The 121,896-nt window shown below is 30.0% G+C and overlaps 3 protein-coding genes across 3 annotated transcripts; 1 reads left to right on the top strand and 2 right to left on the bottom strand.

Moving 5' to 3' along the window:
- Window positions 1-361: 361 nt before the first annotated feature.
- On the top strand, window positions 362-1,367 carry RpS30 (ribosomal protein S30). The gene is made up of 3 exons (XM_065515853.1): window positions 362-427; window positions 691-779; window positions 905-1,367. Exons 2-3 carry the CDS (start codon window positions 702-704, stop codon window positions 1,223-1,225), a joined length of 399 nt encoding a protein of 132 aa, XP_065371925.1. The 5' UTR covers window positions 362-427; window positions 691-701; the 3' UTR covers window positions 1,226-1,367.
- Window positions 1,368-1,403: 36 nt separating this feature from the next.
- On the bottom strand, window positions 1,404-18,858 carry Ir93a (Ionotropic receptor 93a). The gene is made up of 13 exons (XM_065502721.1): window positions 18,606-18,858; window positions 16,484-16,620; window positions 15,945-16,424; window positions 15,710-15,877; window positions 12,860-12,962; window positions 12,639-12,784; window positions 11,110-11,277; window positions 10,982-11,047; window positions 10,713-10,868; window positions 10,486-10,636; window positions 9,771-9,991; window positions 1,557-1,974; window positions 1,404-1,501 (listed from the first exon to the last, which is right to left on the bottom strand). The coding sequence occupies exons 1-13, from the start codon at window positions 18,856-18,858 to the stop codon at window positions 1,404-1,406; spliced, it is 2,565 nt and encodes an 854-aa protein (XP_065358793.1).
- A 3,718-nt stretch (window positions 18,859-22,576) lies between these two features.
- On the bottom strand, window positions 22,577-42,312 carry KaiR1D (Kainate-type ionotropic glutamate receptor subunit 1D). The gene is made up of 13 exons (XM_065515852.1): window positions 42,066-42,312; window positions 41,525-41,680; window positions 32,090-32,184; window positions 31,929-32,018; window positions 28,499-28,656; window positions 27,758-28,433; window positions 27,520-27,689; window positions 27,195-27,455; window positions 27,007-27,135; window positions 26,748-26,946; window positions 26,577-26,688; window positions 23,465-23,584; window positions 22,577-23,402 (listed from the first exon to the last, which is right to left on the bottom strand). Exons 1-13 carry the CDS (start codon window positions 42,145-42,147, stop codon window positions 23,107-23,109), a joined length of 2,544 nt encoding a protein of 847 aa, XP_065371924.1. The 5' UTR covers window positions 42,148-42,312; the 3' UTR covers window positions 22,577-23,106.
- Between the last annotated feature and the right edge of the window lie 79,584 nt (window positions 42,313-121,896).

Below are 121,896 nucleotides of genomic sequence, written 5' to 3'. Positions count from 1 at the left end.
CCGCCGCACTGGCTAAATCAATAGTTTGTTGTACTGTCCACAATTGTCAACAATATAAATAAATAATTTTCAAGAATATACCTTACTAACATACATTTTAGGTAAAATGTATTGTATAATAAAACTAATTAATTATTTTCATATAAAATTAATTAATACATATTGTTATTTTGACCATTTTATGGCTTCATATTACTGGATTGTATTACAGTAAATACAAATAAAAATAAGAATGTGATATTTTTAGACCTGTCACACCACCGTACCAGCACCTAACTACAACACTGCGTGTGTATGCTCTAACAATACAACACTGTTTTTCGAACATTTGACTTATCGAATAAACGAGTCTCGAAGAAAAAATGAGACAATTTCGAAAATATACGGCCATCTTTCTTTTTTCGTAACTCCTCACTCAAGTGACAAGGTAAATTAATAATTTTTATGAAATTTTACTAGAAATTTTCAAAAAAATTAAACAAAAAATGCGAAAATTAAAAAAGAAAATTTTGCTTTATACAGTGTAGTAAAAAATGTTGTCAAACAGATAAGTGATAATGAGAAATTTAAGAAAATGTAAATTTACACGTGTTTGTTGGTCGTACACATTTGACATTGCTATAGATAAGCAAAAATAAAAGTGGTGCTCAATACTAATTGATTCTTTTATTTGTTTTATGATTATTATAGAGCACATCAACATGCAATTGTTTGTACGTGGTTTGGAATGTGTTGAAACCCTTGAGGTTCAACAAGATGCTACTATTGCTGCCGTTAAGGTACGTGTCTCAATAATTAATGGGCTGGTGTTATATTTAGCAATTTTATTGTGTGCGAAATATAACCTCACTTTTTGTGTTAATTTATTTTTTGTTTACAATTGTATGTGTTTGTTTACTTGCAGGCTCAAATTGCCCAACTCCATGGTGTCAGCACTGAGGAATTCGAGTTGAACTGTGAAGGCAATGCTTTGGCCAACGAAACCGCCATCTCTGCCTTGTCCTCCTCCGAATTGGATATCACCATCCCAATGTTGGGTGGTAAAGTGCACGGTTCTTTAGCTCGTGCCGGTAAAGTTAAGGGTCAAACCCCCAAGGTAGAGAAGCAAGAAAAGAAGAAGAAGAAGACCGGTCGTGCTAAGAGACGTATCCAATACAACCGTCGTTTCGTCAACATTGTACCCGGTTTCGGTCGTCGTCGTGGCCCCAACGCCAACTCTGCTTAAGTTTTTATGAAGACCACCATATAAATTGTCTTACAGAGAATGCCTGTGCATAATTTTTAGTTTTTATACAAAACTAAAAATATTTTAACTTTTTCCATGTAAAATAAATACGTTAAACAACAACAAAAAGTAATTGACAAAATTGAGATTTTTTATTTATTTAAGATTTCTAATGTATTCAGTTAGAAAAAAAAGTTTTATTTTTGCCACTGCGACTTAAATGCCAAATATGAAACCAATACTCCATTAGTATAACAAAGAAAGCCAACATGAAACCTTAAAGAAAATACAGTTTAATTACATATATTATTTGAACTTAGTTATAACATACCCAATAGTAGTACCAAGAAACATCCTTGCATATCATCCAAATTAACTTTGTGATTTGTTATCTGCCTAAGTACACCCCGTCCATTACATTTGTCCATTGAAGGCAGATTAGTTTGATGCCATCTTTCGATGAAACCCATTTGGCTAAGACGTGTTAGTTGTTCGTTAATTAAATTTAAATATGGACTATTACTAGGCATCATAAGAGCAATTTGCTCGTCTAGAAAATTCTCCTTGCCCAAGGCAAATGTACATTCCTTATCCTTTTCAAAATGATTTTGGATTATCAATTGCAAATTTATGCGCCAATCAATGTTGACACGACTGCCCTCTTTGACGGCTTCAATATTTTCATCCTTCATGCTGTTGTAAATGGTAGCAAGTTCCAAATATCTGTGGAATTCATTGCGGGTAGAGATCTAAATAAAAGTATAAATTATTATATATTTTAACTATTTGTGAATTTAGATGTAGCGATATTTTCAATTAGCTAGGTAAAGGCATTTGCATGTGTATGGTAATGTAATTGTGCTGAAATGCAGCTTTACTATGCGAAAACGATTACACGTTTTTATTGAACAATTTCATAACATTTTGTAATATGTATTTCGTAATAGTTTTTAATTCCTGAACAGATAATTATGATATTAATTATTTCTAAATACAAATTAGCGTAGGTGTTGGACATTTTGTGATACCTAAAATAAAATTCTATGTAAATAATGAAGCGTTAAAAATCTTATAATCAATCTTCTGGCTTCATTTTATTTAAAATTGAAACTCTATTATTTTTTATAATTAATAATTTATAGCCCGTTCTGATGATTTAGTTTTTAGATTAGACATTAGAAACAAATTACACATATCGTAATAGCATTACATGGAAACTTTTCAAAATATTCAATAAATAAATCAAAAAAATCTTAAGAAATTTGTATTTTTACTTATGTATATTAACAAAAAAATAAGACTAATTAATTAAATTTTTAAATAAACTAAAAAGTATTCATTATCAATTTTTACAAACCTTTTCTGGCCCCTTTAGTGAATCAGGTGGGTTACTCCCTAATTCGATTCGAAAGGTAATCGTTTCGAATTACAATGTATTTAGTACACAATTTCGAACATTTCCGTTTTCGGATTGAGTTACGCAGTAACCCCCTAGTATTTTGTTAGATAGTTCTTGTATTTTATTAGTGCTTCACAGCGACGATGCATAACCAATAAAAAAAGTCATAGATTTTCTATGGGAATGAGGTCTGGATTTTATTAATACCAGCAACAATTACTCTGCGGCTAACAATACTAAAACTAATTTCCAATTTTAGATTATTAATAAGCTCCCGGAGAATCATTTTTGGGAATTTCTTAAATAAAATCTTTTGCTATTAAATTATATTGCCTTGGAGCATACATGGGAGTATTTAATTATATGGTCTAAATTATTGACAATTTCATTAGCATTAAATAATTTCAATTATTTTTTTATACATTACCATTATTTTCATTAATTGTAATGCTTTTTAAGGTATTTATATACGGCAATATTGAGTATTAACACTTTTCAAATTTAAAAATTGTTGAAATCATTCGGTATTTCAAAAAATCGTTTCGAAAAAACATTTATTGTTTACAAATATTTTATTTCTTTGTTGATTGATATTTTGATTCTGACCACTAAGGTGGTGTAGGGTATGAAAATTCTAAAATTTATTTTAACAGCAAGCGTAGAAAATAAATTTTGACATTTTTTGCAAATATGTAAATTGGCATAGCAGGGTCGAATAGAGCATAAAAAAATATGAAAAACCACGGTATTATTTTTTCGCGATTGTTAAAAAAGTTCACGCACCAAATGCTATAAAGTTTTTCATTAAATATTTTCAATTATTTTGAAAAACGATTTAATTTATTTTAATAATAACTGCGGACATACTTCAAAAGATAATTTTTAAATAAAGGAAGTATCCCTCACACTTGAAAAAAAAAAATTGAAATTATTTATATAATTTTTCCGAGAAAAAAAAATTTGGTTTATTTTAGAAATTGGTGTTGGTGCGTGATGATTTTTATTCCAAATGACCTAAAAAAAATGATTTTCATCACACAATAACTCCAATTGCTAAAATAAACCAATATTTTTTTCTCTGAAGCAAGTGTGAGGTATACCCTTATTTAAAAATTATCTTTTGAAGTATTATTAAAATAAAATATATTGTATTTCAAAATAATTGAAAAAATTTAATGAAAACTTTATTGCGTTTGGTGAGTGAACTTTTTTAACAACCGTGAAAAAATAATACCGTGGTTTTTCATATTTTTTAATGCTCTATTCGACCAGCTATGCTAATTTGCATATTAGGAAAAATATCTCCCTAATGTACATCTATCGCTCATTTGCTGCAACAACATCACAATTCAAAAAAGTTGTTTCGAGAAAAACTGCTTTGAATGTTTTATGACATTTTACTATTTCTTAAATAAATTTTCAACAAATCATGCGATTTCAGAAATAAAACAAGATTTAAATAGTAGATATTAATATCTTTCTAATCTGTATTTAAACCAATTTTTTACTTGTCAAATATACGAGAAAACATAAATTTTAATTTTGACGTTTAGAAAAAAAAAAACAATCTCATACAAAAAATAATTGACTTTTTTTAAAACTGATAAAACGCATATTTTGTATTACTCAGTTCAAAACACACGGATTTTGAGTTATGACGCTGTTGCAGCAAATGAGCGATATGTATTTGATAAAAGATCATGTTTTGAAAACTGAAATTACGTTATTATTACTTTAATATCTAATTGGATAAGGTTAAATAAGAAGTGGCAACTTTTCCCTTCATATTACAATATTACGTTAAATGTGGCACCTCTTTAGTTAGTCGCGTACTTTTAGCCCGGGAAACCGTTATTCGTAATGCAAAGTGTTTTTCTCTAATAAATTGTGTTAAATGAACAGAAATAATTATAAAAGTACAATAAAAATAAAATCTAATTGTTTCTTTATCCCTGTAAAGTGTTAGTTTATCAGTGCAAATGTTTAAATGAACAAAAATCGTTTAGTAAACTTTAGTTGGTGAAAATTAACATGAAGAGAAGCGGTGCTGTTTTTGGTAATGCCATATGTTGAAAATAAGTCTCTGAGCGAGACATCTGCTGTGTATGGCAACTTTAGGGAAATAAGACATAGGGCAACTCTTGCATTGTGATTTAAATTATATATCCGTTAAAATTAATATCTTTGAATTTGAAAAGAAAAAAGTTTAAAGTGAGAAATATGTTAAAAATAAAAATAGTAATTAAAATAAAGAGAGATTAACAATAAACAGTGTCATAAAATACGTAAAGAATCACAAATCAAAATAATTTCCAATGCAACTATAAAAAAAATATTTTTTTTTTTAAATTTTTGAAAAATCAATAAAAAATTACTAAAGATTAAGCAATTGGGGTATTCACACGGTCTACTATTTGGTCATATTGTCATAATGTCCTAATATATTATGATAGTTTAATCATGTTTTTCTTGTGTTTCAAACAAAAAAAGTTCTAAACTAATAAAACTTTTTTGTTTTGTCATAAAATAATATTTTTTTTGTTGAAAACACAACAACATCTATTATAATATATTAGGACATTATGACAATATGACTTATAGCAGACCATGTGAATACCCCAAATATTTTTTAAAATAAAACATAAAGATGCAAAAATAAAAATTCACCGATTCCTGTAATAAAATAATTTTGTAGAAATGACAGTAGGTACATATTACAATAATATAAACTAATCAAGGTTGGCTACCGATTAAATAGGGTAAAGGTAACGGCTCATTTCGGTAAAAGTTTAGGAAAAAAGTCATGTTCGGTTAACAATATTTATTAAAAAAATGTACCTATTCCCATTATGAATTATTTTTTTCTGTGATAAATTTCAATAAACTTAATTATTATAATCAAAAATTTCTATTTATACCTATATGTACATAAATTCAAATTATTTATAGAACAACGATAACGATATTTACGATTATATCGGTAACGAACGGTATTTAAAATTTTTATTTTAAATATTTTTTTAAGATTAGCGTCTAATTGAATCCCCATTAAAGTCCAATTGGTAAATATAGTATCCGTAGTCTTTCAATTAGAATGGCAAGCTTTTCACACAGAACTGTGTTTATTAAATATGGCAGCCCTTCGCGTTCTATTAGCCCGGTAAAACGTTATTCGTGATGTGTGGTGTTTTTATTAAATAAATGCAGTCAAATTAAACAAATTAAAATAAATTTGCTATAAAACTTAAATTAAATTGATTCTCAATCGATGAACAGTGTTAGTTTGTGAGTGCAAGTGTTTATATGGGCAGGGAATGCTTTACAAAATTTGCTGATAGAAACTTAATGTTAAGAGAAGCTGTGCTGTTTTAAGTAATACCATATTTCTGCATAAGGAAAGATTTGCCAACAGCTATTGTTTGTGCGTGTTATAACAAATTTAATGTGGCGCCTAAAGATATGTGAAGTTTTTGCAGCTAGAAGTTTAGATGATGTATGAAAGTTGAAGCAAAACAAAAACGTTACGAAGTAGAAAATGTGCCAGACAGACAGACCGGATTATGAAATTTGCACCAAGGTTAGTTTTATTGGATAGTAATTCAGACACAATTTTTCAACAAGATCGGTCGAGAACTCTCTGAGTTAGAGGGGGTAAAAATTTGACATTTTGGGCAAGCAGGTGTTTTTTCTTATCCATGTAACTTATTACCTATTGTTCTTAGCAAAATGTGTCACACATAGTTTAGATAATAGCTCTTTCTCCAATCTTTCGAAAAAAAATATTTAAAAAAAAAATAAAAAATTTTAATATTTCTTGAGTTACAAAATATTTATTTTGATAGATATCCCACCCTCATTCCTCTAAGGGACCAAAAATATATTTTAAAGGAATGGACCTTTGAAAAAAAGCTAGATTTTGCAAAAAAAAAAGTCAAAAATTGTATGTCTTGAGTTACAAAATATTTATTTTGATAGATATTCCACTCGCATCCCACTAAGCGACCAAAAGGATTTTCAAGGAAAATATCTAAGCTTTTGTTTGAGTTAAAAAAAAATTTAAAAAAGGGTCCGCATTGAAAAAAAAAAGTCAACAAAGTTTTTGATTTTGCAAAAAAAAAGTCAAACATTTTATGTTTAGAGTTACAAAATATTAATTTTAAAAGATATCCCACTCGCATCCCACTAAGCGACCGAATAGGTCTTCAAGGAAAATATGTAAGCTTCATTTTAAGAAAAAAGGCCCATTTGAAAAAAAAGTCAAAACTGTTTTTGATTTCGGAAAAAAAATATTAAAATTTTTTTTATTTTTTTTTAATATTTTTTTTCGAAAGATTGAAGAAAGAGCTATCTAAACTATTTGGGACACATTTTGCTAAGAACAATAGGTAATAAGTTACATGTATAAGAAAAAACACCTACTTGGCCAAAATGTCATATTTTGGCCAAGTAGGTGTTAACTCAGAGAGTTCTTTCTCTACCGATCTTGTTGAAAAATTGTGTCTGAGTTACTATCCAATAGAACTAACCTTGGAGCAAATTTCATCTGGATCGGAAGACATCGATTTCAAAAGTTGGTTCACTTGACATGAAATGCCCCATATATTAAATTATTTAAAAAATGGTCCTTAATTAAATATCTTCTTTTTCATTTGTATTTTTTTCCAAAATTTAGTTTTATCCTTACTTTAATAGGCGTATTATTGAAATATTGATTAATTTACACCTAAATCGAAGAAATCAGTTAAAATTTTTAATGGTATTATACAATTTTTACCTCTTAGCACTCGCAAACGATTTTAATTTATTTTAGGCCCTACGAATAGTTTGAATTGGTAAATTTTGCAATATCGCTAGCTTGCTCTAAATAAAATTCATTCATCGTTGAATTAATTCGTAATGAATTTAATTCATAACAGAATTCATTCAACATTTGAATGATTAAACAAAAGTTAATTCTTCATTGAGTTTTGTTTTTGTTTTGCATTTATTAAAGAATGAATTTAAAGCTATTTTATAATAGATTTGAATTATAGAATTTATTCATAATGAATTCATTAATGGAATGGTTAAGAGATAAAATTTAATTAGATTTCGAAAATGGAATTAAGAATTAATCAAGGCGAATTTATACAAGGTGGTGTCAGTTCTACAAAATGTCAAAAACCAAAAATGAAAAATTAAATAAATATGTATTAAAACTTAATATACTGTAGATAATTGAATAGTGAGGGCTTTACTTATTTATGTAAAAAATTAATATTTTGTTAATAAGCTTAGAATATGTACAGTGGTGGCCAGGAATTTAAGACAAAAATTGTTTGCTAAATACCACGTGATTGTCAATTATTTTTTCAAATATTTCCACAAATATGTATGCATGAGGACTGTTTTAACACACAAGTGTGTTTTATTCGATTGTGTCAATTCATACATATTCACCATGAACACATAAAATTTTTCTACAACTTGACCAAAATTTTTTTTTTTAAATAAACATATTTTCTCACATTTATATCATTATAATTTTATTATTATAAAATATTCGGACCAAATTTCGTATTTTTAGTTCCATTAGTTTCGGTCATATCATGTTAGTAACAGCGGATGTTCGCTGAGGTAGGTCAACGTATTTCCACATATCTTTGTCCATATATGTTTTACCGATTTTTCCAAACATTTTTCAGAAACTAGAAACAATAATAATAAATTTCATATTTTTTGGGTCTATCGCACTTAAAATTCAGTTGATAAAAAAATTCAAGTATTTGTCTTAAATTGGTGGCCACCACTGTAGATATTTAAATATAACAAGAGTTCTATATTCGTCTATGCCGAATCTTATATACCCTTCACCAAATTATACTTAAAAATTTTAAATATTTTTAGGTAAAAATTTAATTTTTTTCCAAAAAAATTTTTTGGAAAAAAAATTTTTTCGATTGTTATTTTAAAGTTTTTTTTTTAAATTTAAATTTTTTTTTTTAGTTTTTTAAATTTTTTTTGTGGAAAAAAAAATTCGGGTTAAAATTTTTTTTCCGCTTTTTGACCCATTGTAGGTGAAATATCTATCATTAGATATCCATATTGTCTATATTAATGTCTTAGTAATCCAGATATAGGTCAAAAATCGAGGTTGTCTTGGTTTTTTCCTCATATCTCAGCCATTTGTGGACCGATTTTGCTGATTTTAAATAGCCAAATTCTCGAATGCATGTCTGACAGAATTATTGAAGATTTGGATCCCGAAGATATCTGGGGTCTTCAGAAAATTGATTTCAACAGACAGACAGATACAGACAGACAGACGGACATGGCTTAATCGACTCCGCTATTTATGAGGATCCAGAATATATATTCTTTATAGGGTCGGAAATGAAAAATGTAGAAATTACAAACTTATATATACCCTTCTCACGAAGGTGAAGGGTATAAAAACAAGCTTTGTCATCTGTTAGAACCAAAAAGCGAAACCAAAGAAATCAGCTGATTGACTGACTCCACCTTGTATAAATTCGCCTTTAATTAATTCTTTGTAACCGCAAACTTTAATTTTTTGCATTTTAAAGTAGAAATACCATAGTTTTCGAAACGTTTTGATTCTAAGTTAACAATTAATTACTATAGAACTTATGGTCGAACTAACATGAAAAATATCACAATTTTGGACCTTTTTTTGCTTAAATATTAAATATATTTCCACACAAATTTTTTTAAGAATTATAAAATAATTCTTATGCGCATTGGACTCTAAATTAATACCAATAGTTTTTCTAGCAAATGTTAGAATATTTTTTGAAATGACGTTTAACCAATCTAAGCCACTACATCCCAATTGGGTGATTTGAATTTTCGTTACTTCCAATTTAAACCTCTTATGTTAACATAACTGCTCTGTGTTTCTCTCTTTAAATGTAAATGTTAATAATAATGTAAAAATATAAATGTTTAGCTACATGGTAGCATTGTTTTTTAATAATAGTGATCTACTGAAGCCGTTACATTTTAAAGTTAATTTTTAGTTATTTTGGACTACAGTAATTTTAAAACTTAAGAGTTGTGAGGAATAACAACAAGTTGTTTTATATTTAAGAAATAAAAATTTAAAAGCCAAAAAATATAAATGTGAAAAAAATAATGTATTCTCACCATTGCATATTTTTCGAAAAATGTACTATTACGTAAACCAAACTGTTCATATTCTTTGTGTTTAAAAAGTTGAAAAAAATAATCCAAACCCGGTTGAAATTTCGGAAACGTTAAAAATGCTACCAGATTACCGCAATAGGTTGTCACCAGAACTATAACAACTATCCACCAAAAGCCAATAACTAAACGACCGCTATCAGCTTGAGGTAAGTACATGCCACCTGCAATTAAAATAAATAACATCAACTAAGTAAATAAATACATATTTAAATAAAATATAACATTCTTTTCACTTGGGTCTGCCGATTTTGATCATATTCGGTAAACATACACTCCTTTGAGTCAATTGGACATTTCTATTATTATTTCTTTTAATTTCGAAAAACTCTAGATTTTATTCAAATGCATTCATGATGCATCTGAAAAAGCTTTACCTAAAATGAAACTTTTTTTTTAAATAATCTTAAAAAGTGTTAAATTTACTAAACAATCAATTTATTTTTTTATGTGACGGACTGTCCTATATTTCATAATTTTTTTATTTAATACCAATATTTTCTCCATACAAAAATCATTTTTCTTGTTAAAAAAAAAGTAAATCGAAAATGTCCAGCGGGTGTGTTTTACCGAATATGGTAAAATTCAGAAGATCCAAGTTCTAAAACTTGTGTTCTTTGGTAGAATTCATGATAAATGTATAACACATTTGTATTACCCTGTTGCAATAAGGCCCCATAAATATACCAAAAACAGTTTTTAACCGTACAAAATCCTTTAACTTTTAATTCTTGTGTTGGTACTAAACGATTTATGACATAAAGTACGGGTGATGTTATTAATATGACACCTATTAGTGAAGCCCAGGTCTGAAATAAGAGAATAAATTGTTTGCTTTACTAGATTTCTAATCTCTATTGATTTGCTATTAATTTCAAATATTACCTCTATTGTAAATGGTGCTGTAAATAAATATATGCGACTAACTTCATCTGGTTTGCGAGATATAAACGAATATTTTTGTATACTTATTGGTATTGTATAATTAAAATGTTTCTTGTCGGGCTCATCCACAGTTGCTGCTACAGCTGCCAGGAAAAACTGTAATAAATTTCACATTTACAGCTGTTGGATTGGATATTTATTCTTTTAAATGTTATTGCTGGTTTATTGCTTTTGCATGGATTTTTTTTTATAAAAGCACCACAACTTACTTTATTCGATTGCAGCAATTCTACAACTTGAAATGGTATTATGTACGTTAGAGTTCCCAGGAGATCCTAAAAAATGTATAGAATTATTAAATTAAATTTGATTAAATGAACTCCAAAATGGAACCTACTGTATCATTTTGTCCAGCTTGTTCATCATTAGTGAGGGCATGAGCATCATGAAGTTTATAGCTAAAATTTAACATACGTGACAATTCTTTGACAACTTCCATAACAATACCTGTGTGTTCTATAATATTGCCTCTGCTATCTTTTTTCAAAATTTGCCAGGGTGGATTCTGGAATTTGTTTGTAATTTATAAAAAAAATATAAATTTTGATATATTAACTGATTCAGAAACACAAACGTAAAACAATTTGAAAAATTTTATATAAAAATCACTAAGAGCTAGTTTCTTACTTGTCAGTTAAACTCAGCTTAACACGCTGTTATATTAAACCTGAAATATATTTTGCCGGGATTTAACCAATGATTGTGTTTCTCACTAATGGATTAATTTTGTAAGCATTGCCATACTTTTCAGTCAAATCACAAAATATTTCATATAAATAAGAAAAAGCAACCGCGTACATAACTTTTTTTTTGTAAATTTTAACTTTGTAAAAGAAAAAGTAAGACCCCTTTCACACTAGGCAATTTAGTTGCGCAAGTCTCTTGTCCATAGACGCATTTACAAATACGCAAACCTTTTATTAGCATGTTAGACAAAGATGTTCAACGATGTTCAAAATCGTGTATAAGACGAACTCCATGCTTTTCTTGCAGCAAAACGTTAGTTTGCAATATCTGTGTTTATCATTCGATTTATTAAATATTTTGAAACACTTACGTACGCGGTTAATAACAATCACTTAAACATATGGCCTTTGCCTATTTCAATTTTATCATTATAAATGTCATCCTCAATATCACTTTCGTCGACCGTTTCAAAATCACATTCTCCATCACATTCGACTCCACTTTAATCTAAATTAAAATTTTGATTATTAATTGCGATTCTTCTAATATTTCGCCAGCTAAATAACAAATATTTTATTCCGTACCTTTTATTTTCATTGGTTCAAGTCCTAAGTTAAAAATTTTGAAAGATTTGTTTTAGAATAGTAACTTTTTGCAGTAATATTTAAATATTCATAGAAGGAGCTATCGGAACACTCATCTACAGTGATCGAAAGTCCCTTTGTCTTTAGTTATTTGTCGAATTTCAGAAATAATACAATTTTTGTGAGTCATTATTACTTATTTAAATTTGGAATTATGAAAAATGTTAAGCAATTTATTAAATTTAAATAATAATTCGGCTTATTTGATTATTCTACATAATATTGTTCATTTTCGAAATGGCCATTTTTAAATTGTTCGAATAATTATTCGTAAGAAATTATTCGATTAATCGACCAATCATTAGTCGAATGAATACCCTATATTTTATACTTAGGTTTAACTCACCAATGATGTTTAGTTAAACCGAGATTATATAGTAAATTAACAATAAGTGAGAAACACAATTTTTAGTTTAATTTAGGTTTAAACGAAGAATGTAGATTATCTTTATCCCAGAAACTAGCTCTAAGTTCTCAAATAATGTTTGAACATTTTTTTTTTATGAATTTTCCAGGCCCGTAGAGTTTTACTCACATGTATTGTTAAAATATCCAATGTTATGTTACGAAAATGATGTATGGCATGCGGAAATGCCAATTCTTGTGTAACAAAACCCAATACCGGTGTCCAATAACCCACATTTACGAATTCGAAATTTCTATTAGGTGTATTTGATGAAGCTAAATGCAAGATTTTTAATATATAGTAATGGTACAGAAATTCCTATCATTCCTATTTGAATTTAATTTGATTACCTCGTAGAGATCTTTTATGTTCTTGAGATTTACCCCAGTTTATGGCCGTATCGATACGCCATTTAGAACAACTTTCACATTTACTATAGTCTTTTAAATATTCCTGAAAAGAGAGTAATATGGCAAAGAAATAAATCTGTTTAATTTGTTTTAAAAAAAGGTGTAAATTGTATTGTAGCCATTCTGAGTTGAGTTTGTGTGGGGGCTCAGAAGATCTGGGGAGATATTGTCCAGTCCTGGAGCTTTGTTGTTCTTCAGGCCATTGATAGCATCGGTAACGCATTGATATCTGTTCTACACAATAACCATGAACGGTGAGATATACCAATTTATCCGTTCATGGTGATTGGTGTTCGTTGTCTGTGAAAATACATTTACAAAATTGGAGTAATGTTGCGGCCAGATATTGAGCTGTTCCGTTTTGGAGCTTTTTAATTCTCATTGTGTATTTCTACGTGGTTTTCAGAACATGCTTGCCGTGCCCTGGCAAGTTTTTCTATTCTTTAGGATGAATAGCTGATTGTGCATCTAAGGGTAATTCATGGTGAGCATATGCAAGGGTTATAAGGCCATCGTTAATGGTTGCAGAGTATTTAAGAGACTCTTCACTACGCCATTAGATCACTGCGAGCTATTAGCTTTGAAATACCTCCAACTACGTAATTCATATGGTAACCTGGGATCGCGGAATTGATGGCGTCTCTTCAAAGCTGTCAGGTACGAGTTGCAATCAAATGAATCCAGTAAATACATTGTATTGAACAAAATTCGCGTTAAAACTATTATTAAAGAAATAACACTCGGGCATTAATGCCTATATATTAATTGTGTTACTTTCTTTGGAAAGGGTATTGTTTGGATAAGGAAAGTTCGTGAAAGGAGAAGATAGCTTTTTGTTTGACAACCCTGTAATTGCTCGTTAGATTTGATATTAGTAAAGGTTGCAGCGCCTCTGGTGTTGAGTAGGCGCATCATTCAAAGCTAGTATTATAGCCATTATTTAGTTAATTTACTTTGGCGGCATTTCAATGCTATACCGCCGGAGGAGGGCGCTGTTATAAATACTAGTTATTAGTAAACTAATAATTATAATGAACTGATGTTGTTGATTGGCTGGGGCTGGGAATCGAACCAGGCCGCAAATATTTAAAAAAATTTAAACTAATAACATTCTCTATTGTCGTCATTGGAATAGATGAACATTCCTCATTTATAGCTTGTTAAAATTTATTTGGATATCTTCAATTCCCGATTGACCTAGCTATTTACAATTTCCCATGAATTGTCTGTATTGACCACTTCATGATACTCGTATTAACGCCTTCCTGTTCTAAAAAACCCTTCACTAATTTGGATGTGTATTTAGGGTAATTGTCATGTTGAAATATTCATTGGTGGGGCATTTTATCATGGCCATGAGGTAGCATCTTCTCCTGCAATATATTTGTATACACTTGTTTTTCCATAATACTGTAAATTTAGTGTAAATGTCCTAAGCATTCACCAGAAGAGCAACTACACACCATATCATGTCCGCCTACATGTTCATCTGTTCAGGTACAGTATTGTGGACTTGATCTGTTATTCCCAGGACGTCGAACACAACAATATGGAAATATTGAGCAACAGTCCTGTTAAAAAGATCTCGAGCAAATTTAAGGCGAGTTTTACGATTTGTCTTCTCAGCTCTACAGCCCAGCTGTAACTGGTCTTCTTTGTACACAAAACTTAGAGAAATTCTATTACTCTAGAGTCTAGAAATGATGGGTATGGATCTGTTTTGAACTCTCTCACAGTGCATTTTCCTTAGCTGTTGTGCATTTTGGTCTACCGTCTAGGTGAATATATTTCACACATTTACATTTTTTCCATGTTTTTATCTAACATATCTTGTACAAAGAGAAAACTGATTCGTGATAGCAACCGATTTTTTTTCCAATCGAATGATTCTATCTTAGTGACCGAATTTTACAGTTGTGACTACAATATTTTATAAGGGGTAACTAAAGTTTGGTTGCTTCAACTGAAATTCTTCTTTATCAACTGACTTTCTGTTGTTAGAACTGAAAAATTCTATATGTGCAACCGAATCATTCGATTAGCAACAAATTCGGTTGCTATCACGAATTTGTTTTATCTGTGTAGGTGCCTTCAACTGAGTGATGCCGAAGTTTGGATGACTCCTTCGATGACTTCTCATAAGGAACTGCTGCATGACAATATTACTGACCGGTAGAACATTTGTTTTCTCATGAAGATGGTGTTTGGAGGTTATTATAATCCCGTGACTGTCACTAATGCTAAATATTTCCAGCTTTGAAGATACTGAAGCAGCAGAAACTTATCCTTAAATTAGTCCAGTCACCATCTATTTCTGAGGCTCTTGTTGATAGGCCATGTTTACTAATTTCCTTTAATACTCAATATTTTTTAGTCTGTTATAAGATAAGGCAATTTGAAGATCTCGCATCCATAATAGTATGAAGCTTTTATTATTGTTTTATGTGGTAAGCCCTACAATTGTAGGGTTTTCAAAACTTTGCTCTCAAACACTGTGACAAAGTTAGTTAGTCTCGATATTACCATCAACACATCACCGGAGAAGCAATGAATTGCTTCTTCCAATATTGAGGCATACCACGCCCAACCTTTTTAAGTTACTGATTTATTCCTCAAAATCGAAATACCTTAGAGCCTTTAAAGTGTCTATAGTTAATACATTATTAAAACCACATTCTAGTTTGTATCAAAAATTTCAACTCAACAACAATGCATAGAGTTACAATTAATTTAACTAAATTCTTCACCACAATTTGATCTAGTATTGTATTAGATGAGTTCAATACTCACCTTCATTGTTCTCAGGATCTCATCTTGTTTCTGTTTTTTCGAATATCTAATGGCCTCCCATTCTTCATCCGATATTTCACCATAGATAGCCTGCTCCTCTGTGATTAGTTTTGATATCGACAGCACAAATGCTTTGGTCATATCTTCAATGGTACAATTTAAGGAACTCTAAAGAAGACACATACACACACATTATTATAAATTCCATTACGTTAAAACACTATATCAAATTTACCACACAACCCGACATAGTATCATTCAAAATGAATGCTATATTCGTACCCTCGCCTAAATTTTGTGTCACCGCTAGCGGATCAAATTCTCGCAGGTGTTCTTCCAAAACGAAAAACAACCACTGATTTTTCACATGAAACATATTCATGTTTTCTGCCACCTCTATAATGTCCTCGTAAAATTTTGAAAATATTATAAAATTATGTGGATTCTGTGAGTTTGTCTGAAATGGCTGTAAAGCCTCACGAATAGCTTGGCGTTTCTTTTGTGATCTCAACTGATCATTAATGCTATAGAGATAAAGTGATATGGGCACAATGTTATTGGAGCCTTCGCGTACCACCGATTCTACCAATTTAGTATTTTGATTCACTATTGATTCATCCATCATAACGACAGCACTTTTCCATTTGAGTAAATTTTGCACTTTAGCATCTAAAATCATCTGAGGAAATTCTTTGGAATGGCCCACAGAAGGTATCTGGAAAGGGAATGGGGAATCTAGTAAAATATTAAAATTTTTGTGGTGTGTTTGCATACCATTATTGCTTCATCTAGTGGTAGGCGTGGGCAATCACTATCAGTTAGTGCTATCATTAATACCGATGAAAAACGCGTAGATTCATAGAACTTCCAAGTATTTTCACAATCCATTACAGTCATGGCGGCTAAAAATTCTAGGAAGTAAAAAATAATTTGTTTTTAATTCAAAAAGATATATCGATGGCTTAATATAAAAAGACCCTAACTCGTGTTTTTTTTTGTAAGTCCAGATTTCCGTTTATTTCGATAAATGGTCCGACCATATATCATAATTAGCCAAAAAAATCTCGACTTAAAAAAACACGAGTAAGGGCCTTTTTATATTAAGCCATCGATATATATGTAGTGTGTAAAACATAATAATACCTAAAGCGTTTTATTGAATTTTAAGATAAAAAATCCTTGAAAAAGTAAATGCTATTAACTCTAAAGATTATCGAAATATTGGCGACTGACAGTAGATTTAAGTTTTGGTAATAAATTCTCTCTATTTAAGTACATCGAGCTTTTTCAGAAGTCGTACTATTATTTTAGTTGTAGATCGGATCTCCTAAATTTAGCATAAGAATAATTCAAGTCATATTCTCTATCGTTCTTATTTTACGGAATGAGGTCTACAGATGATCTTCGCAGATGATGTCGGTGATTGCCATCAGGGTTGTAGGGTTTGAGAGAAACAGAAAAGAAACTAACACAAATAATCTGGATGAGTGATTTATAATTTATTTTTTTCGTAAAGGTCAGCTTGTGACTTTTATTTGCGAACATGAAAAATAAATCACAAAAATGCATTTGATGCAAATCAACTCTTAAATATATAAAATTTATCAAAAGATTAATAACAATAAAAAAAAAACACCAAATCATTTAAATAAAAATCATTTTATAACTGTTATTTTCAGTGATTTATTTTTATCACAAAAATATAAATCACAATTTGAGTTTTTTGGTATATGGCCGAGTTATTTTCGATCTCTGCTTTATACCCATAAAATCTCCAACAAATCCTCAAGACTGACAAGTCAGAATGGGATCATTAAGCAAAGTATGATTACTTCGTAACGATATTCAGATGTGTCCAGACTTAATGCAGTATATTAGTTTAAGCTCTATAATAATATATTAAGTGAGGAAACAGAAGCTCATGATGTCGATCGTGTACAGAAGAGGTCGATGAAGCTTATACTTAATTGCTTGTGACAACATGAGTAGTGTTTGATTTTTCGATATTGGAATGAATTGTGTTTTGATGAGATTAAAGAACTCATTCTCTTTTTTTCGTATAATATTTGGTAATTAAAATATTTTCAGCAATTGGAAGAAATATTTTCTTCACTAGGTAGAATGAAGTCAGATAATATAGGAAAATTAAAGACTATCGTCCCCAATTTTGAAGTTATTAAAACACAGTTTTTCTTGACAAATTGTGTTTTATTGATCTTCTCTTTTCACAAAATTTTTCATAAACGCTTCGCTTATAGTATCAATGCTGGGTTGGTTGATAAGGCCAACACAGAGATAATAGTAGAGCAGCTTTAAATCATGAGGAGGCCAATTGACATTCGCCGCACACAATTGTTGGTCAGCTTTAATTCTTGAACGAGTTGAACTTTATAAGCCTGAAGATAAATATCTTTATTCCTCTGGCCTAATTATTAAACGTCGACGAGGCTCATTCTCAACACTTTGCTGTGTTGCGGCAATGTTTGTCTCACTATCATATCATCAAGTGTAGCATTCCATGGTTAAAATGTTCATGGTATTTTTTATTACCATTACAAAACAATGTACTGAAGGACTATGAGGACTATGAAGGACTGAATCTTGGTTCCACATACAAATAGACATTGGCTATGCCGGTATGACAATTCAAAAAGTGCGGATTTTAGCAAATCTCACAAACGCTGTAATTTAAAACGTTAAAAGACTCGTATATCAAATAACGAGTTAACTGCAAACCATGGACTTTGTGATGTGTAAGACTATGTACGAAGACATTATTAAAGCGTCATTGCGTCCATTAATATGATGACATTGAAAATTATTACACGCCTCCGTAATGTGTGTAAAAATAAAACACTTTCTAATAACATATCTTAAAAATCGATGCCAAACTTACCCTTCTTCAAACGTATGCCACTCCAAGTAAAATACTTTACATTTAAACCACCATTTTTTAAATTTTCACGTATTGTATCACTTAAAATCTTTTGAAAATGTCCCATTATATTCTCATTATGTTGGCGCATATATTCTTGATCCACAACAACTGCCAACGATGCGTTTGAACTCAAAAACGATGAATAATCATTATATTGACCAAAACATATTTGTACTATATAAAAAACTATAAAAACTAACAAGAGTTTCATCTTTACCGCTTAAATGCTGAAACTTGACTAAAAGCCTACAAGCTGAAAAACTACCCATGACTGTCTCTAGTCAGTCAAACTGAAAACAAAACAAAAACTAAAAAATACATTTAATTTAGCGTGTGAGTTCAAGGAAGATTATAATGAACAATTTAATGAAAAATTGTTATAGATTCATTGACCGACTGACCACACAGGTGAAATTGAAAGTGAGAATAATACTGGGTAAAATCAAAATATCGTAAAGGGTTTCGTGTCTTAGTGTAGTAGTAGTAGTTACATAGGTTTGATTGACATATTGCGGTTGGAGAACGTCTGAAAACGTTAACATTGAAAAGTTAATAGAAAGCAGGTGTTTATTGTTTGTGTTGGTTGTCGTGCATTCGATTCGCTTGATTGATGCAACTCTAGACATAGATATTGGATTTTTTGTTTTGATATTACATATTTATATCCAGCACTAAAAGTGATGTGGAGTCTATATTTAAGTTTATCCATTTATTTACATTTTTTGGAAAATAATTAAATTGGTGGTTAAGCCCACAAGAAGGTATGGTGGATGCAGTTGTTTGCTGTAGCGCTATTCTGAAAGAAAATCTTTCTGCACTTGCAGATGCAATACGTATTACACCATTATAGGATATTTTAGTAATGATAAACTGGTTGCTTGCAGAACTTATGAGCAAGGGAATTGCTCTCGGAATCGGACGGATTATGAACACGCGGTTGATTTGGTTGAGATTTCGGTCATCCAAAGCGCACTGATTTGTGGTGTGGGTATTTAGATTTTTACCGATACCCAAGCCGCTTATAAAATCTGTTATTTGAAAGCAAGACATCAGTTAACGAGATGGCGAAAGATACTATACTTGGACCCTACTGGATAATATGTCACAAAGGTGTACCAGAAAATTGGGGATACGGATCGCTTTTAGAAGCATAAATTTACTAATTTGTCGAAATACAGCTTTTACGTTGTAAGCGTAGGTATTGGAAGATACTATGCGACTGAACAAAAATCAGATGGTGATATGACCTGAATATAATTTTTGTTGATCGATAGCTCTAACAAACATTACGAGGACTCAACCACGAGATGTAGTAGCGGTGTTAACTGCTTATTCTGGTTGCATGCCAGGATATTGAAACAGCCATATCATGACTTCTGTATAAGTTGTCAGAATAAGGAAAAGACGATAACGTTTGTGCACCTTTCAGACGAATAGGAGATTCTTATATTTTTACACGACCTGACGGATGTATCGGAGATGTAAAGCTGGAGGTCCATACTACGCGTCTACTCGTCAAAGCAATGCGTGCTTTTCATACCTACTTCGCATTGTACGCTTCAAGTTACATGCGATGCTTTTTAAGCATCAATTTTTTTTTTTATTATTAAAACAATTTCTACGCTTTTGTACTTGTAATTTGCAGTGTACAAATACATTAATTCTACTTTTTTGACAGACGCGTAGAATGCGAGAAAGCGTAAAACGCGTGGTGTGGACCTCCAGCTTAAGTCTGAAGGATAAATGCAATGTTCGTGCAACTGAATGGATTGGTTGGATGGACTCATTACGGTCGAATGATTACTTGGGTATGTAACATTTAATATTTTCCTTGTTTTGTGAAGTGTGCATTAAATTCGAATATACGCGACTTTAGTACAATACTTTCTATAAAATTTCATTATTTTTATGGTTGTTGTAAAAATAATTATACTTTCAGGTGTCGCTTGTATATTTTTATAGCAAGTGTGAATTTTTAATTAATTTAAATATTGGAAAATTGGGAGTAAATCACGTGTGCTTTCTAATTGCATACATAAAGGGGAAATTTATAAACAGAAATTTAACCAAAATGTAGTAAAATTTAAAGTAATAACCATAGAGAAAATATACATAGAGTGGAAAGTAGAAAAAAAAAAAATTTCAAAAAAGTTATATATAAGAGGGTTATTTTATATTCACATTTTTTTACTACTGCATTCTCACCACTTAGGTTTTTCACAACTAAGTTAGGTGCTTGACAGGAGAGTTTCCGATCTAATTGTATTAATCTATGGTAATAACTGAATGTGTAGTAATTGTATATGACACAAAATAAATATTGCGCCATTTTATTTTTATTTATAACGCCTAACTATTTTGTGCACAAAACGCAAGTCTTAATTTTGAAGATAATTTGATACAATTTGGTACATTGACTAAATTGGGTTTATGATCTCATCTAACCCTTATAAAATTGTACTTCCGGAATAGAGTTGTTGTCCTCATAAATGTCTTAACAATCTAACTGTTGAAAACAAAATAAATTGAAATCGATTGGAAAACTTTTCTCTAAATAAAAAAACACAGTTAAAGAGAAAGTATAGTGGGTATCCATTTAAAATTAATCATAAATAAGTTTCATATTAGTGAGAATCTCACCATCAAATTTTCTGAGAATTACTACATAATTGATCATAGTACCCATATAAAACTTACTTCAAAAAATCACCCAAAACTTTCATAAAATTTTTAGTAAAATATTGATTTAAAATAAATTTAATGTTAAGTGAAACGATCTATCAAGATCGTTCCATAATGGACATTGGTCCCTGAAAGTTCCACAAGCGTATGTCATAACATGTTAGCGAATACACGAAAAAGTGAAATCAGACTAATTTGGACGAGTTCGTAATTCTTGCGGCTCCCGTGAGAACCATCTCCAGTAACTGCTTCTGGTGACTTTGATTAGATCAATCAACTGTACTTCCCTGAGACAGTCCAGATTATCTTAGTCTGGATGATAAAAGATATTCTTGAGTAGCTGTTGTACCGATTTTTGTCTCCTTTTTGTCCAAACAACTGCTGCAGTAGTTGTTACGTGGGTAACTCATAGGTTCCGACATAAGTCCAATCATGTATGTGATTTCACGGGTCGAAGAGGCTACATCATTGTGAATGTTCTACAAGTGGCAATCGTAGATCATCGGTATGCCAACTCTCTGGATATCCATTCATAGATTATATTCGATCGTAACTGCACATTCGTCAGCTTTCTCATTTCCACGTATGCCTTAATGTCCCGGTATACGTCTCTAGATTGAATTCTTGTATTATAACAACCGAAGCATAATTTTTGTGCTTGTAAAACGGTATTGAGCAGTCAAGGACATCACAGCTACTCTTAACCTAGTGGACATAGACTTTTAGAACACATTCGTTCGTTGTTTAAATCCCTGCAGTATCGGACGACTCATGCTGACTACTCGTCGCAAAAATGGTCATTTATTATTTATTGCTGCATGACTCTTCGCATAGATATCAATGGCAAACGGACTCTAGATTGAACTCCCGTATTATTGTCACAGTCTGATTGGAAAACGCAGTAAAGCACATCATAATCACTCTTAACCTAGAGGAAAAACTCTATAAGTAGATCACCATGTCCGAGAACTCATGAAGGCCATTTATTGTTCAGGCTCATTTATTCTTTCAAGCTTTAAATAAAGTACAATATAAACACCATAATTTTTTCTTTAATTTTTATTATTTAAATAATTTTGTTGTTCCATTGGTTAACTCTGTTGGTTTTACAGCAAATTTTAATTTATCGAAATTAAACTAATTTTCATTTCATTGTTTATGTCTTTATGCTATTCATCGCAGTGCGATATTATAAAACTACTTAAATGCTTATAAATGTTTTGAAAAATCAAAAACTAAACAAAAAATTAACTAAAACAGAAAATCAAAATTTTTATTTTCCATTTCTTAAATACAATATTATTTATCTAATGAGCTACATACATCTTAAATTATGTTACAATTCCCATTTAGTTTATATAATAAATGTATATAAATGCAAATATTAATGAGTGTTTTATTTTTATTTAATTCGATTTTATTTACCTTGCAATATATATTTAATATATCCTGTGGTTATTCCGATTAGGAAAAAAGGGACCACAATACATGAATGTAAAAAAACCTTTGAATATAAGTATATGTATTTCATTAATTTCTTTTTCATTTTTTAATTTTGAATTTTAGAAAGTATATAGTTAAATGTTATGATTTGTTTGATGATGATTTAAAAATAGTTGTCTGTTTTTAAGATGAGAAAAAATTTTGATATTGTTTCATTGTTTGTTTATTTTCATTTTTGAGCAATTTTTTCTTAATAGAATTTATTTGATTTCGTATTCGTTCTGCATGAATTATATAGACATTAAACCCATTCATCTTGGGTTTATGACGTATCTCATTCATGTAAAATGGCACTTAAACGCTCTTCAACAGCAACTTTTCGTGATTTCCACACAAACTCACATACAGCCACCACGCAGGCCACACCCATGCCGCCCATTAATACCACAAATACCCCACCAACATTTGCTAAACCCAGTTCATTGGCCGCTGAAGAAGATTTTGATGTTTCGACCCGACATTTACCACCGCCTCGTTTCTCTTTCCACCATTTTGTTTTGAGAATATGTAATTTGCCTTCCTCCTGCAGTTTCAAGATGACACTATTTATTGCAGTACGATAGGGAGAATCTGAAAAGTAATTTATTATTGTATTTCAAGAAATTGGTTTTCTAGTTTTATTGGTTTCTTACTCGGTGGTGTGGCAATGCCATATGATTTGGTATCTAACATACCACCCACTTGGGTTAAATCACAATTTCTCTCGGTGACATATTCAATAGACGTCGATTCCATTAGAAAGGCATAGTTACCTGTATGAGCAAAATGATAAGTTTATTTAAAAAAATATTTATAGAAATAGTTTAGAATTGTCGGACATCTTAATTAGATCCAAATAACATAACAAATATCTGATAAAATTTTTTCATTCCATTAAATTTTCGATTTTTCATGAGTTTTTTAAAACAAACAAATTTGCTATTTTCACGTAAAAAATATATTTTTTGCTTCAATTTGTACTCCGAAACTACTCAGCCGATTAAAATGCAATATATAAACGGATTAAAGGATATGTAAATTTAAATTTTTCTAATTTTACTTTAATAATATCGTACAAACCGATTTTGGAGTAATTATTAATTATGTGGAGAAACGTCTAAAAAAATCAAAATTTTACATAAAATTTTTTTTAAAAAACCTCTCCATAGAATTTAAAATTTGGACCATATTTGTACTACTGGAACCACAATACATCAATATTGTGTAGTGGTTTAAAAAAAGCCTTTAAATTTTTTTGATTTTGATTCCCTGTGTTGTATGTATTAAAAACTCCTTTATGTTTTTAGTTTGAATAACAAATTTAAATTTTAAAATACAATGGTTGACAAAACAATGGCAACTTTTCCAAATATTTCATTAGTGGCCTAAAATCAGAAATAATGTTTTTTAAAAAATTTTAACATTTTTGTAGTATTTTATTTGTATACTTTTATTAACTTAATTTAACAAAAAACAAATTCTAAAAATGAGAAAACAAAATTAAAAGATTTCTTTATTACGGCATTGACAAAACAATGGAAACTTAGGTATTATTTTAACAAATATGGTCTAAACTTTGCAATAACTCAATATTTTGTTGGGTATCCCTTATTTTTTGTAACTGCTACACATCGACGATGCATTGAACCAATTAAAGAGTCAATGGTCTCCTTTGAAATATTTTGCCATTCCCTTATAACCGCCTCCGATAGATCTTCCTTCCTGGTGTAATTTTGGGTCCTTATTTTACGATCTACAATTTCCCATAGATTTTCTATGGGATTGAGATCTGGTGATTTGTTGGATTGTAACCACACGGTTACAACCCTAGAGGTGTGTTTCGGGTCGTTGTCGTGTTGGAATCTCCAAACTAGAGGCATATTTTCCTCAGCGTATGGATACATAACATCGTTTAATATGGTTCTGTATCCTATACCTTTCATGGTATCTTTTATAATATGAATTGGGGCCATACCTTGTCCAGAAAAACATCCATACCATAATATTGCCACCGCCAAACTTTACAGTCTTATTTGTGTACCTTGGATCTAATCCTTTTCCCTTTGGTCGTCTTACAAATGTTCTCCCATCACTGCCTCTTAAATTGTATTTGGATTCGTCGGAAAAGAGGACAGTATTCCATTTCTGTATCGACCAGTTTAAATGATCCCTGGCAAATTGTAGACGAGCGGAACGGTTCTTTTTCAATTCAATTTATTTATTGATAATCTGTAAGCCAAGAATGGCCAAATTGATTACAAAGTGATTATATATGGCACTTATATTTTACATTATTATTTATATTAATTTATTATTAAATAATTTGTATATTATATATTTTTAACTTAAATCTAAATAAAAATAACATGAATAGTTTTCTCTAAAAAAAAATCATAAAAAGCAAAGAAATTAAAAATAATATCATATTACCACCTTCACCAAAAAGATTCAAAATATTAAAGATTTGACTTAATCTTGCTTTTAAATTCGGAAATAGAGTGACCGAAGTGCCTGTCACTGTATGGTAAAACAGAATTCCAGATACGACAAACTCTTACTACAAACGAACGTTGCATTATCAATGAGGAAAAACGAGGACAAATTAAGGTATGTGATCTGGAAGAATTTCCAAATTCAAAACGAGATAAAATATAATTTTTAGAAATGAGTGGTTTTTTCACAGGACGATAGCAACCAAGACCAGCCTCATTTGCCCTGCGACTAACTCTTCGGGTACTTATTTCTAATTTTAGGCTATTAACAACCTCTCGAGGAGTTATTTTTGGGAGTTTCTTGAACTCTCTCGCTATTAAATTATCTTGTCTAGGCGTAGTCTTACGAGGTCTTCCACCTAAATGTTGAGTTTTTACAGAACCGGTCTCACGAAATTTCTTTATAATTTTTAAAACTGCTGATTTATTTATTGAATATTTGTCACAGATACTTTTTTGTTTTAAACCAGCTTTAAAATCGTTAATTATTTTATTTTTGAAGTCTTCACAAATCTTAACTTTAGCCATTTTCGTTAACTTTGAAAAAAGCAATTATGCGAAAAACTTAGAAAAATAAATTGTGAAAAATTACCAGAATTTAAAAATAAAATAACTGTTAATTATTTTATTTTTGAAGTCATCACAAATCTTAACTTTAGCCATTTTCGTTAACTTTGAAAAAAAGCAATTATGAAAAACTTAGAAAAAGAAATTGTAAAAAATTACCAGAATTTAAAAATAAAATAAAATAACTGTAAACAGATTGCTTTTTACATCGTTCTTTTAAATATTATTTTCGTTTTACACTTCTTTCTTGCAGAAGTTTAAAAGTTTCCATTGTTTTGTCAGTAGCAAAATAGCGAATATTTTTAATTTTGTTACCCTTTTTCAGAATATAATTAATTATGTTGTTTGTTTTTCAGTTAATTTATATAAATAAAACTATACAAGTAAAATACTAAACAAAATTTTTTTATTTTAAAAAAATATTTTAAATTTTGGGCTACATATGGAATATTTGGAAAGGTTTCCATTCTTTTGTCAACCACTGTATATGTTCTATTAAGCTGATTTTAGTATCTTTTATACAGAATTAAGCATATAAAAACGGAATACTTCTGGAAATATTGCTAGAAGTTAGCCTATCCTTTATAGGATTTATTTTTAATATTTGGTTCAAATAAATTATGTAACTATTTCTATCAAAATATTATCCATTGTTTTAGATTTCTTTGTCTTTGTCTATTCATTTATCATTAACATTATTATATACCTTTTCCTTTGGCAACTCTTTCCACACCTTCGCCATTGCTTGAAGTAAACACCGAGGGTCTAGCTGATTCCATAAATGACCACATTCTTTGATAGGTTGATATTTTCGAGTCCTATTATAAAACACACAATTGAAAACAATGATCTTAAATTTTAAACACACAAAACATACCCTAAAGAAGGCTGCTGTGCTGCCACCTTTTAAAGCACCATATTTAATTCTGGTTTGTTTGGCCAAATCCTCAGCACTTTCGATGGGTGAGTCCATGCGTTCCACAGTTAGGAAAGCAGCCAAATTGGCAGTATACGAGGATATCATGATTAAAGTGAAAAACCACCACATACCAGCAACCATGCGGGTGGATAAGGCTCTAAGAATGACAAACAAAATAACATTAAGCGGCAATTGATAGATATGTATTAAAACCTACTTGGGCAAGAAATCACAGCCTTGCTGCATCAGAGAACCAATTGCAAACCACATGCAGTTGAGTAAAGTAAATTGATTCTCAACCTTTTCACCATGAGCATCGGTATATGGCCATTCATAAGGAGTGAATCTTAAATGAAGAGCAAACGTTTTAAAAACTATCAAATGTTGCAGCATTTAACATAGTACTTGGCCAATATAAACAAGAGCACTGACACTCCCAAATACGCCGTAGCCATATAAATCCAAACATCCAGGGAAAGAGGTGATAGAAATGAAAACAGATTCGGTGGTTGTTTAACGGGTTTGCGGTACAATATGGAAACACCCAAATTCATAAAGGGTGTGGTAAAGTCCACGGCCTGTTCTCTTTCAAATGTTATGGTCAAATCGGCTATAGCCAAATCAGCACGCTGCTCCAAAAGTTCACGTATCATGCCATTCCATTCACTATTATTATAAACATTTACGTTTTATTATTAAGCAAGCAATCGTTTTCTATTTTAATAAATACCCCGTCTGTTTGTTATAGCTGCCATAACTGCCATCTGGCACCAATTGAATTTTATAGTTGAAACCCAAAGCTTTAGAGATTTCGTGAATTAAATCTACAGCATAACCCTCAAACTGATCGTTACCGCTCAGGGAGACAGCAGATTCTTTGCGCATGCAATATGGATTACTCTGAAAAGTTACAAATACAATTTTAATAAAAACCTCCTCGTTGGTTGTGTGGGAATAACCCAACTCACCAAAATTGTTGTCACAATCAAAGTTCGATTTTTCAAACTTGCTTCGATTTCTTGTTGCTTCTGACTATACGTTCTGGTAAAATTAATTCCCTCCTGCATTGTGGAATTCCAAGTACCAATCTTACGCACTCCACCCGGACTTAATTCCACTATGTCCAGGATAAAATCACTACGAAAACCCTGATGATCAAATTTTATGACATTTGTTAAACCTTTCATTTCCACTATTTTCATGTAATTAATCAAACTGAAACCATGCTGCCAGGTATTCTGGCCATCACAACTCAATGGGTGAATATCGATTTGTTGTGACGTATCCAGATCGTGCAATGCTTTGGCAAACAAATGTACGGCATCATACATTAATGCTGTTTCGGTCTTAATTGTCGACAAATTGGCCGAACGCAAAACACCCTTCTCCTCAATACTCCATTGGCGTACAACATCATTAACCACCTTTTCATTTACCAAACGGAAACCGGTGACATTGGTGCCACCATAGCGAAATTCATCCAAATTAATGGTATGAAGATCAAGTGATGTTATTAAATAACTGTGATAATCACTCATCATGCCAACTTGTTGAGCCTGTTTTAGGACCTCATAGATTTTTTCGGTGGTGCAATCCAAAACAATGTTGCCTTCTGCAGAGTTTTTGATTTGTTTAAGTAGAGGTCTGCGAAATAGATTTAACAAAGTTTTCTAAACACCACCTATAAGAGTATTTCAGAATTCTCTTACCTATAATCTCCGCTATCACTTAGTTGTCGCACAGTTATGGGATGGGGTGTAGAGCCATGGTCCTTCAGCAGCTCTTGCAAACGAACTATGCCATCATTACTCTCATATATTATGGTAAACGATTTCCAGCCCCAAGAACGTACAATATCAACGTAGGCCTGAAATTTGAATACAATGAATTTTAATATTTATTATTAGCAGGGAAACCAAAATATGCAAATTCATGTTTTTTCTGGTGAGTCTAATGGATAAGATATTTACACGTTTCAGAACTATTTAAGAATTTTGGCATCGATTTGTTAGTGCATATTTTTGCACGTTTTACCCTTAAATGCATATTTTTGCATATATTTGTTTTAATATATTTATGTCATATTTTTGCGTTTTTAGAGCATATTTTACTGTTAAATAGCATATTTTGACTTTATCAAAAACAAATTTTGTCTTGCTTATTTTTCGCTGTTGTGTTACAGGTTTTTACTTCCTTTGTTTAAAATTCAAAATTGAAAAATATATGTTTTTTTTTTAATATAAAATAAGCACTATTTTAATAATAGCGCCATCTAAATATCAAATTTTAGTTCTAATTCAAACTTAACCGTTCTAAGTGTTAAAGAAATATTGTCTTTTAAATTTGCTCCTATAACATCAGTTGATGTCGAAAGAACATTTTCTATGTATAAAAATCTTTTCAGATCCAATAGACAACGATTTTTATTTGAAAATTCAATTCAATATTTTGTAATTTATTGCAATATTAACCTTAATTGAAGAAGTGACTTTATATTTATATAAAATATCATCAAAAAATACCTCTCGAGAGCTTTACATAGCTTAAGTTCATATTGTTTTTATGTTGAATTTATTTTTGGTTGTACTTATTTTAGTTCATGATATTTTTGTTTATTTTTTTAAATAGAAGTATATTTTTTCGTTCAAAATTATGTAAAAGTTTGTTTTTTTAAGAGCATATTTTTAAAATTTTAAGAGCATATTTTGAAGTTTTTACTGCATATTTAAAGCGCTTAAAACGCTTTTTTTTAGAGCATATTTCCGGTTTCCCTGATTATTAGTTTAGTACAGGCTCAGATCCACTGCGGAACCACCTTCTCAAACAATACTCAAAGTAACAATTTTTCATATCAAAAAGGGAAAAGCGAAAAAATAAAAATTTAAAATTTTTTAATATTTTTTAAATTAAATTTTTTTATAAAAATCTTCCAACATATTTCCTTAAATTTGGTAGATTTTTAAATGCCATAATTTTTTTTTTTTTAAAAAGTGTAGAACAATGGAAAAAGAAGCTAGCTAGAGTTAAAATTGTGCACAAATATTTAGAAAATCCGACTTTGTCGGGTTAAAAGATAGCCAAAATCTGATTTTCGTCAGATATCAGGTAAAAAATTTTACATCTCGGCAGCTCGAGGTTGTGTGGCCTTTAAATGTGAATACGTAAAATTTAACAAAAATATTAATTTGGCAGGCAATCCGCAGTTGCGGTTTGAAGAGTCAAGCTTTTCAGACAAGTTTTTAAACATGGCAGAACAAGCAAGGTACAATTATTAAAAAGTACTTTCTCAATTATACATTCCCTAATACAAAAATAAATTAATTAAACAAATTTTTGTGTATTTACCTTTTTTCGTGAAATATTCAATTCAAATTAATTTTTTTCTAAATAAATATGTATTAGTTTTAATATAACGTGCAAAACATTGCGAAAACAAAATAAAAAGTGATGAGAGTAAATGCGTTATTTGACGTTGTAGGGGTAAATATTGAATAATTGTACCTGGTTGGTTCTACCATGGTTTTTAAAGAATTTTCAGTATTATATATAAAACAAGTAAGAAAGTATGATCGGTCAAGCCCGACCATATAATACCCTACACTAAGTAAAAGAGCAAAAACATTTTTTTTTAAATTTCAATAATTTATATTTTTGAGTGATTTTCGGAAGAGGGCCTTATATGGGAGCTATGACCAATTATGGAGCATACCAACATTTTTAAGCGATTTATGCACGTTAAAGTGATTTTCGGAAGCGGGTCTATATGGGAGATTGACTAATTATGGACCGATTTTATATATAAAACTTATTTGGAGCGGAATTTGTGGAGATACATATATAAATTAAACATTTATGACCGATAAAGTCAAATTTCGGAAGGACATTTGTATGGGGGCTAGGTGAAATAATGAACCGATTTCAGCCAGTTTCAATAGGTTTCGTCCTTGTGCCGAAAGAAAGTGATTCTAAGTCGATCGATATACTTTAAGGTGGGCGTTAGACTAATATTTGTGGGCGTTACAAACATCTGCACAAACGCATTTACCCTCCCCACTATCGTGGTGTAGGATGTAAAGAGAGTTTGGAAAAGCGATTGCTGTCATTTATAAGACATCTCACATCTGATACAAAGTTTTAATCAAGTTGTCATTACTCAATGACATGTTGTCATTACTCAAATACAACTATGAAGTGGTATAATGAGAATAATATTGATGTCATACCAAAACACATCATTTAAACAAATTGCCCAAATCTTCGTCCAATCGAGATATATTGGGCAATTGTTAAACGTAAATTTAAAAAGAGTGCAGGTACAGTAAATAACCAGATTTTGATGAGAACAAAGTGGAATAAATATGCTGGAACAAAGGTAGAAGTGGGAAGAAAAGTTGTGCAGATATTAATGGGAGGCATAAAAAGAAAAGCCTGAAAATTTATTCACAATAAAGACACATAAACCTACCTATCTATTAGCTGTTGAAACCTGACCATGCCATCACAGGGAACCTGTACCGATCGCAACTGATTCGTTTGAAGAGAACGTTGGCCGAAAAAGTCTCAGAATATGCGGCCAGACATGAAACCGTAATATTCCATCATGACAACGCTCGGTCACATTTTGTAATACCTGTTAAAAAGTATTTAGAATGAAGTGGTTGCCCCTCACACGCGTTATAGTTCAGACCTTGCCCTGTCCAACTACTATTTGTTTCGGTCGACGCAGAACGCTTTCTCTGGGATATGCTTCACTGCAGAACAAATACCTCTTTCACACTAGGCAATCTTGTTGCGCAAGTCTCTTGCCCAACAACAAAACAGCATGCTAAATTTTCTTCTACTTAACCCGACATTACCTCTGGCATCTACAAACACAAGAGACTTGCGCAACTAAATTGCCTAGTGTGAAAGGGGTCAAAGTAACGAATAAACCCGTATTTTACTTCCGATTTCGTTATAGTTATAGTAAGGGGAAATCGAAATTCCTAACTCTTGTTTAAAGATTAACGAATTCAAACTTTATTAATTAAAATGTTTTAAAGTATAAATGGCAAATAGAAGAGATTTTAAATTTGGAATAAAACAAAAAAAAATTCCCTGCCTGGTTTAGTACATATTTAGTTTAAAATAAAAACTTACCATAGCCAAAGTATTGGGATGAGGATATAAGTTGACCAAACAACTTTCTCTTCTCAAACGATAATCCCAACGATTTTCCAAATGGGGAATCTGCAAAAAACAACAAATATCCAAACGCATTTAGTTTTTAAATAATGCAAAATATTTAAACATTTCTTTACCTCCATATTATCACAAATACTTTGAACATGACTGGCGGTATGTGTTGACTGAGGTCCAAATATTGCAGCTACTCCCACATTCAAAAGACCGCATACTAAATAGAAAGAAATATTAAACGATTAAATTTTTGTAATTTGTGTTTCCTTTGTTTAAAAGTATTATAATACTCTTAACGTAATCGTTTTAATACATTAAAAAAAGCCACTCCTTGTACTATAATTCTCTGGTAGTTTCTGGATTAATTGGTTCTTAAGTATCAACTTGTAATTCATATTAAAGTCTTGTCTGACATTCTGCTACACATGTATGTATGTAAGTACCTTCTTTTTCGTTCACTTTCCCAACTATCATCCAACTGCCTCCCACTCATATACAAATGTGCCGGCTTATAAGCACTGGATGAGTATCCTCAAATGCAATTCATGTTACGAGTATAACACCGGTTATCCTTAATAACAATTGTTTTTGTTTCTATGTCAAAATAATGTCGTATTAATGTGAAATAAGACATGCCAAATTCTATATTCTATTAGGGTATACAATCGAGTAATGATCGTTCGATTAATCGAATAATTTCTTACGAATAATTATTCGAACAATCTAAAAATGGCCATTTTCGAATAACGAATAATTCGAACAATTTTATGTAGAATAATCGAATAAAACGAATAAATGTACATATATGTTTAAATTTATTAAATTGCTTAACATTTTTCATAATTCCAAATTTAAACAAGTAAGAAAGTATGGTACACCAAGTAAATGAGTAAAAATATTTCTCTTTTAAAATATCAATTTATATTCGTGAGTGATTTTCGGAAGTGTGCCTTATATGGGATCTATGACCAATTATGGACCGATCATCATAAAATTAGTGATTTATACCTATATGAAAGTTATTTATGTTGAATTTTGTGTATATACCAACATTTTTAAGTGATTTAAGCACGTTAAAGTGATTTTCGGAAGCGGGTCTATATGCGAGCTATGACTAATTATGGACCGATCGTAACAAAATTTGGTGACATGAATTTTGTACATATAAAACTAATTTGGAGCGAAATTTGTGTAGATACATATATAAATTAAACATTTATGACCGATAAAGTCCAATTTCGAGAGGACATTTGTATGGTTGCTATGTGAATAATGGACCGATTTCAGCCAGTTTCAATAGGCTTCGTCCTTGGGCCGAAAAAAATATACATATGTACCAAATTTTATCGAAATATCTTCAAAATTGCGACCTGTTCTCTTTGCACAAGGTTTACATGGACAGCCAACCAACCAGCCAGCCAGACGGACGAACATCGTTTAATCGACTCCCACTAAGGTGGTGTAGGATATAATAATTAATAATGACCCACAAAAATTGTATTGTTTCTGAAATTCGACAAATAACTAAAGATAAAGGGAATCTTTCGATCACTGTTACAATTCTAAAAACAAGTCTTTCAAAATGTTTAATTTAGATCTTGAACCAATGAATTAGTACGGATTGAATGATTTTAGAATTGATTTTGTTTTCCAATGGTTTTTAACACTATCAATACTTGAATTGTTAACTTTAACGTTTTTTTTTGATTTTCTTTAACAATAAAATATTGAAAAACCTACATTAAAATTCCAATTTTAACTTTTTTAAAACAATTTATTTTATTTCAATAATTCGACTTATTATACGAACAAGTTAAGATCTCTTATTCGAATTATTCGTATTATTCGAACAGAAAAATCGAATAATTTGAATACCCTAGGGTTTATATAATATTCAACTACATATCTACATATATATTTTTGTCTAAGCTTTGCTCTATTGTATGCCATTATTTGGTTACTGCAATTCTTTATAAGCTTCTTTTTGTTCATCTTACGGTTGTTTGTCTCTGTGGTTGGCAGGATGTCTGTCAGTTTGGAAGGTTGGTTTGTTGGTTTTATTGTATGCTGGTATTCATCTTCGTGTCATACACAGCACAATTTCATTTATGACAGCAGCAGCAGCATCTCTCTCCCACTGCAACAGAATTATGTGTCAAGCCGCATTTGGAGCACACTGCTTGATTGGTGTATTTATACTGCTACACAGGTATTTAGATACCTTTTTCTATGAGCGTCCCAAAAAATGTTTATCTTCTGTTTGATTATACTTGAAATGTATTTCATCTTGTAGACATTTTTTTGTTTGTAATTCATTTAAATTTTAAGAGGAATATTTAGTAAAACAATAGATTCGAAATTATATCGTTGCAGAGGCTTAAGGATTAAACTATTTTGGGAAACTGTATGTTTGTATGGCAAGAGGATTAATGTTTTTTGTTTGCTTGAGCTTAAACATGACAAAATTTAAATGCTTATGATTGCAATGTTTATGCTTAATACATATACGGTTCATGTATATATTTGTTATTCATAATTTTATGAATTAAGGAATTCAAAATGTAATTCATGATGTAATTCATGTTGAAATTCAGAGTCATATTTGGAGTTGTCGGCAGATATACATTTTAATTTTAGACCCATACTTTTTTTCCAGCCTGTTCTTATTTATTTGCAAATAAAATATCTAAATTTGTACTGCATACTTTAGGGAGCTTTTTTATTACAGTTGACTGGACTCACAAAAAAAAATCAGTTTAATTCACTAAAATCTTAATTGGGAATTAAAAAAATATCTACCATTCATTCCATAATTCCTTATCTTCATTTAAAGACTTTTATTTAAATAGAATTAGATCATCGTTGAATTAATTCAGAATGGACTTAAACTTAAACCTTTTTGTAATGGATTTGAATTGGAGAACAATTTAGTCATTCAGTACATTTCTAAAGCTATTTTGTAATGGACTTGAATTCAAGAATATTTGAATGATAATCAGGAATAAATTATATTGTATAAAGAATTAATTCTCAAAGGAATGAAGCCTAAGTATTAATTCATAATGAATTCATTAATGTAAGGGTTAAGAGATCTAATTTACTTTAATTTCGAAAATGGAATTAAGAAATAGGAACCGATATTTTTTTTTAATCATTCATTCACACAAACCTCTAAGTGTGAATGAATGATTAAAAAAAAAATATCGGCAACAACATCAAGCAACATAATGAAATATTTGTATTTTTACGCTCTATTATTTGCAACTAGAGATGCTAAACGGGACTGATTTTTGAAAATCCCGGGGATCGAAATCCCGAAATTCCGATCCGGGGTTATAAGAAAGAAACGTACATAAGTATGTCTTTACAATTGAAAGTAAATTTTTTATTTAGCAATTAATTTTTATTATACACTAAAAAGCATACTAATGCATCTATGGTTTCGTTTGCCATTCTGGAACGAATTTTGTTTCCGAGTGATCTATTTCTTTTGCAAGTTGCAAATCTACATTATAACTTGGTTTCGTTATTGTTATTTGGGTTTTTTACATTTATTAATAATATCTTTTAGCCTTTGAGCAATCGAAATATTATCATTTTGTTCGAGCTCCTCATCTGAGATAAAATCAATTTCGTTTGAAGAGGATTTAAATTGAGTTTTGTTAGATAACTTAGAAAAAATGTGGAGAATTGATTTTCCAGAGCCCCACTCTAGGAAAACCAAAAATACCGCTTTCCTTTATTAACTATGTTGTAGCAGGAGTTGAGCTTAACAACTTTGCTGAACATCACTTTGCGATATTCGGGCATGTAGAATGTCAAAATGCATAAAAAAGGCACACAAAAATGACAATTTCCCCTATTTATGAAAAACGGGATTTGGAAAATCTCGGGATTTAAAATTAAAAAATCGGGTTTTAAGAAATCCCGAAAACCCTGGGATTTTCGGGAACTGGATTCCCCTATTTGCAACTAAATGAGTTATTTGTATTTTTACGCTCTTGCTGTGTGTTTTGTTTACATTCGGGTTGTGTACGTGTAAATTGACGAAAATCTTCGTAATCTGAACAATGTGAACATACATCGCCGATCTAGAGTAATAGATTCTCTCAGTCTGGAGTTAAATGTACTGACTGTATCAAAAGAAAAACCGTAAAGCTCAGCTTAAATTTGCTCGCGAACAGTACAACTGGATGATGAATCTAAATTAAATTTTGTTGATACTAATGGAATGAGGAGAGTTCATCGACCTGACAATAACAGACTAAATCCAAAGTACTGTTAAATCAGGAATTGACACATCGAGATCCAAACAAATTGTATCAAGCTATAAATGAGGCATGGTCATCATATATTACAATAGCAACAATAAAGGAGCTCATTAGTTATATGTCAAGAAAATGAATTTCGCAAATTAGAAGTACATTTAAAAATGTTGGGTTTGTTACGGATTAGGGTGAATAATGAGTTTTTGCATCGGCCAGAAAAAAACAGTTTCGGTCTGTCTATTACAATGTTTGGCAGATTTTATGTTATGAATTGAATTAAGTACATATCGATGGCTTAATATAAAAAAGGCGTAACTAATTTTTATTTTTCAAAAATATCAATGTATAAAAAGTATATTAAATAACTTCATTGAAACAAAAAAATAAATAAATTTTAAATGAGAAATAAAATGTGATGTCTCTTCTTATTAAAAATAGCATTAAAACTTTTCTTGAGTCTAAAATTTTATGGATTTTATTAAGATTTTTCCTTCTCCTATAAAGTAACAAAAAATCGAGTTACGCCTTTTTTATATTAAGCCATCGATATGTACATTAGAGTGCTCCAAAAAAATAAAATTGCGAATTTTGACCGTCCCCCCCTCTAGAATTGTTCTATGTATTGTAGAAACACGTTGTGTAAAATATTAGGATGATAGGATAACGTTAACTGGTGGCGCAACGACGCTGAAGTTTTGAGGTGCATTTACAAGGGGAGAATATGCAATTTTTTCAGTTTTTGTAAAAATTTTGCCATTAAATAATGACTTTTACAATTTAATTTAAAAGAATCGAAATGTGTACGTAATTGTCATTATAATAAGATATAAAAGACAAAAATTGGTGAAAAAATGTTAAAGTTATTAAAAAATCGCCAGGCCATTAACGTGTCTCAGGCCACTAGAACAAGAAATTTATGAACAAAATTAACATATTTTGAGAAATATTAAAATAAAAGCTTATTTTTACTTAAAATATATCCATATTTACTTGTATATGAGTTTTTGTCCTCGTAGGATACCGTTAACCTATTCGCAGGTATGACCAAAAAAATTAAATTTTTTTAACGGCAGTTTCAAAACTCCAATTTCAAATTTTTAAAAATTTTGTTAAACAAATTTCAGAATTTTTTGATCATCACATGGGGATTTATTGACAACATAATAGGGAATAAAAATGTGAAAAAAGTATGTCAATACCTCCTATAGTTTTTCCGTACCTGCGATATAAATTTTGCGATTTTCGAGAAAAACTAATTTTTTGGCCATATTTTGGGGAATGACCAGAATTTCCTTACTGTAATGAGTTTTAAGTAAAAGCTATTCAGAATAATATAGTCCAGGTAATTTTAAATATAGTCTGAAAGTTTTACTAAAATCGGAAAACTTTAACCCTTAAATCGTGAAGGTCAAAGGTCAATTTTTTCAATATTTGGAATTTCTCATGGAAAGATAGCGAAATATTATATATTTTTGGGCCGATTTTGATGAAACTTAAGAAAAATATAAAATGAAGTCTAGTATTCACAATAACAGTACAAAAATGGAAATTAACCCTTAATAGCACTTGGGGTCCAAATGACCCTCAACTTTTAAAATCACGAAAAACACATTAATTTTGACCCCAAGTACTCTTAAGGGTTAATTTCCATTTTTGTACTGTTATTGTGAATACTAGACTTCATTTTATATTTTTCTTAAGTTTCATCAAAATCGGCCCAAAAATATATAATATTTCGCTATCTTTCCATGAGAAATTCCAAATATTGAAAAAATTGACCTTTGACCTTCACGATTTAAGGGTTAAAGTTTTCCGATTTTAGTAAAACTTTCAGACTATATTTAAAATTACCTGGACTATATTATTCTGAATAGCTTTTACTTAAAACTCATTACAGTAAGGAAATTCTGGTCATTCCCCAAAATATGGCCAAAAAATTAGTTTTTCTCGAAAATCGCAAAATTTATATCGCAGGTACGGAAAAACTATAGGAGGTATTGACATACTTTTTTCACATTTTTATTCCCTATTATGTTGTCAATAAATCCCCATGTGATGATCAAAAAATTCTGAAATTTGTTTAACAAAATTTTTAAAAATTTGAAATTGGAGTTTTGAAACTGCCGTTAAAAAAATTTAATTTTTTTGGTCATACCTGCGAATAGGTTAACGGTATCCTACGAGGACGAAAACTCATATACAAGTAAATATGGATATATTTTAAGTAAAAATAAGCTTTTATTTTAATATTTCTCAAAATATGTTAATTTTGTTCATAAATTTCTTGTTCTAGTGGCCTGAGACACGTTAATGGCCTGGCGATTTTTTAATAACTTTAACATTTTTTCACCAATTTTTGTCTTTTATATCTTATTATAATGACAATTACGTACACATTTCGATTCTTTTAAATTAAATTGTAAAAGTCATTATTTAATGGCAAAATTTTTACAAAAACTGAAAAAATTGCATATTCTCCCCTTGTAAATGCACCTCAAAACTTCAGCGTCGTTGCGCCACCAGTTAACGTTATCCTATCATCCTAATATTTTACACAACGTGTTTCTACAATACATAGAACAATTCTAGAGGGGGGGGCGGCCTGTACCTAGAAATTTTTTTTCGTCCATACAATCTTGGAGCACTCTAATGTACATATATGTTAAACATTTGATTTATATAATAAAAAATTTAAATGACATTATAAGAGTTAACAAGTAAGAAACTAAGACGGTCAAGCCCGACTATAGTAAAGTTTTCTTTTAAAATTTCACGTATGTATTTGTTTTTCGTGAATGATTTTCGGAAGTAACATGGTTCGTCCGGAGCTATGACTAATCAGAATGCGTGATTTGTGTAGATACAAAACTTTTTTGTTGTATTTAATTTGGATACAAACATTAGGTCAATTCACAAGGTCTCTTATCATGTCATAATGTCCTAATAATTCACGATTCGGCGGCTCGGCTTAACCGACTTTTAGGTGTTCGACGCAGGTATCTGCTGGTTGGTTACAATAACACAATAAACATAACATACAGAGTAGTAGTATTTAAGGAAATTTTAGGAATTGACCAATTATTAAAAGATTTATGCTCGTTAAAGTGACTTCGGAAGAGGAGCTATGACCAATTATGAACTCGGCATGATATTATGACCTGTGTTTTATTTCTGTATAAAACTTTTTTGTGTTGAATTTAATTTGGATACCAAAATTTTCAAGATATTTATGCCAAATTATGGACCGATCGCCATGAAATTAGGTTGCGTGATTCTAATGAATTAAAATTATTTTTGTGATTTATGCTTGTTAAAGACTTTTTTGACTTTTTCCTTTTCTTGATTCAACGCTTATTGGCCAAGTTATTAGCGAATTTAGATATTTTGAGTTTTTATATAAAAAATCGATTTTTGGTCAGAAATATGAGTGATCACAGATCGAGTTCTTTTTCTTGATTAAACACTTATTGGCCAAGTTATTAGCGAATTCAGATATTTTGAGTTATTATATAAAAAATCGATTTTTGGTCAGAAATATGATTGGTCACTGATCGAGCTCTTTTTCGTGATTCAACGTTTATTGGCCATGTTATTAGCGAATTTAGATATTTTTCTTGATTCAACGCTTATTGGCCAAGTTATTAGCGAATTCAGATATTTTGAGTTATTATATAAAAAATCGAATTTTGGTCAGAAATATGAGTGATCACAGATCGAGCTCGTTTTCTTAATTAAACGCTTATTGGCCAAGTTATTAGCGAATTTAGATATTTTGAGTTTTTATATAAAAAATCGATTTTTGGTCAGAAATATGAGTGATCGCAGATCGAGCTCTTTTTCTTGATTAAACGCTTATTGGCCAAGTTATTAGCGAATTTAGATATTTTGAGTTTTTATATAAAAAATCGATTTTTGGTCAGAAATATTAGTGATCACAGATCGAGCTCGTTTTCTTAATTAAACGCTTATTGGCCAAGTTATTAGCGAATTTAGATATTTTGAGTTTTTATATAAAAAATCGATTTTTGGTCAGAAATATGAGTGATCACAGATCGAGCTCTTTTTCTTGATTAAACGCTTATTGGCCAAGTTATTAGCGAATTCAGATATTTTGAGTTATATAAAAAATCGATTTTTGGTCAGAAATAGGTTTGTCACAGATCGAGCTCCTTTTCGTGATTCAACGCTTTAAGCTATTGTGAGTTTTTATATAAGTAATCGAATTTTGGTCTGAAATATGATTGATCACAGACCGATGTATTTTGCAGATATACATATTTAATAAGTTGACGTATTAGTGGACGTGGACAATTTTTATTTATGTAAAAACTTATGCCAAATTATCCAATTATCCAAATTATCCAAAGTGGGAGTAAAAGTGGGCGTGGGCAATTTTTCATTCTGTAAAAACCTAAGTTGGGCTATGACCAACATTTTAAAAAAAAATTTGTCTAAATCGGTCCGGCCGTTCTCTACTGATGCAATTACCAACGAACGACATTTGATTTTTATATATATAGATAGAAGATTTATTGGTGGAGAAATTTGTGAGGATACCTATACAATTTAAATATTTATGGCAAAAAAGCCAAATTTCGATACATGTGGGATCTACGTGAAATAATGGGCCGATTTCAAACAACACATGTTCCAAATCTTATCGAAATTCCTTAAAAATTTCGACCTTTACTTTACGCACAAGTTTACATGGAGAGCCAGACGGATATCATTATATCGACTAAGAAAGAGATTTAGATACGATCGGTATACGTAAAGATCTTATACAAACTTATATTTTTGCGCGTTACAAACATCAGCACAAACGCATAAATAACCTCTCTTCTTATAGTGGGACATATGGTAAATACACTACTAAATTCTTTGAGGATCGGTCTGTGATCGTACAACATCCTTGTATTAAATTTTGTTTTGAGAAATACATATTTATAGGCGTTAAGTCCTATTTAGGATGTCATTTATGTGAAGTATTCAACGCAATGTTACCGATTTCAAAAGGCTGCGTTCTTGTGACAAAAAGTCTCAATAATACATAACACCACCTATAGTCCTATTAACATGAGAAGTTTTGTATCCCGTTCATCTGTCCTCAATTATCAGCTGAATAATGTAGTTTCAGTAACTCAATGTAACATAAATTTTTAAATATTTTCTCTACCTATTTCCTATGAATATGAAAAAAAACTTGTATAATTTTAATCAATGCAAACCAAAATTAAATTTTGCTGTTAATAATACCTCAAATTATATTGTATAAGTATTATTACTCACCTCTTTTGCCGGCATGAAAACTGTCAAACGGCGAAATACGTTCAATTTGCGCTACCAGCTTCGAACGTGGCAAAATCATACGATCAGCATTAATACGATCAACTGCCTGGCGAAATGCCAACTCCTGGTTGTCGTCGGTGGGATGGAAAAGTCCACCTTTAGTTGTATACGATTAATGGTTTAACAAGGATTTGTCAAAAAACCGGAAAGTAAATACAAAGAAAAAGTAAACAAATAAATATTACTCTCTAAAATAAACAAACACACATTCTCATGCAAATTAAGCAAATAAAAACAAATTAATTTTCACTCATAAAAACACTTTGTTTACATTGCTTCGCATAAAAGTTTTAGTACAGAAAATGTAAACAACACCATTACAATGACAAATTTACGCACACATACGCAGTTTGTACACAGTACCATGTGCTGCGGTGACACGATGAAAAATCAATACAACCGTCGAAAAACGCAGATACATCCTGATGATGCTGCACGGATGAATGGGATCTATGAAAGAATTTTTTCAACATTTTCTTACCAATTTTTATCACATCAGGCAGGGCTTTTGTTAATGTTAGACAGGCGAAAAATATGCCCGCTACATTAGGCCACAAATGCATAATAATTTTTCTTTTAAACTTTAATAGATTTTTTTTTTTGGTTTAAAAATGTTGCATTAATTGATATTTTTTCTATTTGTGATTTTTATACTGAGTTTCACACGCGTTTCATTTTGTTTGTTTTACTTTTACGACTTGATGTGTATTTCCTGCAAAAGCTGTTGATGTACTAAACTTTAACGGCAAAAAGATGCTAAATGACAAATACTATGGGTATTTTGAAGTACAATCAACATCTTTGCTCTGCAAACAATGCTGACATTTGACATTTATAACAATTGCGCAGTGAATGCTGTTATTGATAAGAATTTTGTAAATAAAAAATACAGCTTTTCCGTTGCTTAAAAGCTAATGTTTTGTGATTCCAGTAGAGACATGAACCTTGTACAGTATATACAAAGTTACTGTAAATTAAACTTTTTATAACAAAAGCTTTTGTTAAATGTTATACAGTATCGGTCAATACATGACAAAATTCGGGTTATACATATATTATAAACAACAAAAGCACTCTAAAATAAAAATACATCCCTCAGTAAATGTTAGTACAGGTAGGCCTCCATTTACGCGGTTTGTTGGGCCCAAAAAAGTAGCGTGTATATCAAATTCGCGTAAAACGAGGTTCTAATTTAGAACGAAATGGCGACGATATACTACATACTTAAAACAAAAGTAAAGTAAAAAAATTTAATTAAAAAAAAATATTTCTTATCGAAAATTAAGGAAAAAATGTCAATTAAAAAACAAACTATTTCGTTTCTTGTTGTTTTTTGCCGCGTTATATAAAAATCGCGTATTTGAAAAAATGGTTGCTAATTTGAGTTCGCGTAATATCGAATTCGCGTAAATAAAGTACCGCGTAAATGGAGGCTTACCTGTATTTATATTCAGCTGTGACGAATCTTATATTCCCTTCACCAAATTATACTTTAAAATACAAATTTTAAATATGTTTAGGTAAATAAAATTTAAATTTTTTATTAAAAATCTTTGTATGGCAAAAATTTAGTTTTTAATTTTTTTTTTCAATTTTAAATTTATTAGTGAAAAAAATTTTATAACAAAAAAATTTTTTTGTTGAAAAAAATTCGGAGTAAAAAATATTGTAGGTCCGACCTACTTTGGTCTTATATACGCCGTTGCTATGAACTTTGAAATATTTAGTATTGGATATCCACATTGTCTATATTATTGGCTTAGTAATCAAAATAGGTCATTTATGGGCCGATTGTCTCGATTTTAAATAGCAGCTAAGCCGGGACAATTCCCGATATTTTGATGTATGAATCATGTAAGGGGCTACGGAATGTTGATTTTAACATACAGACGGACTGACGGACATGGCTATATGGACTCCGCTATCTATAATGATCCAGAATATATAAACTTTATAGGGTCGGAAATGAAAAATGTAGGAATTACAAACGGAATGACAAACTCATGGAGAAGGATATAATTAATTAACAAAAAGGTACAAATTTACAGATACACATTCTAATATTTTCTTACATAACCGCAATTCCTCAGATCTGTCGCATTTGTTTTAGGCATAGAACTAATAAGAATATCTATTGTTGCAATTGGAATATATCACCACGCCTCAGTTATAGCTCTATACAATTTGTTTGGATCCAGCGAAAAACGCTTGTAGATGCTTACTGTGAGCATTTCAAAATGTTTACAAGTTTTTTGAATAATATATGGTCACTGTAATTATTTATATGATTGCGGTAATCATAATTTGGTAATGTTAAGATTCAGTGGAGAAATGATCTTAGTGGAGAAAGAATTTTATCTCTAGAAACCAAAAGCGGGTTTATAACATTTTGTTTTCCAATCGTAAAGTTTTATCTCAGGTCATGTTTTGCTCTGCTGTCTAGGATATTTAATTAATCGGGTTTCTGATTTAATCGGTTAACAGAACAAATAATTAATCGGATATTAATAGGTGAATTTTAAATTATTCTATTAACCGAATAATTTCTATTTAAATTTTAAACTGAAAATAAAAGCACGAATTTTCTATACTTAATTAATTTAAACAAAATCAAAATTTTTTTAATGTTTAAAATTTTAAAAAAAAATTTTTTTCCAAATTGTTTTTTTAATTTTTTTTAAAAAAAGTTTTTTCAACATTTTTTTTTTAAATTTCTTTAATTAATTTTTTTGGAAAATGAATTTATGAAAAAAAAAATTTTTTTGATGAAAAAAAAATTCGGGTTAAAAAATATTTTTTCCGATTTTGACACATTGTATGTCCAACTTACTATGGTCTTATATACGTCGTTGCAAAGGCCTTTGAAATATCTATCATTAGATATCCATATTGTCTATATTAATGACTTAGTAATCCAGATATAGGTCAAAAATAGGTCAACAATCGAGGTTGTCTTAGTTTTTTCCTTATACCTCAGCCATTTGTGGACCGATTATGTCGATTTTAAATAGCGACCGAGCCGGAAGAATTTCGGAGATATTGATGTATCACTCGTGTATGTAAATTATTTGGGGGCTTCAGAAAGTTGATTTCAACACACAGACGGACAGACGGACATGGCTATATCGATTCCGCTATCTATAACGATCCAGAATATTAAACTTTGTGGGGTCGGAAATGAAAAATGTGGAAATTACAAACGGAATGACAAACTTATATATACCCTTGCCAGTCATTGTGAAGGGTATAATAAACAAAACATAACAATTCAACCAAAAAGTAAATAATTTTCTTTAGTTTCAATAAAACTCGACTTGGTAAAAACTCTAGCTGATTGTAGATGTTGGTGAAATCGTAAGTAATGCATGGTATAGCCTATTCTCACCTTCGTGAGAAGGGTATATTTAAGTTTGTCATTCCGTTTGTAATTTCTACATTTTTCATTTCCGACCCTATAAAGTATATATATTCTGGATCCTTATGGATAGCGGAGTCGATTGAGCCAGACGGACATGTCTGTCTGTACGTCCGTCTGTCTGTTGAAATCAATTTTCTTAAGACCCCAGATATCTTCGGGATCCAAATCTTCAATAATTCTGTCAGACATGCTTTCGAGAATTTTGCTATTTAAAATCAGCAAAATCGGTCCACAAATGGCTGAGATATGAGGGAAAAACCAAGAAAACCTCGATTTTTGACCTATATCTGGATTACTAAGACATTAATATAGACAATATGGATATCTAATGATAGATATTTCAAAGACATTTGCAACGACGTATATAAAACAATAGTAAGATGGACCCAAAATGGAAAAAAAAATTTTAACCCGAATTTTTTTTCACAAAAAAAAAAAAATTTTTAAATAACAATCCAAAAAAAATTTTTTTCCAAAAAATTAAAAAACCACTGGAAAAAAATTAAATTTTGTTAACCTAAAAATATTTAAAATTTTGAAGTATAATTTGGTGAAGGGTATATAAGATTCGGCTCAGCCGAATATAGTACTCTTACTTTTTTTTTTTTTAATTTTTCTAAGCATATAAATTCCTACATATACCATTGGAGTTCTTTTTGTATTTTTTTTCAGAATATTTTTTATAATTTCGATAAGTTCTGATAAAATACTTGTTTCAGTAATGTCTCCAGTTTGGTCTATTATCATGTCAGTTGTTGAATATTAAAAAAAAATTTTACTTTGACATTTGTATTTGAATTACAAAAAAATATGTTAAAGAGCAATAAAAATAAATTTCGGTTAATCGACACAAAGTAATCGGTTTTTTTCAACATTACTAGACTTGCGTTAATGTTTCTTACTGATTCAATATGGTCTTTATTGATTTTAAGTTGTTTTTTCTCTGGGTGTACAAACATACATATTTATCATTTGTGTTTTTTAGCTAAATAAGCTAATTTGCTTTCCCTATATAAAAAGTAGATATAGAAGCAATTTTTGTCCAATGTATTTTGACCAACACTTTGAAAAGCTTTGAAAAACAAATTTAAAATTTCGTGTTCATAAAACTATTATACGATAGTCTATTATTATTTTATTACAGATGATTTAGCTTTGAAGTATGTTAACATAGGATTATGTATGTATGTTTTATTAGACAAAAATGTTTAAGTATTCAAAGCTAGGAACCAAATATAAAGCTCTTTACGACATTGTTCCTGGTATGGCATACAGAGGTCAGCATTGTGAAAAGAGGATTCCGTATTGCCAACCTTTATTAACTAGTTAAAAATTTATGAAATTTTTTTAAATATAAAAAAGTTATATATTTGGATGTGTCGAATCTTATGAAGTTTTTTAGTAAAATGTATTTTTATCATGGAATTATTAATTTGTGTCTGTAACATTTTAGATGCACTGACAAATATTTGTCTGTTTCAATCGTAATTCATCTTAACCAAATGAATTTCTATTACTTGATTTAAAAACATCTATCTACACAATCAAATCATTAGATGTGCAGCAAATACGGTTGCCAAATTGAATCTGTTTTCTCTGTATATATCGAGCCCTTGCGCCAAATTATCGTAAGCGACAGTTTTAAAATTTTTTTTTATTGCAGAAATTAAAATTTTATGGACCGACTGATGTTATAGTGTTCTCAGAATATCAAAATTGTTAATAACTTACAAAATATAGGGGGTAAGATTTTATCGTAAGTCAATGTTTATATTTTACAGTAAACGAATTTTATCGTAAGCGACATACACAGTGGTATAGAAAAAAAGCGGAAAATAAATCTGTAACTTCTAAATGGTTAAATTGTTTTGAATAAAATTTCACATGCGCAAAGAAGAAGTGTTGCCGAGTTTAAGTTGTGAACGTGGACCCCATGCACATAGGTCTGGCGAACCACATTTTTTGGCCAAAACTCAAAACTCTTTTTCCTATATTTGTTGTTAGGATGTAGTAGCAAACACTTCAGATAAACAAAAAAAATATTTTGTTTTTACAAACTTCAATTAACCGTTATTCTATGAAGGGAGAAAGTTCAATGTTTTAAGTGCAGTGGTAAACTGAAACACGTGGTGTAATTTTTTGTTTTCTTTGAGTCACATATTACACGAAAATAAATAAACTTTTTAAGTCAGTTAGTTATGGATATTAATGACGATGGAAAGTAGTTAAATTTTTAATAGTGAAATATTCAATAAAAATTATGGTAATAAGAAATTACATAAAAAACTTTCATAACCTAAAAATCAGTGATTTTAACTTTTTATAAAAAAAAAATAGTATATAACTTATATAATTTCAACCGATTTCAACCAACCAAAAACGCACAAAATTACAGTGATATTTTGTGCTTACGAATCATCAATAACTTTCTGCTAGTTTTTGCTTATTTTGAAGAAATCAATTTTTGTTTCAGGATACTTTTACTTCAAAAATTGTGATTTACTCAGAATTTGGCAGAGTGGAAGTAAAAAACAAAAAAAAAAATTAAATTATTAAAAACTTAAAAAATATTATGTTTTTTGTTATTAATTGTATCATTTGTATGAATTTATGTATATAAGTGAATATTTTAGTTTTGGCCAAAAAAAGTGGGTCGCCAGACCTACATATGTGCCATGGGCCCACCAGGGGCGCGACCAAGGGCCTTCAAAGTAGGACACCTCGGGTATGTTACATTTTTAAAACGATATTATTTTTATACCCTTCAGCTTCGTGAGAAGGGTATATATAAGTTTGTCATTCCGTTTGTAATTTCTACATTTTTCATTTCCGACCCTATAAAGTATATATATTCTGGATCCTTATAGATAGCGGAGTCGATTAAGCCATGTCCGTCTGTCTGTCTGTCTGTCTGTCTGTCTGTCTGTCTGTCTGTCTGTCTGTCTGTCTGTCTGTCTGTCTGTCTGTCTGTCTGTCTGTCTGTCTGTCTGTCTGTCTGTCTGTCTGTCCGTCTGTCTGTCTGTCTGTCTGTTGAAATCAGTTTTCTGAAGACCCCAGATATCTTCGGGATCCAAATCTTCAATAATTCGGTCAGACATGCTTTCGAGAATTTTGCTATTTAAAATCAGCAAAATCGGTCCACAAATGGCTGAGATATGAGGAAAAAACCAAGACAACCTCTATTTTTGACCTATTTTTTACCTATATCTGGATTACTAAGACATTAATATAGACAATATGGATATCTAATGATAGATATTTCAAAGACATTTGCAACGACGTATATAAGAATATAGTAAGTTGGACCTACAATGGGTCAAAATCGGGAAAAAAAATTTTGAACCCGAATTTTTTTTTTTAAAAAAAATTGAAAAAACAAAAAAAAAAATTTTAAAATTTAAAAAAAAAAAAATTTTAAATTTAAAAAAAAAAAAAATTTAAAATTTAAAAAAAAAAATTTTAAATTTAAAAAAAAAAAATAATTAAATTTAAAATAACAAAAATTTTTTTTTTCAAATAATTCAAAAAACAACTGGAAAAAAAATTAAATTTTGTTTACCTAAAAATATTTAAAATTTTGAAGTATAATTTGGTGAAGGGTATATAAGATTCGGCACAGCCGAATATAGCACTCTTACTTGTTTGATTTGAGTTCCGATTTCAAAAAAAATACACACATATAATCTTCTCATCGAGCACTACAAAAAACCTCGTCGTAGCTATCAATTATCTCTTATAGCTTATGAGATATTCGCATTTGAAAACTAAATTTTCAACATTTTTACCCACCCTACTCCAGTTTATTGATAACAGCGTATCCAAATATTTCCCGATTTTCTACAGTTTTCCTTTATTGGACTAACAACACATGTATGTATCAAATAGAAAAATAATAGTTTAAAAATAATGACTAAGTCCAAAGTTATATGTATTTGAATTTAAACAATTTTAAAAAGGCGATTTTTCGCAAATTTTTTGGGAAAAAAGAACTTTTTTCTTTTTAAGTTATCACAAAAAATTTCTAAGAGGATGTTTAAGGAATTTATATTTTCTGAAAGCTAAGTTTCCATAAAATATTTTAAAGGAAAACAAATTTCAAAATTGGTGTTACCGAGGGGACCAGGTCCTATCAAAAAACACCTATTTTTTAAGTAAAATAAAACATTAGAGCAAAAAAAATTCTTAAATCGCATATTCGATATCAAAATATAGTAACCGATTTTAGGTGGCTCAATATGATTCTAATTATTTTGTAAAGGGTCCCGATAACCTCGACCCTGGTATGGATATTATAGTCAAAAAACTAAAAATTCCCATTTTTGGAATTTTTCAACACTTTTTTGGGAATTGCGGGATTGCTGATGATAAATTTCAAAATTCGTTTTTATCTTTCCATTTTAAATAGAAAAATCTACATAACTGTGAAATTTCATTAAAAACTACTTATAAATAAAAATTTAATTTCAATTCAAAAAATGTTTATCTATGCAAAAATTCCATAAAAAAATGCTTTTTTTTCATATTTTTCAATAAAGTATTCCATGAATTTTTAATTGTCAAAAGTTATAAATATTTTTGAAAAATAGACAAATAGCTTGAACGAAATTATATTAATCCCATCATAACATTTTTAATTCTATGTATAAATTTCAAAATAATCCAAAAAAACCTTCTCCTGTAAAATATGTGTTTTGTCGCTTACGATAATTTGGCGCTAAGGGCTCGATATAACCAACTAAAATAAGGGAATTTTGGGGTGGGGGAAATCTTGGTTTGGAGGCATGTTATATTACTGAAGATACTTCAAACATGGGCTTATTCTAGCTTATTTTTAAAATTAAATTCCATTTCTATTTCTAAGGTTTCTTAGTTTTAAAAAAATTATTAAGTGGCAACCACATGGAAAACCGCAAGCTTATTTATTACATTTTTTTAAACATTTTGTAATACGTAAGTATTGTAGAAAAACGTAAAACAATTGCTGTAAACATAAGTCTACATGTGTTCCTTTCAATTGTATTTGTTAGGTTGTTTGTGCTCTTTCAACGGAAATAAAAAAATACTTACACGTTTCCGTCTTTATACATGAAAATGAGAAATAAGGAATTCTTCCCTAAACCAGTGTGATTATGAACTTTTTTTATATTTTACTTATATTCGAATTTTTTGTTATACCGACTGAAAAATTGTTGGGGTTTGAGTTGGCTTTTGTGAAAACTGCATACATACTTGTATAATTAAAAGTAATTTATTGGCAGCAACATAATGTTTGGCATAAGAATTTATGTGTTTACATATGAGTAAATATCCGGCAAACAGAAAACTTACATACAAGAAAATGTTATTTTGGCCTGTTTTACACAATTTGTTTTTTATTTTTATTTAAAGTAATATTCTTCATCTTGTGAAGTTTTTAAAAACCTCTTTCCCCCGTATTCATTACCTACCCACAGTATGATTTATAATATTTGCTTAATTTAATGAACTGTACCAGAGAAAGTCAACACATTACACTTTGGGTAATAACAATAGAGTGAACGTTTTTTTAATGAATTTCATTGAACGTAATCAAAATTACTGTTTAGTATAGTGGCATTTATTATATTTTTGTTTTACAAAATAATAAATTTCTCAATTTCTTATGTGTTTTTATTATTATGTCACGCGCTGTACTTACTGCCAACATGTCTTATATATATAATATTATGAAAGAAATTGTTAAACATTTGTGGTTTCCAAAATAAAAAAGAGGTTGAAGGAAAGCAGAAAGTGTAGCTTATACAAACATACATGAATTTTTGGTTTTTATATGCTCTTGTCACACGCTCTTACAACACTCAGATGTTGGCTTGTGAGTTTGAACCAATTCAAATGAGTAAAAATTAATGATTAATTGCAGTAAAAACTTTAAAATATGCTTTTAAAAAAACAAACTTTTACATAATTTTTAACCAAAAAAAATTTACCTTAATTTTCAAATAAAAATCGTTGTCTATTGGATCTGAAAACATTTTTAAACATGGAAAATGTTCTTTCGACAACAACTGATGTTACAGGAGCAAATTTAAAAGACAATATTTCTTTAACACTTAGAACGGTTAAGTTTGAATTAGAACTAAAATTTGATATTTAGATGGAGCTATTATTAAAATAGTGCTTATTTTATATTAAAACAAGTAAGAGAGCTAGCTTATATACCCTTCACCTAATTATACTTCAAAATAAAAAATTTAAATATTTTTAGGTGAACAAAAATTTTTTTTCAGTTTTTTCATTTTTTGTATAAAAAAAAATTTTGAATTGTTATTTTAAATTTAAAAAAAAAATTTCTGTTTTTTAAATTTTTTTTTTGGTGAAAAGCCATCTATTTTTCAATTTTGAATTTTAAACAAAGGAAGTAAAAACCTGTAACACAACAGCGAAAAATAAGTAAGACATTTGTTTTTGATAAACTCAAAATATGCTATTAAACAGTAAAATATGCTCTAAAAATGTAAAATATGACATAAATATGCTCTTAAAACAAATATATGGAATTTCAACATTTTTTCAAGTTTTTTAACAATATTATGATCACTGTAATTTTGTATATGATTGCGGTAACTATAATGTGATTGTAGAAAATAAGTATGTATATGTTTGTGACAACTATTTTTATGATCAAGGATTTACCATATTATGAACATGAGTGCCATAATGGAGTGGGTCGGTCTCTATGGACGAAAAAAAGGTTGAGTCAGTCACCACCTAGGATTAAAGATATGTTAATAACATTTCCAAAAATATAAAAAATATTTTTTTGCCACGCCTAGAAATACCTCCCTTTTTGTTTTGAATGAATAATAGAACATTTTAAAATGTCTGTAAAAAGCAAATATTTTATATAATAAAATGCTCTTTATTCCTGCATAGCCACAATTACTCATTTTGGTGAAGGATCCGAGATATCAGAAGTCGCGCATAGAATATGACGTCGAATTAAAAAATCGTCTAAGGGCCATTTTCTCATTAGGTGATTATCTTTTTTCCCATCGAAAAACTGCAGATTAAAGAAATTTGGTTTTCTCAATGTCTTATTTGCTTCTATTCTGTTTCAAAGCTAACCCGACCTCATTTGCCAATTATTTATCGTACAGATAAATTTAATCAGCTGACTGCTGTTCATAGTTTTAATGTGTTTGTGTTTTTGTAAACGAAATTAAATATATAAATCTATTTAATTTCGTTTACAAAAACACAAAAAGTTTAATAGAGGAATTATGATTAATTTGATGGAGGATGAACTCGAAGAACATGAGTTCCAAATGAATGCTGAAAGAGTTTATTTATTTTTCAAAAGATTCCGGCTGTCGATGGCCACATTAAACAGCTGATTTATGTAAACATGTTGTCACTTGAAGGCAGTGTTCCCAACTTTCACATCTATTTTGAGAGTATTGCCAACTGAAAATAATGTTTTTTGTTGGTATATTGAGAAAACCAAAATTGTTAACGGACAGTTTAGCGGCCTAATAAATTTATGTCGACATTTAGTAACAGGCAGTTTGTCGATACATTGGGAAAACGGGCCTAAGAGTGAAATGTAGCTGCCGTCAAGCCACAAACACTGATATATGATATGTTACGATCGGACCTAAAATGGCGTTGTAGTAATTAAAAATTAAAAAGGGCGGTATTTCTAGGCGTGGCAAAAAAATTATGGTTTTGGTAATAACGTTTCCAACTAATTCTAGGGGGTAACAGCTCAACTTTTTTTCGACCCACCCTAGTGCCATAATCATGTAAATAGTTACAGTAACTACATAATATTGTCAAAACACTTGTACAAATTTTTGAAATGCTTACAGTAAAGATGTATAGCTATATTTATACCCTACACCACCATAGTGGGGAGGGTATAATGCGTTTGCGGAGATGTTTGTAACGCCCAAAAATATTTCTAACTTAACCGATCGATTAGACGATGTCCGTCCGTCTGGCTGTCCATGTAAACCTTGTGCGCAAAGTACAGGTCGCAATTTTAAAGATATTTCGATAAAATTTGGACGAAGCCTATCGAAATCGGTCCGTTATTCACATAGTCCCCATACAAATGTCCTCCCGAAATTGGTCCTTAATGGTCATAAATGTTTAATTCAAACAGAGGTATCTACACAAATTTTGCTCTAAATAAGTTTTATATTATTTTTTAACAATATTATAGTCACATTAACTATACATACGATTGTGGTAACCATAATATGGTAAATTTATGCTTCACATGATTGTATCAATCATAAAATGGTTACAGTAATTTCACGGCTTATGGCATAATCTTAGAACAACATATTATGATATAATAATTCATCGTAAAAATGGTTGTCACAAACATATACTTGTGTACTGTAACCATATATATGGTTGATATAATCATGTGAATCGTAAATTAACCATATTATGGTTACCACAATGTTAAAAAAACTTGCAACAATGTTGAAATGGTTACAGTAAACATGCACAACTATATTTTTTCTCTGCGTGTGTGATCACTGCAAAGGATAGTTTGGAACCGCAATCTGAAGGAGGTTTTGCGCAGTTTCGTAAACGTGGACAAATCATGGCACCATTATAACACCTCAGAGACCAATGAACAGTCAAATCTAAAGTTGGCTATAGATTCGAAACGGTAACGCTTATTTGTATTATTTCGGTAAATGTATTTTAACGGTGACGGTAGTTGAGATAAAAGTGTATTTTAAGAGGTAGAGGTAGTTTAGAAGATTAAGGCGAGTCTGTAAGTCAACAGTTTATTTGGAATGCATGAGGTGTCATTCACATAGTTAACCTTGAAAAGAACAGATAACCTGCGTATATTATTTGCAGCTGTTGGAACGATTCGACATAGATTTAAAGAAAAAACTATCACATTTGGCGAAAAAAAGTACTTTCGGCTACGAACTGCTACCCAATCGATCATATTCTCCAGATTTTGCTCCAGCGACTATTTGCTATTTACAAACATGAAGAAATGGCTCGACATTAAGAGATTTGTGTTGAATAAAGAGGTCATAACTGAAGGATGGAATTAAAAGTATCCTGTCCATAGAAACGGTCTCACCCTAATGTATATGTTTTATAAATCACAAAAGTATTACTTCGCTGTATCATGACAAAACATTAAAAACAGGATTTGTGGTTTGTTTGGTTCATATGTGTGGTGTTTTTCTTCCATTCTACTCGGTACTTATGATGGCAATTTTTTGTTTGCATTTGATGTTAAAATTCTCTTTGATTTTGGACAAATATATACAACTTTGGAGGTTTTTGTATTAAAATTTAGTTACATGCAACAGTGACAATGACACGAAAAAGAGAATACGTGAATAGAAAAGAAATTATGGATGAAATAAAGTCAGATACAAGAATAATGTATTTAAATCAGGGAAAGGCAAAACATGGGCGCCGCGTTTTTCATTTACTCTTCTCTTATGTACGTGTACACCAGTGATGTTAACCGTACGGTAATTACCGTATTGTACGGTAATTTTGACCTCCGTACGGTAGGCAGGTAATTTCTACATTTGTACGGTAATTTTAAAAAGTTAAAATTTTTAAGAATTTGTATATCCCAAAAGTAATATTTCCAGAATGGGTCTACATATGATATACATGCTTCTCATTAAAATAACCATACAATTTTGAGGATGATGATTAACACCGCTAAACAAAATATATCTAGGCGGTAAAGTAATCGCAAGTCTTTCAAGTATGGATATTTCAACATACAAATTAGTATTAAAAACTGATTGCAACATTTTTTTGAATGAAATCAAATGCAATCATTAAAAACATTGACGTAATAAATCCCCAATTGTTCGATACCAATATTTCTGTAATTCCATTAGTTTTGCATTTCCCAGAAGAAGATAGATGTTGATAAAAATGATTTACAAACTTGGTCCTATATTCAAAATCCTCTATCTTTGATATTTACGAAAATTACTTTTTGATGGTAAAATGTTCAGTAAAACAGCCCTCATCTATGGTGTGAATTTCTTACAAACATATTTAGTCAATTCACAAGGTCTCTTATCAGTCATATTTTGATAATGTCCTAATATATGATGACTCAGCGGCTCGGCTTAAAGTACTCTTAGGCATTCGGCGCAGGTCTCTGCTGGTTGGTTACGATAACACAGTAAACATAGCATACGGAGTAGTATGCTATGTTTATTGTGTTATTTTAGGACATTTTTTGCTTGAAAAGCAGTAAAAACCATTGTGAAATATTAGGAAAATATGACATGATAAGAGACCTTGTGAATTGACCAATTGTTTCTTGCTGTTTTATTTGCATTTTTGTTATTTCTCTATGTTTTACAATTATTTCTTTCCTAATGCAAAAGCATCTATCTTTTCAAATAATTAATTTTCAAATATTTTTTTGGAATAATTACCATGAAAATATTTTACTTTTTTGTTTTTGGAAAATATAATTTCCATGGCATAAAAATAAATGGTTAAAGTTGGAGTTTGCTTAAAAAAGTGTCTAGTTTTAAAGTGTTTTTTTTATCTTATGTTGTATTATTAGCCATTATCTTAAATAAATCACGTTAAAAACTGACAGATGGCATAAATGAAATCAAAATAATTTAATTCTATTAAAATTCTAAAAACCAAAAAAAAAACAGTTTTTTGGTTTCCCTGAAAAGTTGTGTTTCTTAAGATAGAGAGTTTTGAATATAGGCCCTCGATATATTGAATTATAAATATAAACCAGTTTCAATAATAAAATATTATTTTTGTACAAATCTTTGTATACGGTAATTTTACCTAAAAAACGGTAATTTTTTTAGGGCTGTACGGTAATCGAAATTAAAAAGTTAACATCGCTGGTGTACACACGCATTGTAGAGAAATAAACAACTTTTAATCAGTCTAGCTTGAGAACTCAAACAAGCAGGTTGTGTATCGTTTTTTTATCGCACAATTTAAGAATCAGCGTTGCCAGTGAAAAAAAAAATGTCCCAACTTTTGAAGATGTATGATGAACACTATGAGATTTTACATTTTTAATTGGGGAAAAGAGACGAAAGTTTACTGGCAACACCGATTCGAGGTGAGAGCGGAGAGAGTGTATAACTAATACAGTCGTAAAATGCAATAGTATAGGTTGCCTTTCCCTGATTTAAATGGTTAGGATATTGTAGTAAATTCATAGAAAATTTTTGTAATGGATTTAAGAAATGTTGAAATGTTAAAAATAGTACAAAACCCAGCAACGACTTGCATAACTTCACTATTAGGTGCGGATTTTAGGCCATAGCTGTTTAAAAAATGGGGCCATGAACGGAGTAAAATTGTCTCCGATTAGGGTATTAATTCGACCAATGATCGTTCGATTAATCGAATAATTTCTTACGAATAATTATTCGTACAATTTAAAAATGGACATTTTCGAATAACGAATAATTCGAAGAATTTTATGTAGACTAATCGAATAAAACGAATAAATGTTCATATATATTTAAATTTAATAAATTGCTTAAAATTGTTCATAATTCCAAATTTAAATAAATAATAATGACTTACAAAAATTGTATTGTTTCTGAATTTCGACAAATAACTAAAGATAAAGGGACTTTCGATCTCTGTTGATGAGTGTTCCGATAGCTTCTTCTATAAATATATAAATATTACTACAAGAAGTACAATTCTAAAAACAAATCTTTAAAAATTTTTAACTTAGAACTTGAACCAATGAAAATAAAAGGTATGGAATAAAATATTTGTTATTTAGCTGGCGAAATATTAGAAGAATCGCAATTAATATCAAAATATTAACTTAGATTAAAGTGGAGTTGAATGTGATGGAGAATGTGATTTTGAAGCGGTCGTCGAAAGTGATATTGAGGATGACATTTATAATAATTACATTGAAATAGATGAAGGCCATGATCTTAAAATATATGTATATAAGTGATGTTATTAACCGCGTACGTAAGTGTTTCAAAATATTTAATAAATATAATGATAAACACAAATATTGCAAACTAACGTTTTGTTGCAAGAAAATCATGGAGTTTGTCTTATACAAGATTTTGAACATCTTTGTCTAACATGGTAATAAACTTTTTGCGTATTTGTAAATGCGTTAATCATGCACTGCCTGACTTCATATTAGCCACGTTCACTGACGATGATATCAAACCTTGGACAGATTCCCTTTATTGTGTAATTCCCCAAGACCACTATATTAAGCAAAGATTCGGCTTGATGTATAATACAATTTGTTATAAATAATTTAGAAATAGTGAATAATTAATTTACTAAAGAATTAGTTACTCAATTTAAAACCCGAATTAATGAATGACGTAAAAGAGTTCTTAATACGTTTATATTGGATTTGAATTCAGGATGATGTCCAACTAGCTCAAATTTTTTAAAGCATAGCTCCAAAACGGAAACTAAAGGGTTTGCTAGTCAATTGTTTTATAGATTGTTCGGGAGTTAATCTGATCAGAATATTTCGAATTATTCGATCCAGTTAAAATCTCTTATTCGTATTGTTCGTTTTATTCGAACAATAGAAAAATCGAATAATTCGATTACCCTATCTCCGATATTAAAAAATACTGCATAATAAGAAAAAACTTAAGTTCAAAATTCGATAGTTGTATGACGAATAAAACCCATTTGTTTTGTATCGTATGGATATATGAACAGCTGTGCGAGATAATCAGGAAGTGGATCATGTGACCAAAAATGTCATTAAGTTGTCACTTAATTTCCAATAAATTTTAGATTCAGTTTAGTCACACTTTTATAATTTATCTTTTATTTTTATTTCTGTTTAATTTAAATGAAGAGAAAGTCCATAGATTTCATTATCAAATCAACATTTAACTCAAACTCCTACACAATGCCAAACAATTTGAGTACGTGATTCTAGTAAATCCGTATCTTTTTTTCCTGCATTTAGCTGTAGCTAAAAAAAACAAATAAGTCTCTAGATAATTACAGTACATTCTTTATTAGTACAAGTATAAAATTGAATGAAGGGAGGTACTACTTGCAGATGCCAGTTAATGTGTGTAAGGAAAAACTCATTGGGGCAGTTGCAAATAAATCCACAATTAAGTGAAGTTTTCATTAAGAGTTGGGTCTTTATTCCACCAACTAATTGCTATAAGAAAACGTCGTAGAAATAAACAAAAAATAACAATCTACTCCTATGGTTTAATGCTTTAAAAGGAGTCACGTATACGAGTACCAATGTGTTAATAATTAAATGTTGAGTCTTTGTTTGTATTTATACTATCCTATATTTATTTCATTTTGTTAATATTTATTTTACTTTTAAAAATCTGGAGACGCCCTGTCTCCAGGAGAGAAATTTACCACCCTCCCTCAGTGTGAAAGTCAGCGAATAAGTTATTGTATGCTTAAAATTGTTGCACGCTTCTCAAAATATACTTACAACATTGCTAAAAGGTATAAAACTATAACTATAACATATGGTGAAATAAATGGCAATAAAAAACTGAAGGGAAAACGGATGGTTGGTTACGAAGGGCTCCTATAAAAATTGTTTAACCCTTTGTCGGCCGACGGTACTTATAAGTACCATAACAATAATAAGCTTACAAAATGAAAACAAAACATATTTTGACCCTTTTTGCCCAAAAGTACTTTGAAGTACACTATCATCTTTAGAATATTATATTTTTTTGCCTATTTTCAAACTCGCTTATCCAGAATAACGGTGTATTATTTCATGATCTCATTGTGTTGTTTATTTATGTTGTGATGACAAAAAATAATGTATCGTAAAATACAATAAAATAGACTTGTAATAGAAAATTTTATAAAATTTACAAAACTAATCAATATATTAATAAAATGTCAATTAAAATCTATGAGTTTTTTTTATCTTTTGGCTGATGCTGGTACCAGTTCCCTTTTGGATATTTACAGGTCCCTTTCGGTACCTTGCAGGTCCTCCACAAAGTTAAAATTTTGTAAATAATTTCCTTATTTTCAATATTTCATAACAAAAATATAACTTTTTCAAAGATTTAAAGCCTTGGTCCCCAAAGGGGTTAAATTGTAGTGAACTTTGCTATGAAAAAGACATAGCTTATCTAAGTTCCTGCGATATTTTTTCTAACACTCAGTGATTGATGTTTTTAATAATTTAGAATCATTCTGGAATGTGCCTTATTTCGATAGTTAATGAAGTCTAAATGCTGTAGCGCTTTAATTTCTGTTTGCTCTCCCAATATTGAAGTTACAGGCACTCTACCTCAATGTTAGCTGACTAAGGACTGAGATCGAAAAATTCATAACACATGTTTTTCATTAAAACTTTTAACCCAAGTACTATTTGATTTTTTTTTTATCAAGTTACAGTTATTATGTTTAAAGTCAATTGTGTTCATTTGTTCCTAATCTGATAATCAGATTCTGATTAAAATGAGTGACGAGAAATTATTAAATATTTTCAACAAAACTCAACTTGGTCCTACAAAAAGTTGGCCAAACAATCAAAGGTCTGTCGTCAAACTGATTCCAATGTCATTAAACAGTATCGGGAGATCTTGTCCGTTGATAGAAAACCTGGTTCAGGAGCTCAAAAAAGAGCTCCCGCTTTCCGGTAGGAATGCAGTCCGCTTAGCTCAGTACTCTGACTATTTGGAACGAAAAGTTAAAGCCAATACAGGTTTAAAAACATACAAGGCTTAAAAAGTTCCTGACAAAAACTCTGCTAAAAATTTAGAGGCCAAAGACAGAGCACGGAAATTAAAGTCAAATTTTATAAAACAAAAAAATATACCTGCAGAATAATGGATGACGAAACGTATCGTATGGTATGGAAAGCGATATACAGTTGCGTCAAAAGAAGCCAAACATTTGTTACAAAGGGCTCTATAAATACCGAAATTTACATCGAGGAATGTTTACAAAAGAGGATGCTTCTATTCATAAGACTTCTTAATGTGTCCACATATTTTTGGCCTGATTTGGCATTCTGTCTGTAAGTTATTCAAGGTCTTGAGTGGTACAAGAACAGCAATTTGTACCAAGAGAGGCAAATCCTCCAAACTACCTGTAGCTAAGGCCAGTGGAGAGATATTGAACTCTTATTAACAGAGAATTGAAGTGCACAAAAAGGTGTCCAAAAGTGTGGTAGATTTTAAACGGAGATGGACTACCTGTTCGAACAAAGTGACAGTAAACACTATAAAAACCTTAATGGAAGGGTTCCCGGAAAAGGTCCATAAATTCATCTCTATTGATTAGAACTATAAAAATAATATTTTTTGTAAGTTGTAATAAACATTTCAATCAAATAAAAAAAAAAATCAAAACTGTAGGTAGTGGTTTCATTTTTATTATACCCTTCACCTTTTTGAGAAGGGTATATACATATAAGTTTGTCATTCCGTTTGTAATTTCTACAATATAATTTTCCGACAATATAAAGTATATATATTCTGGATCCTTATAAATTGCGGAGTCGATTAAGACATGTCCGTCTGTCTGTCTGTTGAAATCAATTTTCTGAAGACCCCAGATATCATCGGGATCCAAATCTTGAATAATTCTGTCAGACATGCTTTCGAGAAGTTTACTATTTAAAATCAGCAAAATCGGTCCACAAATGGCTGAGATATGAGGAAAATACCAGGACAACCTCGATTTTTGATCTATATATGGATTACTAAGTCATTAATATAGACAATATGGATATCTAATGATAGATATTCAAAGACCGTATATAAGACCATAGTAAGTTGGACCTACAATGGATCAAAATCGGAAAAAATATTTTTTAACCCGAATTTTTTTTTTCACCAAAAAACAAAAATTAAAAACAAACATTTTTTTTTTAATTTAAAAAAAAAATTTTTAAATTTAAAAAAAATTTAAAATAACTATTTGAAAAAAAGTTTTCCAAAAAATTAAAAAAACAACTTCGGAAAAAAAAATAAATTTTGTTTATTTAAAAAAATTTAAAATTTGTATTTTGAAGTATAATTTGGTGAAGGGGATATAAGATTCGGTATAGCAGAATATAGCCTCTTACTTGTTAACATATATGTTTGTTAAGATTTTTTCGATCTCAGTCCTTAATAGTATTAAAGCTGCAAAGAACAAGGTTGCCAAAGAGATATATAACAATCCTCTAAAAAGGTAAGAATTGCTCCAAAAAATTTTGCATGACTTTGTAATAATTTGGTAATTATAGTACAACCTTTTATCCATACTTTCAGTAATGCACACACGAAAAATTGTAACAAAGAATCAATATAACTCTCAGTTATTTTATGATTTGTCCATTAGCCTATAGCCTATAGTTCAACATTACTTAAATCTATTTAATAGTACCATGGAGACATATGTCTCTAAATTCGATGGCCAAACAGCAAACCGGGTTTTTGTGGAAGCATTAAGACTACGAAAATTCCATGATTCTGAGTTGATTTGGTGAAGTACTGTATCTAAAGTTCAAAGTTTCTTAAAGAGAGAAATCCATGGTAAATATAAAGTTCATTTGTTTTTCCTGAAATTTGTGCAAAGGTACCTTTTCCTATAAAAAATTATTTCAAATCGATAATTTTTTAATGAGCCGTATTTCGATAGATTTCGAAGTCTATATGCTGTAGCACTTATTTTCTGTTTGCTGTTCCTATATTGAAGTTTTAGCCTTTCCAATACATATATAAATAAAAACCAAAATGGGCAACTCTAGTAACAACAAAAAGACATTAAACAGTAGGACCTACATTTATATTTTTTTTTATAACACTCATATTAACAACACGAATTTACTTTACTGTCAGTCTGAAGAAATATTGGAAGCAGGGGTATTGTTCTTTCTTATTTTTTGTATTTTAGTATTTATTTTTCATCTTTTATTTTTATTTTTTTACTGCTTTTGTAGCCTTTGGGGTGTAATAACCATAATGATACAAACATTATGAATATCAAGGTTAAAATAGGTCAAAGACTTTTACACACATCCACATCCACACTCACTATGCTCAAATGTACATAAATACTAAATAGCATACAAATCTCACACAGATACATAATTATATCCATCCATAACAACTTACATATTTCATCACTAAGATGAGCGTCAAAGTGATAAGGTCACCTTTCGTTCTATTTATCCAAAAATGCAAATAGTATTGGTTGAGACTAGAGATGCCAATTCCAAATCCCAATATTTGTGAAAATTAACCCGAGATTAAGAAATCCCGCGAAATTACGAGATTTTTGATATTCTAGGAAATACCTAGAAAGCTAAATTTCATTATACTTATACTATTAATCTCGCTTAAGTAAATGATAGGGTATTCAATCGACTAATGATCGTTCGATTAATCGAATAATTATTCGAACATGTTAAAAATGGCCATATTCGAATAACGAATAATTCGAACAATTTTATGTAGAATAATCGAATAAAACGAATAAATGTTCATATATATTTAAATTAATTAAATTGCTTAAAATTTATCATAATTTCAAATTTAAATAAGTAATAATGACTCACAAAAATTGTATTGTTTCTGAAATTCGACAAATAACTAAAGACAAATCAAATTTCGATCACTGTAGATGAGTGTTCCTATAGCTCCTTCTATAAATATATAAACTGCAAGAAGTTACAATTCTAAAAACAAATCTTTCAACATTTTTAACTTAGGACTTGAACCAATGAAAATAAAAGGTACGGAATAAAATATTTGTTATTTAGCTGGCGAAATATTAGAAGAATCGCAATTAATAATCAAAATATTAACTTATATTAAAGTGGAGTTGAATGTGATGGAGAATGTGATTTTGAAACGGCCGTCGAAAGTGATATTGAGGATGACATTTATAATGATTACATTGAAATAGATGAAGGCCATGATCTTAAAATATATGTATATAAGTGATGTTATTAACCGCGTACGTAAGTCTGCATTTACTCACAGCAAGTTTACTTGAAGCAAGTCTCTTCGATTTCCTTTTAAACTTGCTCGACTGTTTACACACAGCAAGTCTGTGTTCAATTTTGTATGTCAAAACCTAATAGACGCCATAGTGAAAATGAGAAAACAAAAGAGAATTGAAGAGACTTGCCAGTACAAGCAAGTGTGTACCCCTCTTCTTTCTCCTTGCCTTTCTCTCCTTGCCTCTCTGCCCTGTGTAAAAGTAGACTAAGTGTTATTTAATAAACCGAATGATAAACACAAATATTTTTTTACTTTTTTTAATTTTTTTAATTTCAATAATTTATTTTCGTGAATGATTTTCGGAAGATGACCTTATATAGAAGCTATGACATGAAATTAGGTCATGTGATTTATGTCTGTATGAAAGGATTTTTTGTTGAATTTTATGTATATTCCAACATTTTTAAATGATTAGTAATCGTTAAAGTGATTTTCGGAAGCGGGCCTTATATGGGAGTTATGACTAATTATGTACCGATCATCATAAAATTTCGTGACATTACTTTCGTATATACAAATCTTATTTGGGGCGAAATTTGTCACCGATAAAGTCCAATTTCGGGAAGAAATTTGTTTAGGGTATAGGAGAAATAATGGATCGATTTCAGCCAGTTGCAATATACTTCGTCCTTGGGCTAAACAATTGTATGTACCAAATTTGATCGAAATATCTTCAAAAATTGCGACCTGTACTTTTCGCACAAAGTTTATATGGACAGTCAGCCAGATGGACGGATGGACGGACATCGTTTACTCGACTCAGAAAGTGATTCTGTCGGTATAATTTAAGGTGGTTGTTAGACTAATATTTTTGGGTACTACAATCATCTGCACATACGCATTATGGTGATATAGGGTATAATAAAACCATACTTTTATATTTTATTTAATTTTAAATGAAACAAACATTTTCGAAAAAAAGTAAGTTTAAGTCTTTTAAAATTCAATGAATTAGTTTTTGTTACTTAAATCTATTTATGAAATAAATAGTTTTCATTGTTAAATTTGATATTTTTTGATGTGAAACAAAAAGTCCCAAAAATTTAACATTTATAAAATCCCGAATCCCGGCTTTTGTAAAACCCATTGCCGTTTGGCATCCCTAATTGATACTATTGTGTAAAATACTTGTTACTCAAACATTGTTCAGATAAGAATCCTTTGCACTCATTTGAGTATCTACTTATAAACGAAAGTATTAATTGTTATTTTTATAAAAAAATATTTATTGTAAACATTTATTTTGTTCAATTTGTGGCACAATGTGACAGTGAAAAGATTTGTCTGAACCTGAAAAATTGCGAAAATAACGATAAAAATACAAATTCTGGTCGACCAAGTACCTTTTGTGGCTGAAATTCGCAAAGTTTAATGAATGGCTTCCAATAATTAATGTAATTAACTAAATTATTGCACTTAAGCAGTGCAAATCATAGGATGAAATCAGTTACCAATTTCAGCATATTTTTCTTTAAGAGAAAGTAAAATTTATTGTTCTGAAAATTGTTTTATCAGGTGAAACATTTATCAATTTCAACGGTCCAGATGGTTTTAAAGATATCTGCACTGTGTACCAATCCCAAATCTAGCTGTACAAAATTATAAAAATTTGGATCTTCACAATAAAGCAAAATATATTATTGAACTGTTTTTTATACCCTTCACCATGAGTGGCAAGGTTATATATAAGTCATTCCGTTTGTAATTTCTACATTTTTCATTTGCGACTAGGGTTTTTAATTTCCCGACCTTTTTTTCTACATTCCCGGGTACCCGGCTATTCCCGAAATATATAATGATACTGTAAATTAGGAATATAGCCAAATTTCATATAAAAACTTAGTGTTATAATTATTAAATATCAGAGCTTCGAATTAATTAATAAAATTTGAGCTTAATTCACTAAATTCTTAATCAGTAATTAATTAAATAATTAACAGAATTTATTCCAACTTTGAATGATTAGATTTTTGTTAAATCATTTACAAAATTAATTGAAAAAATTGTCTTAAGCCTTTTTGTACTAGATTTGAATTGAAGAAAAATTTAATCGTTTAAAAAATTTTTGAAGCTATTTTGTTATGGATTTGAAGAAGAAATTAGAATGATTCAATAAGAAATAAATTCTATAAATAATGAATTCACTTTTTAAATTTTCATACGAAAAACCCCAAATAAATAATAATAGTAACAATAAGCGGTCTATTTTTGACAAGATATAAGCAAAAAACTGTAAAAAACTTTTTACTGTTTTTTGGTGAAAAAAGTTTTAACTTGTTTTCTATGTATTTTCTTCAGTTTTTAATTCCCGGGATTCCCGACTAAAAATCCCGGGATTCAGGTGGCGAAAAATTGGCAAAATTCCCGGGAAATTTGTACCGGGAATTCTCGGGATAAAAACCCTATTCTGGATCGTTATACATAGCGATGTCGATATAGCCATGTCTGTCTGTCCGTATGTATGATGAAATCAACTTTCCGTAGCCCCCAAATAGCTTACATACATACATACATATATCGGGAATTCTTCTGGCTCGGTTGCTATTTAAAATCGACCAAATCGTCCCACAAATGGCTGATATAGAAGGAAAAACCGGGATAACCTCGATTTGGCCTGTTTTTTATCTATATCTGGATTACTAAGTCATTAATATAGACAATATGGATAACCAATAATAGATATTTCAAAGTCCATTTCAACGATGTATATAAGACTATAGTAAGTTGGACCTACAATGGGTCAAAATCGGGAAAAATATTTTTTAACCCGAATTTTTTTTTCACCAAAAAAAATTTTTTGTCATAAATTTTTATCAATAAATTGGAAAAAACTTTTTTAAAACAAATTAAAAAACAATTTGAAAAAAAATTTTAAATTTTGTTTGCCTAAAAATATTTAAACATTTTATTTTAAAGTATAGCCGAATATATCACTCTTACTTGTTAATTTGTCATTTAGTTTTCACGAGAGAAGCGCATGAACTTCAACATTTTTCGTAACAGCCAAAGTCTAATACCCACCTCCGATCGACTAAGAATCACTTTCTTAATCGATTAAACTTGTTATTTCACTTAGCCCCCATACAAATGTCCTCCAGAAATAGTACTCTATCGGTCATAAATGGTCAAGGCAAAATGTACGCAAGTCATTTCATCTAATTTTATGTTGATTGGTCCACAATTAGTCATAGCTCCCATATAAGCCCCACTACCAAAATTCACTTTAATGAGCATAAATCTCTTAAAAATATTGGCATCAACATATAATTCAACAGGCATAAGTTCCATATAGAAATAAATCACACGGCCATATGTCATGGCTATCGGTCCATAATTGCTCATAATAGCAGGAATATAAAATAATGAAATTTTAAAAGAAAAAAGTTTTTGCTTATTTACTCAGGTTAGGGTATTATATTGACGGGCATGAACGACCATACTTTCTTACTTGTAGTTTTATTTAAAATTCTGTACCAAAATTATGTTCAACTTAATACACTCCCTGCCACATGAATAGGACCTCCCCCCTTTGTACTTTGTGCAACTACAATCCTCTCCGATATTTGCAAATAATTATCGGTGGTTTGTTTTATGTTTTAAAGGTGTCTGTGTATGTTTACTTGCTCTGAGATCAAATTTGTGTTCTGGTAAAGTTCCGTTATAATTTTTTTCATTATTTTGTTTTGTGATTGACCAAACTTGTCTATGTTTTTGCGTCACTTTATAAGGAGCGTGAACATGTGAACATGAGCTATAGAAAAAAAATTGTTTTAATGCAAATTGAGTTATTTAAAAAAAAACTTTGAAATGGGTCGAGGAAAACCCTTAACAGACGCTGAAAAAATAAAATTTATAAGAAATGTGGACAATCGATCCACAAAATTGCTGAACGAATCAAATGAAGCCGAAAAGTGGTATCTAATTTTTTAAGAAATGAGTCAAACTATGGGAAAAATATGAAAGGTCGTACTAAAAGTGTACTTTCGGCAACTGATAAACGTTCTATTCTCAGAGCAGCATCAAATTCTCACGACTCGTCTGTACAAATTAAAGGTAAAACTGGTGTTTCGACAAGCGTGAGTACTGTGCAAGGTGTAATTTCGAAGGCTGAACATCTGAAGCGATTAAAACTTAAGAAAAAACCACCACTTAACGATGCTCGAAAAAATAACGTGGAATAACGAGTGGCCCCCTTACTCGCTAAACCATAACATCATTGAAAATGTTTGGGGATGTTCTAGGTCGTAAAGTGTAGGCTTGATGGCATAAAAGTGGCTTGGTCATTTAATGATTTTATTCCCAATAGAATTTACGAAACAATCTATAAAAATGTTTTTGCTCTTTTACTTAGTGTAGGGTATTATATGGTCGGGCTTGACCTACCATACTTTCTTACTTGTTTTACTTGGTTTACAATTTTTTTTTTATAAAAACAAAACCAGTGTATATATTTAATATTTGTAGTGTTCAATAACATCTAAATTACCTTTAAATATAAATAAAAATTAAGTTCGTAACAGTTTATTTGTAGAAACTATAACCTTTGGCGCTCACCATTGTCCTGTTTTAGTTATTTTAATTTGGTTCTCAAAGTTAATTCTGGAAATCATCAGTAAAGTTCAGTTGAAGAACAAAAAATTACAATGTCTAATGATTGGCGGAATATAAAATTTCATAAATTGTAAGCCTAATAGCATTTATAATTTTGACGTACTTCAAAATGTAAATTTTTTATATTTTGGTTTATAAACAGAACTAACAGTAATCAAATAGATTCTTATCCAACATTACCATTCCATACTATTTGTATTTATAAATAAACATAACAAACAGTAAATGACCCTATGATTTTGACACTGACCTTACTTTAACATTCATATTCCTAAATAAACACCTTGAAATTGTCTGTAGTCGTCGATAAAGCAAAGAAAAACACAAACAAAAAGTCAGCTCTATCCTGCGGCAGGATGCAAAAAAAGAAAAAACCAAACATTATTTCCCACTCAGCACTCAAAATTATTTTAAATTTTTTTGCTTTACTTTTGTTATTTTTTTTTTAAATTTTGAAGGACATATTTAATTATGTTGGTTTGACTTTTGTTTTGTGTTTTTTTTTTGTTAAAAAACTTAATAAATTTATGCAATTAAGGACTTTTTTTGTTAATTAATCATGCACATGTGCCGGAATTTAAAAGCCTAAAAAGATTCTTCCATCGAAAAGATACTCGTAATATTATGTTTATTACAATAAAAAAGGATAATTTATTTTAATATTATCAAGGTGAAAGAATTTCATTCAATTTGTTAAATTTTATTATGAATATTAAGGACAAATTTACCATTTAAATTCACTAAATCCAAGATAAATTGGGTAAATAAAAAATACTAAACCTCGGAATGAAATTAAAGCTATTGGATATATGAAGGTAAAGATACAAGTAATAAAAAGCTATTTTATTCACTGTATTACTGAAATTTTTTAACTTTATCCCGTAACTAACAATTAATTTTCCAAGATGAGTTCATAAATATTGTTTGGCATCATCTTGGCACCATCTATTTTTAAAGAGAAATGTTTCTACTAAAATCCATTAACCAAACAATATATGTATGTAATCCCCCCAAAAAGCTATTAATTTTATAATAAAAAGAGATCTTTGAGTGCACAACGCTAATAAAGCACTGACATTCAATTTCATTTTTTTTTGGACAATATTTTCAAGTACAATGCAAATTGTAACACTTGATGCTATTTTATTTTTCAACTGCTTTTGCACTTTCGATGTTACCAGTACCAGGAAATGACTATTAAGGAAAGAGGAAAATAAAAAAAAACGAAATTGAAACGAAAATGGATACTCTTTGTGTGACACTTAATACACTTGAATAATTGTTTGCATCTTTCAAAAAAGACCCAGCATTATTAACCTTCACTGACTAAATACTGTATACATTACTTAGAAGTATATATATAGATATCTATAGATATTAGAATTCGTCACAGGTGATGTTTTTTGAATCCTTAAAAATAGAAAGGAAATATTGATACCGTTTTGCTAAGCTTTTCATCGTGCATGTTTAAAAAATCTAAAATTTTTTTGATGAGATTTGCGCCCCCTGCTGTGGGTTTTTCGAACTATTTTTAAGGATTCAACAAACATCACTTGTATTAATTTTTATTGCGGAATCGACTGGTCAAATCAGATTTGCAATATATTCAACCGTTTTTCCTCTACAGAAAAATGTTCTCAAAATGTGCGTTGAACCACCACAAGGATTGAAAGTTTTCCAAAAAAAAGACGCCATTATTTTTATTTACACAAAAACCTTCAGAAAAATCAAATTTTTGAAATTAACTCTAATACATATGTATATGTTTAGCACTTGAATAAACACAAATCGTAACCTAACATTACAAACAATCAATATAATTCTCATTTAGTTAAAAATATGGCTACTTATATGTAGTAGTTATGATATCTTCAAAGACAATGTTCCCGTTCTCATATACATACTTCGCTATAGATTTGCCAAAGAACGGAACCAGCTCTTGCTTGTTTTGAGTCCGTAGTAATTAATCAAAATTTCTGTTTTATTGACAACGACTTCCGTAAGTCTTCCAGATAGTCCTTACATATTACTTGGGTTGTTCGTAATTGGCGAGTTCACTGGAAGACTCTTAGGCCCATCATGCGGATTACACCGTCCGACAAATAGAGAAAAAATTCGTTAGACACGAACCGGATGATATACGTCTGAATCTATAAATTTAATGGAGAAATACTGTGTTTTCAGTTTTTCCTTTCGTGATCCTGTGTCCATTTTTAAGGACTTCAAAGTTGCAAAGAAGTACATTTTTCAAAAAATATTTAAAAATACTCCTGCTATTCCAACAATGACAAATTGTATGTCAAAAGAACAAGAATAGTTGTAATATATTTTGTATTATCTTTATTTTATCCTGTAAGGATCAAAAGATGTCAAAAATGTCCTTTGAAATTTTTAGCCTTTAATATCCTTTAAGATTGCCAACAAATTCCTTTTAAAAAAATAGTGCGTTAAAGACCCAAATATTCTATACTAAATGTCAAAATTTCATCCTTTATATATTAAAATTCAAATTAAAATATAAAAAAAAATTTATTAGTATACAAAAAAGTTTTATTAAGAAAAGTGCATGTTTATAAACTACACCACCATAGTGGGAGAGGTATAACGGGTTATTCCTCCCGACTATTTGTATGTTGTTTGCAACATACAAATATATTGTCCCAACACTCACCTTAAAGTATACCAATCTGCTAGGATCACTTTCTGAGTCGACTAAGCGATGTCCGTCCGTCTGTCCGTCCATCCATGTAAACCTTGTAATCAAACTACAGGTCGCAGGTTTAAAGATAATTCGACAAAATTTGGCACAAACCTTTATATTGCCCCAAGGACAAAGGCTATTGAATTTGGTTAGAATCAGCCCATTATTTATCCTAGCCCCCATACAATTGGCCTATTTGAAAATAGTTAAGCTCTCATAAATATCTTAATTATAAATATATTCAAACCAAATTTCGTGACGATCGGTCAACAATATTCCAAAGCTCCCATATAAGCAACGTTCTCGAAAATGTCAATAATATACATAAATCTCTGAAATATGTTAGTATCCAAACAAAATTCAACACAAATATGTTTCATATTGTTACGTTTTAACCTTTTCAAAACACTGGTGTATTTCCTTTAAATAAACCGGATACTTTTGATTGCAAATAAAAGCCGTTTAGTAGTTTGAAAATTGTAACAACTCTTTATTTATTTAAAATGTACAACAACAGAATTAAATAGTCACTCAGTGTTTTTTTTATACATGTTTATAAATTCGCTGAAATAAAGACACACTTTATAATGTACACGAATTTACTTGAAAAACCCAACACACTTTAAGGCACTCAGTTGATGTTTATTCGAAAAGCGTCTCTGATAAACTCACTCACGACTGCAACCTCTGCCACTATTTATAACACTGCATAACCATCTAGAAAGCTCTATTTCTACAATGTTCTTTAACTGAATATTCGAATTCGAATACAGCGTTGCCAACTTACGATCAATGGTCAACTGAAAGCTTTTATTTAATAATGCCCACAGATATGTTACATTTTGCTATTACAGCACTGTTATTTGAAAGCATTATGCTACTTTTAAATCAGCCCTTAAAATCGTTATATTTGAATTCAACTACAATTTCGTAACAATATATTCGCAATTCATCCCACCAAATTTTGTGATGATTGGTCCATAATTAGTCATAGCTCCCATATAAGGCCCTCTACCGAAAATGTGTGTATTCAAATAAGATTCAACACAAATAAGTTTCATATCAAAAGACAACTCTTTATAAACATATACCCGGTGTAGGGTATCATAAGGTCGGGCTTGCCCGACTATACCATTTTACTTGTTTATTAAAAAGTCTTCTTCGTTGCTTTTCACAACGGATTTTTTTATATTTTTTTCGAATGAAATATTAAAATAAAATATAAAAAATCAAATAATTCAAATTTAAAATATTTGTTAACACTTAAGTAGTTAAGATAGAAGGATGAAATTTTGGCATGTGGTATTTAATATTTGGTTCTTTAACTCACTATTTTAAAAAAAAAATAAATTATTGGAAATCTAAAAAGATATTCAAGGATAAAAATTTGAAAGGACATTTTTGACATCTTTTGATCCTTACAGGATAAAATAAAAATAATACGAAATATTTTACAACTCTTCTTGATCATTCGACAACAAATTTGACATAGTAGGATGATCAGAAGTATTTTTTTAAAAATGTACTCCTCTGAAAATTTGAAGTCCTTTTAAAAGTAAACAGGATCACTTTGTAACTCACGTGGTCCCCAGATTAGTGACACATCTGTGAAACAGTCCATCTTTGAACAGTGAGATTCTGCACAGCGGACCAGACAACTTACGCAATAGTTATGACGTGGGTAACTACACTGTGTGTAAAATCAGACAGCGCCCATTAAGTATACCTGAAAATCGAGTTCTTACCAACAGCCAAAAGAGTCTTGGTCTTTTTCTGAGCATTTTGGGGAATATTGTCGACCATTTGATTTCTGTTTCATAGAATAGAATAGTGATAGAATGTCCCTTGGCTGCACAGTTTCTTCCAATGCCTGTCCGTTTACTGTGCATTCATCAGCGTTGAATACCAACCATACCAACTTGTCATGTTGAGCCCGTGAACAAATGCAATCGAGATGATATTTCGATCTTCTTAGGCTGGAGTAAAGTCCTTTGAGATTTTAATACAGTAAACGGATACAGTATCGGATTTTTCTCGTGGCTGTATCGATGGCATAGATTTTCAGCCTGAGAGAGGCCATGTTCAGAGATAAGTAATTCTCAAGCTAGTGCCCGTTCCACCATGGAGTCAGTATAGACAGAGATTGCATCGATTTAACTTTTTTCACTTTTTTTTAAATAAAAACTTGATACTATTCGACATTTTTAAGGAACTTTTCTCATATCTGTTGAAAATATCCATGTTGGCATTTTAGTAAATTGTCTGATGATCAGTATTCTATACCCTTAAGATCAATTTTCTCCTTGCTCTACAAAATGAGAAACAACCTTCGACTTCTTCCAATTAGGATGATCTTTGTTAGAAGACATTTCATAAAACAATATAAGAAACATTTTACAATCCGAAAATAATAATAAAAAATGTATTTTAAATTCGGTATCTCGCGAAGTATTAGATACATTGTTACGAAATTTCACATGGTTGGAGCTGAGGGGTTTTCGAGTTGATTTACGTTTGTTCAGCTTCCTAGCAATTTTTTTCGGCATTTTGATGTTGTGATGATAGTTATTCTCCCAGTGCATTTTTGTGTTCCACTCAGATTTATGTTTAAGTAGAGATTTTTTGTTGTCTTGTTAAACTGTATTCGACATGTACATGACAAGACATGTCCAATTAAATGACAATGATGTTGAATGTTGGCAAAGAAAAGAAAAAAAGAAATTGTAGAATACATCTCCTTTTTGAAGAACAGGGTGTACACTTTGAATAACTATTCAAGGCTGTAAAGCTGAATAGCTATTTTAGGCAAATGGGTGAACTGTAGTAAAGGCAATACTATACGAGATTTCTAAAGTGTTTTAACCATGAGCCTTATTTATTCCTTTCTGCAATTGATCTAAACCAGGACATAACCGCTGTTGGGATATTACATAAAAATAAAAGAAACAGTATGTAGAGGAACCGTACATTATTTTTAACTACAATACTAAGGATTCTATGCAATTAACGTTTCAAAACCGTTTGTCATTTAAATAACGTTGCGATATTGATCAGAAGAAAGTATCGCGACACAATCACCCTTATTCTACTTGGCGTCGTCGACATCGTCGTCAATATTGAGTCAAAAAATGGTATGTGTTTCTCCGAAATCGATAACAATTAGTAACTTTTTACAGAATTTTATACTTTTATAAGTCGGGTTAAAGTACAAAACGCTGTCAAAAGTTACCAATTGTTATCGATATCGGCGTAACATATACCATTTGTTGACTCAATATTGACGATGGTGTCGACGACGCCAAGTAGAATAAGGGTGAATATTTTATGTCAACTAGCAAAGGAAGCTCTCAACAAATCTTTTAACTAGTACAGAGAGAGAACTTAATAAGATTTGTATGTTCACTAGAAAGCTTTTATGTCATATTGTCATTCTGGTTTAGATAATGGCGCTTACGGAAGTTACCGCCAGGATTGGTAACAAAACTTCAACTCTTATCTCAAGCGGTAATAAAATCCTAAATAATCGATAAATGATAGTGCTAAATCTCAGAAATCTTTTAACAATGTCAAAATTAAATAAATTTGTTAAACATAAAATATCATTGGAGTTCATCTTGGAAATCACTGGAAGCAACTGAGAGTAAGCTGAAAGTAAAAATAATCACTCTCTCCCAAATGTTATGGCTGACACAACCACAAAATACATTGATTTACATGTATTTTGTTTTGCAAGACATTGGTTTTTGACTCTCAGTAACGCTTCTATGTATATGTTATTCTATGCTTATGATTATGTGAAAGATCACTTTCCTAAGAGTGCACAACATATCGAAATGTCATATGTTATGCCAAACCCTGCCAAACTTAAAGAATTTTCAATGCATTAACATGTCAGAAATTTATAGAATTCTACTTTAATACAGACACCATGCAAAACTTGGTGGATATGTTATATATTTCTAGGATCTTGCTAAATGTAGCCCGACAAGCATTAAAATGGAATCCACAAGGTAATAGGTAACTAGGGATGCCAATCCCGAAATCCTGATCCCGAAAATCCCGGTATTTTTCGGGATCGGGATTTCCCGAATCCCGGGATTTATGAAAAAGAATCCCGGGATTTTTCGGGATTAACAAATCCCGAAATATTATGAGATTTTATATATTTTAGGAAGATTTTTGAAGCACCAAAAATACTTAGAAAGCTAAATTTCAGCATATTTATAATAATCTCGCTTCAAATCCAAACGCAGCCAGATTTTTTCATTTGAATCAGGAAGCAGCACGTCTCCCTTCCATTGACAGGCTTTTACACAATTTACACTTTTACGAAATTTATGTTCAAGTTATTTTCTGAAGGGGCAAATGTAGTCCGATTTCCGCAGTACTTTACAGTATAATTTCAGAGTACTTACAACTTATTTTGTGCAAAATTTTGTAAGGATTACCGCATAATCAAGATATTTATGACTGCTCAAACAGTACTCCGGGGGACAATTGTATGGAGCTAGGGGAAATCATGGACCATTTATTTTAATTTAATGCATTAGTTTTTGATTTGTTATATTTTTACTTAAATATATTAGTGAAATCAATAGTTTTTATTGTTGAATTTGATGTTTTTGACGTTTAACTAAAATCCCGAAGTCCCGAAAAATCCCGAAATCCCGAAAAATCCCGGGATCCCGAAAAATCCCGGGGTCCCGAAAAATCCCGGGATCCCGGGATTTACATTTCTAAAATCCCGAATCCCGGGATTTGTAAAACCCAGTCCCGTTTGGCATCCCTATAGGTAACCTGTTGCTCTCGCAAAGACCTGAACCATTGGGGTTGTGCTGCATTCTCTTAATTATAATTAAAGTGTCATCACTCGTGAAGCCAATAACAGAATGAGATACAGAATAATAGTAGATGCTATACTCTAGTGGGAGAGAATGATGACAGAAAAAGATGCCAAACTTGGGATTCAAATTGAAAATCGTTAAGAAACTGTATTGAGGGGACAAGATACATAAAGCTATTGAAGTCAAGAGTAGACTCAATCATGATTGTTATACCCTGTATAACATCAATGCATGTCTGAGCGAGCAATAATATCTATAAAATATAAAATATTTCCAAAAAATTAAAAAGATTTTCCTTTGCCTTTCATACTGCATGCATCGCATCAACTAAAAATAGTGTAAAATAAACGAAAGGAACGGAATTATGTATTACATATAACTACGTGATGATGAATATTGTGACATTGATAGAGGAACTGTAATGGTCTTCTTAATATATTTTTCATTTTAAAAATAAACCATTTGACAGCTTAGTTTTTAAGAATAAATATCTCTAGTGCTCGTTCCATTTCTTGTCTTTCATCACTTTTAATAGTTTGAATTCTTATGAAAAAAATCCAAAAAATCTTTGATATGCCATTAACAATGACCGTAAATATGTCCATGCCATTCAAAGTAGCAGTGGCCATCGGGGAAAGGCGTAAAAATGGTTGCTTTTTTCACTTTTTTTTTCAACGAAATATTTCATATTGAAATCATTTACATATAATATTTATTCCACTCTTCTTTAGCTGAAGAGCTTTTGTACAGTAGTAAAATATTGTAAAAATAAATTTTCGTTTTTGCTTGAATTTTTATGGTTTCTGCACTGGTTTTCATTGTTTTCAATTTTATATTTCTTTTGGTTCTCGTTATAAATTATTAAAAAAAGAAACTTTTCAAGATTTTCTTATTTTTTTTTTTCCTTTTTGGTCATATAATAAAATTGACTACTAACAACGATGGAATACTTTTATGCTGCAGCATAAAAAAATGTATAGTGTGAAACTTAAAAAAGAAAGAAGGCGAATTTTTTAATAACCTAACTGACTAAAATGTAACACAATCTTTAAAAGCCGAGTGTATATTGAGAAGGCAATGTGAATGCAGCATTTTTACCAGTAGTCAATGTATCACTTTTAAGCAGTAATTATCACTTTGCTGACTCCAAATTATATTTATTTTTGTTAATTTAACACGTTTGTGCTGTTTATAATGCCAAGAGAAATCAAGTGGCTTCTTTATACATCACAGGTAATCTACTGTGAAGTCAATTATCACTTTAGTGCCTCTAAGTCATCTAGGATGTATACACTTTAACATTTTTTTTGTTCTGCCTTTTAGAAAGTCTTTATTTTATCCACTAGAAGATATCTATTGGAAATTCAATTGTCACTAAGTGCCCAAAAATGGGAGTTTTTTTTTGAGCTATAATATCAATTCCAAGGTCGGAACCCTTTACAAAATAATTAAGAATATAATGGGCCATCTTAAATGGGTTACTATATTTTGATATCGTCTATGAGATGTGAGAATTTTTGTCCTAAAGTTACATACAAAATAGGCGTTTTTTGGACGGACCTGGTTCCCTCGGTATCAAAAATTTTGCTTTTTTTTTATTCAAAATATTTGATGTTAAGTAAGCTTCAAATTTGTTATACATCTTCTTAGACATTTTTTGAGATAACTTAAAAAGAAAATAGTACTTTTTTCCAAAAAAAAAATAGCGAAAAATTGCCTTTTTTAAAAATTTTTAAATTCAAATGAATATAACTTTGGACTTAGTCATTATTTTTGAACAAACTGGAGTAGGATGGTCCAAAATGTTGAAAATTTAATTTTCAAATGCGAACATTTCCTAAGCTATGAGAAACAATGGAAACTTTTCCAAATATTCCATATGTAGCCCAAAATTTAAAATATTGTTACGAAATTGTAGTTGAATTCAAATATAACGATTTTAAGGGCTGATTTAAAAGTAGCATAATGCTTTCAAATAACAGTGCTGTAATAGCAAACTGTAACATATCTGTGGGCATTATTAAATAAAAGCTTTCAGTTGAATTCGAATATTCAGTTAAAGAACATTGTAGAAAGTACACCACAGATGGCGTATGTATTAGTAAGATCTAGAATATTCGAATTTTGACAGTTAAAGAACTATATAGAGTGCAGATGGCATTGTTATAAATAGTGGCAGAGGTTGCAGTCGTGAGTGAGTTTATCAGAGACGCTTTTCGAATAAACATCAACTGAGTGCCTTAAAGTGTGTTGTGTTTTTCAGGTAAATTCGTGTACATTATAAATTGTGTCTGTATTTCTGAGAATTTATAAACGTGTCATCAAAAGTATCCGGTTTATTTAACGGAAATAAATTAACGTTTTGAAAAGGTTAAAACGTAACAATATTTTTTAAAATAAAAATTTTTTTTTAGTATTTTACTTGTATAGTTTTATTTATATAAATTAACTGAAAAACAAACAACATAATTAATTATATTCTGAAAAAAGGGAATAAAATTAAAAATATTCACTATTTCGCTACTGACAAAACAATGGAAACTTTTAAACTTCTGCAAGAAAGAAGTGTAAATCGAAAATAATATTTAAAAGAACGATGTAAAAAGCATTCTGTTTACAGTTATTTTATTTTTAAATTCTGGTAATTTTTCACAATTTCTTTTTCTAAGTTTTTCGCATAATTGCTTTTTTTCAAAGTTAACGTAAATGGCTAAAGTTTAGATTTGTGAAGACTTAAAAAATAAAATAATTAACGATTTTAAAGCTGATTTAAAACAAAAAAGTATCTGTGACAAATATTCAATAAATAAATCAGCAGTTTTAAAAATTATAAAGAAATTTCGTGAGACCGGTTCTGTAAAAACTCAACATTTAGGTGGAAGACCTCGTAAGACTACTCCTAGACAAGATAATTTAATAGCGAGAGAGTTCAAGAAATACCCAAAAATAACTCCTCGAGAGGTTGTTAATAGCCTAAAATTAGAAATAAGTACCTGAACAGTTAGTCGCAGGGCAAATGAAGCTGATCTTGGCTGCTATCGTCCTGTGAAAAAACCACTCATTTCTAAAAAGAACCGTTCTGCTCGTCTACAATTTGCCAGGGATCATTTAAACTGGTCGATACAGAAATGGAATACTGTCCTCTTTTCCGACGAATCCAAATACAATTTAAGAGGCAGTAATGGGAGAACATTTGTAAGACGACCAAAGGGAAAAAGATTAGATCCAAAATACACAAATAAGACTGTAAAGTTTGGCGGTAGCAATATTATGGTATGGGGATGTTTTTCAGGGCAAGGTATGGGCCCAATTCATATTATAAAAGATACCATGACAGGTATAGGATACAGAACCATATTAAACGATGTTATGTATCCATATCCATAAAATATGCCCCTAGTTTGGAGATTCCAACACGACAACGACCCGAAACACACCTCTAGGGTTGTAACCGTGTGGTTACAATCCAACGAGGTACGTGTTTTGAAGTGGTCTGCCAGATCTCAATCCCATATAAAATCTATGAGAAATTGTAGATCGTAAAATATAGACCCAAAATTAAACCAGGAAGGAAGATTTATCGGAGGCGGTTATAAGGGAATAGCAAAATATTTCAAAGGAGACCATTGACTCTTTAATTGGTTCAATGCATCGTCGATGTGTAGCAGTTATAAAAAATAAGGGATACCCAACAAAATATTGAGTTATTGCAAAATTTAGACCATATTTGTTAAAATAATACCTAAGTTTCCATTGTTTTGTCAATGCCGTAATAAAGAAATCTTTTAATTTTGTTTTCTCATTTTTAGAATTTGTTTTTTGTTAAATTAAGTTAATAAAAGTATACAAATAAAATACTACAAAAATTTTAAAATTGTTTAAAAAATTATTTCAGATTTTAGGCCACTAATGAAATATTTGGAAAAGTTTCCATTGTTTTGTCAACCACTGTATATCATTTGTTTTTAAATCGGAACACAAACGAAGAAATAGAATCGATGTAAAAATGTAACATACCCGAGGAGTCCTATTTTGGGGACCATTGGAGTAAACGTTTAGAAGTTACAGATTTTAGAAGTTACAGATTTCTCTCTTTTTTTTCTACACCACTGTGCAGCGTCTATCCTAGTAACAGCACCTAGTAAGATTGATTGATTGATCGATATTAGCCACAAGATCAAACATCAGCCATTTAACCAATTTTCTACCCGAGATCACCAATGATCTCGTTAGGACAAGTCCTGGGGCTCATTGGATCCCCCTCTGGTCAGCAGAGAGTTTGAATTAAACTCTTCCCAGTAATAAGGCCCGTACACCCAGGAACTGTGGAAAGTTCACCAAGATGCTCACCAAACATAAAAAAAAACAAACACCACATTCGATTATTTGTAATCATTCTAAAATGCCAACTGTAGTTTATGTATATTTTGTTTACTTATCATTCGCACCACTTACGCCCTATATTATCACGTCAAATTTATAACAAAATATATTACAAATTGAATAACCATAAAGATGCTCCTGTTTTATACACATTGCAAGCTATAAAAAATCTTCCATTCTAAACGTTTAAAAGAAGAAGGAAAAAAAACACTTGTAAATGAAAAACGCCAACACTGTGAAGGGCAGAACTGACAGCCATTCTAAATCAATTTTATTTGAAATCGTTGTGATGTTTTTATCTCCTCATATCTTCAGCTTTTTGTGAAATTCTAAAATTTATGAATTTTATGATTTTAATAAAGAAAAGAAAAATAATGTAATACTGAAAATTTTACATAAAATTGTATAAATTTGCATAATGTTTCCTTACTTTATAACTCGTAACAATAAGTGTTCATTTCATTTAGGATATGAAAATATTTGGCCATCATTAAGTTAAAAAATGTTAAATTTAAATAGTTGTAGTAGGATTTCGTGTCTTAATATTAAACATATTTGTAAATTATGGAGTTTATTACTAGGATAGTTTTTGTTTAAATATGTAATTTTGTTAGTATTGTAAATATTATTTAGCATTTTTAAATATTTATAAGTTAAAATTTAGCTGTATTTAAATTAAGATAGCGAAACGAATTATACATATTATTTTCTATGTTTGCATTTAATAACATCTCATATAGTTTTCAAATCAAATTTAATTAAAATAAATATAAATTTGCATTTAGTGCCAATTTCAATAATAATTTATATTCGCAATAAGCATTTTTAATTAATTTACATGTAAATAAAAATTAAATCTTTGTACATATGTATTAGAGTGTTCCTTAGAATTAAATTTTTAGAAATATTGAAACGGTAACCGCTGAAAACTTTCGTAATGACCTAAAATACCACCAAACAAATTGTTAGCTTGTTCTAAGAAGGACAACGCGTGCAGACTTTCGATTTAGTTTTGAGGTGGGGTCAAAATGACTTTGTTTTTCGTGGTTTTAAAAGTTCAGGGTCATTTGGACCCCAAGTGCTATTAAGGGTTAATTTCCATTTTTGTGCTATTATTGTTATATTACATGTTATATTTTCTTCAAAATCTTTCCATTAGAAATTCCAAATATTTAAAATCATACTATAAAGAAAATTGGGCTCATTCGCCAAAATATGGCCAAAAAATTAGTTTTTCTCGAAAATCACAAAATTTATATCGCAGCACTGTGGTTCCAAATCAAAATCTAGGTGGACAAAATTATTTGTATAAAATTCTTTTTATATAGAATTGGCATCTCCGATTTCAAAAAAAAATGTTTATAAGATCAATATAAACTTTTTTCCAGTTACAGTTGGGTAAAAAAATACGTTTTCATGTGTTTCTGAAACTAAATTTTTAAAAAGATCTGTATTTACAATATTTCAAGTTACATTAGGGTCTAGATATATAAAAATCAATAATAAATAAAGAAATATTTCTAAAAAATCCATTCCGTAAAAATTAAAAAAAAGTATTTCGGCGGGTGCTGGCGGCTACAATTTTTTTACAAAGACATTTTCCAGGAGTTTCTTTAAGTGATGTATATAGTCATTGGACGGGCTTCGACGGTCTTTTTTTTGGCAAGCTATATAACATTCTTAGAAAAAAAATATCAGTATATTTGAAAACCAAGTTTAAAGGACAATAAGAGGAAAATGGAATAAAAGCCTATATCAAAGTTTATCTATGTTTTGAAGTATGAATTTCTATGAATATGGTAAAACAATTGAGATATATCTAATTTAGTAAAGCAGTAAAATATTAAAAAAATTAACGAAAATATGATTCAAAATTTGTTGAACTTCTGGCGCTTCTGTCGAGAAAACGAAATGTCCAATTGATAAACCCATTTGTATTGGAGGAGGGCAGTTTGTCAGCTTCCGAAAAAACTTAGTTTTTCCAAATTCTGAAGATAACAATTTTCATAATTTTGTCCACCTAGATTTTGATTTGGAAACACAGTGCGCAGGTACGGAAAAACTATAGGAGGTATTGACGCACTTTTTTCACATTTTTATTCCCTATTAACTTCAGAAATTTGTTTATCAAAATTTTTAAAAATTTGAAAATGGAGTTTTGAAACTGCCGTTAAAAAAAATATTTTTTTTGGTTGTACCTGCGAATAGGTTAACTGTATCCTATGAAGATAAAAACTCTTATAGAAGTAAATATGGATATATTTTAAGTAAGAATAAACTTTTGTTTTAATATTTCTCAAAATATGTTAATTTTGTTCCTACATTCCTTGTTCTAGTGGCCTGAGACACGTCGATTTTTTAATAACTTTAATATTTTTTTGACCAATTTTTGTCTTTTATATCTTATTAGAACGAAAATTACGTACACATTTCGTTTCTTTTAAATTAAATTGCAAAAGTAATTATTTAATGGGAACATTTTTTTTAAAAAAACTGAAAAAAATGCATTTTCCCCCTTGTAAACGCACCTCAAAACTAAATCGAAAGTCGGCACGGTATTTTAGGTCATTACGAAAGATTTCAGAGAGTACCGTTTCAACATTTCAAAAAATTGTATTCGAAGGGACACTCTAACATATATTTTACAAATGTTAGTTGTGCATAATAATTTACAGTTGCCTTCAAAAGTGAATATTTATGAAAATAAAATTGCTACAAAAAGTTATTAAATCATGAAACAAAAGTAGAACATTGTAGCTTCCTATTGATAGTTATCATGTTGAAATATTTGCCTTATGATTTGCCTTATGATACGTTGCACTAACTTTAACTTTGACTTTAACTCCTTAACTAAGTCCAATTTGGTAATGCATTTTCTGAATTATTTATTTCTTTTCCCAATAAGTGCTTACATATATATATAAGGCTAAATTTATTTTTTTTTAAGGCAGTTAAATTTTTTTTTTAATTGTGATGTCATTTTTATGGGGGCTAGGTAGAATCATGTGCCAATAATGACCATTTTCTTTACCAACCAAACTTAGAAACAGACTATTTCTGAAAATTGTCAGCCAGCTAGTTTCTTTCGTTTGCGCTCTATCGTGTTTTCAACAGACAGACAAACGGACGGACATAGCTAGATCGTCTTAGAATCTTATGAGTACCTAGAATTTGTTAGGTGTAAAACAATCTAACCCGAAAAAACTGCATCTAAGTAGTATCTAAATATTTTTAAGATGTCGACAAATTTTCATTACAGAAATTAGACCCCTTTCACACTAGGCAATTTAGCTGCGCAAGTCTCTTGTGTTCGTAGATGCCAGAGGTAAAGAGACTTGCGCAACTAAATTGCCTAGTGTGAAAGGGGTCTTACTTTCATAGTATCAATGCATCTTACAACAATCGGAAGAACATGGAGAGCGATTCCATCAGGTCACCTTGCCAATGGAAAACAAGTAAAAAATATATGGTCGGGCTTGACCGACCATACTTACTACACTAACTAACCCTACACTAACTAAAAGAGCAAAAATTAAAGCTGGAAACTGTGAAAACAGCTTTTTCCAGTATTAAAATGTTCTGACGAATTATGAATTATTATATATTGGCAATTCCACAAAAATGACTATCACGAAAAAAATCTTTCACGTACAGGTATGTCACGTACGTGATTTTTTTGATTATAAAACAACCCAAAAATTATTTTATTTAAATATGACGAATTGTAATGGAAAAAGATTTGGTTTAGTGTAAGAAATTAAAAGAAAACATAACGCCTCTCACGATATACCCTTATTTCGGTCGATATTTCGGACAACAATGTTTAAACAACAATTCTTAACAAAAAAATTAATTTTTTATTCCCGTATAACTTTTTGATAATGTTTCGAAATGTATTTTTAAATAATAAATACCAAATTATTTTTCATATGCTCTTATTTTTGCAAAGTCTATTACACTCTATTGACATACAAATGTCACGTCATGGAATCGAATGGAATATTTTTTCAGAAGATTTCTTAACAGAATTTTACACAATTTGGAAGCTTTGGGCCAAAAATGTTGAAAAAAGATATAAAAAAATGTAAATTTTCAACAGTTTTTTCGGGATAATTTGTTTTAAAATTAGTTTCTCCTAGTCTGTAACTACAATTTTGGAAAAATCAAGTTTTTGCCAAAATATACATGAGGCCATGAAATCCGAATAGCAAAACCCAAATGGGATTTGTTAGTTTCGAGAAATTCCACACTAGAAGCTGTTTGCACTCGATGACTTCAAAATAGTTGCACTGTATTAACATTATACACTGATGCATATGCCTATAAACACACACTAGTTTTTTTTTAAAAAAATTGTAAAAATTAAACAAGAACAAATTTAGGGGGCTACAAATTTGTTTATTAAATTAGTTAAGACTTCACTTAAAATATTCTTTACAAACAAAATTCATTTGTACTTCATTTATTTTTTTACTTAATTTTCGAGATTAACAGCCATTTTTTTCCTATAAACGCACTTTAATTTATGTAGCATTATTCATAATGTGTGGATGATCCTTTGTTATGGATTGTTTCAAAAATACGGTTGGCATTGATTCCACTAATTTTTTTAAGCAGATTGGAATTAATTTCCTCCCAGACTTGTTTAATTCTTAGTTTCAGTTCTGTCACAGTCATTATGCTTTTATTCTGGGCATTATAACGGGCCATGTATCCCCACAAGTTCTCCATTGGGTTTAAGTCCGGACTACAAGCCGGCCAAGATTTCGATTACGTAGAAACATGGATTGCAGCATTATCATGTTGGAATATGCAATCTTCATCCATAAATGAGAGAAGAGCATCTTCCAACAGTTCGTTATAAATCGCACTATACCTTTTTGTCGGAGCAAAACATATTTTCGACTTGGCAACTGCAGAAAACGCTGCCCAAACCATAACACTGCCACCACCGAAATTTCGTTTTGACATCCGATCTCAAATTGTGCCAATAGTATGAGTACACAGAGAAAACAGATTCGTGATAGCAACCGAATTTGTTGCCAATCGAATGATTCTATCTTAGTGACCGAATTTTACAGTTGTGACTACAATATTTTGTAATGGGTAACTAAAATTTGGTTGCTTAAACTGAAATTCTTCTTTATCAACTGAGTTTCTGTTGTTAGAACTGAAAAATTCTATATCTGCAACCGAATCAATCGATTGGCAACAAATTCGGTTGCTATCACGAATCTGTTTTCTCTGTGTATGAGTCAGGACCGTCTAAATAAAATTTTTTTTCGTCAGAGAAAATTATTTTTTTCCACTCATCTGTCCATTTCATATATTTTCTTGCGAATTTTAGACGATTTTCTTTATGGAGCTTTTTTAGCATTGGTTTACATTTCGGCTATTTCCATTTTATGTAAAATGCGTGCAACGTGTTTGGAAGTCACTGGAAGATTCAGTTTATTCTTTATTTGTGTGGAATTCAATTTGTTGCGGGTTGCTTCTTATTTTATTAGATTAAGTTATGTTAGTTTTGTATTTCCCTTTGCAGGTTTGCGAACTCCATAATTTTGACCTTCCATCAAGAAATTTCGCACCACACTTTCCGAACGATCGATTTTACGTTCAATTTCTCTATTGTAACATCCTTGGTCGTGAAAAAATTTAATTCGTATCTTTTCTTGATCGGACAAAAAAGTTCCCTTGGGCATCTTTAAAAGTGATGAAATTTATTGATTCAAATAGAAAAAGATGCAGTAAATTGAGATGTTACTATTAGAAACGTACCTTTTGTTGAAAAAAAAACTAAAATTGATAATATTTTATTTTTGGTAACTTTTTTAAAAATAAATTTCACGTCTGCGTTTATACGAATCTTCCACTTAAAATAGCACCAAGAACATATGATCGCATAATTAAGGCAAACAACAAGAATAAGAAAAAAAACTTGTTTACTTTCAAAAAGTACCGTTAAGTTGTCTCTCATTAAAAAAGTTAAATTTTGCTTTTGGGTGAGCACAACAAAGATATAACAAAAACACAGCAAAAAAATTAAGTGCGTTTATAGGAATATGCACCAGTGTATTGTATATTTTTGGAAAAGTTTAAATATTGTAGTGCAGACCTTTGAGATTTGTCCTATTGAAAGTAATAAAACTTGTATGTATTCATTACTTATATCTTCAAAATGAATTAAAAATTGTATATTGTGTAGTTTAAAAGCTATGGGCACTTATGTATGTAACTTTTGATAAATTTATAAGTTTTTTTTAGCAACAAATCCAACCGCTTTAGTTAAAATTTTAAAAGTTTTTTTCTCTTAGCAAATACTTTAGACATTTGCCCTTTTCCGCAGATAACTAGCATGTGTTAAATTTTCTAACCCACTGTGTCGGTTGTGATATTAAGCATTTGCTTATTTACACAACAAATTTTTAATTTGCTCAAATACGCATAATAATGTAAATGTTTAAAAAGGATTACATATGCAAATACTTATTATTATTAATGTTTTTTTTTTTTTTTATATAATGTTAATGTGAATGTTGTTATTATTGTTGACGTCGATGTTTCGTTATTGCCGCTGTTATACAATAAAAATGACGCATTACATGACGGTTTTGTAGATGTTTATATAAAAAGCTAAACTAAATAAAAACATATGTTTATAGAGATTCACATACACAACGATTAAACATATGGGCATTTCCATGGCCCAGAACGCGACATTTGAATGCATTTGATGTAAAAAATAAAGGAATATTAGCAATTCGGTTTTCTTGTTTCCATATTTCCGAGACCATGGCATAGAACGCGACATTTGCATGCCTTGGTAGTGTAAAAGTAAAGAAATATTAACAATTTGTTTCTCTTGTTTCCATATTTACGAGACCATGGCCCAGAACGCGACATTTGCCTGCCATGGAAGTGAAAAAATAAAGAAATATTAACAATTTGTTTTCCTTGTTTCCATATTTCCGAGACCATGACCTAGAACGCGACATTTGCATACCTTGGAAGTGAAAAAATAAAGAAATATTAACAATTTGTTTTCCTTGTTTCCATATTTTCGAGACCATGACCTAGAACGCGACATTTGCATGCCTTGGAAGTGAAAAAGTAAAGAAATATTAACAATTCGTTTTTCTTGTTTCCATATTTCCGATAATATGGACCAGAACGCGACATTTGTTTTTCTTTTTTCCATATTCCCGATAATATGGACCAGAACGCTACATTTGCATGCCTTGGAATTGAATAAATAAAGAAATATTAACAATTTGTTTGTCTTGTTTCCATATTTCCGATAATATAAACCAGAATGCGACATTTGCATGCCTTTAAAGTGAAACAATAATGAAATATTAACAATTCGTTTTTCTTGTTTCCATATTTCCGATAATATGGACCAAAACGCGACATTTGCATGCCTTAGAAGTGAAAAAAATAAAGAAATATTAACAATTTGTTTGTCTTGTTTCCATATTTCCGATAATATGGACCAGAACGCGACATTTGCATGCCTTGGAATTGAATAAATAAACAAATATTACCATTTGTTTTTCATTTTTCCATATTTCCGATAATATGGACTAGAACGCGACATTTGCATGCCTTGGAATTGAATAAATAAAGAAATATTACCATTTGTTTGTCTTTTTTCCATATTTCCGATACCATGGCCCAGAACGCGATTTCATTTTTAACCGATCGAGCTCAAACTTTGTAATTTTTTTTATCCTAACCTCACACAAAACTGGCTTTCGTTTTTGAAACAGACGAGTTTTCAATTTTTCAATACAATGAGGGTCCATCTTAATGAACCTTAACTATTGAGTGTAGTTAGTACCTACTGATATTTTCCCTTTCTCTTCAGCTCCATTAAATAAATAAACATAAAATTATGCAAATATTACATTAACACACATACAAGTAAAACTACATATGTTAGATTGTTATAAAAGTTCTTAGTACTATGCCATTTCCGGCGGTTCTTGGTAACATTACATATTTATTACATTAAAAACATTCACCGCAAGGTGAAGTTTGCTGTCAGGCGGCAGTACATGTGTTAAATTACACAAGAAGTGGTTAATAGTTTTATTATTAGGAAACAGTTAATGTAAAAAAGTTACGACATTATTGGCAGTAGTACGTACGAATGCGTTAAAGTACATTTCTATGCTAATAAAACTCATTAAGTTTGTACTTAAATACAGGTAAACACACTGAGTGAGAAGGAATAAATATGAATTATTTTAATAGAGTTGGAAAAATATTAAAATAAGTCTCTCAGACATAGAGAAATACATATAGAGCGGAAATTAGACAAAACAATTTCTCAAATTAATCTCACATACCAGAGTTGCTTTTGTTTTCACATAGTTTTTACTAATACATTCTCACTACTTAGGATTTTGACAATTGAGTTAGGTGACTGTGACTGCAGAGTTTCCGATCTATGTGTATTTATCTATGCTCTGAGCTTTTTAAAACAAATTTTCCATACAACCATTGATAAATAATTATGAATAAGGACTAGTTCTTGCACTTCAATAACTACTTCTACCTAAAGACATAGTAATGTACTTTCTTTTTTGTTGATTTATTTTATACCCTGTTACATTGTATATACATATGTATTTCAACATAAATAATTTATTCACATATGTTCACATAATTACTATGAGCATCATTACAGATGTAGTTTATTTATCAATCTTTAGGGAACTATTTGAAAATAATGTGGGCTTTTTAAATGTTTTATGGAGTTTTAAAAAGTTTTTTTTCATTTGTTGTCTATTTGTATTTTCTTTCTTCTGTCTGTATTTTTATGTTTTAAGGGATTTTTAGTACAAACTTGAAGGCACTTAAGGTTTTGGTGTTTTTAAGAAGTTTATGAGAATTTAAGTAATTTAAGGACCGGATATGGGGGACGAAAGTGTATATGTTAGTATATTTGGCGTTACTTGCAATTTCTGGTATTTGTTCAAAAGAAACAATACAAAACGTACTTGAAGTATACACAGAAGTATACACAACATGTTGTTATATAAAGAGCTTTGAGCTGTCATTCTGATGAAATGGATTCGTGGAAGCATCGTTTCACAAGAGAGCTGTAATTGGTACAATTTGACATTCAGCTGGATACTGAAAATACGTATGAGTATTATTTATTATAACACAATTATTTTTAAAATATTAAGTATACGCCTTAATACATACTATCAATTACGTATTGGGTGGATAGATCCATCTAAAACAAACTGAATTCAATGATATTTACCATTGTTATTATTAATTTATATTTAATTTACTCCAACCCCCCTGCTCCCAAAATATGAATTAAAAATTTCACATACATAAGGATGAGGGCCCTAGTTTTGCACTTTTGCGATTTTCGATGCTCCTAAGGTCTACAATTTTTCATTGTCATCTAAAAACTAAATGCTGAAAACTTTAGCAAAATCGGATAAAAAATCCGATCTTTATGAAATTCTCAATAAAATACTTACATATTTAATATACATATTTGAATTTTTTATACTAAATATCGATTTTTGTTATAAAATATGAGTGATCACAGATTAAACTTATTTTCCTTAAAATCACTGTATTTACAAAGTTATTAACGATTTAATATATTAGAGTTTTTTATACTAAATATCGATTTTTGGTATGAAATATGAGTGATCACAGATTGACCTTATTTTCCTTAAAATCGATTTATTTACAAAGTTATTTACGATTTAAGATATTTGAGTTTTTTATACAAAATATCGATTTCTGGTTTAAAATATGAGTGATCACAGATTGGCCTTATTGTCTTTAAAATCGCTGTATTTACAAAGTTATTAACGATTTAAGATATTCGAGTTTTTTATACAAAATATCGATTTTTGGTATAAAATGAGAGCGATCACAGATTGATCTTATTTTCCTTAAAATCACTGTATTTACAAACTTATTAACGATTTAAGGTATTTGAGTTTTTTATACTAAATATCGATTTTTGGTATAAAATATGAGTGATCACAGATTAACCTTATTTTCCTTAAAAACGTTGTATTTACAAAGTTATTAACGATTTAAGATATTTGAGTTTTTTATACAAAATATCGATTTTTGGTATAAAATATGAGTGATCACAGATTAACCTTATTTTCCTTAAAAACACTGTATTTACAAAGTTATTAACGATTTAATATATTTGAGTTTTTTATACTAAATATCGATTTTTGGTATGAAATATGAGTGATCACAGATTGACCTTATTTTCCTTAAAATCGATTTATTTACAAAGTTATTTACGATTTAAGATATTTGAGTTTTTTATACTAAATATCGATTTTTGGTATTAAATGTGAGTGATCACAGACTGACCTTATTTTCTTTAAAATCGCTGTATTTACAAAGTTATTAACGATTTAAGATATTTGAGTTTTTTATACAAAATGTCGATTTTTGGAATAAAATATGAGTGATCACAGATTGACCTTATTTTCCTTAAAATTGCCGTATTTACAAAGTTATTAACGATTTAAGATATTTGAATTTTTTATATTAAATATCGGTTTTTGGTATAAAATATGAGTGATCACAGATTGACCTTATTTTCCCTAAAATCGCTGTATTTACAAAGTTATTAACGATTTAAGATATTCGAGTTTTTTACACAAAATATCGATTTCTGGTATAAAATATGAGTGATCACAGATTGACCTTATTTTCCTTAAAAACGCTGTATTTACAAAGTTATTAACGATTTAAGATATTCGAGTTTTTTACACAAAATATCGATTTCTGGTATAAAATATGAGTGATCACAGATTGACCTTATTTTCCTTAAAAACGCTGTATTTACAAAGTTATTAACGATTTAAGATACTTGAGTTTTTTATACGAAATATCAATTTCTGGTATAAAATATGAGTGATCACAGATTGACCTTATTTTCCTTAAAAACGCTGTATTTACAAAGTTTTTAATGATTTAAGATATTCGATTTTTATTATAAAATATGAGTGATCACAGATTGACCTTATTTTCTTTAAAATCGCTGTATTTACAAAGTTATTAACGATTTAAGATATTCGAGTTTTTTATACAAAATATCGATTTTTAGTATAAAATGAGAGTGATCACAGATTGATCTTATTTTCCTTAAAAACGCTGTATTTACAAAGTTATTAACGATTTAAGATATTCGAGTTTTTTATACTAAATATCGATTTTTGGTATAAAATATGAGTGATCACAGATTGTTATTTTCCTTAAAATCGCTGTATTTACAAAGTTATTAACGATTTAAGATATTCGGTTTTTGGTATAAAATGTGAGTGATCACAGATTAACCTTATTTTCCCTAAAATCACTGTATTTACAAAGTTATTAACGATTTAAGATATTTGAGTTTTTTATACAAAATATCGATTTTTGGTATAAAATATGAGTGATCACAGATTTACCTTATTTTCCTTAAAATCGCTGTATTTACAAAGTTATTAACGATTTAAGATATTTGAGTTTTATATACAAAATATCGATTTTTGGTATAAAATGAGAGTGATCACAGATTGATCTTATTTTCCTTAAAGTCACTGTATTTACAAACTTATTAACGATTTGAGTTTTTTATACAAAATATCGATTTTTGGTATAAAATGTGAGTGATCACAGATTATTTTCTTTAAAATCGCTGTATTTACAAAGTTATTAACGATTTAAGATATTCGAGTTTTTTATACAAAATATCGATTTTTGGTATAAAATGAGAGTGATCACAGATTGATCTTATTTTCCTTAAAAACGTTGTATTTACAAAGTTATTAACGATTTAAGATATTTGAGTTTTTTATACTAAATATTGATTTTTGGTATAAAATATGAGTGATCACAGATTGACCTTATTTTCCTTAAAATCACTGTATTTATAAAGTTATTAACGATTTAAGATATTCGAGTTTTTTATACTAAATATCAATTTTTGGTATAAAATATGAGTGATCACAGATTAAACTTATTTTCCTTAAAATCACTGTATTTACAAAGTTATTAACGATTTTAGATATTCGAGTTTTGTATACTAAATATCGATTTTTGGTATAAAATATGAGTGATCACAGATTGATCTTATTTTCCTTAAAATCACTGTATTTACAAAGTTATTAACGATTTAAGATATTCGAGTTTTTTATACTAAATATCAATTTTTGGTATAAAATATGAGTGATCACAGATTGACCTTATTTTCCTTAAAATCACTGTATTTACAAAGTTATTAACGATTTAAGATATTCGAGTTTTTTATACTAAATATCAATTTTTGGTATAAAATATGAGTGATCACAGATTGACCTTATTTTCCTTAAAATCGCTGTATTTACAAAGTTATTAACGATTTAAGATATTTGAGTTTTTTATACTAAATATCAATTTTTGGTATAAAATATGAGTGATCACAGATTAAACTTATTTTCCTTAAAATCACTGTATTTACAAAGTTATTAACGATTTAAGATATTCGAGTTTTTTATACTAAATATCGATTTGTGGTATAAAATGTGAGTGATCATAGATTGACCTTATTTTCCTTAAAATCGCTGTATTTACAAAGTTATTAACGATTTAAGATATTTGAGTTTTTTATACAAAATATCGATTTTTGGTATAAAATATGAGTGATCACAGATTGACCTTATTTTCCTTAAAATCACTGTATTTACAAAGTTATTAACGATTTAAGATATTATAGTTTTTTATACAAAATATCGATTTTTGGTATAAAATATGAGTGATCACAGATTGACCTTATTTTCCTTAAAAACGCTGTATTTACAAAGTTATTAACGATTTAAGATATTTGAGTTTTTTATACAAAATATCGATTTTTGGTATAAAATATGAGTGATCACAGATTGACCTTATTTTCCTTAAAATCGCTGTATTTACAAAGTTATTAACGATTTAAGATATTTGAGTTTGTTATACTAATTATCGGTTTTTGGTATAAAATATGAGTGATCACAGATTGACCTTATTTTCCTTAAAAACCCTGTATTTACAAAGTTATTAACGATTTAAGATATTTGAGTTTTTTATACTAAATATCAATTTTTGGTATAAAATATGAGTGATCACAGATTGACCTTATTTTCCTTAAAATCGCTGTATTTACAAAGTTATTAACGATTTAAGATATTTGAGTTTGTTATACTAATTATCGGTTTTTGGTATAAAATATGAGTGATCACAGATTGACCTTATTTTCCTTAAAAACGCTGTATTTACAAAGTTATTAACGATTTAAGATATTCGAGTTTTTTATACTAAATATCGATTTGTGGTATAAAATGTGAGTGATCATAGATTTACCTTATTTTCCTTAAAATCGCTGTATTTACAAAGTTATTAACGATTTAAGATATTCGAGTTTTTTATACAAAATATCGATTTTTGGTATAAAATGTGAGTGATCACAGATTGACCTTATTTTCCTTAAAATCGCTGTATTTACAAAGTTATTAACGATTTAAGATATTTGAGTTTTTTATACAAAATATCGATTTTTGGTATAAAATATGAGTGATCACAGATTTACCTTATTTTCCTTAAAATCGCTGTATTTACAAAGTTATTAACGATTTAAGATATTTAAGTTTTTTATACTAAATATCGGTTTTTGGTATAAAATATGAGTGATCACAGATTGACCTTATTTTCTTTAAAATCGCTGTATTTACAAAGTTATTAACGATTTGAGTTTTTTTATACTAAATATCGATTTTTGGTATAAAATATGAGTGATCACAGATTTACCTTATTTTCCTTAAAATCGCTGTATTTACAAAGTTATTAACGATTTAAGATATTTAAGTTTTTTATACTAAATATCGATTTTTGGTATAAAATATGAGTGATCACAGATTGACCTTATTTTCCTTAAAATCACTGTATTTACAAAGTTATTAACGATTTAAGATATTATAGTTTTTTATACAAAATATCGATTTTTGGTATAAAATATGAGTGATCACAGATTTACCTTATTTTCCTTAAAATCGCTGTATTTACAAAGTTATTAACGATTTAAGATATTTGAGTTTTTTATACAAAATATCGATTTTTGGTATAAAATATGAGTGATCACAGATTTACCTTATTTTCCTTAAAATCGCTGTATTTACAAAGTTATTAACGATTTAAGATATTTGAGTTTTTTATACAAAATATCGATTTTTGGTATAAAATATGAGTGATCACAGATTTACCTTATTTTCCTTAAAATCGCTGTATTTACAAAGTTATTAACGATTTAAGATATTTGAGTTTTTTATACTAAATATCGGTTTTTGGTATAAAATATGAGTGATCATAGATTGGTCTTATTTCTTTAAAATCGCTGTATTTACAAAGTTATTAACGATTTAAGATATTAGAGTTTTTTCCTTAAAATCGCTGTATTTACAAAGTTATTAACGATTTTAGATATTCGAGTTTTTTATACTAAATATCGATTTTTGGTATAAAATATGAGTGATCACAGATTGACCTTATTTTCTTTAAAATCGCTGTATTTACAAAGTTATTAATGATTTGAGTTTTTTTATACTAAATATCGATTTTTGGTATAAAATATGAGTGATCACAGATTGACCTTATTTTCCTTAAAATCGCTGTATTTACAAAGTTATTAACGATTTAAGATATTTGAGTTTGTTATACTAATTATCGGTTTTTGGTATAAAATATGAGTGATCACAGATTGACCTTATTTTCCTTAAAAACGCTGTATTTACAAAGTTATTTACGATTTAAGATATTTGAGTTTTTTATACTAAATATCAATTTTTGGTATAAAATATGAGTGATCACAGATTAAACTTATTTTCCTTAAAATCACTGTATTTACAAAGTTATTAACGATTTAAGATATTCGAGTTTTTTATACTAAATATCGATTTGTGGTATAAAATGTGAGTGATCATAGATTGACCTTATTTTCCTTAAAATCGCTGTATTTACAAAGTTATTAACGATTTAAGATATTTAAGTTTTTTTACTAAATATCGGTTTTTGGTATAAAATATGAGTGATCACAGATTGACCTTATTTTCTTTAAAATCGCTGTATTTACAAAGTTATTAACGATTTGAGTTTTTTTATACTAAATATGGGTTTTTGGTATAAAATGTGAGTGATCACAGATTTACCTTATTTTCTTTAAAATCACTGTATTTACAAAGTTGTTAACGATTTAAGATATTTGAGTTTTTTATACTAAATATCGATTTTTGGTATAAAATATGAGTGATCACAGATTGACCTTATTTTCCTTAAAATCACTGTATTTACAAAGTTATTAACGATTTTAGATATTCGAGTTTTTTATACTAAATATCGATTTTTGGTATAAAATATGAGTGATCACAGATTGATCTTATTTTCCTTAAAATCACTGTATTTACAAAGTTATTAACGATTTAAGATATTTGAGTTTTTTATACTAAATATCGATTTTTGGTATAAAATGTGAGTGATCACAGATTGGCCTTATTTTCCTTAAAATCACTGTATTTACAAAGTTATTAACGATTTAAGATATTTAAGTTTTTTATACTAAATATGGGTTTTTGGTATAAAATGTGAGTGATCACAGATTTACCTTATTTTCTTTAAAATCACTGTATTTACAAAGTTGTTAACGATTTAAGATATTTGAGTTTTTTATACTAAATATCGATTTTTGGTATAAAATATGAGTGATCACAGATTTACCTTATTTTCCTTAAAATCGCTGTATTTACAAAGTTATTAACGATTTAAGATATTTGAGTTTTTTATACTAAATATCGATTTTTGGTATAAAATGTGACTGATCACAGATTTACCTTATTTTCCTTAAAATCGCTGTATTTACAAAGTTATTAGCGATTTAAGATATTTGAGTTTTTTATGCAAAATATCGATTTTTGTTATAAAATATGAATGATCACAGATTGACCTTATTTTCCTTAAAATCACTGTATTTACAAAGTTATTAACGATTTAAGATATTTGAGTTTTTTATGCAAAATTTCGATTTTTGGTATAAAATGTGAGAGATCACTGATTGACCTTATTTTCCTTAAAATCGCTGTATTTACAAAGTTATTAACGATTTAATATATTTGATTTATTTGTAATAAATATCGATTTTTATTATAAAATATGAGTGATTACAGATTGACCGAAATGAACCAAATTAACATTACCCTTACCTTCAACCGTTTTGAATCGGTTTCATCAATTTCATAATTACAGTACAGCTTCGTAATCTGTTTTTGAGTATATGTATATTGGAATTTTTCACAATGCGGCCTAAACTTTGTTAATATCAACTTAAATAAGGAGTGAGATCGAAAAATTCTTAACACACGTTTTTCATTACATTTTTTAACCCAAGTATTATTTGAATTTTTTTTTGATCAAGTTACCTTTGAAAAACATGTCAGTTATTATGTGTAATGTCAATTATATTAATTTTTTTGTTAATCTGATTAAAATGAGTGACCAGAAAAAAGTGCGTACTGAAATTATTAAATATTTTCAACAAAACCCAACTTGGTCTTACAAAAAGTTGGCCAAGCATACAAAGGTCTGCCGTCAAACTGTTTCCAATGTTATTAAACAGTACCGGGAGAACTTGTCAGTTGATAGAAAACCTGGTTCAGGTAGAAGGAATGGTCCACATGATGTTTCTAAAGCCAAAAAAATAGAACGCATTTTCAAAAGAGCTCCCAACACATCCGGTAGGAAAGCAGCCCGGTTAGCTCAGTGCTCGGACTATTTGGTACGAAAAGTTAAAGCTAATGCAGGTTTAAAAACATACAAGGCTCAAAAAGTTCCTGACAGGAACGCTACTAAAAATTTAGAGGCCAAAAACAGAGCACGGAAATTGAAGTCAAGTTTTATAAAAAAATATTCTTGCTGCATAATGGATGACGAAACGTATGTTCTGGCAGATTTTTCGCAACTTCCAGGTCAAAAATTTTATGTTGCTGATGCTCGAGGGAATGTTGAAGAAAAGTTTAGGACCCAAAAGCAGACAAAATTTCCCAGAAAGTTCTTGGTATGGCAAGCAATATGCAGTTGCGGCAAAAGAAGCCACTCATTTGTTACAACGGGCTCTATAAATACCGAAATTTACATCAAGGAATGTTTACAAAAAAGGCTGCTTCCATTCATAAGACTTCATAATGTGTCCACTTATTTTTGGCCTGACTTGGCATCCTGTCACTATGGCAAACAAGCCCTTGAGTGGTACAAGAACAATAATGTGGTATTTGTACCAAGAGAGGCAAATCCTCCAAACTGCCCGGAGCTAAGGCCAGTGGAGAGATATTGGGCTCTTGTTAAAAGAGAATTGAAGAGTACAAAAAAGGTGTCCAAAAGTGTGGTAGATTTTAAACGGAGATGGACTACATGTTCGAGCAAAGTGACAGAAAGCACTATAAAAACGTTAATGGAAGGGTTTCCGAAAAAGGTTCAAAATTTCATCACTAGTGATTAAAACTATAAAAATAATTTTTTTTGTAAATTGTAATAATAATTTCAATCAAATAAAAAAAAAATTAAAGCTGTAAGTTTAGTGGTTTCTTTTTTATAAACATATATGTATGTTAAGAATTTTTCGATCTCACTCCTTAGTTGTACATTTCGATGCTTTTTTGTTTAAATCTTTATACTTGTTTTCTGTTTAAATCAGCATTTACAGTAGTTGTCGTAGATAAAAGAGACAATACAATTTTCGTTTGTTGATTTGTTTTGTGTTGGGTAAATATCAAAATTTTAAATGTATGCAAATCCCAAAAGTATTACATCAAAAAGGAAAAGGTATTCTCACATCCACAGATAGATATACATTCATTTATACAAATAAATATTACACATACGAGGGTGGCATATTTAGACTTATTTAAAACAGCTTTTCAACTAGGAGCACAACTTCTGAAGATTTTAAAACCATAAACAGTTTTAATAATTTTCAATTCAATTTCACGTTCCTGAGATAAACATGTTACAAAAGAAAATAATACTACGGATTTAGCGAACAGCTCTCGTACAGATTTACATACATGTGGCATTAGACTGCTGCAAAAAATTGATTTGTGAGTTTTAACCGCAAGCCCTTCAACGATTTATATATGTAGAAGATGTTGTTATGAAGAGAAAGACAAAATTATCCTGTGCTCGAAGATTGGCATAATAGGTTATGGGATTATCTATCATTTACCAGCCTTTGTAAACTGTTATAGGAATGAATTCATTATTAATGGAGACAGGTTTTCGAACTGAAACCTTTTGTGAGCATCACGTTGCAACCATTTATCATGTCTTGAGACGAAAACCTTCCTACTTTTTATTTCGGAATTTTCAATATCAGATGGAATGCCTCAATTTGGGATTTCCATCTGATATTGTGCTATACGTTAACCATATGTATATATTGAATATGTTCCAAGTCATTCATTTATCCTTATTGGTTTAACACAAGTATTGTAGTTTCTTTGTGATTTTAGTATAATAAAATCATTCTATGTTCTTAGGAGATTCTTCTCTCTTCAGAATGGCAGAATGAGTGTAAAACGAATCTTGGAAAACATTTAGAATCCATTTTTTTGGAGTTAAGAGCAGATATATAGGTTAATTTAATTAAGGGTGTTTTTTTTTAAGCGCGATAGAACTTACGAAAGGGTTAACTGTCAAACGAACTGTCATACTGCGCTCTCTTTTTGATATTTATTCTCTGGTATTCTCTGGCAAATCATCATGAATAGATTGACGCTTGAACAACGCTACCAAATTATCCAAATTTACTTTGAAAATCAGTTATCGATTCGCACAACTTATAGACGTATGATTTATTGCAAAATTGTGTTCAGCATTGAGGCTAGTTTTTGGCTTAACGGGTTTGTTAATAAACAAAATTGCCGCATGTGGAGTGAGACTAGTCCACAACAGACCCTACAGACTCCATTACATCCAGAAAAATGTGCAGTTTGGAGCGGTTTACACGCTGGTGGCATCATCCAACCTTATTTCTTCAAATATGAAGCCGGAGTTTGTAACCTCACCATGATCAATGAATTTTTGTTTGAAAATATGGATGACATTGATATGGGAGAGATGTGGCTTCAACAGGATGGCGCTACTCGCCATACGGCGACCGCAACCATCGTTTTATTGAAATAAACATTTGGCGTTAACTTGATTTCGAGAATTAGACCTGTCAATTAGCCTCCAAGGTCATGCGATTTTACATCTCTCGATTATTTCCTGTGGTACTACGAGGGGGAGACGGTGTCCCACCTATGATGGGCATGATAGGAATGGAATTACATGAGTTATCAAGGATGAGTCTTAGACGAATCTACTCCTTCATCAGAGAATCTGGTTGGTTTAGCCTGAAAACAACAGACGTATAATAAATACCCTGCTGTTTACCCCTTGGGTATCACAATGGGATCAGTTTTGAATGGACCCAAGAGTGACTGCCCATGGAACCTTGCCTAACCTAACTGGTTCAGTTAACTGCTCTCTTCAAACAATTGAAACGTTCAATTGAACGAACTAGTTCGTTCATGAACTTTACCCAGAGGCGTTTTCTCTCCAAACAATTTAGAAGCTGCCTAATACAAATTCTTGATGGTTTGATGTTTATTTGGTTGCATGTATTTATTTTTGTTGCCACTCTGATGAAAGAATGAAATCTATTAATATGCAAATAGACTTGTTTTCGATTTTTTCTCACTTTTCGTTGCTTTGATTAGTCGTGTAAATCCAAATGGAAAATTGAGATTAAAGCTTCTTTTGTTTTGATTTATGCATTGTAATTAATGCATATTTTTTTACTGGTAGGTACTATTACAAAAGCTATTCAAATGTTGGTTTAAAATTTAAAGAATATTTAAATAAAATCCAAAGAACTTATTAACATACATATGCAATGTCAACTATATTAAATAAAGATTTGTATGTATGTCCTTCATAACTCAGGCAAAAGCAAAAAGTGTAAACAGATGCCTTGGTTAAAAGCCAACTGAGTATTAAATGGAATTTTGTAAAATGTGCCACAACTTTAATAACAAATTCAATGCTCACCTAAAAATCTAAAATAAAATTTAGACAGTAAAATAAATTGTATTCATCACTCAGCATCTATCACAAATGCATTGCAAAAATATTCGAAATAAAATTGTCCGATTCCAAGATACATACTTTACGAATATTTAATGGCAGAGGAAATTTAACTACTTTATATAAAACAAGTAAGAAAGTATGGTCGATCAATCCCGACCATATAATACCCTACACTAAGTGAAAGAGCAAAATCATTTTTCTTTTAAAATTTCAATAATTTATATTTTTGATTGATTTTTGGAAGGGGCCTTATATGGGAGCTATGACCAATTATGGACCGATCGTAACAAAATTAGGTCGTGTGATTTATGTCTATATTAAAGTTAACTATATTGAATTTTGTGTGTATACCAACATTTTTAAGCGATTTATGCACGTTAAAGTGATTTTCGGAAGCGGGTCTATATGGGAGCTATGACTAATTATGGACCGATCGTAACAAAATTTGGTGACATGAATTTTGTATGTATAAAACTTATTTGGAGCGAAATTTGTGTAGATATCTATATAAATTAAACATTTATGACCGATAAAGTCCATTTTCGTGAGGACATTTGTATGGGGGCTAGGTGAAATAATGGACCGATTTCAGCCAGTATCAATAGGCTTGGTCCTTAGGCCGAAAAATATATATGCACCAAATTATATCGAAATATCTTCAAAATTGCGACCTGTACTCTGCCCACAATATTTTTGGGCGTTACAAACATTTGCACAAACGCATTATACCCTCCCCACTATGGTGGTGTAGGGTATAAAAATGTAAATTGGATTTATTTTTACTATTTTCTCTTTCATTTTACCTACAATTGTAACACGTGCAAAACATTTCCTAAACCGAAACCAAAATAAAAAGGTAAATAGATACAAAATACATTTCATTTCAGTTTTTTTGGTTTGTGGTGGGGGTAAATAAATGTATATTTCTTATATTAGAGATACATAAATTTACATACACAGATACACTTCTTCTTACTGCCACTACTGTAACAGGAAAGTAAAAAAAATATATACATAAATAGTGATTTTTATTTTGGGGAAAAACTTTTTCAAATGTTTTAACCATAGAGAATAGACATAGAGTGGAAACTCTGCTGTCAAAGACCTAACTCAGTTGTCAGAAACCTAAGAGGTGAGAGTGTATTTGTAGAAAAAAACTATGTGAAAACAAAAACAACACACGTATGTGTGATTATGCCAAAAGTCCAACTTTTTGTTAACTCCGATTTCAAAAATTTTAATGCCATTCAATAGTAAACACATTGAAACTAAGGTAGCCAAAAAATTTGATAAAAATATTGTCAATTGTGTGCGTGGCATGCTGTTAAAGTCAAATATTTTATTTCATTTTATAAAAATGTGATTTTTGTAAATTTGATCAGAACTAAATTATCATTACTCGCAAACTGTTATTGATAATTGGATGATTTTTCTTTTGTTATGTTGGTAGGATAATAGTCTTTAAGAGCTGATATGATTTGTCATTGTACCGTTTATACCTGATGTGTTATTAATTTTTTTCTCAGGTACTATATTTTGGCCAAATTTGAATTTCAGTGGAGTAAAAGTGCTTAGGGTCAAAAGGGGTTAAACAAATTTTACAACTAGGAGAAAGTCCAAAGTGTCCTCTTTAAGCCTATATATACTTGTTGACCTGTTTTGACCTGTTTGTTGAACACTTTTTCCATTTTAATGAAATTACTCCCAAATGTTTGTTCTATTTTTATTTTATTTGTTCATATGACTGGCGCAAAGTACAAGTCGCAATTTTGAAGATATTACGATAAAATTTGGTACATAAATTTTTTTCGGCCCGAGGACGAAGTCTATTGAAAATTACTGAAATCGGTCCACTATTTCACCTAGCACCCATACAAATGTTCTCCCGAAGTTATACTTTATCGGTCGTAAATGGTTAATTTATATATGTATCTACACAAATTTTGCTCCAAATAAGTTTTATATAAACTGAATTAATGTCACCTAATTTTATGATGATCGGTCCATAATTAGTAATAGCTCCCATTTAAGGTCAGCTTCCGAAAATCACTTTAACGAGCATAAATCTCTTAAAAATGTTGGTATAAACATAAAATTCAATAGAAATAACATTCATATACACGTAAATCACACGACCTAATTTCATGGCGATCGGTCCATTATTAGTTATAGCTCCCATATAAGACCCCCTTCAGAAAATCATTCACGAAAATAAATTATAGTGTAGGGTATTATATAGTCGAGCTTGGCCGAACATACTTCCTTACTTGTTTTTATCTTTTAATAAGTATAGCTGATTCAAAAAAACAAAAAAATTGCATTTTCATACTAAATGCTATAAAAAATTAAAAGTTCAACTTTAACCTTAAATTGCGCAACAACTGCTGAACCGATTTTAATGAAATTGGAGAAGTTATTCAAGAAGTTATCTGTCCACCAAAAAAAAAAATTCTAAAATATATCTATCGGTTCAAAAGTTACAGAGTTTTGGCCGATGAAAAACGAAAATGAGCCACTGTGCGTTCGTTGTATTGATAGCAGAATTATTTAAAATAATGCGGCAGTTATGGTAATAAGTGATAAGAATTCTAGTTGACCTAAGTACTTTTTATGAGTGAAATTACCAAGTTTAAAGAATGGTTTCTATGAGCATCTTTAAAAGTGATGAAATTTATTGATTCAAATAGAAAAAGTATAAACGTACCTTTGCACTATAGTTCAAAGTATCACTTTTTCCGTGCGAAATTAATAACTATTAAAGTATTCTACTGTTTGATACCAAAATTGGACCATAGGTAGAAATACTTATATTTTCAACAAATTTAAAAAAAAATTAACCCTTTGTCGACCATTAACCCATCAGGAGAAAAATAAAGTATATTCATTGCTTTTGATTATAAAAAATTTATTTCTTTTAGTTTTCAGTCAAATTAGTTGAATCAGTAATCATTTTGTAAACACATTTGATTCAAAACATTTGATTCAAAATCAGATAAAACATCGCACAGTGGTTTTCTATACCAGAAGGAGGGAAATAAATCTGTAATTTCTAAATCCTTAGTCCTATTTTGAATGAAATTTGACATGCGCAAAAAAGAAGTGTTGTCGAGTTTAAATTTTGAATTTTGACCGCATGGGCTCACCAGGGGTGCGTCCAGCGGTCCCCATAGTAGGATACCTCGAGTATTTTTAATTTTTAAAACGATGCTTTTTCTTCGTCTGTGTTTTCTATCATCTGCTTCGAATGTCATTGGTAACTAAAGATACAAATCTGAAAGCAAATATCACCATTAAGTAATATAGTGTTTTCATTTCGAAAATTATCTTCCTTTCTTCTGCATTTTTGACATTTTACTTTTAAGTAATTGTAGACAAAATGACTGACTTTTTCATCCAATATTTTCTTACAGCCCTTAGGAATAACAGGAGCACTAATTTTCTTCACAATATATTTAATAATAGCATCATACTTTGTGTCTTTTGGGCGTTCTTTTAGCCAAATTTCAAAAAGTTAATTTTTTTTATAGCACAGTAACCTAGAAAAAATTAAATTACTCAGAAAGCGCAAAAATGCGCAGTATGAAATAAAGTGAAATGAATTCACAACATTTCAATATTTTTTTTTATTTTTATTTCAAGTTTAACAAACGTTAACATTTTTTTAAAAGCTTCTATAAATTTAAAGTTTTGTAATCAAAAAAAATTACTTTAAGGTTATGTTTAAAAATTGTAATTTGTAATATAAAGGGAAATAGTTTACAAATATTCAGGAAAGAAAAATTAAGTACTTAGACGTCTCGTTGTTTTCCATTTTAAACATTATTTAAATTATTCACACACTTTCCACAATTAACGGTTAAAAGTTGCAATATAATATTGATACTCTTCACAAATTTTTAAAAATATATCGAAACTTTGACTTTGAAGGCATGCTGTCAAGCAGTATTTTGTATTTTACAAAAACCAATTGCGAATTTGATTGCATTGGGGTTTTAGTAACAGGTTAACAACGGAAAATAATGAATAATAACAACTTCGAAATTTGAATTTCGCACGGAAAAAGTGATACTTTGAACTATAGTGCTTTGGTTGAAAAAAAAACTAAAATTGTTAATATTTTATTTTTGGTAACTTTTTTACGAATCTTCCACTTAAAATAGCACCAAGAACATTTGATCGCATAATTAAGGCAAACAACAAGAATAAGAAAAAAAACTTGTTTACTTTCAAAAAGTACCGTTAAGTTGTCTCTCATTAAAAAATTGTTGTTGTCCCTAATTGTTTGGGATGCTCTTAGCTCAAGTGGAAACATAAAGATATTGTTTCCCTCAACAAGAAGGAATTGGAATTTGGAGCACTAGGAATATTCTCAAATCATTTCGGTAGAACATTATTTTTATCAGCAAGACAACCATACAATCCGTGTTTTCAGATCAACAAAGACCTGATTTGTGAAACATGGTGAGCTATGGAAACATGTGGTGACTGTAGGGCGGCAAGTGTATTCTGATTAAAGAGCTGAATGATAGGCTATATCCCGACTTTGGCTATTACAACTAGAAATTTTTCTAAATTCTAAGCCTAATCGCTTTGTACTTATCTGTTTCTTTGGATAAATAGAACAAAAAGTAAGTGACCTTATAATTTTGATACTCACCTTATTTTGTGTGTGTGTGTTTATACCTAAAATTGTATATATGTGTGTATGTTTATAGTATAAAATATCCTTTTTGTATTATTACCACTGGTTTTGCTGTTAAGCTTTGAAGTATGGGTATTAGTGTGATGTAGTGTTTATAACTTAAATCTTGTTGTCACCACCAAATGACCTTAGAATTTTGTGACAATTCTACTGACAGTTAAAATTATAAATTTTTTTTTTACACATCCATAATTTTGGCCTATAAACTTTTTGTGGCTTTTTTAAGTTGACAAACATAATAAGCTATTAATTTCTGTTAGAATGTCTATGCATATTTTAGACTAAAAGTTTTGGATTAGTTTTTTTTATCATTGATAACACTAGTTTACAAATCAAACATTTTTGTTTGCTCATGGAATGAAACTTATATTTTTGAGAAGAGCTAGGGACGCTAGCTAATTGACCATTTTTTGTTACCCACCTATACGTTAAAATTTTGAGATATATGGGTTTTTATTTTTCACCTGCCCTGAGATTTGTATTAAGTACAAAACTCTAAAAAAATACTATTTTAAAATGTCTTCTAGAAAGTGTTAAATAAATTCAGTCAAATCGAGGTATTCCTATAACACAAACACTGCAAAATGCTTATTAACATTAAAAAATTTCGTAAAAGCTTTAGATAACACAAAACCAGCATTTCAATATTTATGCAGCGTGTTCCCGAGTCTTTCTGAGGCTAAATTAAAAGAAGGAATATTTGTGGGTCCTCAAATAAGAAAAATTTTGGGTGATACCAAATTTGAGTGTCTATTAACCGATGTTGAAAAAGCAGCATGAAATTCGTTTAAACTTGTTGTTCAAGAATTTTTGGAGAATAAGAAAAGTCAAAATTACACAGATATTGTTGCGAATTTATTACATAATTTTGAACTGATGGGTGTAAATATGTCCCTCAAAATTAAATTTTTACATTCACATGTGGATTTTTTCCCGGAAAACCTCGAACACATGGAGAGCGTTTCCATCAAGATTTGAAGTTTTTCGAGGGGAATTATCAAGGTTTTTGGGATCAGAATATGCTAGGAGACTACTGCTGTAGTGTCGCACAAAGGGATGGCTTCATATATTTTTATGCAAAAATTATAAGAAGTGGTCGTAGAGCACTGAAATTTGGCACTGAGAATTATATGGACCAAACTAAGAAAGAAATAAAATTTTATCAAAATTGACCACGACCAACGCCCACTGTCCATACAACCCAAATTGATTTTTTTCGCATAAAATTGTTTATTTCCAAGCAAAAGTCTAGTACGTACATTTATTGAAACAAAAAAGGAACGCATGCCGAGTTTCAATAAAATCGGTCACGCCCACCGCCCACGAAACCCATACATAGATAAGATTTTTTTTGGATATTTCGTTTATTATTCGATAAAAAAGTTAAATTTTCGTCCTGTTCCGAAAACTTCCGAAAACATTTTTTTTTAATCGAAACAAGACAATCCCACCTTTCATTTTATTAAAAAAACAGCTTGGGGGAAAGTGGGGCTACATTTTTTTTCACCATGGAAAATCAAAAATAAAATTATTTTTAGAGGCTTATAAATATGACCATATCTTCTTAACGGTTTATGAAATTCCCATAATTTTTTTTGTATTTATGGAGATTTGCTATATTTTTCAAATATGTTAAAGGTAAATGGTATTATTATGTAAATTATACATATGTAAACCACTGAATTGCGTGAAAATATAAGTATATTTTTGCTTAACACCCTTGCATGGACTTTACTTAATTTTTTTAAAAAAAAAACAATAAAATTTTTCTCAAAACTATCAGTGTACATTTCATCTTTAAACATTTCTCTACAAAACTGCATCATTTGATTTTTGAAATTAAGCGTTTGAAAAATTGACTTTTTAATGTACATTTTTATATGTTTCGTTTTTAATAAATTTTTTTTTAATATTTTTTTTGAAGTTAGAAGACCTAAATACATAAATCCCCATATGTTTCAATTCAGGAGCAAAAACCTTGTAAACTAGTGTAATTTTGGCAAAATTGTTTACATTTTTATATTTATTCCTAAAATTCTAAATCTTAAAGCTAGATTTACAATAATTTGAAATTAAAATAAATAAAATTAATACATATTGTCAACTTAGAGTGGCAACGTGTTAAGTCTACATTCACAAATTACTTTTTTTGAAATTTATGTGAATATCAAAACAGTTTCGATTAAATTCGTAGGTGCCTTATAAGTCCTTCTTGTACCTACCATTCAAAAAAATGGTGCGCAAAACCTCATTAGTATTTTCTGGTTCCTCATAAGATTCTAAGACGATCTAGATATGTCCTTGCGTCTGTCTGTTTGTTCACGATAGGGAACAAACGAAAGGATATAGCTGGCTGAAATTTTCCCCAAATACACTCTGTTTGATATTGAAAATGGGCGATATCGGTGATTTTACCTAGCCCCCATATAAATGTCTCCCCGGAATACTGTTTAACTCTTTGCGGTTTGGTGGTTAGTTTACTAACCACATTTTCTATAGTCCTTAAAACAGACTTTATTGTCATCTATTGTCATTTTGCTAAACAATTATATTTTTTGAAGTCATCGTTTATGATTTTTTGTAAAACTTTGCCGTCAGGGTGCTCTGGTTAGATAAATATATTAATTTTAAAATATTATAAAAATCTGTTTTTTAAGAGATTTTCACGCATTCAATAAAACAAAGCACAGAGTGTTTATTGTTCATCGAATTCAGTGTTAATTTGATATTTCGGTTGTTTGGTCACAAAATTTAGTCAAAAATATTCGATTTCAAAAAAATTTAATGCCAAATTTAAAATTTTAATGCCAACCGCCACGGTAGTTAGTAAACTAACCACTTCACGCCACAAAAGACCTTACGGTGGTTTTTCATGTTTTGATTATTTTTTTCTTACTTTTTATAATAAACTAACCTTGATTAAATTGAAAATGCAATTGTGTTGATTGATATTGCTACCATCACGTGAATCGTAACTTTACCATACTAGGGTTACCGCAATCATATAAATAATTACAGTGATCATAATATTTTTAAAAAACTTGTAAAAATTTTGTTTACAGTAAACATGTACAACTATATTATTTCTATGCGTGTAGAACAAAACGTTGTGAAATCATGTACAAAAGTAGCTCACACAAAGTTTGAATACTCCCGCTATAATAGTACTCCAGATATACAATACATAAATTTTTACTTTGTATGGGAGGTGCCATGCCCATTGTGCCTATATAGGTCAATTGTGAATCTAATCCATCCAGGGACCCACTCAAATACACACAACAAATTTCATTGAAATCGGACCAACAGTTAAGGAGGAGTTCAGGTACTAACACACGTACTTGTTCATTAAAGATTGAAAAAAAAATACAATTATTTATGGTAAATATTTGTCGATGCCATAACTGGAACGTAAAACGCAAATGAGGTTTTACATGAAAATATGCCAAAAATTTTACCTGTGAAACGAAAAAATAAACTATTGATGCAAACGAGTGCTTTTTAGTGACGTGATAATGATGAAAAATTTTTGTTTGTTTTTTGGCTGCAGCTGTTCTTAGTGAAGTCAATAAAAATTTTTGAAATCAGCTTATGTGTCCTTAATTCGTTGGTTAATCGATAATTTTGTTGTTGTTGTTGGTGGTGTTTTTATTCCTGTGTAACATTTATGTGCGTAATGAAATGATGGTCTATCTCAATGGCTGATTTTATTTGACTGTTTGTGCATATTTTCGTCTTTTTTGTTTGTCTCTGTAAAAACTCCTCATCATTGCCATCTTCATCGTCATCATCATTAAAATCAACATCAATTTCATCAACAGCCACAACAACCCAAATATACCAATCAAAGACAGCAGTGACAATGGCAACAGCATCATCAGCATCACAACACAACACAGCACAGTCTGTGTTGCGTTTATGGATTTTGTTGACATCATAGTGAAATATGTTGTTGCTACATGTTGTTGTGTTCTTTTTTTAATTGTTGTCATTTGTATCTGTGCGGTATGTTTGCACACCATGTCATACAGCTATTGTGGATAATTTTTTGGGTGTTTGCAATGACTAACTAGCCTTGCCACATTTACCTCATTAAACAGTGGCGTTTTGTTTAAAGTTAAAACAAAAGTGTTTGGAAAATCGATGGAAGCAGATAGATTTTTGTATCGGGCAGCAGGGCACTCATATTCTCCATTTATGAAGCCGATTTAGTGTACATACCGTGACAGGCACCATATCGTGACTTCATAATGAATATCCCTACTCTATATTGTATGATAAGCCAGTATGGCTCCCTCTGATGTCCGAAGCTCAGTCAGAATACTCCAAAAAAATTACAGGACAAAAGGACAAAAATTTTCTTTTCGACATATAAAATTTTGAATCACGTGCCATTTTTTTGTTTCCCATCCGATTTCAAAGATTTTAATATTTTTGAAAAGCGGTCGGCTTTCAAAAAACAACACAAGTTATTGGTTCTGACTCAGTCACATTCAGAAAATTTTTAGTATGACAAAGTGCAATATTTTTGAAGGACAGAGTTTTAAGGTGGCATATTTTTGAATCTAATTTATTTTTGGATCCATAATTGAAATTGCTCTGAAATCTTTTGTATGTTATTCGTAATTTAGTTGTCTAACTAATAAAATGTATGTGTCTTATGGCATTAAGGGTCGGGCATTCGCAGAGATGGTGATTAAAATTCGTTCTAAATGTTTCTGTTGTTTTCCTTTTTTATATGAACAGTTAGTTGTCTGCATTCATAATGCAAAAGTAATTTTCTGCAACATTTTTGACAAAGTTCAACAATAAAATTAATTCTATGACAAGAAGGTTTACTATTTTTAAAAATAGTTTGTTTATTGTATAAAATTATAAGTGATTTATATATCTGTACAAATTGTTGAGATATACTACTTAGTTTAGAAGTTATGAACCCAAATGTGTTATTTTGGTGCATAACTCCTAAACTAATAATGTGTTTAGCTTAAACAAGTAAGGGCACTGAAAGACGTTCAATACATATTGACTGCGATCCAGTATCGCGGTATTTATTGAACGTGTGGTATGGATAGATCACGATCCTTATCGCAAAATTGCATAATTTTGAGTGATCCGGAACACAGATGGCGGACCAAGATATAAATATTGAACGTTTTGCACAATTCGTTATATCAACTCGTGATACTCGTAAGAAGTGGAAAAATTAATAAAATAAAACAAATAAAATAAAAATATTTGCGATACGTACATATATTAAAGAAGTGGCCATTTAAAATCGGTACTCACTGTAGTAATCATAACAATTCCCCCTGTTATCAAAATGGAAAAAGATTTACGTATGTTTTTAACAACAAATCTACTGTTATGTTAGAGAAAAAATTGTGAACAAATATCTAGAAAATCCGACTTTGTCGTGTTAAAAGATAGCCAAAATCTGATTTTCGGCAGATATCAGGTTAAAAATTTTTCATCTCGGCAGCTCGATGTTGTGTGGCCTTTAAATATGAATACGTAAAATTGAATAAAAATATTAATTTGGCAGGCAATCAGCAGCTGCGGTTTGAATAATTTTAAGAATTATATATAAAAAGAAAGTTTGGAAAAGCGATTGCTGTCATTTATAAGACATCACACATCTGATACAAAGTTTTAGTCAAGTTGTCATTACACAAAAACAACTATGAAGTGGTTAATGATAATGATAATAATATTGATGTTATACCAAAACACATCAATTAAACAAATTGCCCAAATCTTCGTCCAATCGAGATATATTGAGCAATTCTTAAACGATAATTTAAAAAGAGTGCAGGTACAGTAAATAACCAGATATTGATGAGAACAAAGTGGAATAAATATGCTGGAATAACGGTAGAAGTGTGAAGAAAAGTTGTGCAGCTATTAATGGGAGGCATTAGAAGAAAAACCAGACAATTTATTCGCAATAAAGACACATAAACCTACAGTTATATTTTTGTAAAAGCTTAATAAATTACCTTTAATTTCATGTATAAAATGTTAACATACGTTGTTTCATTTAAAAGTTATGCTCGCTTTAATCCGTATCGACTTTATCAATACCAAACAAACCTTATCAACCTAGAGTATTTGTGTGAATTTTCAGCCAGTTAGCTCCTTTCGTTAGCGCCCTATCGTGTTCTCAACAGACAGACTCACAGATGGACAGACGGACGGACATAGCTAGATCGTCTTACAATTTAATGAGGACCCAGAATGTATATACTTTTATGTTTCAAATGTTTTCTAAATTTTAAAGACGTCATATTTTTGGACCTAAAAGGGTCTCGTTTTTTTTTTGTGACATATTATAATAATGTGAACGATTCGAAATGTCGTTTTAATATCTATTTTGACGCCTCTGTATGTCATTAATAAATGGTTCTATATAGAAAAAACCATTTCGCCATAGTTTTTGTCTCTGTTATTTAGCTGACATTAAATAATTTGTGCTTTTTTTTATAAATAACACACAGCTTATGTGTTTTGTAAATAAATGTTAAAAGTTGAAATAAATAACATTTAAATTGCATTTAATTGAGTGCTTTAACAATAACGCTTTTTTATGATGAAATGGTCGTGACAAATAGTTAAATTAATTGATGATTTCAAGCATTAATTTTTATAATTTATTCAGAAAATTTACAAGTCAATGAGATGACGCTACACTATTTACTATTTATATTCATTTGATTAAGGAGTGAGATCGAAAAATTCTTAACATACATATATGTTTATAAAAAAGAAACCACTAAACTTACAGCTTTAATTTTTTTTTTATTTGATTGAAATTATTATTACAATTTACAAAAAAAATTATTTTTATAGTTTTAATCACTAGTGATGAAATTTTGAACCTTTTTCGGAAACCCTTCCATTAACGTTTTTATAGTGCTTTCTGTCACTTTGCTCGAACATGTAGTCCATCTCCGTTTAAAATCTACCACACTTTTGGACACCTTTTTTGTACTCTTCAATTCTCTTTTAACAAGAGCCCAATATCTCTCCACTGGCCTTAGCTCCGGGCAGTTTGGAGGATTTGCCTCTCTTGGTACAAATACCACATTATTGTTCTTGTACCACTCAAGGGCTTGTTTGCCATAGTGACAGGATGCCAAGTCAGGCCAAAAATAAGTGGACACATTATGAAGTCTTATGAATGGAAGCAGCCTTTTTTGTAAACATTCCTTAATGTAAATTTCGGTATTTATAGAGCCCGTTGTAACAAATGAGTGGCTTCTTTTGCCGCAACTGCATATTGCTTGCCATACCAAGAACTTTCTGGGAAATTTTGTCTGCTTTTGGGTCCTAAACTTTTCTTCAACATTCCCTCGAGCATCAGCAACATAAAATTTTTGACCTGGAAGTTGCGAAAAATCTGCCAGAACATACGTTTCGTCATCCATTATGCAGCAAGAATATTTTTTTATAAAACTTGACTTCAATTTCCGTGCTCTGTTTTTGGCCTCTAAATTTTTAGTAGCGTTCCTGTCAGGAACTTTTTGAGCCTTGTATGTTTTTAAACCTGCATTAGCTTTAACTTTTCGTACCAAATAGTCCGAGCACTGAGCTAACCGGGCTGCTTTCCTACCGGATGTGTTGGGAGCTCTTTTGAAAATGCGTTCTATTTTTTTGGCTTTAGAAACATCATGTGGACCATTCCTTCTACCTGAACCAGGTTTTCTATCAACTGACAAGTTCTCCCGGTACTGTTTAATAACATTGGAAACAGTTTGACGGCAGACCTTTGTATGCTTGGCCAACTTTTTGTAAGACCAAGTTGGGTTTTGTTGAAAATATTTAATAATTTCAGTACGCACTTTTTTCTGGTCACTCATTTTAATCAGATTAACAAAAAAATTAATATAATTGACATTACACATAATAACTGACATGTTTTTCAAAGGTAACTTGATCAAAAAAAAATTCAAATAATACTTGGGTTAAAAAATGTAATGAAAAACGTGTGTTAAGAATTTTTCGATCTCACTCCTTAGTTACACATTAAAAAAAAAAAAAACGTTTTACAAACTTAAGTCTTCTTGATTTTGCCTGCAATTTAATAATTCTATTAATATTTATCAACCTAACAGGGCTCAATATGGTTCCATTAATCAAAGGCATTCTTAAAAAAAGTTATGTACTCTGCAATCAAACGAGATCTTAACAAACTAATAAAGCTACTAAGTATTGAAACACAATATTTTCAGTAGATCCATTACCATATATTCTAAAGTACACACTGTCTACTGAACATGAGCGTCATCATCATTATCATTATCATCATGTTACTTCAACACACACTACATGTAAATAAAGGGTCTTACAATAGGGACTTCCGAACTTTGATAGTTGATAACCGGCCATATTGTAAAAGCAACATATGCTGCATTAGCTGTCATTTATACAGTTTGTTTTGCCAAATTACCATGATCCGTCCATGCGTTCATAAACATGTGCAATTGATAAAATTGTTTTATCAAATTGGATGGATCCGTTCATCAAAAAATCATTATCAGCATTCAGGCCCATTTCTCGATGAATGGGTACGACAACAAACAGATTGTCGAATTTGGGACGTTACTAATCCACATGAGATCCAAGAGCGTCCAATGCATCCCGGAAAAGTCACTGTTTGGTGTGGATTTTGGGCTGTCGGCCTAAATCTTTGAGAAAGACGATGGGCACTATAGGTCGTTGACTACCATCTTCCTACGTGGCATGAATTGGATGAAATGGACACCAACGACATGCGTTTTCAACAGAACGGCGCTACGTGCAACACAGCTCATGCCACATTGGACATTCTGCACGAGCGATGGTGGTGATGTGAACTGGCCACTGAGATCGTGCGATTTGACCCGTTAGAATTTTTCTTGTTGGATTTTTCTAAGTAGCAGGTCATAGTTCATAGTTTCGGACATTTGGTCGATCTTATATTTTATACTTTGTATTATTTAAATTTAAAGATAGAATGCTCTTAATGAAAAACCCTTTACAAACACTTTATGACAAGACAATGAGTAACATTTTCCAAGGATAATTCTAAACGTAGTACATATTTGTACTTGTACTTGCACTCATAATTATAAATATTTGTTTTCAATGCATGTGATGACGCAACCATGTGGGTGATATTAATAACTGGCACTTGAAGTATTTCAGTAATATCCATATAAAAGCTGTTGGAGCAGCAGTAATATCAGCTGTTTTTATTGTGAAGCACCATATAATTCTGCAAGATTCCTTAATAAATGTTTACTTTTATGGCGTGGTATTTATTGATTGTAGGAGAAAGGAAATACAAAGTAAATAGAAAAAAATATCAAGCTACTGGATTGTAGAAACATGTTCTGGAAAATATTGAGATGAGATGATTTGTTTAGTTTTTGCAAACATTTTGCATTTTGTAAAATAGTTTTGGCTAACTTCTTTAATTTGAAAAAAAGTGCCGTTGAAGCACACTGATTGCTCGCCGAAGCTTATGGTGAATGTGTTTCATCGGTTTCAACGAAAGAGTGATGATTTGTGGTGATTTTGATACGGAAGACAAAGATCGCCCAGGCCATCCCAAAAAGTTTGAAGACCAAGAATAATACCTCCAATAATACTCCATGAAGATTGTTGTAAAACTCAACAAGAGCTTGCAAAATCACTGGGAGCTACTCAAACAGCAATTGCAAAACATTTGCTAGCAGCAGCGATTTGAAGCCGAGAGAACTTGAAGGACAATTTTACAAGTCCGTAATGTTTGCGCTGAAAAATGGATCCATTACAATAACCCGAAGCATAAGAGATCGTATGTGAAGTCCGGGCAACCATCCGAATCGACACCAAAGCCAAATATCCTTGGCTAAGGTAATGCATTGTATTTGGTGAGTACAAAAGGTTCATATGTACTATGAGCTGTTGAAATCTGTCCAGACCATCACAGGGAACTTGTACCGAACTCAACTGATTCGTTTGGAGCGATTATTGGCCGAAAAACGCCCAGAATATGAGTCCCGCCCAGACATGAAACCATAATATTCCATCATGACAACGCTCGGCCACATGATGTAATACCTGTTAAAAGGCATTCATAACGAAGAGATTGGCAAGTTTTGCTCATCCGCATTATAGTACACATTTAAATTGGTTAAAATCTGCTCAAAAATATATAACATTTCGATATATTTCCATTAGAAATTCCAAGTATTCAAAAATTTGACCTTTGACCTTCACGGTTTAAGGGTTAACGTCGGCCCACTTTAGTAAAACATTCAGAGCATATATAAAATTATATGGGCAATAAGATTCTGTATAGGTTTTACTTAAAATTCATAACAGTAAGGAAATTGGTATCATTCGCCAAAATCTGGCCATAAAATTATTTTTTCCCGAAAATTGCTAAATTTAAATCGCAGGTACTAAAAAACTAGAGGAGGTATTGACATAATTTTTTCATAATTTTATTCGCTATTATAATCTAAATTATTCCCAATGTAATGATCAAAAAATTCTGAAATTTGTTTAACAAAATTTTTAAAAATTTGAAAATGCCTGTGAATAGGTTAACGGTATCCTACGAAGACAAAAACTAATATGCGAGTAAATTATGGATATATTTTAAGTAAAAATTAACTTTTATTTTAATATTTCTCAAAATATGTTAATTTTGTTACTACATTTCTTGTTCTATTGGCCTGGGGAATTGTTTAATAACTTTAAAATTTTTGTCATTTATATCTCATTACAAAGAAAATCACTTACACATTTCGATTCTTTTGCATTCAATAGCAAAAGTAATTATTTAGTAGCAAAATTTTTACAATAACTGAAAATGTGGATCATTTTGACCCAATTTTCATTTATATAAATAAATCTACTTATTTCTGTAACATAGTGCAGAAAGTTAAGAAGTTTCACAAATTTACTTCATATAAACAGTAAAATTTTGCATATATCTGACCTTTGACCTCGATGCGCGTCTCGAAATTATTGTCCGATTTGTCTCAAATTTTCAGCACTTATCTTCTAGACCTAGTGTCACAATAATACACCCGGCACTCATTGAAATCTGTCACTAGGGTTCCTAATATCCCGGAAGGAAATTGAAATTGATTCCCGGGAAATTTTGAACACTAAATTAAACCAAAAATCAGAAAATTTTTTTCGAATAAATTGACTTATAATTTTACCAGGGTTTTAAAAGAAGTATAAAATAACTATATTTGGTTGTTGGTCCAGCCTTTATAAGGGTTTCTGATTTAATAGTGGCATTTGATCGGTATTGTCACAGTCGTAGTTTTAATCAGTATAAAATCAATAAATTCATTGTTTTATTAAATTACTTAAGAATTTCGACCATGTTAAATCTACAAAACATACGTAGTTAGAGAAATTTTTCAAATCTGATTGTAGATAAACAAATTTGAATATCCCTAAATGATGTAATGTTAGACATCTTAATAATTCGTTTAAGAGCATAAACCTTAAATTTGATTCATTCTTAATAACCAAATTTTTCTGCTGTGGCTTGAGTTGAGTGAAAAAAATTCGGTTATTTCAATAGTAATACTTCTTTGCCAACAGACTATCTGTTGTTAGAACCCATAACATCTATGGATATAATAGAATAATTCAATTAGCAACAAATTTGGTCATGGAAACGTATCTGAATATTGTAACTTTTAGAAGAAAACTTATAAAGAAATTCCCGAAAATTCCCGACAAACATTTCCCGAAAATTAGCCTAGGAACCCTAGCTTTCACCCTACTGGACATACATAGTTGAATGCTAAATTGGATCGCATTGGCCTCTCCGACAATACGAACTATATAGCGTATGAGTAAGAGAACCTGTGCAAATGAACACCATATTTTGCACATTTTAAACAAATGTACAAGTTCAGATAAGTTCGATTTTAAATTAGAAATTTAGCTTTCCCAAAAAACTTGCCCTTACCCTCTTTTAAGCTGCATTTTTATTATCGTAATATTGATTTAGCTTTATTCTGCTGTTTTTTTCTTCTTTGTTGCCACATAAAACTTAATGTTTATGTAGTTTAAAGAAAACTTTAGCCGTGCAACATTCTTATCTACACGTACATGAGATTTATCTTGTGTGTTTAGTTTACAGGTACTTGTATGTAGGAATGGGTTGTGGTTTGGAGTTCACACAGAGTGACATGTGTTATTTGCAAATCCTTTTAAAAAGTTTCTTTTACTTAAAAAAAAAAAATAGAAAATGAAAACAACATCTAAAGTACTTTAATGGCACCAGTACTTAATTGAAAACTTTTCGTTCTTGTTAGTTACATAAAGATGACAGGAAGTTATAACATTTTAAATAATATAAAAACTTCTAACAGGAATAAATAATACATACTAAAGGCGAGAACAAAATAAACACATTTTTCATGTTTTTTTTCTTTTCTTTTTTTTGCACAGGATGTATTTAGAAGACATTTTGAAGGTAGACAAATATGTAAATGCATAAGTAGTGAATAAAGAGGAGGATTTAATAAAAATATTATTTATGTTCTTAAATATAGAAACTATGAAGGAGATATCTTAATGAAATTTTACATAGTGTATGCTGAGGAGTTTTTAAATTCTTTTGTAATTACGTGTGCTCGTATTTGGAATGGGTGACTAGTGGGCGACCCCCTAAAACTAGGCCAGACCTTCACATATGACTTTTTAAATTTGTCGCCGACTATTTTTTGTATGACGGAGCTACCTGGGTTCGGAAAATGTATTTTTGATACAATTTAAAATAAAACATAAGCATAAAAAGATTTTTATATTTATATAAGAGTTTTATGTTTTTCTGTAAGTTATCTTTACGAAGAACATTATGGTATAAAAAACATGTCCTCTTTTTCGAATATGTTGACCTATTTTTTTTATAAAAATTTCAACATTGGGCCACATGTTCTAAAATCTCACAGCTGGGATCAGAAAACGGAAAGCAGCTTTTGAAACCTTGATGTGTTCTCTATTTATCTATGCCCAAAGTATTTTCCCAGCTCCGAAGGAAATGTGCACCCTATGGACAAAATTGTAGAAAATACCGTTTTTGGGATTTTGCTCCAATTTTTAGGAAATACTTTCAAGTCAATATCTCAATTAGATTCAAAAATGTGCTACTTTAAATATATATATTTGAAAAATTTTACATGTTTTTTATACCAAAATGTTCTCCGTAAAGATACCTTACAGAAAAACATAAAATTGTTTTATATTCTTAAAGAAAGTTTTTTTTATAAAAAAACTGCAAAACTCTACTATTTTTTAATATTTTAATTGAAAATCGTTTATTTTTGGATACATAATTGATATTGTTCTGAAATCTTTTGTATATGATTAGTAATTTAGTTGTCCAAAAGTATGACCTATATTTTTAAAAAAGTGGACCAAGGTATGGCAAAATTTTAAAATTTCAATTTGTCTATAACTCGGAAATAGCACACACAAGCATGAATTCGGACTGGAAACAAAAAAATGTCACGTGTTTAAAAATTTTACATATCGAAGTACCCTACTTTGAGCCCCCATAGTGCCGCCCTGGAGACTTTATAGGACCCATTTTAACTTAATTTCGAATACTCCTTGGCAACGTTCACCATTTGCCTACGGAGGGTCGAAATTTATTTCTAAAATATCAGCTATATTGGCGATAAAATTCTAAATAAAATAAAAACAACTTGCTAACAGTTATCTTTTCCCTATAAAAAGTTATACGCATCCAAAGTTGGAACTTGTAAAAAAGGCCGTATATGAAAAAACGTACAAATTTGTCAAAGGGGGCAAGGTTTGTGGAACTTCTTAGGAGTAAATAAAGGCTTTTTATATAAGTATTTGATACTGTTGAAAACACTATGACCTGAGGATTGACATTTTAGTAAAATTAAACAATTTTATAAAATTTTAGGACGTCATTTACCTTAAAAACTAAAAAAATATAATATGGTGATTTTTCACGAATAAAAATATAAAATTTAAATGTAAAATTTTAACAGTTAAAGATATCATAACAAAGTTTGGAACCAATATAGACTCAAATGTCCTTAAATCAATGGCATTAGACTTTTTTTTGACAGTTTTATTTTCAAATACCGAAATTCCTAAAACGGGAAAAATGTGTTCCAAAAACAGATTTTTTTCAGAAAAGTGCATACTGTGATGTTATTTACCGTGTGATAGTAAAAACATTTAGCAGTTATTTAAGAAACATATTGGGTTATACAAATATGGAGCTTTTTCGTGGATCCGTGCTTTGCCTTTTTAGAATTTTTTACTCAAACCGAAATTTTTATTTTTAAATTGGACAAGGGGTGATATGTCCGATTAAGTGAGTTAAATTTTTCTTTACACGCTTTTGCATTAAGTTGTCCTTCCGGATCATGTAAAAATTCTATATAGTCCCGAAGAAAATTTTTTTCTACAAAAGAAAAATTATAAATGGAAAAAAATATTGGGAAAAAACGTAAAAAATACTGCCCTTTTTACAAGTTCCAACTTTTGATGCGTATAACTTTTTATAGGGAAAAGATAACTATTAGTAAGTTGTATTTATTTTATTTATAATTTTATCGCCAATATAGCTGATATTTTAAAACCATAAAAAGATCGAGCAAAATTAAAAAACATAAATCAATAAACCTGAATATCTCTTCAACTAATAGAGACAACCTACACTTGTAAGCGTATTTTTTGTAGACTTTCTCAAGGACTATTTATATTTAAAATTTCAGCTCATTCGGATCATAAATGGATTTTTAGCGATTTTTTTAAAAAAAAATTTGAGACCCGAGGTGACCAACTTTGGGGGGCTACACACTGGCCCCCATTATCGCTAGGAAGCTGAGCAAACGTAAATCAACTCGAAAACACCGAATTATTTCCAAAAAAAAAGTTTCTAAACCACTGTGCATACCAAGAAATTATTGTAAAAATTTTCTGGTTTTGGGTCCTAAACTTTTCTACAACATTCCCAGCAACATAAAAATATTGACTCGGAAGCTGCTCGGAAAATTTTCCATATTTTTATATATATTTTTTGTATATAATTTTACTTCAATTTCCGTGCTCTGTCTTTGGCTTCTAAATTTTTAGCAGAGTTCAGGAACTTTTCGTACCAAATACTCCGAGTACTGAGCTAACCGGACTGCTATCCCAACGGATGTGATTGAAGTTCTTTTGCAAATGCTTTCTATTTATTGGCTTTAGAAACATCATGTGGACCATTCCTTCTACTTGAACTAGGTTTTCTATCAACGGACAAGTTCTCACGATACTGTTCAATAACATTGGACCCTGTTTAACGGCAGACCTTTGATTGTTTGGCCAACTTTTTGTAGGACCATTGATATTTTGTTGAAAATATTTAATAATTTTAGTACGCACTTTTTTCTGGTCACTAATCAGATTAACAACAAATGGACATACATATAATTGGATATAAAATTGAAATGCTTTACAAAGTTAACTTGATCAACAACAAAAATCAAATAATACTTGGGTTAAAAGTTTTAATGAAAAAACGTGTGTTAAGGTTTTTTTCAATCTCAGTCCTTATTAATGTTCAAATTTATACCAGCCACTGTTCTGCCACTTTATTAGTATGAAACTCATAAATTTCCTTGAGTATTTCATTAGCCATGTAGGAATACTGACTGATACCCTGATAATAAAAGGTTCATAAATCAATTTTACTATAAAAGCTTTCCATGACAACATCCTGTTCTATTAACTATTACAATGAAGCTTTGACTAAATTATAATCGATTTGCGTAGTAGTGTGTGTGTTTGTGTATGTGTCCATATCTTTGCGTCCTGCGTACATGTATGTTTGTGTAAGTGTCCATTACATATTATGTTTATTCATATTTCATGTACACATGGTGTCATTTTAATTTATGCAAATGTCACCTGACATTAACATCAAATGAGGCATCATTTCAAATTTTCTTATATTTAGTATTGTTATATAATTCATCATTTATGGATTTAAGTAACAGTGCCATATTACGGAATAGGAAATAATTTTCAGATATTGGATTTGTATAGCTTCATCTAATCAAATAATTAAAGATCCGATAGGTGTTTGATTCGTTTTGAGTAGTAATATCCATTTTTAAGTGTATTTCCTTCTCCCTAATCTAAAATTACCAGATAAACATTTAGTACTTATTTGAAACTTATTTTTTGTAATATTTTTGGTACTTCTCTTATCCATCATAATGTGGACAGCTGTCGGATTTCTCATTTCCGCTATCAAATCATAGACTTTTTGAGACCATTTCAAATCCAAAAATATGATCACTTGAAAATTGAAAATATTTTAAAATTTCACATGAAATTTGAATGATCTCTTTTAAATTTTAAAAATAAGATTTTTGAGATATAGCCTTTTGAATTATATGTCTGAAGTTTTGAGAAAAAATTCAATTTTTTCAGTTTTTTTTTTTTAAATTTTGCCATTAAAAAATTACTAAAAATTCCCTACTAGAACAAGAAATATAGGAACAAAATTAACATATTTTGAGAAATATTGAAATAAAAGCTCATTTTTACTTAAAATATATCCATATTTACTTGCATATGAGTTTTTGTCGTCGTAGGATACCTTTAACCTATTCGCAGGTATGACCAAAAAAATTATTTTTTTAACGGCTGTTTTAAAACTCCATTTTCAAATATTTAAAAATTTTGTTAAACAAATTTCAGAATTTGTTGATCGTCTCATTGGGATTTATTGAGAATATAATAGGGAATAAAAATATGAAAAAAATTATGACAATATCTCCTATGGTTTTCAAGAAAAACTAATTATTTGGCCATATTTTGGCGAATGAGCACAATGTCCTTACTGTTATGAATTTTAAGTAAAACCTATTAAGATAATTCTAAATATACTCTGAAAGTTTTACTTAAATTAGAAAACGTTAAACTGAATCGTGAAAGTGAAAAGTGAATTTTTTCAATATTTGGAATTTCGAAATAGGATAGCGAAATGTTATTATGCGGCCGGCACCCCTCAAAATTCGAACAAAAATGTTTTTCCATACAACTGATTGTCACTCTTCTGTATATAGATCGGTTCACTGGTTATAGCTCACTCTTATTACTTCATCCTATTTTTCTTCATATGCGATTATGATGATATATTCATTCGATTAATGATCGTTCGATTAATTTCTTAGAAATAGTTATTCGAACAATTTAAAAATGGCCATTTTCGAATAACGAACAATTTTATGTAGAATAATCGAATAAAACGAATAAATGTTCATATATATTTAAATTTATTAAATTGCTTAACATTTTTCATAATTTCAAATTTAAATAAGTAACAATGACTCACAAAAATTGTATTGTTTCTGAAATTCGACAAATAACTAAAGACAAATGGACTTTCGATCACTGTAGATGAGTGTTCCGATAGCTCCTTCTATAAATATATAAATATTACTGCAAG

This window comes from Calliphora vicina, chromosome 1, assembly GCF_958450345.1.
Source record: "Calliphora vicina chromosome 1, idCalVici1.1, whole genome shotgun sequence".
In the NCBI taxonomy this organism is placed as follows: Eukaryota; Metazoa; Arthropoda; class Insecta; order Diptera; family Calliphoridae; genus Calliphora; species Calliphora vicina.
Note: the sequence above shows the minus strand (reverse complement) of the source record. Positions and strands in the feature narration are given on the sequence as shown.

Excerpts from the sequence above, each read along its gene's own strand:
- RpS30 (XM_065515853.1), top strand. The coding sequence starts at position 702 with ATGCAATTGTTTGTACGTGGTTTGGAATGTGTTGAAACCCTTGAGGTT. Across the intron at positions 780-904 it reads CTACTATTGCTGCCGTTAAG|GCTCAAATTGCCCAACTCCA; the intron begins GTACGTGTCTCA and ends GTTTACTTGCAG.
- Ir93a (XM_065502721.1), bottom strand. The coding sequence starts at position 18,858 with ATGAAACTCTTGTTAGTTTTTATAGTTTTTTATATAGTACAAATATGT. Across the intron at positions 10,869-10,981 it reads AATTGCTGCAATCGAATAAA|TTTTTCCTGGCAGCTGTAGC; the intron begins GTAAGTTGTGGT and ends AATTTATTACAG. Across the intron at positions 10,637-10,712 it reads CAGCACCATTTACAATAGAG|ACCTGGGCTTCACTAATAGG; the intron begins GTAATATTTGAA and ends CTCTTATTTCAG.
- KaiR1D (XM_065515852.1), bottom strand. The coding sequence starts at position 42,147 with ATGCATTTGTGGCCTAATGTAGCGGGCATATTTTTCGCCTGTCTAACA. Across the intron at positions 32,185-41,524 it reads TTTTCATGCCGGCAAAAGAG|TATGCGGTCTTTTGAATGTG; the intron begins GTGAGTAATAAT and ends CTTTCTATTTAG. Across the intron at positions 28,657-31,928 it reads ATCCCAATACTTTGGCTATG|GCCTACGTTGATATTGTACG; the intron begins GTAAGTTTTTAT and ends TTCAAATTTCAG.